We start from the raw sequence: 126,116 nt of genomic DNA, 5'->3' as shown, positions 1-126,116 counted from the left end.
CCGCACAGCGCCCCCCGCACAGCGCCCCCCGCACAGCGCCCCGCACAGCGCCCCCCGCACAGCGCCCCCCGCACAGCGCCCCGCACAGCGCCCCGCACAGCGCCCCCCGCACAGCGCCCCGCACAGCGCCCCCCGCACAGCGCCCCCCGCACAGCGCCCCGCACAGCGCCCCCCGCACAGCGCCCTGCACAGCGCCCCCCGCACAGCGCCCCGCACAGCGCCCGGCCCCAGACCTTCTGGACGTCCAGGTCCTCCCTGGTCTGGGGCACAAAGAGGTCCTGGGTGCCGCACACGAGGGCGACGCAGAGGGCGAGCAGGAGGCACCTCATGGCTGCGGCTGCGGGATCGGCTCCGGCGAGAAGGCCGAGGCGGCGAGCGCGGGGCCTTATATGGGGCACGGCCGCCCCGAGGGCCCCCGCCACGGTTCCCCGAATCCCGGCTCTTCCTCCCCGGGACAATGGGACCTTCTTCCCTCTGGTTGGAGCCGGAAGGCCCGCTGTGCCCCCAGTTCCCGGTAGAGCCCGGAGGGAAGGATGGGGGCCGGGCGGGCGGCCAGCGGGAGGGACACGGGGGTGGGAGGGGGCTCTGGACAGCAACAGCCAGCCCGGAGGAGGCTGTGTCCGGGGGGGACGAGCGGGAAGGGGGAGGAGGGGTGTGCGTGGCCCAAGAGGCCCATGTGAGACCAGGACACCCCCCTCCCCCCCGCAGCCCCAGGGCCGCCCTCCCCACCGCCCCCACCAGCCGCCTGGAAAGCCAGGGCCCCTCCTGGCCTCCTGCCTCCGCTGTCCTCTCCCCCACCTGCACCGCCTGAGGCCTGACCCTGGAGCGGAGGCCGTGAGGTCCAGACGGAGCCCCGAACTAAGGACGCGCGGGGCGGACAGTGACCCTCAGGGGCCGCCGGGGGCCGCCAGGGGCCGCGGAGAGCGCCTGACCTCGGGCGGGGCCACGGGACCCCGCTATCCGGACTCCGACGGGTTTTTGCTGATTTTTAGAGCGAGAGGGAGGGAGAGGGAGGGAGAGGGAGGGAGAGAGGAACATTGACGCGAGAGAAACCAGCAGCGGCTGCCCCTGCTCGCCCCACACGGGGGATCAAGCTGGTAACCCAGGCAGGTGCCCTGATCAAATTCGAACCCGGGACCTCCTGGTTCCTAGGTTGACGCTAACCACAGCCGCATGGCTGGGCCGTCTTCACGGTGAACGCCGAGCAGCTCGGGGCTGGTCGCCCTTGTGCTCCCGCCCGCGGGGGCCTCAGGTGAGGCCACGTGGCGCGGGCGGGCGGGGGCTGTCTAGTGCCCGGGGTCCCATCGGGAGAAGCGGGGCAGAGAGGGGTCCGGAGGAGAGCTGGGCACAAAGGCAGGTGCGAGAGCAGGTGCCGCCCGGAGCCGGGAGAGGCGGGGAGGACGCCCGGGCCAGGGACGGGCAGCACGCGGCCGGACACCGACGGTGGGCACCCGCCTCGCACCCGAGCGTGGCTCCCCCGTCAGCAGCCCCGCCCGCCCGCGGGGCCCCAGCTACGGCTGCCCGAGGCCAGGGCCAGGCTTAGACCCCGGGGTCAGGCCGCCCAGCAGGTCCCGTGGGGCAGGGCAGGGGCGGGGGCAGGGGCAGGAGGGCAGGGGCAGGGTCCCGCGGGGCAGGGCAGGGCAGGGCAGGGCCAGGAGGGCAGGGGCAGGGGCAGGGCAGGGGCAGGAGGGCAGGGGCAGGGTCTCGCGGGGCAGGGCAGGGCAGGGCAGGGGCAGGAGGGCAGGGGCAGGGTCTCGCGGGGCAGGGCAGGGCGGGGCCAGGAGGGCAGGGCCAGGAGGGCAGGTGTCCGGTTCCCGGAGCTCGGGGATGCGGCCCGCCGTGTGCTTCCTGCGGTTTTCTCAGAAGCCCGAGGCACCTGCTGGGCTCCCCAGCCGCCCCGCCCGCACTGCCTCCGGCCACGGCCGGTCCCCGGGACGAGTTCCCGGAAAACCTGGGACGCGGAGGGAAGGAGGGCCGGCCGCGGGCTGTGGCGTCAGGAGCTGGAGGAGGCCTCGCCCTGGCACCCGGCCGAGCAGGTGCCCTCATGGTCACCGCCCGTCCAGGGCGCACCTCTCCCCAGGGGGCTCCGTCCCCACAATCATCACCCAGCTCCTTCCCAGGCCCCACCGTGCCCACGCCCACACCCATGCCCCACGCCCCCACCGTGCCCACGCCCAGACCCTCACCATGCCCACGCCCAGACCCTCACCATGCCCACAACCAGGCTCCCACCACGCCCACACCCACGCCCCATGCCCCCACCGTGCCCACCCCAGGCCCCACCGTGCCCACCCCAGGCCCCACCGTGCCCACCCCAGGCCCCACCGTGCCCACCCCAGGCCCCCACCATGCCCACCCCAGGCCCCACCGTGCCCACGCCCAGCCCCAGGCACAGCCTTATCACAGCAAATACGTCCACCCCAGATGTGCCCCCAAGCCCCCTCACAGCCGCTGAGCGCACGGCGGTCCCTCCAGACGCAGTGCGGTGACCGCAGTGCCGCCCGGGGACCCAGAGGACCGGCCGCAGGACTCGAAGGGACATTTGCAAACACGTGTTCGTAGCAGCCAGAGTGCAGCACAGCTCGGCGCCCCCCATGGATGGAAAAACCAAGCTCGGTCCGTCCACTTGGGGGCTAGGAGTTCCTGCGGGCCGGCCGGCGGCTCAGGAAGAAGCCGCCGTTCAGTCCCGGCCGGGGCACAGGCCAGGTTGCAGGTGCGATCCCATGAGGGGGGCGTGCGGGAGGCAGCCGGTCCGAGATTCTCGCTCAGCACTGACTAGAGGCCCGGAGCAGGGCTTCGTGCCCTGGTGGGGGTGTAGCCTGAAGGGATTGGCCCCATGCGGGACCAGCCGCCCACCTGGTGAGCCTCGCAGCTGTGGACCGCCCTCTGAGCGGCCGCTCCCCCTGTGGGAGCTCACCGACCCGCGGGGCAGCCCCCGCGTTGAGCATCGCCCCCTGGTGGTGAGTGCGCGTCATAGCGCCTGTTGGACCGGTCGTTCTTGTCGTTTTTATTATACAGGATGTTTCCATCTCCCTCTCCCTTCCTCTCTGACATCAATAACCATCTTTTTAAGGGAAGGAGACACTGACGCAGGCACAGCGTGGTCGGCCTGGAGGGCATCGAGGGAAGGAAGCCAGGCCCTGAGGACAGGCCCTGCAGCGTCCCTCCGCCCGGAGCCGGCTCAGAGACGGACACGCTGCCGCCGAGAACCCCTCGACTTGGACCGCTGCTGGTCTTCATGCTCCGAGGGCGCAGGGGGTTGTGATAAGGGTTCTGGGCTCCGGCCTGGAGCATGCTGATCCTGCGTCTGGGACCGGCCAGGAGGGGGAGGTGACCGGGACGGGCGGGGGGGGCAGGCCAGGGAGCGGGGGGGGGGCAGGCGGGGGGGGGGGGGGGCAGGCCGGGGGCGGGGGGGGCAGGCCGGGAGGAGGGGGGGGCAGGCGGGGGGCGGGGGGGCAGGCGGGGGGCAGAGGGGGGCAGGCCGGGGGCGGGGGGGGGCAGGCCGGGGGCGGGGGGGGCAGGCCGGGGGCGGAGGGGGGCAGGCCGGGGGGCGGGGGGGGCAGGCCGGGGGCGGGGGGGGCAGGCCGGGGGCGGAGGGGGGCAGGCGGGGGGCGGAGGGGGGCAGGCCGGGGGGCAGAGGGGGCAGGCGGGGGGCGGGGGGGGCCGGCCGGGGGCGGAGGGGGGCAGGCGGGGGCGGAGGGGGGCAGGCCGGGGGCAGAGGGGGGCAGGCGGGGGGCGGGGGGGGGGCAGGGCCGGGGGCGGGGGCAGGCGGGGGGCGGAGGTGGGCAGGGCGGGGGGGGCAGGGGGGGGCAGGCCGGGGGGGGGCAGGCGGGGGCGGGGGGGGGCAGGCCGGGGGCGGGAGGGGGGGCAGGCGGGGGGCGGAGGGGGCAGGCGGGGGGCGGGGGGGGGCAGGCGGGGGGCGGGGGGGCAGGCGGGGGGCGGGGGGGCAGGCCGGGGACGGAGGGGGCAGGCCGGGGGCGGGGGGGGGCAGGCGGGGGGCAGAGGGGGGCAGGCCGGGGGCGGGGGGGGCAGGCGGGGGGCGGGGGGGCAGGCCGGGGGCTCTGTCTCCGACCACAGGGCTGACCTCCCTAGATTCTTCCCGCGCCCAGTCATTCCACCAACGCCCACACAGTGGCCCCTCCCCGGGGTCTGGACAAGTTTGTGTCCGTACGAGATTTTTTTTTTTTTTTAATATATTTTATTGATTTTTTTACAGAGAGGAAGGTAGAGGCATAGAGAGTTAGAAACATCCATCAGCTGCCTCCTGCACACCCCCTACCAGAGATGTGCCCGCAACCAAGGTACATGCCCTTGACCGGAATCGGACCCGGGACCTTTCAGTCCGAAGGCCGACGCTCTATCCACTGAGCCACACCGGTCTCGGCATCCCTACCAGATTTTTTACTTCGTCCGGGAAACCGTCCCACCAGCTGGAAACGGTTCACGCCGTCTTTCTCTGGTCTTGCAGGAGCGAGCTGTGCGGGGTCAGCAGGGCGTAGCTGCCACACCCGAGGCTGGCGCAGCTGGCCCTGGCAGACAGAGGCCAGTGGGAAAGCAACAGAGCCGGGGTGGGGAGGACGGCCAGGGGGAGGGTCCAGCCGCTAGAACTAGGCGGGGGGGGGGGGGGTTGCAGATGTTCGTATGGGAATCCTATATAATAAAAGCCTGACATGCTAAGTGTCTGGTTGTCCAGTCATTTGTGCAATCAATCAAAGCGTAATATGCTAATGATATGCTAAGACCGCTCAACTACTCGCTATGACATGCACTGACCACCAGGGGGCAGACGCTCCAACTGGTAGGTTAGCTTGCTGCTGGGGTCTGGCCCATCGGGGCGTCTTCCCCAGCCCTGATGGTGCACCCTTGGGGTCCCTCAGCCTGGCCTTCGCCCTCTCACAATCTGGGACGCCTTGGGGATGTCTGAGAGCTGGTTTCAGCCCGATCCCGAAGGCCAGGCCGAGAGACCCCACGGATGCATGAATCTGTGTGCTGGGCCTCTAGTATAGTAATACCGTAATTAACAATAACACAGTAACAAACTCTGTGCCTCCAGCACTCTCTGCCCACTGTACATGTGGCCTTCTTCCCATCTTTTTATATATATTTATATATGTATATATTTTTTATTGATTTCAGAGAGGAAGGGAGAGAGAGATAGAAACATCAATGATGGGAGAGAATTGTGGATCGGCTGCCTCCTGCACGCCCCACACTGAGGATCGGCCTGTAGCCCGGGCCTGTGCCCTGACCGGGAATCGAACCCTGTCCTCCTGGTTCCTAGGTCGACGCTCAACCGCTGAGCCGTGCCGGCCGGGCACTTTCTTCATGTTTCTGGCTCCCAGCTCCTTAGCATGTCATTAGCATATTACGCTTTGATTGGTTGAACAAATGATGGGACAACCGGACACTTGGCATATTGGGCTTTTATTATATAGGATGTCTGTGCGAACATCTGCAAACCCCCGGATTTCTGAGTGACAAACGCGTCTCCATGTCCCTCACAAGCCCCTTCCACGACCCTGGGCATGTGAGGGGGCGGGAGGCCCCCAGGAGGGGGTTGGTGGTGGAGGGAGCAAACGCCGGGGTCAGAGGGCTGGGCCTCTGTCCCGCCTCCCGCTCAGCGAGGTGGAGTTCAGTGGCCAATCGCCAGCGATTCCATCGCCCCGGCTGTGGGGAGCAGCTGAACCCCGAAGGACGGGCTCCGGGCTCCTGGCTGGGGACCAGGGAGATGTGGGGGGCCTGTCCCGGGGGCAGGCCCCCCTGTCCTGTGCACCCCCCATCGGCCGCCCTGGGCTTTACTGGTGAGGACAGGCCAGCGCTCCTGTAGCTCCAGCATTCCCCGCGTCCGGGAGCCACCCCAGGAGGCCAAGGGGGCGTGGGAGCCGCCAGCTGCAGCCGGAGGGCCGGGCGCAGGGGCGTGGCCTGGGGGGGGGGCCTGTGGGACGGGGGACGGGAGCTCTTGCTGACTGCCCCTCGGGCACTCACATAAACGTGTGGCCCGGCCAGTATGGCTCAGTGGTTGAGCGTCGAGCTAGGAACCAGGAGGTCAGGGTTCAATACCTGGTCGGGGCACAGGCCTGGGTTGGGGCTCCATCCATCCCCAGCGAGGGGCGAGCAGGAGGCCATCAATGACCCCCTCTCCTCTTCCCCCCCCTCTCCCTTCCTCTCTGAAATCGATAAAAACACTTTTTTTTAATGAAATAAACGTGTGCTCTGCGGGCGCCCGTTCTCGCTGCAGGCTGGCGGCCTGACCCCCCTCGGCTGGCGGCCTGACCGCCCTCGGCGGGCGGCCTGACCCCCCTCGGCTGGCGGCCTGGGACCCCCCTCGGCTGGCGGCCTGGACCCCCCTCGGCTGGCGGCCTGGGACCCCCCTCGGCTGGCGGCCTGGACCCCCCTCGGCTGGCGGCCTGGGACCCCCCTCGGCTGGGGGCCTGGACCCCCCTCGGCTGGCGGCCTGACCCCCCTCGGCTGGCGGCCTGGACCCCCCTCGGCTGGCGGCCTGGGACCCCCCTCGGCTGTGACCGGCTCCGGGAGGGAGAGGCTGCCCCCAGGTGCACCCGCTCAGGGGGCCTGGGCTGCCTGGAGGGGCTGGCGTGGGGGGGCGGGGGAGGGGGAGCCGGGGGAGGGGCAGCCCTGCTGGCCGGCAAGGCGCCTGGGGCTGTGACGCCGGGTCAGCTGGTGAGGACGGAGGGACGGGAGCGGCCAGCACCCGCGGGGGCTGTCCCTTCCCCGTTTCTCTGGGGTGGAGGTCAGCTCTGCCTCCTGCCTGTGCCTCCCGCTCCCCCCCCCCCCCCCCGCCCCCAGGAAAGACTCGGCAGACGGGCGCGGGTGTGACTCTTTATTGTGGGGCTCAGGCAGCCGTCCGGGCGGCACCCCAGGGGCCTGGGCCCGGGGGGTGGCCCGCTGGGGGCCCTGAGAGGGAGGAGGGGTGACATCAGAGGAGGGGTGACGCCGTCCTGCAGGGGGCCGAGGTCCTGGAATGGACAAGGGGCCCCTGTGAGCCTGGGGCCCCGAGGGCCGGACCTCGCCAGCAGCGGGGGAAGACGGAGCCCCCTCACCCACCCCCGGCCCAGCCCCCCCACCAGCCCCGCCAGCCCCCCTCCCCCCGTGCCCACCCCTGGCCCGGGGCCCCGGGCGTCCGCCTGTGGGTGTGGCCAGGACGCAGGAGACACAGGGCAGTGCCAGCCCCTCGGCGGGTGGGCGCGAGGCAGCCGATTCCGTGACCCCGGACACCCAGGTCCCAGCCCTTCCCAGGGGCCGGGAGGGGGGGGGGGGGCCTGGGCCCCGGACCCACACCAGGACGGAGCGGGGCAGGTACGTTACCCAGGACGCACTCAGACACGGCACCTCTCTGCGGGAGGAGGGGGAGGGGTCACAGGTCGGCACCACAGCATGGGAGGCCGCCCGGGAGGAAGGCCTGGACTGGGGGCGGGGAGAGGGGAAGGGGGAGGGGGAGGAGGGGAGGGGGCGGGAGGAAGAGGGAAAAGGGGGAGGGGGGGAGGAGGGAGGGGGCGGGAGGAGAGGAGGGGAGGGAAGAGGGGGGAGGAGCGGAGGGGAGCGGGGGTGGGGCAGGGGGGGAGGGGGGAGGAGGGGGAGGGGGCGGGGGGAGAAGGAGGGGGGCGGGGAGAGAAGGAGGTGAGGGAGAGGGGGGGAGGAGCGGAGGGGAGCGGGGGTGGGGCAGGGGGAGGGGGGGAGGAGGGAGGGGGGCAAGGGGAGAAGGAAGGGGAGGGGGAGGGGGCGGGGGGGGGGGAGGGGAGAAGGAGGGGAGGGGGGAGGAGCCATGGGGAGCAGGGTGGGGCAGGGGAGGGGCGAAGGGGGAGGGGGGCGGGGTCACCTTGCGCCTGTCTAGGGGTGAGGATGACGTGGATGTGCACCGACAGCAGCTTCAGGGCCCGTTCGAACTGCTCCATGGCCGCCCGGTCCACCTTGGGGGTCCTGGCTGGGGGCGGAGGGGGCGGGTCAGAGTGCAGCTCCCGTCCGGGGCAGGGCGGGGCTCCGGCTGCCCTCTGACCCTCTGCCCTCTGACCCGCGGCCGGCGGTACGCACCCAGGTACTGGCAGGCCCGGATCTGCTCGGGGGCGGCCGAGCTCTCCAGGCAGGCAAACAGGAAGTTCTCGTAGTCGGTGTCCAGCACCACCAGCCTGTCCACCACGGGGTCTGGGCGGGACGCAGAGAGGAAGGGAGGTGAGGTCCCGCTCCTGAGGGCCAGTCCCCCGTCCACTCCTGCCGCATCAGATGCCCCGAGGCAGCAGGAGGGGAAGGGAGGGGAGGATCACAGGGGTGCAGCCAGCGATGGGCTCAGTCAGGCCCCAGGTCAGAGGAGCTGGAGGAGGGGTGAGGGGTGAGGGGTGAGGGGTGGGGGCAGGGGGAGGGGAGGGAAGGGGAGGGGAGGAGGAAGGGGAGGGGTGCGGAGGGGAGGGGAGGAGGAAGAGGAAGGGCGGGGAGGGCTGGGGCTGGGGCCCCCGGTTGGGAGGAGGGAGGGAGGCGGTACGGCCTGGAGCCACCCTGACGGGTGCAGTTTGCTGCAGGGTCCCGGCTCCGGTGTCGGCCCTCGGCGTGAGGGTCCCAGGCTTGGTGTGGCCAAGGGCTCCTGACCCCTGGGCCTGGTCGGGTGCACCCAGGAGGCAGCCAATCCACGTCTCTCTCTCTCCCATCCATGTTTCGCTCTCTCCCCCTCCCTCCCACTCTCTCTAAGAATCAATGGAGCAACACCCTCGGGTGAGGATTAACAATAAAAACATTAAGAATTTCGCCCAACTAGAGTGTCTCAGTGATTGAGCATCAGCCGGGAGCCAGGAGGTCAGGGTTTGATCCCCGATCAGGGCACAGGCCCCGGTCGGGGGCTCCAACCCCAGTGGGGGGCGTGCAGGAGGCAGCTGGTCCAAGGTCCTATCCCATCGTGGATGTTTCTCTCTCTGTCCCTCTCCCTTCCTCTCTCTCCGCAAACGTATTAAAAATGAGTAAATAAAGAATAGAAACGCCGGTGCCAAGCCCCAGGACAAGAGGCTGACCCTGCGAGTCTCCGTGTTGTGTTTTGTCATAAAAATTAAAACAAAATGTGAACCTGCCTGGCGAGTCTGTGGAGAGGGGGCGCCGGGAGGTGCAGGCTCAGCTCACCGTCCGCCTCGGGGAGTGAGCAGTCAGCAGCCCCCCAAAGCGCTGCCCCTGCGGCCCCCCCACACCCACACCCCCGGCCCGCAGCACCCACAGGCCCGCCCCGCCCCACCCCGCCCGCCCCCGGCCCGCGGCACCCACAGGCCCACCCCCCCCCACCCCGCCCGCCCCGGGCCCGCGGCACCCACAGGCCCGCCCGTCCCGGGCCCGAGGTACCCACACCCCCGGCCCGCAGCACCCACACCCCCGGCCCGCGGCACCCACAGGCCCGCCCCCACCACCCCGCCCGTCCTGGGCCCGAGGCACCCACACCCCCGGCCCGCAGCACCCCACACCCCGGCCCGCGGCACCCACACCCCCGGCCCGAGGCACCAACAGGCCCACCCCCCCCACCCCGCCCGCCCCGGGCCCGAGGCACCCACACCCCCGGCCCGCGGCACCCACAGGCCCGCCCGCCCCACCCCGCCCGCCCCCGGCCCGCCGCACCCACAGGCCCGCCCCCCCACCCCGCCTGCCCCGGGCCCGAGGCACCCACACCCCAGGCCCGCGGCACCCACACCCCCGGCCCGCGGCACCCACAGGCCCGCCCGCCCCACCCCGCCCGCCCCCGGCCCGCGGCACCCACAGGCCCACCCCCCCCCACCCCGCCCGCCCCGGGCCCGCGGCACCCACACCCCCGGCCCGCGGCACCCACAGGCCCGCCCGCCCCGGGCCTGAGGCTGAGCTCGGGGCCTGGCCCGGCCGCTCACAGTTGACGTTGAACTCCCCGGCACTCTCCGTTCTCTCGGCCAAGATCTTCTTCTCAACGCACCACCGGGCGCCCTGCCTACAGGGGGGACGGCGTGACGGTGACGGTGACGGTGACGGTGACGGTGACGCCGAGGCTGCCGGCGGCCACATCACCCCTCACACAGCCAGGCGGCGGCGGGAGGCCCGGCCCCCCCCGCTGCCTCACCAGCCGCCTCGGCACAGCCCGCTCCCCACGCTGGCCCCGGCCGCTCCGAGGGCCCAGAGCCGTGGCAGCGGCTCCAAGGGGCCCAGCTCTGCCCCCCGGGCCCCGGCCCCCGGCCCCCGGCCCCCTCAGGAGCCTCCCGCAGCCGGGACACCCACCGTCCGCGGACCATGATCTCCAGGTCGCCCTGGGCCGTGGGCTTCAGCTCCTGGACGTACAGCCTCAGGGGGGCGCCCAGCAGGGCGGGGTTGCTGGCCGCCATGGCCACGGTGTACCAGGTCCCAGCCACCTGTGAGGGGCCTGCGCTCACTGGAGGGCAGGGGCGCGGCCGGGGCCCCAGCTCCCGGGGCCCCCCGTCCCTCCCGGCGCGGCTGACAGGGCTGCCCAGGGCCCGCGCGCCGAGGACGCCCGTGCAGCCGTGGCTCAGTCACGCCCTGAGCTTCCCGGCACCACCTGGGCGGTGGGATGGAGAGCAACGAAGGGTCCCGGCACCCCAGCCTCCGCCCCCTGAGCCGGCGCCCCACGGCCCCGCCGCCCGGCAGAGCGCCCGGCCCCAGACCTTCGGGGCATCCAGGTCCTCCATGGGCCGGGGGACGGCCACGTCCTGGGTGCCGCACACGAGGGCGACGCTGAGGGCGAGCAGGAGGCGCCTCATGGCTGCGGCTGCGGCTGGGGCTGCGGGATCGGCTCCGTGGAGTCAGCGGCCGCCTTATATGGGGCACGGCCGGCCCCGAGGGCCCCGGCCACGGTTTCCCGAATCCCGGCTCTTCCTCCCCGGGACAATGGGACCTTCTTCCCTCTGGTTGGAGCCGGAAGGCCCGCTGTGCCCCCAGTTCCCGGTAGAGCCCGGAGGGAAGGATGGGGGCCGGGCGGGCGGCCAGCGGGAGGGACACGGGGGGGGGGGCCCTGGACAGCGAGCCTGACCTGGTTCTCCCTGGACTCCGCGTCCCACCAGCCACAGGAGCCAGGACAGCGCCCCCTCTGGAAACCTGGGGTCTCTACACTGGAGAAGGTCCTGACTTTTTCTCCCCAGAACCCCCTCTTTTTAAATGCTTTTTTAGATTTTTATTTTTTTTAAACATTTTATTGATTTTGTACAGAGAGGAAGGGAGAGAGATAGAGAGTTAGAAACATCGATGAGAGAGAGTCATCGATCAGCTGCCTCTTGCACACCCCCCACCGGGGATATGCCCGCAACCAAGGTACATGCCCTTGACTGGAATCGAACCCGGGACCCTTCAGTCCCCAAGCCGACGCTCTATCCATTGAGCCAAACCGGTCCCGGCGCTTTTTTAGATATTTAGAAGAGAGAAGAAGAGGGGGAGAGAGAGACAGAAACACCGACCCCACAGGCCGCCCCCGCCCATCGCCGACCAGAGCGAGCTCACACCCGGACACTCGCCCTGCGGGAACCGGGCCACACCGGCTGGTCGGCACACCGCGCTCTCAAGCCACAGGCGGCTCTTTGGCCCCTGGAGTGTGGCTCTTCCACAGAACACCACGGCCTGGGCGAGTCTGTGTTGAAGAAGTGGCGTGAGAAGGAGTTTAAGTTAAAAAAAAGTGTGGCTTTCCAAAGAGATGTCAATCGTCGTCCTGTTGGTATTGGGCTCTGCAGACTCATGAGTTTGCCGACCACTGGGCGAGGCCAAAACTCACCCCTAAACCCACTTTCTCCCGCTCCGGCCCCGGGTCCGAGGCCGCACAGTCTGAGGGGCGCACGGAGAGACACACCCTGAGCGGCCCCGCCCCGCCCTCAGGGGCTCCGCCAGCTCAGCTGCAAGTTCTTCTGGGGAAACAAGGGGCCTCATTCGCCACTGACAGCACCTGGGGGCCGTACGGAGGCTGGGCCGGCCCTCAGCGGGGACGTGGCCAGAGGCCCCGGGTTGGGGGTGCGAGGCGGGGGCCGTGCCCCCTCAGAGGCGCCGACCCGCTAACCCCAGCGGACAGAGGCCGGACCGCCCCCCACCCCGCCCGGAGCGAGGCCTGGTCTGTGGCGAGCGGCGTCCGCCCGGGTCACCCGCTTCCTCTCGTCCTCCAGGTTCAAGGGGCTCCACTTTTTTTAATTTATTTTATTTTTTAAAATATATTTTATTGATTTTTTTACAGAGAGGAAGGGAGAGGGATAGAGAGCCAGAAACATCGATGAGAGAGAAACACCCATCGGCTGCCTCTTGCACAGCCCCCACTGGAGATCTAGACCACAACCCGAGCATGTGCCCCTGACGGGAATCGAACCCGGGACCATTCAGTCCACAGGCCGGTGCTCTACCCACTGAGCCACACCGGTCAGGGCCCACCTTTTGTTTAATGAAATAAAAAGCCTCCAGGCGCTCGGCCGTGGCCCCGGGAGTGCCCGGAGGAGCAGCCTGGCCAGTTCTCCGAGGAAGTGCCCAGAGGCCAGGGGGCAGGGACCTGCCCTGGGGTCAGTGGGAAGCGGAAGCGGCTCCTCGGGTCTGACCGGTTTGTCCCCCGAGGGTCCCACAGACGCGGGTCCGACAGCCCCTCCGTCTCACAGACTTACAGGATGTCAGGGCGACGCCCCCTCCCCGGCCTCTGCCCCGCCCAGAGCTCGCCTTCCCCCACTTCCGTCTCCCCGACGCCCGGCCCGGCCGGAGGGCCAGGAGGCGCAGCCCGCCCGCCCGCCCGCCCGTGGCCGAGGCCGTGGCCCTGGCCGTGTCTCCGCTTCGCTCCCAGGGGTGCTGTTGGGGGAGGTGTTTCGCATTGACAATAATCTCTTCCAGTTTCATTGCGAAGAACACGTTTGTTTGTTTTAATGTTTTTATTGATTTCAGAGAGGTAGGGAGAGGGAGAGAGAAATATCAATGATGAGAGAGTCATCAATGATGAGAGAGAATCATTGATTGGCTGGAGATCAAGCCTGAAACCCGGGCATGTGCCCTGACGGGAATCGAACCCGGGACCATTCAATCCACAAGCCGGTGCTCTATCCGCTGAGCCACACCGGCCAGGGCTTAACTTTTAATTGTTTGATGAATTGCTCTCGTTTGTCAACAGATGCATGTTTAGGGGCAAATGAGGATGTCCTGACACCATCACCCCCCAGTACACACACACACACACACACATACACGCACAGTACAAATGTCCCCAGTGCACACACACACAGTGCACACACTCCCAGTGCACATACAGAGTGCACACACACACACCCAGTGCACACACACAGTGACACACACCCAGTGCACACACATAGCGTGCACACACACACAGTGCGCACATACCCAGTGCACACACACACAGTGCACACACACCCAGTACAAATGTCCCCAGTGCACACACACACAGTGCGCACATACCCAGTGCACACACACACAGTGCACACACACCCAGTACAAATGTCCCCAGTGCACACACACACAGTGCACACATACACACAGTGCACACACACACAGAGCACACACACTCCCAGTACAAATGTCCCCAGTGCACACACACACAGTGCACACACTCCCAGTGCACACACACACAGAGCGCACACACACACACACCCAGTGCACACATACACACACAGTGCACACACACCCAGTGCACACACACAGCGCGCGCACACACACCGTGCACACACACAGTGCACTTACACACCCACAGTGCTTAACCCCCAGAGTACATGGCCCAGTGCACACAGCCCCCTCCCCGGAGGCCTACAGAGAGAGGACCACAGCCTGGAGGCCTCGGCGGGCACAGCTTATGCAAAGAGCACGTGAGAAACCATGGCAACGAGCTGAATTATCCCCAGGTTTATCGTGTGCTCAATGTGACCTGGGGCATTCGGGGGCGGGAGATAACAGGCAATCAGCATGCTCTTATGTGTGAAATAGCAACGCAAGTGCCTTCCCTCCATTTAACCCGAAGAGCCGTCTCAGGTGCTGACTATACAGAAGTCAGAGAACGCTGACATTCAGAGGCGGCCTAGACCCTGCCCCGCCCGCCAGGGACTGCCTTCATCAGCGACGGGGTCACCCAGGGGCGGGAACCAGAGGAGCCAGACCGGAGACCTCAGGGGCCGATCAGAGCGGCCGCCCCGAGGCCTGAGGGAGGGCCCGCCGGCCTCGAACCGGGTTCCCGGGTTTACTGAGCGTCTTCGGGCCGGTGAGGGGCCCGTCGCCTGCTCCCAGGCTGCGGTGCGTGGCCGGGCCGGCGGCCGGGGGATGTGCTGCCCGGCATCCTTCCCCTTGTCCACTCCCTCACGGGAGCCGGCCACTGTCCGCCAGCTCCAGCTCCGGCCCTGACTCACCCCCGGGGAACCCCCCTCCGCCCCTGCCCCCCCACCGGGCGGCCGTGTGGGGCCTGTGGGGGCTGTGGGGGCTGTGGGGGGCCGTGTGGGGTCTGGGGGGCCGTGCGGGGCCTGGGGGTCTGTGTGGGGCCTGGGGCGGCCGTGCAGGGCCTGTGGGGGCTGTGGGGGGCCGTGCGGGGCCTGGGGGGCCGTGCGGGGCCTGTGGGGGCTGTGGGGGCTGTGGGGGGCCGTGTGGGGTCTGGGGGGCTGTGTGGGGCCTGGGGCGGCCGTGCAGGGCCTGTGGGGGCTGTGGGGGGCCGTGCGGGGCCTGGGGGTGCCATGCAGGGCCTGTGGGGGCTGTGGGGGGCCGTGTGGGGCCTGGGGAGACCATGTGGGGTCTGGGGGGCCGTGCGGGGCCTGGGGCGGCCGTGCAGGGCCTGTGGGGGCTGTGGGGGGCCGTGCGGGGTCTGGGGGGCCGTGCGGGGCCTGGGGGGGCTGTGGAGGGCCGTGTGGGGCCTGGGGAGACCATGTGGGGTCTGGGGGTGCCATGCAGGGCCTGTGGGGGCTGTGGGGGGCCGTGCGGGGCCTGGGGAGACCATGTGGGGTCTGGGGGGCCGTGCGGGGCCTGGGGCGGCCGTGCAGGGCCTGTGGGGGCTGTGGGGGGCCGTGCGGGGTCTGAGGGTGCCATGCAGGGCCTGTGGGGGCTGTGGGGGGCCGTGCAGGGTCTGGGGGGCCGTGCGGGGTCTGGGGGGCCTTGCAGGGCCTGTGGGGGGGCCGTGCGGGGCCTGTGGGGGGCCGTGCGGGGCCTGTGGGGGGCCGTGCGGGGCCTGTGGGGGCTGTGGGGGGCCGTGCAGGGTCTGGGGGGCCGTGCGGGGTCTGGGGGGCCATGCGGGGCCTGTGGGGGCTGTGGGGGGCCGTGTGGGGTCTGGGGGGCCGTGCGGGGTCTGGGGGGCCTTGCAGGGCCTGTGGGGGCTGTGGGGGGCCGTGCGGGGCCTGTGGGGGCTGTGGGGGGCCGTGCGGGGCCTGGGGAGACCATGTGGGGTCTGGGGGGCCGTGCAGGGCCTGGGGGACCGTGCGGGACAGTGGACACAGGGAGGGAGGGAGGGCGTGGGAGCTGAGGCCCTGCACAGGCTGTGGGGCAGCACGGCTGAGGTCCAGCGACAAGGAGGCCCCTGGAGGAGCCGCAGAGTGTGCCTCTCAGGGCAGCGTGTGCCTCGCCCGGCCTCCCTCCCGTTTCGCAGGCACCGACAGGGGAGCCGTGTGCACCCTGAGCTTGCTGAGCCCGAGGCCGGCCTGGCCCCCGCGGATCACAGCTCAGCCACGTCCGCTTTCTCGGCTCCTGGTTTGCTGGGGAAGCGGCCATGCCACGGGTCACGGCAGCCCACCAGCCACCTGTGCCCTTGACCGGAACCGAACCCTGACCTCCTGGTTCACAGGTCAACGCTCAAACCCCGAGCCCGCCGCCGGGCTCCCCGGCTCTTCACGGCTCGGCTCGGCTCCAGCGGCACTTCCTCCCGGAGCTCTCCCGGCCCGACGGCTCCGCCCCCACGCCGAGCCACACCCGCTGCAGCTGGGCCCCGGCTGCCCTCCCAACCAGGGTCGTCTGAGACCCGTGCATTTCCTGTTGGGCTCACAGCTCCCCCGGAGCCAGCCCGGCGCCTGGCACGGAGCACGTGCTACACGGAAAGCACACAACAAGGTGGCAGTGGACACGCGTGGTCTATTTCACCGCAGACAGGGCACAGCAGCGTCTTCCTGCCACGCCCCCTGGGGGATGGGCGGGGGAGGACGGGCGGGGGGGCCCTGGGGGACGGGCAGGGGGGCTGTGACCCAGAGGGACCTGGGGGGACGAGCGGGGGGGCCCCTGGGGGACGGGCGGGGGGCCCTGGGGGACGGGCGGGGGGCTGTGACGCAGAGGGGCCCCGGGGATGGGCAGGGGGCCCCGGGGGTCGGGCGGGGGGCTGTGACCCAGAGGGACCCCGGGGGACGAGCGGGGGGGCCCCGGGGGACGGGCGGGGGGGCCCCGGGGGACGGGCAGGGGGGCCCCGGGGGACGGGCAGGGGGGCCCCGGGGGACGGGCGGGGGGCCCCGGGGGTCGGGCGGGGGGCTGTGACCCAGAGGGACCCCGGGGGACGAGCGGGGGGGCCCCTGGGGGATGGGCAGGGGGGCCCCTGGGGACGGGCAGGGGGGCCCCGGGGGACGGGCAGGGGGGCCCCGGGGGACGGGAGGGGGGGCCCCGGGGACGGGCAGGGGGGCCCCTGGGGGACGGGAGGGGGGCCCCGGGGGACGGGCGGGGGGCTGTGACCCAGCGGGGCCCCGGGGGACGGGCGGGGGGCTGTAACCCAGAGGGGCCCCGGGGACGGGCAGGGGGGCCCCGGGGGTCGGGCGGGGGGCTGTGACCCAGGGGGGCCCCGGGGGTCGGGCGGGGGGCTGTGACCCAGAGGGGCCCTGGGCTCCCGCCATGCGGGCCCGGGCTCGGCAGCCGCCTCCCAGCAGCTCGGCGCCGAGGGAGAGCGCGGCTGGTCAGGGCCGGATGCTGTGGGCACAGGAGGCTGCGGGGGCAGGGACGGGCTGGGCCGCGGCTCCGTGCACAGGCGGCGGCTCTCCCTGGCGTCACGCACGCGGGTCCCCAGCCCCGCCGGGACCCCTCGGCCGGGCTTTACCGTCTTTCGGGAGGACCGTGGCGCCCCTCGTGAGCTCCCGGACCTCACAGAATTCCACGAACGTCCTCCAGCTGGCGAAGGCGGTCTCCTTCTGTCTGCCTGCGGGCGGCGCCGTGGCCTCAGAGCCACCCGCGCCCGCCGGCCCCTCCCGGCCCACGGTGTGGGCGCTGGCGAAGGGGAGCTGGGCCAGGCCGGGCCCCCCTGCCAGGACCCCCCAAGGCCCTGCTGCTCCTCAGGGAGTGCTCCCGGAGCCCCAGCACCCACCCTGAGGCCTCCTGGTGCCGCCGCCACGGTGTCTGTCCACGTCCCTGCCTCCGCCCGCCCAGCCCCCGACCCCCCACTCACTGAGGAGCACTCACTGAGGAGCACCCCCCGAGCACTCACTGAGGAGCACCCCCCGAGCACTCACTGAGGAGCACCCCCGAGCACTCACTGAGGAGCACTCACTGAGGAGCACTCCCCGAGGAGCACTCACTGAGGAGCACTCACTGAGGAGTACCCCCGAGCACTCACTGAGGAGCACTCACTGAGGAGCACTCACTGAGGAGCACCCCCCCAGACGGCCTGGAGCACTCACTGAGGAGCACTCACTGAGGAGCACTCACTGAGGAGCACTCACTGAGGAGCAGCAGGGCCTTGGGGCCCCGGCCGGTCCGGCCCAGGCGCAGGTCCACCACGCCGGCGCGGTAGTCCGTGGTCAGCACGCGGAAGCCGGCCACGCCCTTCACTGGACGGAGAGCACAGGCCGCCTGACACCACCGCTCGGGGGGCAGAGGGAAGGCTTTGGGGGTCCCCCACCCCGGACCCGGGCCCCAGGACTGCCCCGGGGCTCTGGGCAGGACAGCTCTGGGGCGGCCGGCGGCCTGTCTTGGGGTCCCCGCCGGCTGTACCCCGGGGGAGAGGGGCCACGGGGGGGGGGGGGCCCTCACACGCACGGGGGTTCCGGAACACGGCCTTCTTCCCGTCCTTCCGCAGGACAACGGTGTGCGACCGGCACCCCTGAGACCTGCGGGGGGGGGGGCTGTGACTCACGGCCCGGGCCCGCTTCCCCCTGCAGACACCGCCCCCCAAAGGCTCTGCCCCGTGGGGCCCGGGCGGGGGGGGGGGGTGCCTTCGAGGCTCTCCTTTCAGAACTTCGGGGGGTCGGGCCCGTCTGCTCAGGGGACCCTCCGGGCACCACACCTGCCCCGGCTGCCCCAGGGGCCTCTCCCAGCCCAGCCCTGGGCGTCTCAGGGGCAGGAAGTGGGGAGGGGCTGCCCGGGACCTGCCCACCTCCCGTCCTCCCTGTGGTTGCTCGGGGCGGCGGGGGAGTGGGGTCTCCACTCGGGGTGCTGGGGCGGCAGGGGGGGCTGGGGGGGACCGATTGGGCTGCTCGGGGCGGCGGGGGGTGGGGTCTCCCTCGGGGTGCTGGGGCGGCGGGGGGTGGGGTCTCCCTCGGGGTGCTGGGGCGGCGGGGAGTGGGGTCTCCCTCGGGGTGCTGGGGCGGCGGGGGAGTGTCGGGGTGCTAGGGCGGCGGGGGAGTGGACCCCTCGTCCTCACCGGGGGAGGGCGAGCACCACCCGCAGGCGGCCCGCGCCGAGCACCTGCACCAGCGCCGCCCCCAGCCGCCGCGCGTCCCGGCCCGGCAGGAAGGCCCGGGCGTCGGAGGCGATGGCGAGGATGTACCAGAACCCTGCGAACTGCAGAGGGGGCGCTGGGGATGGGCGCTGGCGCTCCCCGGGCTCCCGAGGACCCTGGACCGCGGCCGCCCCGTGCAGGGCGGAGGGGCCGGGCGGAGGGGCCCAGGGCGGAGGGGCCCAGGGCGGAGGGGCCCAGGGCGGAGGGGCCCAGGGCGGAGGGGCTCAGGGCGGAGGGGCCCGGCGGAGGGGCGCAGGGCGGAGGGGCGCAGGGCGGAGGGGCCCAGGGCGGAGGGGCCCAGGGCGCAGGGCGGAGGGGCGCAGGGCGGAGGGGCTCAGGGCGGAGGGGCCCGGCGGAGGGGCGCAGGGCGGAGGGGCGCAGGGCGCAGGGCGGAGGGGCCCAGGGCGGAGGGGCGCAGGGCGCAGGGCAGAGGGGCCGGGCGGAGGGGCCCAGGGCGCAGGGCGGAGGGGCCCAGGGCGGAGGGGCTCAGGGCGGAGGGGCCCGGCGGAGGGGCGCAGGGCGGAGGTGCGCAGGGCGGAGGGGCGCAGGGCGGAGGGGCCGGGCGGAGGGGCCCAGGGCGGAGGGGCCCAGGGCGGAGGGGCCGGGCGGAGGGGCCCAGGGCGCAGGACGGAGGGGCGCAGGGCGGAGGGGCGCAGGGCGGAGGGGCCGGGCGGAGGGGCCCAGGGCGCAGGGCGGAGGGGCGCAGGGCGGAGGGGCCGGGCGGAGGGGCCCAGGGCGCAGGGCGGAGGGGCGCAGGGCGGAGGGGCGCAGGGCGGAGGGGCCGGGAGGAGGGGCCGGGCGGAGGGGCCCAGGGCGGAGGGGCCCAGGGCTGGGCACCGAGGGCCGAGCCTCCGTTCCTGGGGACTCCCAATCCCCCGGCACCCGTCCCGCCGACTTCCTGCTGCAAACCCGCGTCCCCAGGCTTGGCCTGTGCCCACCGCCACGGGCCAGCAGCCTCATTATTCCAGAACATTCCCTGCTCATTCCACCCCCTGGCCACCCAGCACGTCCAGGTAACCTGGGGCCACACCGGTCGGGGCGTCCGCTCTGCCCACCTCGGCTGCCGGCCCGGGGGCCACAGAGGCCGTCCACCCCCCGGAGAGGCCGGTGGGCAGCGCGCTGGGCCGTGGGGTTCCTGCCCCTCCCGCCCTGTGCTCAGGATGCCCCCCGCGGCCCCCGCCCTCCGTGGCGGCCGTGGCCCAGGGGCCACGAGGCTCACCTTGTTCCAGTTGAGGTTGTGGGACTCCCTGGGGCGCTGCTCCGGGGGCTGGGCCCCCACAGCCAGCACCAGCGCCAGCACCAGCCCCGGCCCCGGCCCCATGCTCGCCCTCCTCGCTCAGCGCCGACGCGGAGCTTAAATCTCCTGCCGTCTGCAGGACCACAGCGTCCTGGCGCTGCCAGAGGGCGGGGGTGGGTGCGGGGAGGGCGGGGCTGTGGGTCCTCACCCGGTCCCCGCACAGAGGGCACGGCCCCTCCCACCCTCGCCCCCCACCCCACCCGCCCTCGGCCCTCAGAGCTGCACAGCCCCTGGGCGGCCAGCCTGGGGCCTGGGACGGAGGCCGTCCTGTTCCCCGTCTCTCCCCTGGCCCCTCGTCAAGGCGGAGCCCCCGGAGTGGTCTCACCTGGCGGCCATGGCCTGGAGCTGCCTCCTCGATGCCAGGGCCTGGACGGGCGGCCGGGCCGGCAGACACGTGTGCACACGGGCTCCGGAGCATGTGGGTGCTGCTCTCCTTGACCGAGGCCGGTGGGCACCGGCCCTGAGTGACAGGCCGCCCTCCTCCTCAGCTCCCTCCGGCCGGGGCTCCAGGCAGAGCCCAGCTCACAGGACGGCAGGCTCAGGCCTATTGCTGCCCCCATCCCGCCCCCACCTCCACCCCTGCCCCCACCCTGGACCGCGGCCCTGACTGGGACCCCGACCCTGCCCCCGCCCCCGCCCCCGCCCCCGCCCCCAGCCCAGGCCGGCACAGCCAAACTGGAGCCCAGGACACTGCCGCCCAGCCAAGCCCTGCGCTGGGGCCAGCTTCCTCTGCCCGACACCCAGACGGACAGCACCAGCCCCAGGGCCCTGGCCGCCTGGGGCCTCGGTGACAGGACGAGCAGCCTCTCCCGCCAGCCCCTCGGCCCCGGGGCCTTCATCAGACACAGGTGCAGGCGAGGCTGTGGGCAGCCTCTTGTCCCAGAGCCGGCTCCCCACCAGGGGTCAGCCCGGGGGAGCCCACCGCACCCAAGCCCTCCCGCCCGCCCAGAGCCGGCCAGAGCCGGCGAAGGCGGGGCCCAGGGTCCACTCGCACACGCGAGGCTGGACGGCCGTGAAATCGCTTTATTTGGGTCCTCAGACAGAGACCCGAGCGGCAGGCCCCACGCCAGCCGGGCGGGGAGGGCAGCCTGGCCAGCTCCCCCCGGACACGGGGGCACCCTCCCCTCTGGCGGCCACAGCATTCACTGGAAACAAGGCAGACATGGGGACCCAGGCTTACCGCAAGGCATCTGCCCCCCAGCCCGGCCCCCAGCCCCAGCCCCCAGCCCCAGCCTTAACCCCAACCCCAGCCCCCAGCCCCCAGCCCCCAGCCCCAGCCCCAGCCCCCAGCCCCAGCCCCAGCCCCAGCCCCCAGCCCCCAGCCCCCAGCCCCAGCCCCAGCCCCCAGCCCCCCACCCCCAGCCACCAGCCCCAGCCCCCAGCCCCCCACCCCCAGCCCCCCACCCCCAGCCACCAGCCCGCAGCCCCAGCCCCAGCCCCCAGCCCCCAGCCCCCAGCCCCAGCCCCAGCCCCCAGCCCCCCACCCCCAGCCACCAGCCCCAGCCCCAGCCCCAGCCCCCAGCCCCCAGCCCCAGCCTTAACCCCAACCCCAGCCCCCAGCCCCCAGCCCCACCCCCAGCTCCAGCCCCAGCCCCAGCCCCCAGCCCTCAGCCCCCCGCCCCAGCCCCAGCCCTACCCCCAGCCTCTGACCCCTGCCCCCAGCCTCTGACCCCTGACCCCCGCTGCCCACAGGATGGGAGGCCCAGGCCCCAGCTCCGGCAGCACCGGGCGATGCTGGACGGCAGCTCACCTGGAAGGCCTTGTGCGCGCAGGTGACTAGAGGGGAACAGGTGGCGGTGAAGGGCCCGGCCTCCTGCAGCCCCCAGCCCCCGCTCCCCAGGCCCTGCCCCTGGTCTCCCCTGAGACCCGCCCCCCCGGTTCTGCCTGGCTCCCCGAGGCCCCGGACGCAGCCGGACACTCACGGTCGGGGTGCAGCCGGGCCTGCTGCTGCGAGAGGAAGCCCAGGCCCCGGCTCCAGCGGGCGAAGAGGCGCAGGGCCTCCGGGCTGGCCGGGTGCGAGCGGCCTGCGGGGAGGGCGCCTGAGAGCCGGCCGGGCTGCGGGGGCCTGGCCCTCCCGACCTCGGACCCCGCCCGGGCCACGCACTGTACAGCTCCACCGTGGAGAAGGCCTCGTCCCGCTGCTCCAGCTGCGTGAGCACCACGGCGAAGTCCCGGAAGTTGGTGCCCAGCACACGGTACTCCAGCACGCCCAGCGCTGGCACCGGGCGGGGGGCGTCAGGCTCTGAGAGGCCTCCCAGGGCCCCAGCCCGGCCGTCCCCCCCGCCCACCCCGGCCGTCCCCCCCACCCGCCCCGGCCGTGCCCAGAGCTGCCAGGGCGGATGGGAGTGACTGGGGTGCGAAGGGCCCCCTCCCCATCTCCTGTCCCCCCGGGGCCACGTGCCACGTCCCTGCACCCCACGGAGGGGCTGGGGTCCCGCTGAGAGTGGCAGGGACAGGTCAGCCCTCTGCCAAAGCGAGGGGCCCCTCGCTTCCAGGCGGAGAGCTCGCTGGGCCCCCCCCCCCCCCCCCCGCATGGCCGTGCCGGCTCCGGCTCCGGGGATGCTAGGAGGGCCGAGGCCCGAGAAACGGATCCGTGCCCCACTCTCCCCCCCCGCCCCCCCCGCCCGGACCAGACCACGAGGCTCCTCCTCACAGGGATTCTCGAACACCCAGGCAGAGTTCTGTTTCAGCAGCTCCATGGCACTCAGCTCACACCGCTCCAGCCTGGGAGGAGAAGGCCACGGCCACTCAGGCCCACGGCCACTCAGGCCCACGCCACTCAGGCCCACGTCCACTCAGGCCCACGGCCACTCGGGCCCACGGCCACTCGGGCCCACGGCCACTCAGGCCCACGGCCACTCAGGCCCACGGCCACTCAGGCCCACGCCACTCAGGGCCACGTCCACTCAGGCCCACGCCACTCAGGGCCACGTCCACTCAGGGCCACGTCCACTCAGGCCCACGGCCACTCAGGCCCACGGCCACTCGGACCCACATCCTCTGGGGCCCACGCCACTCAGGCCCACGCCACTCAGGCCCACATCCACTCAGGCCCACGGCCACTCAGGCCCACGGCCACTCAGGCCCACCATTTGCACAGGGTCCAGACACAGGGCCACAGAAGACAGTTCAGCCCTGCCATGGGGCTCAGCAGGTGAGTGTTGACCTATGAACCAGGACGTCAGGGTTCGATTCCCAGTCAGGGCAACAGGCCGGGCTCAGTCCCCGTGTGGGGCGTGCAGGAGGAGGGTGATCCATGGTTCTCTCTCATCCTTGATGTTTCTCTCTCTCTCCATCTCCCTTCCTCTCTGAAATCAATAAAAACATGTATTTTTTAAATACCACACTCTGGCCAAGACCGGTTTGGCTCAGTGGATAGAGCGTCAGCCTGCGGACTGAAAGGTCCCGGGTTCGATTCCGGTCAAAGGGCATGTACTTTGGTTGCGGGCACATCCCCAGTAGGGGGTGTGTAGGAGGCAGCTGATCGATGACTCTCTCTCATCGATGTTTCTAACTATCCCTCTCCCTTCCTCTCTGTACAAAATCAATAAAATATATATTTTTTAAATAAATAAATAAATACGGCACTCTGTGGGCTGACCTGGCACGGTCTGTATCACGTGTGGTTCACGGATCGCGTGTCCCGTGTGCCTGAGGGTCCCGGGGAGCCACCGGACTCTAAAGCAGGGCCCGCAGGGTGGGGGGCCGCCTGGCCTGGGCCCCCGGGGGCCATGTCCTGCCCAGAGCCCCCCAGGCCCGGAGTCCAGGGCCCAGACTCAGAGGCCCAGGTGCTCAGAGCAGAGCTGACCAGGAGGGCGGGAGCACGGGCTGGACACGCGTGTGCGGGCGCCCCCGCCCCTGCGCCCGGCAGCTGGGCTCAGCGGGAACTCCGCCATCGCCTGCCCGCCGGCCCCTCCCGGCCCCTCCCGGCCCGGCGTGGGGGCCGCGCTCACCGGTGGCGGGAGGCCAGCACCCTCAGGTGGTTCTGGGGCGTGAGCGTCACCGTGACGCCCTCGATGTTCTTCGTGGCCTTCTCCACCGCGAAGCCCTTCTCCCCGGACGCCACGGCCACCACGTACCAGGACCCCAGGAGCTGACGGAGGCGGCGCAGGGGTGAGGGCGCCCCGGCACTGGCCAGCCCCCGCCCCCGCCCCCGCCCCGTGCCCTGGGGGAGGCCCGGCCGGTACCTGCCCCGGGTCCAGCTTCCCCAGCCACACGGCCGGGGCCCCAGGCGCGGCGGCCAGAGCCAGCAGGGTCAGCAGCACAGCCCTCATGCTCCCGGTCCCACTCGGCCCCGGGACGCCGTTATATGGCCCAGCCGCTGTGGGCGGCCAGAACCACAGCCTGGCACGGCGGCCACATCGCCGAGACGTGGGCTCCGGCCCCGTGGGCTCCGTGCCCGGCCCAGACAGGGACAGCGGGGCGTGTGCCCGGCCAGCCCCTCGTCTCAGCGCTCCCTTCCGCCCGGAAGGTTCCAGAACGAGCACCTTCATCCCAGGCCGCACCCCTCCCCACGCCCGCCCGAGGCCCCCACCCTCCCTGCCCCTTCTGGAAAGAACAGACACTGCTCTCTTTTTTTCTTCTTTTTAATTGATTTCAGAGCGGAAGAGAGTGGGAGAGACATAGAAACATCAAGATAAGAGAGAACCCTGGACCGGCTGGCTGCCTCCTGCACACCCCTCGCTGGGAATCGAGCCTGCAGCCTGGGCCCGTGCCCTGACGGGGAATCGAACCCTTTATCTCCCGGTTCCTAGGGCGACACTCACCCCCTGAGCCACGCCGGCCGTGCAGACAGACAAACCCTGTCCTGAAGCCCAGGCAGCAGCAGGCCAGGGTCACGGCAGGGACGGGCGAGAACAGCCGGCTCTCCCAGAGGGAGTGGCTCTGGGGGCTTCTCATTTCAATCATTAAAAATGCGTTTCGGCCGAGGGCGGGAGGATGTGGAGGCGCACGCTGGTCCCCGAGGGCGGTTCCCGCTCGGCCCTGGGGTCGCGGGCCTGGGCCCCAGGGTGACGCTGCCCATCGCCGTCACCGGCTGGCGGAGGCCCGCGATGGCGATGGCGATGGCGATGGCGATGGCGATGGCGATGGCGATGGCGGGAGGCCCCTGCTCGCGCCCGGGACCTCGGCGGCTCCCGCCGAGGAACGGGGACCTGGGCCCGGCGGCCGCGGGCTGGGCGGACGAGGGCCGCAGTGTGAGGGTGTTCTGGGAAACCCGGAGCCCCAGCCCCCACGGCGGGGAAGGCAGCCGACGACGGCTGCCTCGGCTCCTCACGGTGAGGACGCCTGGCGATGGGGACTCCGGGAGGAGCGGGGTGGGGGTGCAGGCGAGTTTCCGGAACGCGGCGTGTGCTGCGAGGACCTGATTTGCCCTCTGCCCGGTCTGGGGGCTGCCAGGTCACTGCTGGTGTGGGGCCTGCCCCGGCTGCTGGGTTGAATCGCTGGCCACCTCGTGTGTGAATGCTGCCTGCACAAGCCCATTCTGTATGGATGTGGATAAATGGAGTCCGACTCCAAAAAAAAAAAAAAAATGCACAGCGTCCCCCAAATCTTAACAGAAGCGCCCACTCCCTCCTGGACTCCACCCCTGCCCGGCGGGCCTCGGCCTCCGGCCCCAGTCCTGCTCTCCCGGCCCCGCACCCCCGGCCTGGGGCACCCCCGGTCTGGCCTGCCTGCCCGCGCGGCCTCCGTGCTGCAGCCTCCCACCCGGCGATCCGTGACCTTGGCCGTGCCCCGGGGTCCCCTGGGACAGAGCCCAGAGGCCTCAGCAGCATCCGTCGGAGCCCAGCACCGGAGGAGGTGGGCGGCCCCCTCGGTGGTGGGCGGTGCGGCCTGGACACCAGCCCCGGGGCTGGCTGCCCTCGGGTGCTGTTGCCACGGGAACAGACAGATCAGGGAGGAAAGACGAGTCCTCGGTCCTGGGAGGCCTTCTGGAGGGGGGGCACCCCAGCCTCCGAGGGAGCCGGACGGAGGAGGTGAACCAAAGTCACCGCCCGCCCACAAGCTCGGCTCCGCTCCCCACCCTCCGGCCGAAGGCTCTGGCCTTGACCTTGGGCCAGGACGCCCTGCCTGCCAGCTGGCAGGTGCCTGAGGGAAGAGAGTGAAACAGGAAGACAAACCTCACCCGTCCCGGCCCCACGCCCGAGGGGCCCCAGGTTCCGGTTCCTCCGGAGGCTGGCGTGGCTCGGGGCTCGGGGCTGAGCGTTGACGAAGGAACCAGGAGGTTGCGGTTTGATTCCCGGTCAGGGCACAGGCCCGGGCTGTGGGCTCGGTCCCCGGTGCGAGGTGTACAGGAGGCAATGATCTCTCATCAATGATATTTCTCTGCCTCTCTCTGCCTCTCTGAAATCAATAAAAACATACTTAAAAAACAAAAAACAGGCATTACCCTCGCCTCCAGGTTAATCCTGTCCACTTCGCTGTCAAGTCCGTGCCCTGACGGAGGCTGCAGAGGAGGACGGCCGGTTCACAGCACAGCATGCGAGGGGGGGGGGTGTCCTCCTCGGGGTCCTCAGGGTGGGGGTGGCCTTTCACAGGGCACTGACCCAGCCTGGGGACCCCTCAGGACCTAGTTACTCCAGCACCCGCACCCCGGGGTCAGGGTTCCTGGTGCACTCCGGGGACACGCACTGTATCGCAGCCCAGAGAGCATGTTTATTTCCATTTCACATTCTCCGTTTACAGTGGGACCATAAAGGCGGGGCAGGTAGAGCCCCCGGGGGACTGGCAGGGTCCCCGCAGGGCCTGAGGGCGGGCCCCGAGGCATCGGCCACGGCGGAGGCCACGGCCACGGCCACGGCCAGGGGTCTCGGCAGAAACGCCGACCTCGGACGCGCAGCCCCGGGACCGAGAAGACGCGTCCGGCAGTCGGCCGCTCGGCGGACCAGCCTGCTCTGGGCGAGGCCGGCGCCTGGCCTGAAGAGCTCAGGCCACGTGGACTGAGCGCCCGGTCGGTCAGACCCCGGCCTCCGGACGTCCCTCCTTTGGGCTTAGGGACTGAGGTCACGGGCCCTTAAGGCGAGTCCTGGGCAGACCCTCCCCTGAGGGAGCCGGGCGGCGTCCCAACGGCTCAAACTAGGCAGCGATGGAGCCCTCTTTGGGGCAGTCGCGGTGGCACCCCCCACCCCCGCCTCCCCTCCCCTGTCAGCGCCCCCTCCGCCCCCCCCACCCCCCCCCCCCGTCGCTCCGAGCCCCAGGAAAGACTCAGGGCAGCCGGTGTGTCAGGGGTTTATTGGGGCGAGAGCAGGGGCGGGAGGGGCAGAAGGGGCGACAGGGGCAGGGGCGGGAGGGGCGGGAGGGGCAGGAGGGGCAGGAGGGGCAGGGGCGGGAGGGGAAGGGAGGGGCGGGAGGGGTGGGAGGGGCAGGAGGGGAGGGGCGGGAGGGGAAGGGAGGGGCGGGGGCGGGAGGGGCGGGAGGGGCAGGAGGGGTGACAGGTGCAGGGGCGGGAGGGGCGGAGGGGCGGGGGCGGGAGGGGCAGGAGGGGAGGGGCGGGAGGGGCAGGAGGGGTGACAGGTGCAGGGGCGGGAGGGGCGGGAGGGGCGGGGGCGGGAGGGGCAGGGGCAGGAGGGGCAGGAGGGATGGGAAGGGAGGAGCAGGAGGGGCGGGAGGGGCGGGAGGGGCGGGGGGGCGGGAGGGGCAGGAGGGGAGGGGCGGGAGGGGCGGGAGGGGAGGAGCAGGAGGGGCGGGAGGGGCGGGAGGGGCAGGAGGGGAGGGGCGGGAGGGGCAGGAGGGGAGGGGCAGGAGGGATGGGAAGGGAGGAGCAGGAGGGGTGGGAGGGGCAGGAGGGGCGGGAGGGGCGGAGGAGGGGCGGGAGGGGCGGGAGGGGCAGGAGGGGCAGGAGGGATGGGAAGGGAGGAGCAGGAGGGGCGGGAGGGGCGGGAGGGGCAGGAGGGGAGGGGCGGGAGGGGCTCCCAGCGTCCGGCCTGGCACCGGGCTCCTAGATCAGCTCCTGTGACACAGAAGGGGCTCAGGCGGCGGCTCCCGGCCCCGGGCAGCCGGCCGGACGTGGGGGCTGGGGTCCCGGCCGCCGGGGTCAGGCGGAGCGGCCGCCCCTCGGCCGTGTGGAGGCCGGGGCCCACGGGGGCGGGGGCGAGGGTGGGACATGGGCCCCAGGCCGGAGGTCAGCGTCCACAGCCCCGGCCGCCTGCTACGTGGAGAGGGGCCCCCCCAGCCAGCCTGCCCCGCCGCCCCCGGGCCCCCTGCCCCCTGTCACCCGGAGGCCGGGGCTGGGGGCGTCCTGCCGGCGGCCGGGGCGGAGCGGCCAGCACTCACCTCCTTCAGGAGCTCGGCACAGCGCCCTGCGGACGGGCGAGTGAGGGGGACGGCTCGGACCCCCCCCCCCCCCGCTCTGCCACCGAGAGCACCGCCCCCCAGACCCAGCCCCCCCTCCCCGGGCCCTGGGCGGACAGATGGACAGGGGGGGGCGGACAGATGGACGGGGGGGCGGACAGATGGACGGGGGGGGGCGAACAGATGGACGGGGGGGCGGACAGATGGACGGGGGGGGCGGACAGAGGGCGGGGGGGGGGGCAGCCCCAGGGGGAGGGCGGAGCTCACCAGCCGCACCGGGTTGGCACAGGTCACTGTGGACAGAGGGCAGTGAGGCGGGCGGAGTGGGGGGGGGCAGGGGGGGCAGGAGGGCAGTGAGGCGGGCGGAGTGGGGGGGGTGGCAGGGGGGCAGGAGGGCAGTGAGGCGGGCGGAGGGGGAGGGCAGGAGGGGAGTGAGGCGGGCGGAGGGGGGGGCAGGAGGGCAGTGAGGCGGGCGGAGTGGGGGGGTGGCAGGGGGGCAGGAGGGGAGTGAGGCGGGCGGAGGGGGGTGGCAGGGGGGGCAGGAGGCAGTGAGGCGGCGGAGGGGGGGGTGGCAGGGGGCAGTGAGGCAGGCGGAGTGGGGGGGATGGCGGGGGGGGCAGGAGGGCAGTGAGGCGGGCGGAGGGGGGGGCCAGGAGGGGGAGGGGGGGGCGGCACTCACGGTCCCAGGTGTGCAGGCGCACGTCCTTCTCGGAGAAGCCGTAGTCCCTGGCCACCTGGTGGAACTTCTCCAAGGCGTCCTGGTAGTGTTCCAGGGCCCGGCCTGCAGAGGACGGGCTCCCACGTGGGCCGGGGCCCTCCCGCCCGCTCGCCTCCCCTCCGCCCCCCGCAGGGCCCGCAGCCTCCGCCCGCCCGCCCGCCGCCCGTGCTCACTGCAGAGCTTGAGGAGCCCGGCGCCGGCCGCCCCCGGGTGGGCCTGCAGGTGCAGGATGGCGTAGGCCCCGTAGTCTGTGCTCACCACCGCGATCTCCTGGTCTCCTGCACACAAGCCAGGCGCACGGCTCCCAGGCTGGGCAGGCCCCACCCACACTGTCACCCCCGCCCAGGCCGTGCCCCCACAGCTCGCCCGCTCTCTCGTGCAGGCACACGCGCGTGTACACGTGTGCGCATACGTGTGCACGTGCGTGTGAATGCACACACCCCCCGGAGCAGGGGAGTGGGCCTCGGGGTCTCCTGAAGGGACCGCCCGAGGAGCGTGGAATGGGGGCCCTGCCTCCGGGAGGGAAAGACCGAGTCAGACGTCTTCTGGGCCTTTCCGAGGGCAGACCCCGGGCGGAGGCCACGGCGGCACCGAGCGGCACAGAGGGCTCAGCCCAGGACCAGGCGCCCGCCCCTGCGCCTGAGGGTGGGACGAGGGTCCGCACGGGATCGGCGGGGGGAGAGGGGCCGGGCAGGCCTCACCGAACTCCTTGGGCAGCTTGAACTTCCCCGGGACGTCCCCCTTCATGGCCACCCGCTTTTCCGTCACACAGCCGGTCTCACTGGGGAGCACAGAGCCTGCGGCCGCCGCCCCCGGCCCCCTCCGGCTCCCCCGATCCTGCCTCCCCGGCCCTCACGGCGTCCAGCGCGGCCCACACGGCTCGGGCCCGCGGCCGGGGAGCAGGGAAGGGCCGCTGACCAACAGCGGCCGCGCCAGGCTTGGCGCGGGGGCTTTGACCCTGGGAGGGGGGTCCCAGGGGAAGGACTGAGTTCAGAGGTCACCCATGCACCTGTGCCCCCGGCCCCGGCGCCCCCGCCCCGCACGGCACTCACTCCTTGTAGGCGGTGGTCAGGGCCAGGTGGCCGCCCTCCCACTCCACCTGCACCCCCACCACCTGCCTGGCGGGCGGGGCGCGGACCTTGGAGGCGTAGGCGATCTCGTACCAGAAGCCTGAGAACTGGGGGGGGGGGGAGGGGGCCTCAGCACAGGCGCCAGGGCCGGGCACCCCCCTGCCCGCGGGCCGCCATCAGGCACGTCCGGGGGCTCCATCCTGGAGGACTGCCCCCGGCCGGTGCCCAGCTCCCTACCTTATTGAAGTCGAAGTCCTTCGCCACCAAGCTCTGCCTGCCGGCCGCCGGCAGCACGCACAGCCCCAGCAGGGCCAGGAGCAGGGGGCCCGTCCTGGCCGGCCGCAGGCGGCAGGCGGCAGGCGGAGCGGCGGCTCCCATTCCCGAGCCCCAGAGCCGCGGCTGGGTGCCGGCCAGTTTGTATCCTCCGCCGGGGGCACCGCCAGACGCCCCCGCAGGCCGGGAGCCGCCCACAGGGCAGGAGCGGCTGCCGTCCGCCGAGCCTCCCGCCCCCGCGACCGGCCTCAGACGGGGCGTCCAGGCCGGAGGGCGGTGCTGGGCTCTGGGGTGAGACAGGACGGAACGGGCATGGCCTGCAGTCACGTCGCTCTGACAGGCTCTCCTCTGCAATGTGTGCGAGGTCGCTGCCCCGGACCCCCAGCTGCCCCGGACCCCCAGCTGCCCCGGGTTTCCAGCTGCCCCGGGCCCCCAGCTTCCCCGGACCCCCAGCTGCCCCGGGCCCCCAGCTGCCCCGGACCCCCAGCTGCCCCCGACCCCCAGCTGCCCCGGGCCCCCAGCTGCCCCGGACCCCCAGCTTGCCCAGGACCCCCAGCTGCCCCCGGACCCCCAGCTGCCCCCGGACCCCCAGCGGCCCCGGACCCCCAGCTGCCCCCAGACCCCCAGCTGCCCCGGACCCCCAGCTGCCCCCGGGCCCCCAGCTGCTCCAGGACCCCCAGCTGCCCCCGGGCCCCCAGCTGCCCCGACCCCCAGCTGTCCCGGACCCCCAGCTGCCCCCGGACCCCCAGCGGCCCCCGGACCCCCAGCTGCCCAGGGCCCCCAGCTGCCCCGGACCCCCAGCTGCCCAGGGCCCCCAGCTGCCCCCGGACCCCCAGCTGCCCCCGGACCCTCAGCTGCCCCTGGGCCCTCAGCTGCTCCAAGACCCTCAGCTGCCCCAGGGCCCCCAGCTACCCCCGGACCCCCAGCTGCCCCAGGACCTTCAGCTGCCCCAGGACCCTCAGCTGCCCCAGGGCCCCCAGCTGCCCCCGGACCCCCAGCTGCCCCAGGACCCTCAGCTGCCCCTGGGCCCTCAGCTGCTCCAAGACCCTCAGCTGCCCCAGGGCCCCCAGCTGCCCCCGGGCCCCCAGCTGCCCCAGGACCCCCAGCTGCTCCGAGCAGGGAGCCCCCAGCTTTCTTCGGGGTGCCCATCTGAGCAGCTGGCAGGGTCCATTTCCGGCTGCATGACGGAAAAGCGGGGGCCATGAAGGGGGACGTCCGGGGAAGTTCAAGCTGCCCAAGGAGTTGGGGGGCTGAGGGGACCTGCCCAGGATCAGGGCACACGCGCCCCAGGCCTGCCACCTGGGCAGCATGGCTCCGGTCAGTGGGGCACGACGAAGGACACGCCCCCGTGGTGCTGACCGCACAGCGCGGGCGCTGCGGGCGGGAGGTGGGCCGATGTGCTGGCCCTCCGCCCTGCTGGCCGGCCCACGAGAGCCTTGGAAGACCCCACAGCCAACACCGAGCGGCGAACTGGCAGCTCCTGCCCACCAGCCGGAGCCCATGGCACTGCCTCCGCTCTTTTCTTTTTTCTTTTTTTTGATACATATTTTATGATTTTTTTACAGAGAGGAAGGGAGAGGGGTAGAGTTAGAAACATCGATGAGAGAGAGACATCCATCAGCTGCCTCCTGCACACCGCCCACTGGGATCTGCCTGCAACCAAGGCACATCATGCCCTTGACTGGAATCGAACCCGGAACCTTTCAGTCCACAGGCCGACGCTCTATCCACTGAGCCACACCGGCTTCGGCGAGCAGGTGGTGAGCCGTGCAGAGAGCGTGACGCCGGCCCGAGGTCACCCAGGGGGGCGGCCGTGCGGTCCCAGCCCTCGACCCCCACCCCCACCCCAGGTGCTATCCTGGCCCCACCCAGCAGAAGGAGATGGGGGGAGGGAGATTCCAGCCCACACAGACAGGCCGAATCGTGAGGGGACAGACAGACGTGGGGGGGGGGGGGGGCTGAATAAAAATGCAAAAGTGGCCTGACTGGCGTGGCTCAGTGGTTGAGCGTAGACCTAGGAACCAGGTCAGGGTTCGATTCCCGGTCAGGGCACAGGCCCGGGTTTCGGGCTCCATCCCCAGGAGGCAGCCGGTCCCTGACTCTCATCACTGATGTCTTATTCTTCCGCGCCCTGCCTTCTGAAATCTATAAAAAATGTAAATTTTAAAACGTGTAGGGGGCTCGTGGGTCTCCGCTCTGAGGGGAGCTGGGAGGGTGGGTGTCAGGGTGCATGGCCTGTCGGACCCGGAGGCCGCCGGGCGGAGGCCAGGGCCCTCGGACCCGGGTGTGGCTGCCCCGGGCGGGATGGAGGCCGCCCGACACCCACTGTGCGTTTGCCCTGCGCCCCCGCCCCAGGCGGCCGGAATGTCTTAGTGATTTGATCCTGAAACTCGTGCTTTTACATGGAGTCTGACGGGACCATGGAGTCCACCCCCCTTCCCCCCCTCCTCCACCGTCCCCCTCCCCCCTCCCTCCACACACACACACACACACACACACACACCCATCGCCCCACGACCCAGGAAAGACTCAGGGCAGCCGGTGTGGTCAGGGGTTTATTGGGGCCAGTGCTGCTGGCCGGGGCCGGGGCCAGAGCAGGGGCAGGAGGGCAAGAGGGGCGGGAGGGGCAGGCAGGAGGGGCGGGAGGGGCTCCCAGCGTCCGGCCTGGCACCGGGCTCCTAGATCAGCTCCTGTGACACAGAAGGGGCTCAGGCGGCGGCTCCCGGCCCCGGGCAGCCGGCCGGACGTGGGGGCTGGGGTCCCGGCCGCCGGGGTCAGGCGGGGCGGCCGCCCCTCGGCCGTGTGGAGGCCGGGGCCCACGGGGGCGGGGGCGAGGGTGGGACATGGCCCCAGGCCGGAGGTCAGCGTCCACAGCCCCGGCCGCCTGCTACGTGGAGAGGGGCCCCCCCAGCCAGCCTGCCCCGCCGCCCCCGGGCCCCCTGCTCCCTGTCACCCGGAGGCCGGGGCTGGGAGCGTCCTGCCGGCGGCCGGGGCGGAGCGGCCAGCACTCACCTCCTTCAGGAGCTCGGCACAGCGCCCTGCGGACGGGCGAGTGAGGGGGACGGCTCGGACCCCCCCCCCCGGGCGCCCAGCCCCCCGCCCCTGGCCGGGCTCACCGTGCCCCCCCCCCCCCCCCCGGGCACCCAGCCCCCGCCCCCGCCGGGCTCACCGTGCCCCCCCCCCCCGCGGCACCCAGCCCCGCCCCCGGCCGGGCTCACCGTGCCCCCCCCCCCCGCGGCACCCAGCCCCCGCCCCGGCCGGGCTCACCGTGCCCCCCCCCCCCGCGGCACCCAGCCCCCGCCCCCGGCCGGGCTCACCGTGCCCACCCCCCCCCCACCCCCCCGCAACACCCAGCCCCCGCCCCCGGCCGGGCTCACCGTGCCCACGCGCCCCCCCCCACCCCACCCCGGCGCCCAGCCCCCACCCCCGCCCGGGCTCACCGTGCCCCCCCCCCCCGGCGCCCCGCTCCCGCCCCCGGCCGGGCTCACCGTGCCGGGCCACCAGGTACAGCCCAGTGTCGGCCGTCAGCTCCCGGAACCGCCAGAAGCCGGGCTCATCCTGGTCCTCCAGGCTGCGGGCTGGGGCAGCGGGTGGGGGGAGTGGAGGGAAGTGGGGAGCTGAGGGGCGTTGAGGGGGGAAGTGGGAGGCTGAGGGGGAAAGTGGGGGGCTGAGGGGGGCAGTGGGGGGCTGAGGGGGGCAGCGGGGGGCTGAGGGGGGCAGCGGGGGGCAGTGGGGGGGCTGAGGGGAGAAGTGGGGGCAGCGGGGGGCTGGGGGGGCAGTGCGGGGCTGAGGGGGGAAGAGGGGGGCTGAGGGGGGCTGAGGGGGGCAGTGGGGAGCTGAGGGGGGCAGCGGGGGCAGCGGGGGGCTGGGGGCAGCGGGGGCAGCGGGGGGCTGGGGGGCAGCAGGGGCAGCGGGGGGCTGGGGGCTGGGGGCTGGGGGCTGGGGGCTGAGCGGGTCGGGGGCACAGGCCGCAGCCCGGCCCGGCGCTCACTGAAGTACTTGAGCACGTGGAAGGCCCGGCCCTGCCAGAGCAGCGACAGCCGCAGGATGGCATAGCGCTCGTAGTCTGTGTCCATCACCTGGATCTCCCTGCGGCCTGGGAGCGGGAGGGGCGAGGCTGGGAGCAGCGCCCGGTCAGACTCCCCCCACCCCACCAGCCCCGCAACACGGCGGGCGGGGCGGGCAGGAGCAGCCCTGACGGACGACAGGCTTGTGGGTGAGACGGTGGGAGAGTCTGGAGCGTGGAGAGGAGCGGGGAACAGATTGGGAACAGCAGGGAACAGAGTGGGAACAGCAGGGAAACAGAGTGGGAACAGCAGGGAACAGAGTGGGAACAGCAGGGGAACAGAGTGGGAACAGCAGGGAACAGAGTGGGAACAGAGTGGGAACAGAGTGGGAACAGCAGGGAACAGAGTGGGAACAGCAGGGAACAGAGTGGGAACAGCAGGGAACAGAGTGGGAACAGAGTGGGAACAGCAGGGGAACAGAATGGGAACAGAGTGGGAACAGCAGGGGAACAGCAGGGAACAGAGTGGGAACAGAGCGGGAACAGCAGGGAACAGAGTGGGAACAGAGTGGGAACAGCAGGGGAACAGCAGGGAAACAGAGTGGGAACAGCAGGGAACAGAGTGGGAACAGAGTGGGAACAGCAGGGGAACAGCGCAGGGAACAGAGTGGGAACAGAGCGGGAACAGCAGGGGAACAGCAGGGGAACAGCAGGGAACAGAGTGGGAACAGCAGGGAACAGAGTGGGAACAGAGTGGGAACAGCAGGGAACAGAGTGGGAACAGCAGGGGAACAGCAAGGCCACGGTGGGGTGTGCAGGGCCTCAGGGTTGTACTTGCAGCAACGGGACAGCTCTTACCGGGAAAAACAAATCTCCCCGAGACGTCGACCTCTGCGCCCACGATGTTTTCTGTCTCACAGCCTCCTGAGCTGAAAGCAGCAGAGTGCTCCTTAGGCTGCGTCCCCCTCTGGCACACTTCGGGGGGTGGGGGGAGTCCTCAGGAAAGACAGGGCGAGTCCCCCAGCACCCTCGCCCCGGGCTCTGTGACCAGGGAGCCACCTTCAGCTCCGAGGCCAGCGCGAGGGGTGCAGCTCAGAGCCGGGTCGGACTCAGCGGGGGAGGCAAGTCAAGGTCTCGGCGGCTGGCCGACCAGTGAGGACACTGTCCAAGCCCCAGAGCGGCCTGGCGCCCACCTGCCCCCCCCGGCTCCCCGGAGCGCGGGGAGCGGCCCACCCGTTGTACGCGGCCTTCACGGTCAGCTCGGCCCCGCGCAGCGTCAGGAACAGGGCCTCCGGCCGCTTCGGGGTCTTCAGCGCCAGGTTTTGGTGGGAAGCCACGCCCACTTCCCGCCAGAATCCCGCAATCTAGAGGGAGGGACAGAGCCGGGGCCGTGGGGGCAGCCGGGACAGACGGAGAGGCAGGGGTGGGTCCCAGGCCCCGGGGAGGGAGCTGCCAGTTCTGGAAGGTCAGGGGTCAGCGAGAGGCTCGAGGCAAAGGAGCAGGTGGCCTCCCTCCGGAGGGGTCCCTCCTGGCATCGGCCGGCCGCGCCCATGAAGCCCGCCCCCAGGCCTGTGTGCTGTCCCCGCGGGAGGGACGAGGGAGGGCAGGGGGAGAGAGAGGAGAGAGAGAGGGAGGGAGAGAGAGTGAAACCGCCCAGGAGCTCAGCTCGCGGCCTAAGGAAGAGGCACAGCTCTGTCCTCCAGGGAAACTCTTGACCGTTTTTGCAACAGAAAAGAAGCCGTGTCCCCAGCGTCAGGTGGGGTGACCTGGGTGGGTGCTGGGCCCCAGTCGGGGCCTCCGCTCCAGCCTCAGCTGGGGCTGGGGGGACACAGGCCCCTCCCCACGCCCTCCCCAGGACGAGGCCGGGAAGCCACCTTCTGCAGGTCCAGGTCCTGCACGGCCACCTGCACCTGCACCAGGACCAGGCCCAGGACGGCGCCCAGCAGCCGGGGCCCCATCGCTGCCGCACTCTCCCCACCGCCGCCCGGCTCCCGGTTTATATCCCGGCGGCTGTGACGCAATCGCCGGCCACAGCCCACCGGGAGCCTGCCTCTTCCGCAGCAGGCCCGTCGGGCCCTGTGACGGACGCCCACAGCCCGGGGTGGCCGGCCGGGACGGCCTGAGAGCAGGGGATCCCCCCCCACAGGGGCCGGAGCACCCCAGGCTCCCGGCTCCTCCCCACAGACACCGGGACCGGGCGTCTCCAGCAGGTGCCCTCAGGGCCCACCGCCAGGCTCTGCCTTTAATGTATTTTTATTGCTTTCAGAGAAGAAGGGGGAGAGAGGGAGAGAGAAACATCAACGAGGAGAGAGGATCACGGACCGGCTGCCTCCTGCCCGCTCCACACTGGGGATGGCGCCCGCAACCCCGGCCTGTGGCCCGACCGGGGATGAACCCTGACCTCCTGGCTCACAGGTGGAGGCTCAGCCTCAGACAAACGCTCGAGGGCTCGCTCAGTGCCCAGAGCCGAGCGGCCTGCCCTCCGGGAGCCCTCAGGGAGCCTCCGGAGAGCTGTCCCTGCAGAGGGAGCGTCCCTGAGGCCTGGGGGGGCCAGCCTGGGGGACCTCTGCAGGGACCCACCACCACCCCCACCACCACGACTGCGTGTCTACTTGTGTCCTTCCTGTGCTGTGTCCTCCCGCCGTGCCCAGGCCTCCTGCCCCCCTCCCCCCGGCCCCCCAAAGCATGCATTCCCGGCTGGGACCAGAGGATAGCAGGTCAGGGTGAAGACACAGGCTGTCAGGCTGGGGGGCTCAGAGCCGGCCGGCACACCGGGGCCCAGGGGGTGACCCACGGGCAGTGCCACAGGGGGAGGAGGCGGAGGACTGGCCGGCCCCGGGGGATGAGCCAGGGCCCCCGGCATGGGCTTGACGGGGCAGCAGAGGGGAGACAGGGAGTGTGGGGGCCCCTGCGGCCTCTGGGGGGCCAGGGGCAGGAGGAGGTCAGTGCTCTCAGGCCTCCTCCTTCCGGCGCCGCCCTGCAGGGCACCATGAGCAGTGAGGCGGGACCTCCAGCGCCCTTTTGCCCGCCCACACGGGCCCTCTGAGGCGTGTGCACCGGACATCACCGAGACGCCCAGAGCTCCTGGCAGAGACCGCAGGCTCGGCGTCAGGGAGGGGAACGGCGAGGCCGGCCCCCACATTCCTCGAGGATCGGCATGGAGCCGGGCCCCGGAGCCGGAGCCCTGGGCCTGAGCCCCAGCCGGGCCCTGGCTGGTCCAGGCGCTGACCTGGGGGCCTCAGGTTCCATCTGTGAAGGAAGGGCCACAGTGGCTCACGGCCTGTGCCCAGCAGCCCACACGGGCCTGGCTGGCAGCCAAGGGCACCCAGTGCGCTGGCACCACCAGGACCCATGTCCGGGCCTCACCGAAGCACACACAGGGGCCACGATGGCGGGCCCAGAAGCTTATCCCGGCCCCGGGCCTCAGTCACAGAAGCTGGTCTTGTCTCAGGGGCATAGCTCCCCGTCTGTGACCCGGACCACCATTCCCTAACCCAGAGGTCCCAGTGAGGTGCCAGACCGCCCCCGGGCCCTGACCTCCCTGCCGGGCCCGAACTGCCCTCCCAGGACCCAACCTCCATCCCGGCTCACACCCACATCTGGGTCCCAGACCTTTTTCTTTCTTTTAATTGATTTTTCAAAGAGAGGAAGAGAGTGGGATAGAGAGTTAGAAACATCAAGGAGAAACATCCATCAGCTGCCTCCTGCACACCCACCACTGGGAATGTGCCCACAACCAAAGTTTGTGCCCCTGACCGGAATCAAACCTGGGACCCTGCAGTCCGCAGCCCAACACTCTATCCACTGAGCCAAACCGGTTTCGGCCGGGTCCCGGACCTTTATGTCGAGGACCAGAGGCCATTCCGGGGATCCACACAAGAATCCATTGCCTATTCCTTTATTGGAGTCCAAATAACCACACTAGTCGACATCACCATTTCATCACCCTGAAGTCCTGCCCTTGACCCAAACCTCACACCTGGGCCCATGGCGCCCCCTAGTGGCCACACTTCCCTCCACGCAGCCAGACCTACATCCGGGGCTCAGACTTACATCCGGATCCCAGACCATCATCCAGCTCCGGCCACGGAGCCCCAGCAGCAAGGCTGGTCTTCCCCGGGGCCTGGCTTTCTCGCAGCCGCTGGGAGTCCATGGGGTCAGCGTGGGGAGCCCAGCAGCCAGAGTCCCTTCACCCACCTCCCTGCCTCAGTTTCCCCAGAAGCCCAGGCCAAGGAGTGAGGAGCCTGGAGCCTGTAAAATAAGTTTATTGGGGGGGAAAGGGGCCCAGGAAGACGTCCCACGGGATGGGGGTGAGCAGGAGGGGGTGGGCAGGACCGGGGTCTGGAAGGCGGGGGGTGACGAGTGAGGCCCGCTGCTCCGCTTGCCCTGCACGGAGGGAAAGGCGTTGTCAGCCATCCGCCCTCCCCCTCGGCCAACGCCCCTCAGCCGCCCCAGCCGCCCCCCGCACACCGACCGCCCCCTTCAGCCATTCGCCCGTTCACCCATCCCCTGAAGGCCCTGCGAGCTGTTCCGCTGCCCAGAGTTCTGGGGATGCGGAAACACCCCTTCCCCCACTGTGCCCCAGGAGGCCCAGGACACACACCCCCACTGCGCCCCAGGAGGCCCAGGACACACACCCCCACTGCTCCCCAGGACACACACCCCCACTGCGCCCAGGAGGCCCCAGGACACACACCCCCACTGCGCCCCAGGAGGCCCAGGACACACACCCCCACTGCTCCCCAGGACACACACCCCCACCGCGCCCAGGAGGCCCCAGGACACACACCCCCACTGCGCCCAGGAGGCCCAGGACACACACCCCCACCACGCCCAGGAGGCCCCAGGACACACACCCCCACTGCGCCCAGGAGGCCCCAGGACACACACCCCCACTGCGCCCAGAAGGCCCCAGGACACACACCCCCACCGCGCCCCAGGAGGCCCCAGGACACACCCCCCCACTGCGCCCCAGGAGGCCCAGGACACACACCCCCACTGCGCCCAGGAGGCCCAGGACACACACCCCCACTGCGCCCAGGAGGCCCCAGGACACACACCCTCACCCCGCCCAGGAGGCCCCAGGACACACACCCCCACTGCGCCCAGGAGGCCCCAGGACACACACCCCCACTGCGCCCAGGAGGCCCAGGACACACACCCCCACTGCGCCCAGGAGGCCCCAGGACACACACCCCCACTGCGCCCCAGGAGGCCCAGGACACACACCCCCACTGCGCTCCAGGACACACACCCCCACTGCGCCCAGAAGGCCCCAGGACACACACCCCCACCGCGCCCAGGAGGCCCCAGGACACACACCCCCACCGCGCCCCAGGAGGCCCAGGACACACACCCCCACTGCTCCCCAGGACACACACCCCCACCGCGCCCCAGGACACACACCCCCACTGCTCCCCAGGACACACACCCCCACCGCGCCCAGGAGGCCCAGGGACCCAGCCCCAGGGCCGGTGGTGAGGCTGGTGTGGAAGTGACTCAGTGGCCAGTGAACCCCGCAGAGCCCACAGCCCGGCACCCGAGAGCTGGCCCTCGAGAGGCCCCTGACCCCCACGCTGCTTTTCCTTGTTAAGACCATGGAGCCCTGGCTGGTGTGGCTCAGTGGATGAGAGCGTTGGCCTGAGGACCGAGGGGTCCTGGGTTCGATTTCGGTCAAGGGCACAGGCCGGGCTGCAGGCTCAATCCCCAGTGGGGGCGTGCGGGAGGCAGCCAACTAGTGATTCTCGCTCATCATGGATGTTTCGATGTCTATCTCTCTCTACCTCTCCCTCTCTGAAATTAAAACTTATTTTTTTTAAAGACCATCTGGGGGGAGGGGCACAGAGCAGGAAGAGGGGGCTCACGCTCTCTGCAGGTGAACCTTCCGGAACAGCGGGGTTTGGCTCAATTCCCCCCCTCTCCTCCCCCGCCTCCCGGAATGCTTCTGAAGCAGCCACCCATGTGCCGGGCAGAAGGCGGCACCAGGATGCCGAGCGGCGTCAGCCAGACCCACGAAAAGCTGGAGCAGCCCGGCGTCCCTGGGACCCTGGGTTCGAGGCCAGGACGGCCAGGGGCCCAGGGCACAGGGTGCAGGACGAAGAGGGAGCTGCCCTGTGCCGCCCAGACTGCAGGAGAGGCCACGGCCGCCTCCCGACCTGCCGGCTGGCACACCCCATCTGGCACTTACTGCTTCATTGGGGTTCCCGGATTCTCCTCCAGGAGCCTGGGGGAGGGGCCTGGTGGGCCCCCATGTGTCCCCAGGAGCCCACCTGCCTGCGTGCACCGAGGGCTCCCTGTGAGGGCAGCGAAAGGGGTCCCCCAGGGAGAGAGGCCGAGGACCCAGGCCTTCCCAAGCAGCGGCCTGATGCCCACGGGGTGAGCTGGGGCACAAAGGGACACGGAGGGCACCGGGTTTGATAGGGTCCCCCCAACATTCAAGTCCGCCCGAACTTTGCATGTGGCCTCTTTGGGAAATGGGTTCTCTCAGGAGTAATGAGTTAAGGTCTCACTTTGAGATAGCCCCGGATTTAGGGTGGGCCCCACAGCCATGGCGGGTGTCCTTCTCAGAAGAAGGACGTTTGCCGAAACTGGTTTGGCTCAATGGATAGAGCATCGGCCTGGGGACTGAAGAGTCCCGGGTTCGATTCCGGTCAAGGGCATGTACATCTCCAGTAGGGGGTGTGCAAGAGGCAGCTGATCGATGACTCTCTCATCGATGTTTCTTTTTTTTTTTTTTTTTTTTTTTTAATATATTTTATTGATTTTGTACAGAGAAGAAGGGAGAGAGATAGAGAGTTAGAAACAGAGTCATCGATCAGCTGCCTCTTGCACACCCCCTACTGGAGATGTGCCCGCAACCAAGGTACATGCCCTTGACCGGAATCGAACCCGGGACCCTTCAGTCCCCAAGCCGACGCTCTATCCATTGAGCCAAACCGGTCTCGGCTCTCATCGATGTTTCTAACTCTATCTCTCACCCTTCCTCTCTGTGCAAAATCAATAAAATATTTTTTTTAAAAAAAAAAGAAGAAGAAGGACATGTGGACACAGGCACACGGAGGGAGCTGGCCATGGGCAGTGGAGCAGAGATGGGAGGTCAAGTCCACAGATCCAGGGAGGCCAGGCTGCCGGCTCCTGGTGGCAGGGGTCTCCCCTGGAGCCCCGGGCGAGCCAGCCCTGCCTGCCCACACCTCGGTGTAGGACCCGTGCTGCCCACTGGTGGCCGTTTGTTAGGGCAGACGTAGGAAGTCCGGGGGACTTCCTGGAGGGGATGAGCTGAGACTGAAGCACCAAACCCAGGCAGAACCATGCCAAGGGGGCGTGGTGGGAGAGCAGGAGGCCTGGGGAGGAGGGGCAGGCCTGCAGGACAGGAGCGAGGATTACCCGGCCTCGGCCTGGGAAGGGGCCAGGTGAGTCTGCAGGGGTGTCAGGGTGCCTCCGCGCCCCCCGGGGAACACGCATCTGCAGAAAGGAAGACAGACAGTGAGAGGCGGAGTGGGCGGACACGCCCACCACGTCCCCACCCCTGGGGACCATGCAGCCAAACCCAGAGGCTGGAGCCGAAAGACTGTCCCTTCTGGGCTCCCAGACCTCCCCTCCGGGTGCTGGGGAGGAAGGGGCTGTGGGCAGGAGATGCTGGAGGCGCTGCCAGCCTAGCCCCTGGCTGCTGGCTCAGGGATTCAGAGCGAGATCTGGCTTGGATGGGCGGGGCCTGGTGGGCGGGGCCTGACAAGATCTTGTGGGTGGGCGTGGCTTTGTGGATCTAGCCTGGGGGCGGGGCCTGGGGCGGGGATTGGAGTGGTGGGCGGGGCTTGGCGCTGCCTGGTGGGCGTGGTTTGGAGGGATCTGGTCAGGGAGGGGCAGGGCTCGGTGCTGCAGGGTTGGCCAGGGCGGGGCGGAGCTTGGTGGGGGGAGGCGGGAGTGGTGAGGTGGGAGGCAGGGGGGGAGGCGCGAGGTGGAGATGGGGCGCGGCCGGGTGGGGGGGAGAGGCGGGAGGGGGAGAGGCGGGAAGGGGGAGATGGGAGGGGTGGGGGAGGGGCGGGAGGGGAGAGGGGGAGGGGAAAGGGGGAGGGGGAGGGGGGGAGGGGGAGGCGGAGGGGGGAGGCGGGAGGGGGGAGGGGGAAGGGTGGGGGGAGGCGGGAGGGAAAAGGGGGAGGGGGGAGGGGAAAGGGGGAGGGGGAGGGGTGGAGGGGGAAGCAGAAGGGGGGAGGCGGGAGGGGGAGGGGGAGGGGTGGGGGAGGCGGGAGGGAAAAGGGGGAGGGGGAGGAGTGGGGGGGAGGCGGGAGGGGAGAGGGGGAGGGGAGGGGGGGGGGGGAGGGGGGAGGGAGAGGGGGAGGGGGAGGGGAAGGGGGAGGGGGAGGGGGGGGAGGGGGAGGGGGAAGGAGGGAGGCGGGAGGGGAGAGGTGGGAGGCGGGAGGGGGGAGATGGGAGGGGTGGGAGGTGGGAGGGGAGAGGGGAGGGGAAAGGGGAGGGGAGGGGTGGAGGGGGAGGCGGAAGGAGGGAGGCGGGAGGGGGAGGGGGAGGGGAAGTGGGAGGCGGGAGGGGAGAGGTGGGAGGCAGGGGGGAGGCGCGAGGCGGCGCGTCGGGCCGGCACCTGACTTGGGCAGCATGGCCACCATGTCGTCCGGGAGCCCCACGGTCGGGTAGAAGTCCTGGAAGGCCTTCAGGGCCTGGGGACTGGCTTCCTGGGTCCGGCCTGGGGCAGAGGGCCCCTGTGAACCCCGCGGTTTGGGGAGCGCCACTCCGCAGACCCCCCGGGAATGAAAGCCCAATAGGCTCTCCGCCCTGGTCCTGGGGCTCAGGCCGCCAGGAAGGGGGTCCCCGCCCTCAGGAGGCCAGAGGGGGCCCCTCCCGCCAAGCCCCCCAGCGAAGCCGGGGAGTCCCGCCGCCCCGTCACACCCCTCACACCGGACCGGACCTCCCGCCCGGGCTTGGGAGTTCGTGACCAGGAGGCCGAGGAGGATTCGGGCCGGCCCTGAAGGGGCGGGGCCAGGAGGAGACGGTGGGCGGGCATGGTGGGCGGGGCGGGGCGGGGCGGTGTAGGTTGTGGGCGGGGTTGGACGGATATAGATTGTGGGCGGAGTTATGGGCGGGGTATAGACTTGTGAGGGGGCGTGGGCAGGGCAGGTATGGGTGGTGGGCGGGGCCGTGGGCGGGGCGGGTGCAGGTGGTGGGCGGGGCCTCACTGTAGAGCTGCACCATGGTGCTGAGCGCCCCCTCCAGCTCCTTGTAGATGTAGACCACGGCGAAGGAGCAGTAGTCCGTGTTCGCGATGCGCAGGTCCAGGTAGCCCATGTCTGGGGAGGAGGAGAGCTGCAGGGGCCCTGGACCGACCCCCCACACCCGCCTCCGCTCCCAGGGGCGAAGGGAGAGGGGCAGGAGATGGGGGTGGAGGGGGTCCTGGTTTAAGGACAGTCAGTCCCAGGATCACCCCCTGGAGAACCGGCATCAGGGGCCTGTGAGGGGGAGAGGGGGAGGACCTACCTGGGACTCGGAAGTGTCCCTCCATGCCCACCTTTAGGAACTCGGCGTCCACCCGGTTGCAGCCGTCACCCCTGAGGGTCACAGCCCACTCACTCTCCGAGCTGCCCAGGCCCCCCCGCCCGCCAGCGGCACCGCCCGCCGGCTCACCAGGGGAACGCCATGTGGACGCTGAGGTTGCCCCCGGCCTCAGCGGCCACGGTGCTGGTGGACATCAGCAGGTGGTCCTTCTTGTCCAGGAAGACCTTGCAGTCGGAGGCCATGGCGACCACGTACCAGAGGCCTGAGAACTGCGAGGAGCTCGGTGACCGGCCGGCTCGGGCCCGGGAGCACAAGGCCGTCACCCAGAACCCGGACTCATCCGAGCCCACACGGCGGGTCCCCAGAGCGCTCTGCCCACCGCCTGGGCCTGCGACTGGGTGGACGAGGGCCCTGTGCTGACGGCCGTGTGGGGCAGGTCACACCGCCACTGCGAACCTCCATACCCCCTGGGAAATGGGTCAGCCGTCATCCCACAGGGGGACTTTGGGGTTCCATAGAGAGCAGGTCTAAAGGGTCGCAGGCCCCAGGCCTAGCAGGGGGAGACAGCTCTGACTGTGACCCCATCGCTGTGGGTTTCAGCAGCTCAGCCCCCAGCCCCACCACGGCCCCTCCACAGCACAGCACCACACGGCTCGGCGGCCTCGGTACCTTCTTGGCATCAAAATCTGGCTGCACCAGGACATCAGCCCAAGCTGTGGACACCCAGAGCAGCACCAGGACCCGGCCCAGCAGGACGGACTGCATCCCCATGCCTGTCTCTGGTCCTGACCGTGTCTGAGCGCCCGCGGGCCCGGCTTTATAGCCCAGCCCTGCGGCCTGCTCACCAGATGGGCAGGCTGGCCGGCGGGAGGGGTGCGGGCCCCGGAAACCACAGCTCCTTTGTCCATTGTTTGGCACAATCTCTAAGTGTCCCCACGGGCTCCAGGGGTCACTTCCCGGAGGGCGTCACCTGCCTCTGCCCTGCTGGGGATCTGCCCCCCAACCTGCCAGGCAGTCCTGGGGTCCCCAGCAGAGACTCGGACCTCAGGCCCCCCGTCCACCTCAGGTGTGGCTAGGGCAGGGGACCCAGGGCCCTCGGGGGTGCTGCGGGGAGCAGTCAGGCTCAGGCTTGCTCTAGCCAGCGGCCTCACTCGGGGCCTGGGTCCCCCATAGTCCTCACTCCCTCTGCCCCCCCCACAGCCATGAAGGCACCACTGGCCCAGCCTGTGGACCTTGTCCAGGGGCAGAGCCTGTGCCAGGGCAGCTGTGACAGAGGGGACACCAAAGGCCTGGGCGCCCCTCACTCCAGACCTCCATTGCCCCCCCCAAAAAAAATCCCCATGAAGCCACCAGCTGGGCCTCCAGCAAGCAGGACGGAGAGTGGGGTGAGCTGTCACTCAGGACGGATTATGGTCTCTAAGTCGCCTTATCACCGGTTGCATAAGTATTTGGGCAGGAGTATCGCCAGGGAGGCACTGCGGCTGGCGGCTGGCGGCTGGCGGCTGGCAGGGGCCTGGGGTGCCAAGGCCTCTGCAGGCAGCGTCTCATGGCCATGCAGACCAAGCACCCAGGGGCATCGTGCCAGGAGCAGCATGTAGCCTGGGCACCCCACCAGATGCCCCTGGGTCCCTGGGAAGGGCTGGAACCACCAGTGCCCCAGAGGGGAAGGGGTCTGGGGTGGGAGAAAGACCCTGGTCGCCAGGGGGAGGGAGGGGTGGAGCGGAGGCTGTGCCAGTGCTCAGCTGCTGCGTCCCAGAGTCACAGGACAGAAGACAGGCAAAGTATCCCCAGGAAAATACTTACACAACATGCACCTGATAAACAACTCGGACCCAGCATCTACCAAGAACGCTAAGACTCAAGAAACCTCCCAATGTAAAACAACAACAAAAAAAAAACCACAAACGGGGAAACATGGTTTAAAAGACATTTTTTAAAAATATATTTTATTGATTTTTTACCGAGAGGAAGGGAGAGGGATAGAAAGTTAGAAACATCGATGAAAAACATCAACCAGCTGCCTCCTGCACACCCCCTACCAGGGATGTGCCCACATCCAATGTACATGCTTTTGACCAGAATCAAACCTGGGACCTTTCAGTCCACAGACCGACGCTCTATGCACTGAGCCAAACCAGTTTCGGCTAAAAAGACATTTTTTAAAATATATTTTATTGATTTTTTTACAGAGAGGGAGAGGGATAGAGAGAAACATTGATGAGAGAGAAACACAATCAGCTGCCTCCTGCACACCCCCTACTGGGGAGGTGCCCACAACCAAGGTACATGCCCCCCACCAGAATCGAACTTGGGACCCTTCGGTGCACAGGCCAAAGCTCTATCTGGAGCCACACTGGTTAGGGCTAAAAAGAAATTTCAACAAAGAAGACATTCAGCCTGGCCCGCGTGGCTCAAGGGTTGAGCGTCGATCACAATTCCATTACCGGTGTTAACGAGAAGGGAAAAAAAACATTGAAACCTGTAAAGAATTTTTGTGAGTTTATTTGAGCAGAACCTCAATGGATTGAGATAATGCTCCAAAGAATGGCGGGTTACATTTCTCTATTTATACACTGAAATCAAAGGAGGGACATAGGTGGGTTACATGAAATTCATTGGTGATGGAGTAAGGAGGCGGGAGAAAGCAAAGCGGTGGGAAAGTCCTGGGATTGGATAAAAAGTAAAATGATGGAGTGTACTCAGGTGAGTGCAGGAACAATTAACATAATAACGAAGGAATCTGAGGCATCTGTCCTGGCGCCCACCACAATGGTTGTACCCCAGGGGCTCCAGAAAAAAGGGAAGTTACAAGTTACCCAGACATCTCACAGATATGTTATCTTAGGGGCAAAAAGGCAAATGGGCTCAGTAAAAAGATCGAAGTTGATATTTGTCTGGGATAATATCTGGGACATGACTACCTACTATAACCTGTTAGATATTTAATTTTCAAACCATCTTTTGTGGTTATCTTAGGTCTCTGGGTTTGCAAGACCGCCACGCAGGCCTTCCCTGAGCTTGTCAGGTTAGCATGTGGCTCTTTTCTTTTACACAGGTCAGGGCATCCAGTGGGGAACATGCAGGAGGCAGCCAATCAATGATTCTCATCGTTGATGTTTCTTTCTCCCGCCCACTTCCTCTCTGAAATAAAAAACAAACAAAGTCAAAGATTCAGTCCTTCCTGGGGTTAGCAAGGCCCAAGGGACTCCATTATCCTGCTAATCTGGAGCCTGATATCCTTCAGTAATCTCCTGCTGGCAAGGTGCGCGGGGGTCCTCCCACCGCCTCACACACCCACACACCCATGCAACTCCCAATGTGCACACAGGCACACCCACACAGCCTGCAGGGCCAGGGCCCCTCCTGGAGCCGGGAGAAACCCGCGGGAGAGCAGGGAGCTCGCCCCTCTGGACCCCACCGGCTATCTGGCGGGGACCCCAGCAGCATTCCCGTGGAGCTGCCGGAGGCCCCCAGAGGCGAGATCCTGAGCGAGGCCTGCAGCCCGCCTAGGCCGCCCGGGCTCACTCCGAACGGGTTGGGCTCTCACAGCCCAGACCGGAGGCCGTGTGCTGGGGGCGGCCGGCAGAGCACTGCACACGGTGGGACCGCGTGGGGCCGGTGATGGGGAGCGCGACCCCACCTCCCGCCGCGCAACGTCACAGAACCCGGGCTGCGGGGCGCGTCAGGTCCCGACCCTACTTCCGGCTCGCCCCGCCCATCTGGACCACGCCCCGCCCCGGCCTCCTCCCGCACCTGCGCAGATAGGCTCTCAAGGCCCCGCCCCTTTCCCTAAGCCCCGCCCGCCCTTCTGCCCGCACATGCGCAAATAGGCTCAAGGCATAGCCCCTTTCCGCCACGCCCTCCTCCAGCACCTGCGCAGATAAGCCTTCAATGCCCCGCCTCTTCCCCAAGCCCCGCCCCTCCCGGCACGTCTGCCTGCGCCTGCGCCTGCGCCTGCGCCTGCGCAGACGGCGGCCAGGCCCCACCAGCCATGGTGAACCTGGGGCTGTCCCGGGTGGACGACGCCGTAGCCGCCAAGCACCCGGTGAGAAGGCCGCCTGGGGCGCGGGGCGGGGCTCGGTAGGCAGAGTCAGGACCCTGTGCTGTGGGGATGGGGCACCCCGCGGGGGTATCCTGGTGGGCAGGGGCGGTGGGATGTGCCCGAGCGCCGGGGCCTCACGGTGAGTGCCGAGAGGAGGGGCGGAGGGGCGGGAGCGCCGGCGAAGGCAGAGGGCGGGGCCTGAGCCGTGACCCGCCCTCTCCCCTTCCCTCCCTCTCCCTCCTCCCCTTCCTCTCTCCCTCCTCTCCTTCCTCTCCCCTTCCTCTCTCCTTCTTCTCCCCCCTCCCCCTCCCTCCTTCCCTTCCTCTCTCCTTCCTCTCCCCCTCCCTCTTCCCCCTCCCTCTCCCTCCTCCCCTCCCTCTCCCCCCTCTCCCCCCTCTCCTCCCGCAGGGGCTGGGCGAGTACGCCGCCTGCCAGTCGAGCGCCTTCATGAAGGGCATTGTCACCCTTGTCACAGGTAGGCCGGGGCAGATGCCAGGGGTGCAGCCCTCACCTCGGTCCCCATCTGCCTCCCCGGCAGGCAGGCAGGCCTGCAGTGCTGGGTGCCGGAAGGTGCGGGGCTGCGCCGGTTCCAGCCAGCCTGTCCCCAGGAGGCTCTGTCCCCGGAAGGCTCCCCCCCAGGAGGCTCTCCCCCCCCCAGGAGGCTCTCTCCCCAGGAGGCTCTCTCCCCCAGGAGGCTCTCCCCCCCCAGGAGGCTCTCCCCCCCCAGGAGGCTCTGTCCCCGGAAGGCTCTCCCCCAGGCTCTCCCCCACAGGAGGCTCTCCCCCCCCAGGAGGCTCTCCCCCAGGAGGCTCTCCCCCCCCCAGGAGGCTCTCCCCCACCAGGAGGCGCTCCCCCCCCAGGAGGCTCTCTCCCCCAGGAGGCTCTCCCCCCCCCAGGAGGCTCCCCCCCCCAGGAGGCTCTCCCCCCCCAGGAGGCTCCCTCCCCAGGAGGCTCTCTCCCCAGGAGGCTCTCTCCCCCAGGAGGCTCTCCCCCCCCCAGGAGGCTCCCCCCCAGGAGGCTCCCCCCCAGGAGGCTCTCCCCCCAGGAGGCTCCCCCCACAGGAGGCTCCCCCCCAGGAGGCTCCCCCCCAGGAGGCTCCCCCCCCCAGGAGGCTCCCCCCCCAGGAGGCTCCCCCCCAGGAGGCTCCCCCCCAGGAGGCTCTGTCCCCCAGGAGGCTCTCCCCCCCCCAGGAGGCTCCCCCCCCAGGAGGCTCTCCCCCCCCAGGAGGCTCTCTCCCCAGGAGGCTCCCCCCCCCAGGAGGCTCTCCCCCCCCCAGGAGGCTCTCCCCCCCCCAGGAGGCTCCCTCCCCAGGAGGCTCTCCCCCCAGGAGGCTCTCCCCACAGGAGGCTCTCCCCCCCACAGGAGGCTCCCCCCCAGGAGGCTCCCCCCCAGGAGGCTCTCTCCCCCAGGAGGCTCTCCCCCCAGGAGGCTCTCCCCCCCCAGGAGGCTCTTCCCCCCCCCCAAGAGGCTCCCCCCCCCAGGAGGCTCTCTCCCCCAGGAGGCTCCCCCCCCCCAGGAGGCTCCCCCCCCAGGAGGCTCCCCCCCCAGGAGGCTCTCCCCCCCCCAGGAGGCTCTCCCCCCGCAGGAGGCTCTCTCCCCAGGAGGCTCTCCCCCCCCAGGAGGCTCTCCCCCCCCCAGGAGGCTCCCCCCCCAGGAGGCTCTCCCCCCCCCAGGAGGCTCCCTCCCCAGGAGGCTCCCCCCCAGGAGGCTCTCCCCCCAGGAGGCTCTCCCCCCCACAGGAGGCTCCCCCCCAGGAGGCTCCCCCCCCAGGAGGCTCTCTCCCCCACAGGAGGCTCCCCCCCAGGAGGCTCCCCCCCCAGGAGGCTCTCTCCCCAGGAGGCTCCCCCCCAGGAGGCTCTCCCCCCAGGAGGCTCTCCCCCCCACAGGAGGCTCCCCCCCAGGAGGCTCCCCCCCCAGGAGGCTCTCTCCCCGCAGGCACCGGCACGGCCCTGGGCCTGCAGATGTTCATTCAGAGGAAGCTGAAGTACCCCTTCCAGTGGAACGTCCTGGTGGCCGTGGGTGGGTACCCCAGGTCCCGCCCGGGCCTCAAGGTGCTGGAGGTGATGCTGGGTCCTCAGAGGAGCCGGTTCCCACTAAGAGCCCCAGGGGGCTATGTTCCGGACATCGCTGCCTCCAGGGGATGGGGCTCCAGTTCCGGGGGGTGGGGGTGACCCCTGCCCATGCCCACCACCACCATCTGCCCAGAGGATCCTGTGCCCACGTCTGAGGCCCAGCCCCCCCTCTGCTCCACAGTCGCAGGCTCCTTGGCCAGCTACGGGGTGACCCGTGTGGAGACCCAGAAGTGCAGCGACCTCTGGCTCTTCCTGGAGACGGGGAAGCTCCCCGCAGACATGGGCGCAGGTGAGAGGCCGGGCGTGGCAGGCAGAGCTGTGCCTGGTGCTCGAGGGGAGGCTGGGCGGGGTCTCCCTCCTGCCTGTGCCCCCGCGGGCACTTCCTGGGGAAGGGGTGGGGCAGCAGATGGAACTGGGAGCCCTGTAAGCAGGAGGAAGGCCCATAGGGGCTGGCTGGGGAGGGGGCAGGGGGAGGAGTGTGGGCGCCTGTGAAAACGGCTGCATGGAGCAGCTGGGCATCAGACGGCAGAGGATTGGCCTGGTCCTGGCCTCCACTGCCTGCATCCTGGTTGGAGGCCCCGCCTCTGTTTTTGCCACAGAAAACTGGGTGCGTCTTTAGGCTGTGGATCTGTCTCTGTTTGCCTCTTACAGATCAACGCACGTAGGAGAGCCCCAGCCAGGCACACGGGTCCTGGGCCCAGAGAGTTCTAGAACACAGCACCTCGCACCCCGGCTGGCCCTCCCCGCACCCCGGGGCGCGTGTGAGAGGACTCTGCACTCGGGACTGGCAATCCCTTTCTGGGCCCATTCCCCACCGTCCGGGGGACGATTCTGGGCTTGTGGACTAATAAACACCTCGCTCTTCCCGCCGAGTGCTACAGGAGCAGGAAGAAGCTGAGAGACAAATGTCACCATAGTGCCAGGCAGTTCCTGACACCGAACCCCAGGATTGGACACGCCCACCGGCCCTGGAAGGCAGTGAGGCCTCTCCGTGGGCGGGGCGGGGCGGGGCGGGGGCGGGGGTTCTGTTTCCCTGGCGTGGAGGAGCAGACCACAGGGTACAGCCAACAGCACCTGGTCCCGAGCTGCTGGTCCCGGGCAGGACATGGCTGTGCCCACCCGCCTGTCGTCCCACACACACGTGTCCGATGAAGTCACTGCTCGGGCGGAGGAAGGCCGAGCTCTGTCCTCACAGAAGGGAAGCTCACGAGTGGGCAAGACTAGCCCCCTCCCCACCCCAACAGGAAGAGGAGGGAACCTGTCAACTCCGGGCAGGTCCATGGTCCTCTGCAGCTGGCTTCCCCGCACGCTGAAGGCACCCAGCACAGGGCCACCCCAATCCATCCGGTCAGCCCCGTGCCTCTCGCCCCGGCGGGCGTTCAAAGAACACCTATGAGCACCTGCTGTGTGCCTGCCACAACTCGGGGTGGGAGAGCGGTGGAGGAAGCCCAGGGCAGCCGTGTAAAAGTCAGGTGGGCGGCCCCTCAGTCCATCCCCTGCTCCATGGCCCCTTCTAAATCCACCTCATGGCCCCAGGCCGCTGCGCCAGCCCCAGCCATCGAGGCTTTGTCCGCTCACAGGAAGGAGAGAGCAGTGCGCTCCCTGTGCTGCTCGCACGGCGCCGGCCAGACCTACATCCTGCACACCTGCGCACAGGCACCCCCCACAAAGTGGGGGCAGCCCACGCCCTGACAAAGTCCTGTGTCTGAGCGAGAAGGGAGAGCCAGTATTGGGGGACAGTAGGCAGGCTCTGCCTCAGACTGGCTGGGAGCCTTCCATCTCCCCCCGGGCAATGCCTGGCTGAGGGAGGGCAGAGGGCAGGGGTTTAGAGCAGACTGGACCCACTTTTTTTTTTTTTTTTTTTTTTTTTTTTAAATTTTTAACAGAGAGGAAGAGAGTGATAGTTAGAAACATTGATGAGAGAGAAACACTGATCAGCTGCCTCTTACACACACCCCACTGGGGATGTGCCCACAACCAAGGTACATGCCCTTGACCGGAATCGAACCCGGGACCCTTCAGTCCACAGGCCAATGCTCTATCCACTGAGCCAAACCGGTTTTGACTGGACCCACTTTTTAACACAGAGGGGCCAGAAGGTCGAGGACCTGCAGGAGCAGTCCTGGAGGAAGATGGGGCTGTGACAGTGGGCGGAGACCATTGTTGGGGCTGAACCTAATGCCCCCCCACACACATTCACACGGTGCAGCCTCAGAACACAACCCATTAGTAGATTGGACCTCGGAGAAGAGGAAGTTAAAATGAGGGTGGGCCCTAGCTGGTTTGGCTCAGTGGATGGAGCGCCACCTGTGGACTGAAGGGTCCCGGGTTCAGATCTGGTCAAAGGCTGTACCTCGACTGCAGGCTCCTCCCCGGCCCAGGCCCTGGTCAAGGGCCCGTGCAGGAGACAACCAGTCAGTGTGTTTCTCTCATATCGATATTTCTGTCTTTCCCTCTTGGGCCTGCATGGGAGGCAACCAACCGATGTTTCTCTTCTCCTCCCCCCTTTCACTCTAAAATCAATAGAAAAATATCCTTGAGTGACAATTAAAAATCCTATTTAATAAAACCTTAATATACAAACCTATGGAACAACAAAACAAGAGGTGCTATGACATACACTGACCACCTGGGGGCAGACGTCAATGCAGGAGCTGCCCCTGATGGTCAGTGCACTCCCAGGGGGAGCACCACTCAGCCAGAAGCCGGGCTCATGGCTGGCAAGCACAGGTGGTGGCGGAGCCTCTCCCACCTCCATGGCAGCGCTAAGGAGCAGCCAGCAGGCGGCAGTAAGGAGCGAGGGTGCAGTCCAGGCTGAGGGACCCGGGACCCCTCCTCCCCAGTGCACAAATTCCGTGCACCGGGCCTCTAAATAATAAAATGAGGGTGGGCCCTGGTCCCGCCTGACGCATTCCTTATAAGAGGAGGAGGTGTGGACGCAGGAGGGCACAGAGCAGAGGCCCTGTGGGGACTCGGGGAGGACGGCCACTGGGGACTGGAGAGGAGCCTCGGGGAGCCGGGCGCCCACCCCTGGGCCTCGGACATGCAGCCCCCAGGACGTGAGATAACTAAGGTCCATTGTCTAAGCTGCTGTCCCTGGCGCTGAGGTCGGCGGTCCTGGCGGAGCCAGGCAGGGTCACTGGGAAAAGTAACCAATTCGGCAGGGTCCGAGGCCATCCAGGGCTTGGGGCCCGCGGCTCGAGGGGAGGCTTGGGCTGGGGTGCAGAGATGGGGGCTGACCTCCCTGGAGTGACATCTAACGCTGGACTCGGGCCCCCGCCAGTGTGGCTCAGTGGGTAAAGCGTCGGCCCGCAGACTGAAGGGACCCGGGTTCCATTCCGTCCAGGACATGTACCTCGGTTGCAGGCTGGGTCCCCACCCAGCTGCCCAGCCTGCTCGGGCCTGTATGGGAGGCAACCAATTGATGTTTCTCTCCTCTTCCTCCCACTCTCTAAAAATCAATGGGGAGATATCCTCAGGTGAGGATTAAACAAACAAAAATATGTTTTAAATAAATAGAGCTAGGCTTGGGAATTCCTGGGGGAAGTGGAGGCAGAGGTCAGGGAGAGCAGGGGTAGCGAGGGCCGAGGCTGGGCGTCTCATGACCTAGGTCACCGGGGTGTGGCGTGTGAACTTGGGGAGGGGGGAGAAGAGACCCTGCAAGGCAGCGAGCAGTCAGGGGTTGGGAAGACAGTGAAAGGGACTGGGACGGGAGGCACTGCCATCCACCACCAAGCCGCCCACCTGTGGGAGAGAGTGCCTGGCCCGGCCGCACTCCCCAACAGAGCAGCCACGAGACTCCCCCTGAGGCCGGCCGGCCGGTGGCAGAGGGCGGTGGTAGGGGTGGTGGCAGAGGGTGGTGGGGCTTTCAGAACCCTGGCCCCCATCACAATGGGCAGAGGTTCCGGGGACAATTTGAACTATTGTGCTGCTGAGCAGGCCGGCTCAGGGGGGCGGAGGCGGGGCTGGCGGGCGAGATGAAGATGTGGAGCGAGGGGGACGTGGACGAGCAGATCCAGGAGCTGAAGACCATCACGCAGCTCCAGGGTGAGCCGCCACCCGGGGACCACACGCCCACACCCACCGTCCAGGCCGGTGCAGGACCTTAGGGTTGTGTTTTATTCTCAGTCCTCGCCCGAGGGTATCTTCCCATTGATTTTTAGAGAGAATGGGGGAGAGAGGGAAAGACTGGCAGTGAGAAACATCTTGTGATAGAAACACATGGATGGGTTGCATCCTGCAGGCGCCCTGACCTGGGCCAGGCCAAGGAGGAGCCTGCAACCAAGGTACGTGCCTTTGACTGGAATTTACCCTGAGACCCTTCAGTCTACAGGCCAACACTCTATCCACTGAGCCACACTGGCCATGGTTCAGTGTTTGTTTAATATATTTATATTGAGCCGAAACCGGTTTGGCTCAGTGGATAGAGCATCGGCCTGCAGACCAAAAGGTCCCAGGTTCGATTCCAGTCAAGGGCATGTACCTTGGTTGCGGTCACATCCCCAGTGAGGGGTGTGCAAGAGGCAGCTGGTTGATGTTTCTCTGTCATCGATGTTTCTAGCTTTCTATCCCTCTCCCTTCCTCTCTGTAAAAACTCAATAAAATGTATTATATATATACATATAAATACATATATTTGTATTGATTTCAGAGAGAAAGGGAGCGGGAGAGATAGAAACATCAATGAAGAGGGAGAACCATTGATAGGTTTTGCCTCCTGCAAGCCCCCTACTGGGGATTGAGCCCACAACCCAGGCATGTGCCTTTGACCAGAATCAAACCTGGGACCCTTCAGTCTGTAGGCCGACGCTCTAGCCGCTGAGCCAAACTGGCTAGGGCAGTGTTTTGTGGGGTTTTTTTTGTGTTTTTTTTTTCTATATTTTATTGATTTTTCACAGAGAGGAAGGGAGAGGGATAGAGAGCTAGAAACATCGATGAGAGAGATACATCGACTAGCTGCCTCCTGCACCCCCCCCACCGGGGATGTGCCCGCAACCAATGTACATGCTCTTGACCGGAATCGAACCCGGGACCTTTTAGTCCGCAGTCCGACGCTCTATCCACTGAGCCAAACCGGTTTCGGCTTGTTTTTGTTTTTTAATATATTTTTTAATTGATTTCAGAGAGGAAGAGAGAGCTACAAATATCAGTGATGAGAATCATTGATTGGCTGACTCCTGCGCGCCCCAAACTGGGGGTCCAGATGGAAACCCGGGCTTGTGCCCCGACCAGAAATCAAACCATGACCTCCTAGTTCACAGGTCGATGCTCAGTCACTGAGCCCTGCTGGCAAGGCAGGACAGTCCAGGGCATACAGACTAGTGGTCATCCAGCCACCCACCTCCCACACAGAGCCGGGAGAAGGCCTCAAAGCCAGGGCCTGCCATGCAGGGGGCCCGGAGGGGAGTGGAGATTTGAGCATCATGGACCCCAAAGCTAGAGGGGACAAGAAGGGATCCAGCCGAAACCAGTTTGGCTCGGGATAGAGCATCAGCCTGCGTGCGAACTGAAAGGTCCCAGGTTCGATTCCGGTCAAGGGCATGTACATTGGTTGCGGGCACATCCCCAATGAGGGTGTGCAAGAGGCAGCTGGTCAATGTTTCTAGCTCTCTATCTCTCTCCCTTCCTCTCTGTAAAAAATCAATAAAACATATTTTTTTAAAAAGTAAAAAGAAGGGCCCAGCTGCTTCCGTGGCCAGCAGGCCTGGGTGGTGTCACAGGATCCCGCTGCTGAACACAGGCTGCTGAGCGGTCCCCCTCCCTCTGTGGCCACAGAGCAATGCCGGGCGCTGCAGATCCAGGCCATGAAGGAGAAGACGGTCAAGAACAAGGCCACGGTGGCGCTCCTGCGCAGCAACATCCGCCGGGGGACCCAAGAGTGGGCGCTGGCCAACAATGTGAACAGCCCGCCCCGCCCTGCGGCCTGGGGGGGGGGGGGGGCGGGCGGTGCCGAGACAGACCCGCAGGTGGAGGGAGCCTCTGTCCGTCCCGCTCCGCCTCCTGGAGCCGGGGCATCGGGAGGGGCAGGCGGGACCGTGCTGGGCTACACCCTGCAGCGGGGGCCCCTCTGGCCTCGTGGGGGGACCCGGGCTCCTCTCCGCACCCACAGAACCGCTGAGCTGGGCGGGCCCAGGTGGGGCCCGTAGCCCCTGCCTCCCGGGTCTGGCTGCTGGGCTGGCGCGGGCGGGAGGCCTGGAGGGAGGGGGACGCCGAGGGGCGCCCCGCTCAGCCGCTGCCGCCGCCCACAGTACGACAAGCAGTCCATCTCCAGGGCCTGCGGGAACGACGTGCCCATGAGGCTGGCGCACTGCCGCAGCTCCATGGAGGTGAGCCGCCCCGGGGACCCCCCACCCTCACCCCTCCCGCCAAATGACAGTGAGGTCCCCCCCAGGTCCCTCCTGCCCGCCCGCAGCAGGGGACCCGGGCCCTCGCACACCGTGCCCCGCCCCCGCCCCCACCAGGTGGCGCGGGAGAAGCTGCGCAAGTACGTCTTCGACCGCGTGAACGTGCACAACGTCCTGATCCACCTGGTGCGGCGGCGCGGGCAGCAGCTGGAGGGCCTGCAGCTGCAGCTGGAGGGCCTGCAGCACCAGCCGCTGGCCTCCAAGGAGGAGCTGCGCCTGCTGCAGGTGGGCGGGGCCTCGCGGCGGGGCGGGGTTCTGGCGGCGGGGCGGGGCTCCGCGGGAGGGCGGGGCCAGGTGAGTGAGACACGCCCCCCAGGGCTGGGCTCCGGCTCTCATTCGATCTCCGCCAGGTCATCCGCCAGCTGGAGAACAACATCGAAAAGACCACCATCAAGATCACCACGAGCCAGAACATCCAGCTGCTGTACCAGGACCTGCTGGATTACCTGAAGAAAGTGCGCCCCGCCCCGCCCCGGGAGCCCCGCCCCACCCTGGGAGCCCCGCCCCACTCCGGGAGCCCCGCCCCGGGAGCCCCGCCCCGGGAGCCCCGCCCCGCCCCGGAAGCCCTGCCCCGAGAGCCCCCTCACCGAGAGCCCCCTCCCCGGGAGCCCCGCCCCGCCCCGGGAGCCCCGCCCCGGGAGCCCCGCCCCGGGAGCCCCGCCCCGGGAGCCCCGCCCCGCCCCGGAAGCCCCTCCCCGAGAGCCCCCTCCCCGGGAGCCCCGCCCCGGGAGCCCCGCCCCGGGAGCCCCTCCCCGGGAACCCCGCCCCGGAGCCCCGCCCCGGGAGCCCCGCCCCGGGAGCCCCCTCCCCGGGGAGCCCGCTGAGGGGGTGGGGCCGGCCTCAGGCCCAGCCCGTGTGCAGGGCGGGATCTCGGTGGTGACGGGAACCAGAGGAAGGAGCCGGTCAGGGCAGCCTGTACCTGGAGCCCTGAGTCTCTGACCCCAAACCCAGGCGGAGCCCCTCGCTTCGCTTCAGAAAACAGTGGGTCTCCCTGGGGTTTAGGGTCACCGCTCACACCGCGGGACGTCCCATCACAGCCTCCTTTGGAGGGTCTGGGCTGCCTGGCCCGGTCCTCAGGGCGCTCACAGCCTGAGGTCTAGGCGTGGGGTGCAGGCACAGTCCACTCAGCGGGGCCGTAGAAGAGGGGAAGGGCCAGGGGAGGGAGTGGCCATGGACAGAGGCAGCTTGCAGTTGGCCCACACCCCTGGGCCACCTGGTCCGTGCCCACCTGCCCTGCCCTTCCCCGCAGGAGCTGTCAGGATACCCCACCGAGCTGGACAAGCTGCAGAACCTCGTGGTCGACTACTGCTCGGAGCTGTCGGACATGACGGTCATGTCCCAGGACGCCATGATGATTACGGATGAGGTCAAGGTGAGCCAGGTCCCTGGCTGGGGGCCCTGCAGGGCTCTGGGCCGACCTGACTGGCCCTGGCATCTTCAGGACACCTCCGGGCCACACCACCGGGGACCGCTGGAGTCCCGCCCCCACCAGCCTCCTCCACTCACACTGTGGCCCTGGGCTGGGAAGCTGTGGGTGGAGGAGCCGGTGCAGGGAGGGAAGGTCCCGCCGCTCAGAGACCGGCAGAAGGAAGGGTGAAGGCGGTGGGCACCGTATTGTAGGAAGAAGGCCTGGCCGACAGCCTCGATGGCTGTTTTCAAACCTAGGATCTCGGGGAAAGTGGCCACAGGAGTTAGCACAGGGGAGCCCCCGGGACGCACTCCCACCGCCTGCCACCTGTGTCCCCAGATGAACTTGAGGCAGAAGGAGGCGACCTTCATCGAGGAGCGCCGGGCCCGGGAGAACAGGCTGAACCAGCAGAAGAAGCTGATCGACAAGATCCACACCAAGGAGACCAGCGAGAAGTACCGCCGGGTGAGCACACGGCCGGGGTGGGGGGCTGGGGGGGGGCCGGGGGGGGGCGCGGGGTCCTCTGCGGAGGATGCCGCTCACCTCACCCCCACCCCTTCCGTCAGGGCCGGAGGGACTTGGACTTCCCCACCAGGTTGGTGGGCTCGGAGAGCAAAGGTGAGTGCTCTGCTCCCCGCCTGCCCCAACCAGGGTCCCCGAGGCCAGCACCGGCCGGAGCCACCCAGACAGGTCACCGTGAGGCCCGAGGGAGGGAGAGGGATGTGCCCCTGCCTCTCCCTGGCCACACCTGCCCAGGTTGGACGCCCGTGGCCACCAGCGTCAAGGCCACCTGCTTTGGGCTCATGGCCAATGACTGAACCTTTGGCTTCTTAGCTGCAAACCCTACAGGTACCCTGGTCACCCCGAGTCCTCAGGAGAGACAGCTAGGGTCCCCCGAGCTGCTCTGAGGAGCCCCACTAAGCCCCACCGAGCCAGGCTGCGAGGTCCCCCTCTGGGGGCACTGCCCGGGGGCTCCCTGGAAGGGGCGGTTTGCCTGGAAGCAGGGTAAGGTGCAAGCACCTATGACAGGGACCCAGCTCTTGGGGGGCCTGCCCTGGTGACGGGGCAGGCACAGAGGCCTCCCAGACCTGGCTCAGTGCTCTCGGTTCTCGGTCCACCCTGCACGCTGGCCATCCCCCCTCCCCCCTGCTCTACTCAGTGAGGAAAAGAGAGACCTCTCAGTCCGACATGGAATACCAGACGAATCTGACCGCGTTGGTGGAGAAAATCAAGTCTGCTGTGCGGTGCTCCCACCTCTGGGTACTGCTCCCTGGCACTCCTGGGGTGTTGGGGAAAGGGGAAGGGCACACTGAACTGGGCTGGGCTCTGTAGGATGAATGAATGAATGAATGAACGAACGAACGAACACAGTACGCTGTGTCCTCCACAGCTCAGAGTAGAGGCCCCTCACAGCTGACCCATCCCAGCATGTCCCAGGGGATGAGAGAACCACAGAATCTGAGGACCCGAAGGCCTAGGCCAGTGGTCGGCAAACTCACTAGTCAACAGAGCCAAATATCAACAATTGAAATTTCTTTGGAGGAGAGCCAAATTTTCTAAATTTCTGATGTCACTTCTTCAACATAGACTGGCCCAGGCCGTGATATTTTGTGGAAGAGCCACACTCAAGGGGCCAAAGAGCCGCATGTGGTTTGATAGCCATAGTTTGCCGACAACAGGCCTGGGGCGTGGCCTCCACCTCCACCTCTAACTCCTTCCCAAACTGACGGCATTATAATGAGCAGCTGCCTCTCCACCTGTTCCCCATTATTTTAATCCGATCTGGGTTTATTCTTAGTAAGCTTGAGCTCCCATCCGTGGCGCTGACATAAGCTTGTCCACCCTTGCAGCTATGTGGGGTCTTGGTGGCGGTCTCTGGTCTGCCCTCTGCTTGTTGTGAGGCTGATGTGCAATGACACAAAGCCCTTCCCCTGATGGATGGATGGATGGATGGCTTCCCACAAGCCCTCAGTGCCCGGCTGCCTCGGACCTCATTCCGGACCGCTGGGAGGGGCAGGTCTGTGGGCCCTGCCCAGCTGGCCCACACCTGCTTCTCCCTGCCGGCACGGCCAGGACATCACAGGCCAGTTCCTGGCTCAGAGGAACACGGAGGACAACCTGCAGCTGCAGATGAAGGAGTGTGAGGAGAGGCGCAGTCAGCTGCGGGCCTTGATGAGGAAGCTGGAGATGGAGGAGGCGCTGCTCAAGTTCCACCAGTCCACCAGCTCCGGCAGGTACCCGGGCGCCCTGCCCGCCCTCTGGCCAGACTGCCCGCCCACCCCCACCCCCAGGCTGGGCCGGGGCCAGGCCCCGAGCCCAGGGCGTCCACTGCCAGGCAGCCTGCTCGTGCTCTGCAGCTGATCCGGGGGACCCTGCATGCCCACGTCGCCACTCCCGAGCCCCTGAATCTAGCACAGCACCCAACTCCGCCCTCAGGTCTGTGCCACCCTCCTCCCCATCGTCCTCGACAGCTTTGAGTCCGCCCAGAACAAAATGAAGGACCTGCTGAAGGAGGAGGAGTTCAGGCTGCAGCTGGCCCACAGCAACATGACCAAGAGCCAGAAGCTGCTGCTCACCCTCCAGATGGGCATCGACAACCTGTATCTCCGGCTGGTGGGCATCGCCCTGCCGCCCGCCCAGGTACCGGCCCGCGTGGGGAGGAGCCGCCTGCACGTCTGGCGAAGCGTGGGGGCGAGCAGAGAGGGTCTGAGCCCCTCCCTGTGGTCTGCAGAAGATGGCCACGCCTGACACCCTGGATGGCCTGGACTTGCACAGCAAGCTGGCGTACTGCGAGAATACGCTCCTGTACCTGGTGGACAAGCTGCAGATCCTGTCCGCCACGGAGGAGGTAACGCTGGGCGGGGACACCGGCCTACGCGAGCCGTGTCCCCTCGGAGCTGACCGTCCCCTGTGCCCTGCAGAGCAACATAAAGGTGAGGGACATGCTGGAATCCTCGACTCTGAAGGAGAAGCAGAACACCAGGATCACCTTCGAGGAGCTGGAGGAGGACATGATAGGTTCGGGCTGGGGCTGGGCTGGGAAGCCGGAGGATGTGGGTGGATGGCTGGGCTGGGCTGCGCAGGGCCAGAGGCTGGGTGTGCTCAGCTGACCGGGAGGGCCGGGGATGGAGAGGGTGTGCCGGGGCTTGGTGAGGGGATGTGGAGGCTAGCCATGTCCTGACACGAGAGCCCCAGTGCCCATCAGGAGGCAGAAAGGAGCAAGGGGGAGCCCCGGGTCAGAGTCCTGGGGTTTCTGAGGGAAAGGCAGGGCCAGCAGCTGAAGATCAGCTCCTCTGAGCGATTCCGGGGGACTGGGGACGTGGGGCTGAGCCGTGGCGCTGGCCCTGGCGGGGAATGTTGGTGTGAGGTTTTGATGGCGGAGGGAGGGCGGGCTGTGCGATGGTCAGTTTGCAGGCAGGTCAGTCTCTCCCGGGTCTGCAAGGCCCCAAAGGCCAGCCTCCGGGACAGAGAGCAGGTGGCCCACGCCGGCCCGGCGATGAAGGAAGGCGGCAGGAGCCCAGGGCTAACCCGGCTCCCGGCTCCCTCCCCAGAATCCTTCCACTTCGCCGACGTGGACCACAGCTACGTCCCTTCGCGCGCCGAGATCAAGAAGCAGTCCCAGCGCGTGATCGAGGAGAAGTTCAAGACGGCCAAGAAGAAGAAGAAGTGACCGGAGGGGCCCGCGCCCGCGGCCGGCGCTGTTACACTAATAAACATTTTCCAGAACTGCTGGGGGCTCCCGGGGGGGACCCGAGGCTCAGAACGCGAACCTGGGCAGGCGCCTCGCGTTGGGAAGATACGGGGGCGGGGTGTCCGCGGTGGGGGCGGGCCCCGGAGCCCCGGGTGAGGGTGAGGGCGAGGAAGGGATCCGAGCGCGGATGCGGCCAGAGCGGGACTGAACGGAAACCCCCAGCACCGCCAGCGCCCGCGCACCGCCGCGCCCGCGCACCGCCGCGCCCGCGCACCGCCGCGCCCGCGCACCGCCGCGCCCGCGCACCGCCGCGCCCGCGCACCGCCGCGCCCGCGCACCGTCGCGTTCCATGGCCCTCGCGGCGCCCCGTAGCCGCGCGTGCGCCGCTTCGTGCGCATGCGCCCCGCCGCACCCCCGGGGCCCTCGCGGCGACCCGTAGCCGCGGGCCCCTCAGAGCCGGTGGCGAGATGGCGGTGCGGACGGGAGGCGGGCGGCCGCGCCCGGGGCCGAGGGGCCCGGAGCAGCGTCGCCGCGGCTGAGTCCCCGAGCGGCCTTCGGAGCAGGTGCCGGCCTCCGGGAGCGGGGCATGGTGCGACCCGCGCCGCGCCGCCGCCGCCGCTGAGCCGCGGGCCACGCGGAGCGCGGCCGCGGAGCGCGAAGATGTTTTCCGCGCTCAAGAAGCTGGTGGGGTCGGAGCCGGCCCCGGGCCGCGACAAGAACATCCCCGCGGGGCTGCAGTCCATGAACCAGGCGCTGCAGCGGCGCTTCGCCAAGGGAGTGCAGTACAACAGTGAGTGCGGCGGCGGCGGGCGCGGGCGCGGGCGCGGGGTGACGGCGGCCCCGGCCCGGGCCGCGGGGCCGCCCCGCCGGCGGGGGCGCGGCAGGCCCGGCCGCAGGCCCTGGGCCGAGCTGAGCCCGCCGGTGGCGGTGCGGGCGCCCGGGCGCTCCCCTCGCCGGCGCTTCCCGGGGCCGCGGGGCCGGGGCGCCCTGGGCCCGGTCTGCACTGGGACACGCGCCGCCGTGTCCGCTCCCGGTGCGCTCGGCGGCGCCCGGGCGGCCTCGGGGAGGGATTCTTACATAACGTGGGGGAAGCGGTGGGATTTTCCTTTGTTGATTTCGCATTTGACGGCGGAGTGCCAGGACGCCCCCCCCCACACACACACACCATTGTCTGGAGGAGCGTTTGTGGGGGTGTAGTTAGCAAAGCTCCAGAAGGCACGGGCTCTCCCGCTCCTGGATGCGGGGACCGGCCTCCCTTCCCTGCGGGAAGAGGACCGGTCCGCCGGCCATAAATTATGTAGATGGTGCAGCTCCGGATGCTGGCGGCTCCGTGGCCTCCTTTTAAGTTTCCATCTGCTCCGGGGTCGGATGTTCTCTGCTTTCAGAGTGCGTCCCCCTCGGCCGCGCGTGTGCTGCAGGATGGTGGGGGCCTTGCTCCTTCCTCTAAGGGGGCCTTTCCGTCCACGGGGACACATCTGGGCGGTGACGTGTGATCGTAAGAAGCTGACCGGGAAGCCCCTGTGCGGGTTTAAAAGGGAGGTGGCCCTGGCCGCTGTGGCTCAGCTGGTTGGAGCGTGGTCCCCTGCACAAGGGTCTCGGGTTCGAGTTCTGGTCAAGGACACCTACCAGGTTGTGGGTAACCCTAGTGGCAGCTGATGGATGTTCTCTCTCTCTCTCTCTCTCTCTCTCTCTCTCTCTCTCATCGACTCTCTTTCTCATCAATGAAAACCATGCCCTCGGGTGAGGATTAAAAAAGAGAGGGTGGTTGTTGATGTATTTGCACTCACAACTTTGTATGTATTTCTTTCACATTCGGAGAAGAGAATAGTAAATCAAAATACTTAATTTCAAACCGGTTTGGCTCAGGATTGAAAGGTCTCAGGTTCGATTCTGGCCAAGGGTATGTACCTTGGTTGCAGGCACATCCCCAGTAGGGGGTGTGCAGGAGGCAGCTGGTCGATGTTTCTCTCTAATTGATGTTTCTAGCTCTCTATCCTTCTCCCTTCTTCTCTGTAAAAAAAAAAAAAAAATCAAAAAAAATCAACAAAACATATTTTAAAAATATACTTATTTCACAAACTTGATCCTGTACTTAATTTCATTGCTTTCAGTTTTATTTTAAACTTCATTCCATCTGGCAGATGGCCCTCGCTGTCCGCAACCTGCCCAGTTTCCCTTCCCGGCTTTCTCCTGCTCTGGTGTTCATTTGCTCAGCAAATATTGATCGTGTGCATCCGTGCATTCTGGGCCCCCTGCCTCCATCCAAGGCCGGCAGTGGGCACAGGAAGTGGGTGACCGTAGAGCCTGTCTGAAGATTGAAGCCAGGGAACCAGACGGGACAGTGAGGGTTCGGATGGGGTTAGAGGTCAGAGCTGGCAGGGGGGCGGGGGCAGAAGGTAGGGAAGGTGTGGCCGTGCAGTGAGGTGGGAGGAGCACAGGACGCCCAGCCTTCAGCTCCGTTGTGAGCCGACTGGAGGGAGAACGAATGCCCAGGCTGGAGCAGAAAGCCGGCCTGTGTTGGGGACAGGCTGGCTGCCCAGGGGCAGGGCACCCTGGGAGTTCTCTTTTCCAGGAACTGTGTGTGGCTGTGAGTGAGTGAGTGTTGAGTCAGGGTGGAAGGGATTCCTGGGCCGGCCGCTGAGCCGTTTTCTGATGGAAATGGCAGGTGGGTCTGTACAGCAGCGGCTTCACATGCTGCTTATCGAGGGCAGCTCGGCCGCTTTGGGGCGAATCTTAATTGAAGGTTTTCCAGGTGAAGCGGGGCGGGGGGTTGGGGGGAGCTTTCATTCCATTGCCCTTTCTTGGCCTTGGTTCCCTGGAGGCAGCATTCTCAGCGTGGTGTCGTCATCTGAGCCAATGTCTTATTGATTTGATTTTCTTAAATTTAAAAGTAGAGGCTAGACCCTAGCAGGTTTGGCCCAATGGATAGAGGGTCTGTGGACTGAAGGGTCCCGGGTTCGATTCCCAGTCAGGGCACATGCCCGGGTTGCAGGCTGGATCCCCAGTAGGGGGCGTGCAGGAGGCAGCCCATCAATGATTCTCATCATTGATGTTTCTATCTCTCTCTTCCTCTCCTTTCCTCTCTGAAATCAATAAAAATATAGAAAATAAAATAAAATCTCAGGAGTAAACACATTACGGAGGAGCAGGTCAGAATCAAGGCATTTGGAAGTCCTTGTGTTTTTAAAAAATATCTTTTATTGATTTTTTACAGAGAGGAAGGGAGAGGGAGAGAAAGAGTTAGAAACATCGATGAGAGAGAGTCATCGATCAGCTGCCTCCTGCACGCACACCCTCCCCCCCACTGCGGATGTGCCCACAACCAAGGTACATGCCCTTGACCAGAATCAAACCCGGGACCCTTGAGTCCGCAGGCCGATGCTCTATCCATTGAGCCAAACCGGTTTGGCAGTCCTTGTGTTTTTGAAGAGGAAGACAAACTTATTACAGCAAATGTAAATGTTAGAAACTTAAGAGATACCAATCAAAGAATAGAAACATGTTGAGATCTTCCAAATACCAGGCAAAAAGAGGATCAAAACCCCTGCTCAGGTAGTTAGGGGGAGGCAGCCCCTGACAGCTCCATGCCCAGCCGCGTCCTGGTCCTCGCCCGCCCACTGGCTCCACAGGCCACTCCTGACTGCCCCCTTCAGCCCCAGGCACCCGGTGCTGAAGCCCGCCTTCTCTCGAGGCAGCGGGATGTCCACACTCCTGCCTAGAGTGCGGGCTCTGGCCCCTGCACAGCCCCGGCCCTGGCCCCTTTCCCCACAGGCATATGGCAGGCTCTCCCCGACCCTGCTCTGCCCTCCCGCATCCACTCCTGGCACCAGGCCACTCCATAAATACCTGTCAGGGGCAAAATAGAATCCGGCTTTGTGCCGTGACCCCCGCATGTGTCCGCAGATTGTGCACTAAAAACACAGAGCAGAGGAAAGTAGGTTAAGAGCAAACCACCAGCATCTAGGAAGCTGCCCGCCTGACTCCAGCACCCAACCTTGACCTGGCCCTGGCCCTGGCCGTCCTCGGAGCTCGGCTCCAGGAGAGACGCTGTCCCGTGAGAGCAGAGTCTGAGCAGACGTCGCTGTCAGCCCAGGAGGGAGTGCAGGGCGGGACAGCAGAGGCCTGGCCGCCCCGGGGCGCTGACGGCCCCTCTGCCAGCCCACCCTGGGGCTCCGCTCCTCCTGCTCGCCAGCCGCCCAGGCAGGGTCTGGGCAGAGGAAGGCATGTGCACACAGAGGGTGACGCGGAAGTTTGCTTTGGTTGGGTTTGTTAGCCTGATCTGCCCTCTCTCCCTCCCGCCAGTGAAGATAGTGATCCGAGGGGACAGGAACACGGGCAAGACCGCGCTGTGGCACCGGCTGCAGGGCAAGAAGTTTGTGGAGGAGTACATCCCCACCCAGGAGATCCAGGTCACCAGCATCCACTGGAACTACAAGAGTGAGGGCAGGGCGCGGGAAGCGGGGCGGGGGGTGGGGGGAGCTTTCATTCCATTGCCCTTTCTTGGCCTTGGTTCCCTGGAGGCGGCATTCTCAGCGTGGTGTCGTCATGAAAACTACATGTGTGAGAGCGCCCTGACCTCAGAGGGCCTCTCGTGACTCTCATCAAAGTCACTTCAAAAAATAAGTTATAAAAAGCAAAAAATAAATAAAAAGTTCCTTCTGGGACGCCCTAAGTCCCCTCCCAGAGGAGCAGACAGGGCAGCGGGGGCCAGGGCTCCACTCTCGAGCCGGAGACCCTGGAAAGACAAAAGCTCTGGCCTAACGCGGGATCCGGCCCGCCCTGGGGAGCCGGCCCCCGGCCATAGCCTCTGCGGCCCCGGGAGGGCCTGTACCTGGCGGCCTCCCGGGTGGCCCAGCAGGACACGGGCCTCCGCAGGTCCTGGGACCTCTGCCGGGCGGTGTGGCCCCTGCTCGCCCACCAGGGCTCCTGCAGCTCGGGGGGTCCGTCCCCCCACCGACTGGGTGAGGCTGGCAGGGGCTCCTCGGTTCCCCTCAAAATCCTCGGGGTGGAAGGTGGAGGGCTCCCTGCCACCTAGGGAGGGGTTGTCCTGGCCGCAGCACATGCAAAGGTCCTGGGCAGGAGCTGGGTGGCCTAGGGCGGCGCCAGGGAGAAGCCTGTGGCCCTAAAGCCATCGCTGTGGCCCCAGCAGTCACGTGGGCTCTGACCTTCTTTTCCCGTTGCAGCCACTGACGACATCGTGAAGGTGGAGGTCTGGGATGTGGTGGACAAAGGTAAAGCCTGCCTTCCTCTCACGTCTCCTCCCTCCCCTCCCCAGCATCCTCTCAGCCCCGCCTCCCCCCCCGCCCCGCACCAGCTCGTAGGCGTGTCCTTGTCCCGGGCCCGTCGGCCTGCAGTGTCGGCTCTGCCGCCGCCTGGCGGTGACGTCAGTGTCCTCCCAGAGCCCACCAGGTCTGGTTGGTGCTCACGTCCGTTTAGTGTATGGGCCCCGGGCCTCTCCCTGCGCTGGTGGACGTGTGCACAGCAGCCACCTGTCAGGTCTGCGCTGTCTGAACGCCTGTGTCACCGGGACTGCGGTGGGGGGAGAGGAGGCGGCGGCGGCGGCGAGAACCTGCTGGAGCTGCACGGCGCCGCAGTGTGGCCGCTGGACGGGTCCGAGGTGGCGAGGGCTCAGGGAGAAGCTGGCACGAGGCAGAGGCTGGATTTTTCATAAATTAACCTCTTTCTTCTGGGGGGTTGTTAGTTCGGCATGGCCTGCCACTCTGATCCTGGGGGGCCATGGAATTCCCAGCCGAGAACAGTCCTCAGCCATGCAGGGAGGGGGCTGTCTGCCTGCAGCAGAGGGGACACCCCCATGCTGGCCCAGTCTGCACCTGCGGACCCCAGTCACCAACTGGAGCTCCATGGGCCTCTCAGGCCCTGCATCCAGCTGGTCCCCCTCAACACTGGCTCAGCCCCTCGAGGCTGGGACGGCCGGTCCTGGAGGAGGTGGGTGCCTTTGAAGCCGGGCTGGCGGGGCCTCAGGGCGGTCTCACGAGCAGCCCACGGCGCCCCTGGCCTGCCCGGGCCTCCAAGGCCAGGCCCAGCTGTCGCCAGCCGGTGGGCCTTCCTCTTTGCTCGGCTGGAGCTGCTGGAGTGGGCAGGAGGCCCCCTGGGGCCCGGCCTTGTCTTGCTGTCTCTGGGGCTGCTCTGGTGCCGGCTGAGTGGGGGTCGGCTCTGGGGTCTCCGGTCAGTCTGGCTCCCACTGAAGATGGGCTGGGGCAGGGGGATGGGGCGTAGGGAAGGGGTGCTCCTACCTCTGGCCATCCTTAAACCGGAGTCTACCTGGTAACTTCTGTGTCTTACAGGAAAATGTAAAAAGCGGGGTGATGGCTTGAAGATGGAGAATGACCCCCAGGAGGTAAATGGTGTCCTGCCTGCAGGGTCCTTGGTGGTGGTGGGAGCGGGGAGCACTCTTCAGACCCCCCGCCTGTGCCAGCTGCTCACAAGATCCTGTGCTGCCTGTGGTCACGGGGTGGCTGGGCCTGCCCTGCCGCATGGCCTGTGCAGCTGGAGCAGCCTGAGCAGGGAGGTGAACTGGCCAGTTTGTGTGCCCTTCCTAGAGGCCTCGGGTCTTAAAAGCACAGAAGGTGCCTTCACGCCGTGGCCTGGGTGCCCGTGGGCCTGAGCGTGGCTCCAGTGGGCTGCCACGGCCACCACCCCGACACGGAGAAGTTGGGCCGGCAGCGGTCTCCGTCCAGGGTGGCTTCCCACTTCCTCCAGGGGCCCTGCCCCCTGCGCCTGCCGTCGGCCTTGGGGTGGGCAGCCTCCCGGCTCCCCTTTGGTAGGAAGGTGACGTGACGCCCTGGCCCGTGTGTGTGGGCTGCACTGCCCCCAGCACGGCAGCTGCTGTGGTCTGCCTGCTCTAGAAGGTTCTCTGCGAGTGTGCTTCCTGTGGGGCCGGACGCCCGCACTCCCTCCTGGGCCGGAGCGCGGTGCTCGGGGCCCGTGAAGACTCTCCCGGGCAGGAGGAGGCACGGCGGCCTCAGAGTCCGAATGTTCCTCCAGACCCTGTGAGGCAGCTTTCACACCCACACTACAGCGGTGCTTTCCCAAAGTGAAAATGCTGCTCGGTGTTCCCGGGAGCCTGCCTGCAGCAGTGTCACTCATGCCCCACTCCCCTCGCCCCAGGCGGAGTCTGAGATGGCCCTGGACGCCGAGTTCCTGGACGTGTACAAGAACTGCAACGGGGTGGTCATGATGTTCGACATCACCAAGCAGTGGTAAGGGCCCGGCTCCACACCACCCCCCGGGGCAGGCCGCAGGTCCAGCAGATGGCAGTTCCGCGGGGGCACCACTGGTGCCAATGCTGCTTGAGGGCCCGCCTGGGGCTCTGCGTGGTGCCAGGCCAGCTACACAGAACCCGGAGCAGATGTCTCGGGTCTGCACGTGCAGACTGGGCCAGCGTGGGGGTGTCCCCTCTGCTGGAGGCAGACGGCTCGGGTGGGGCGACGCACCAGGCTTACACAGCCCACAGCCTTTCCTCAAAACACTGTCCAAAGTCTGGTGGAATCAAGTGGCATTTTGTTGGGGCTCCCACAAACCCCCCTTTGGCCTGTGCTCGGAGGACGCACAGCTACAGTCCATCTCAGCGAGGGGCTCCGGAGCAGGAGCAGGAGGGGGAGGTGCAGGGGGTGAGTGAGCTGCTGAGCGCCGGCTCCCAGGGCCTCTCCTGGAGCCACGTGGACTCGGTTTCTGACCCGGGGGCGGCGGCACCCAGAGGAGAGCGAGTGTGTGAGGAGCGCGTACCGGGTGCCGTCCGGGGCGGCTCGCCGGGGGGGCCCCCACCAGGAGCCTCTGGCTCCCAGATGCCGCCGAGTGGAGGGCTGACCGCCGGTCAGAAAGGGCCTGGGTGCCCCTCTGCCTTCAGGTGTTACTGTTCCTGCACCGGAGCGCGTGCCCCTGTGTGGATCCCGGCACCTGGCACCCAGCCGGCTCTCCTGAGCATCGCACACACCCCTGGTGCTGCGTCTCTCTCGCACGCCTGGGAGTGCCGGGTGGGGGGGTGCATGTCTCCCACGGGTGCCCAGCGTGACACACATCCTGGGCGTCTGGTGTGCACTGACCACCAGCACCCACGTGACAGGCGGCTGGGTGGGCAGGCAGCATGTTGGAGTGTGGGATGGTGGTGGCGCCCCAAGCACATGGCACACGTCCGGCACGGAAAGCAGCAGCAGCTCCTCGGACCGGCCAGGGAGGAAGGCGCTCGCCCAGGGCGCTCAGTGGCCCGGGAGCCAGGGGTCGGCGGCTTTGCTGTGGGCTTCGGCACGGACACCAGCGGCCTCCTCCACGTCACTGGAGCGCCCTGGGGCTCCGCCGAGCGTGACCTTCAGCCAGGAGAGCGGCGCTGGAGAGCCGGGGCGGGCGGGCGGGCGCTGTGAGCAAAGGCACTGCCCGCATAGGAGGGCCCGCCGTCCGGGGCGTGTGCGCCTCGGGCTGAGCCTCAGGTGGGTCCCTCACATGTGCCTCCGAAGGACCTTCAGCTACATCCTGCGGGAGCTGCCCAAGGTGCCGACCCACGTGCCCGTGTGCGTGCTGGGGAACTACCGCGACATGGGCGAGCACCGCGTCATCCTGCCCGACGATGTGCGCGACCTCATGGACCGCCTGGACCGGTGGGTGTTCGGCGACGGACCGCTGAGGCCCGGCGGGAGAGCTGGGCCTGAGCGGAGGGGCTGGCGTGGGCGGGATGTGGACTCCATGGGGGGGGGGGGGGGGCTGAGGACCCAGCGCGGCAGCACCCTGTAGGCGCCTGGCTAAGCGGATCTCCGAGGCTCAGGTCTAGGCCAGGACCACTGGGGGCGGTGGCCTGCTGAAGGCTCCCCAGGTCAGGTGGGTGGCAAAGGGCAGCCCGGCCAGGTGCAGCCCGCCATGGCCAAGCGCTCGCTCCTCCCTGCAGACCGCCGGGCTCCTCCTACTTCCGCTACGCCGAGTCCTCCATGAAGAACAGCTTTGGCCTCAAGTACCTGCATAAGTTCTTCAACATCCCCTTCCTGCAGCTGCAGGTGAGCCCCGCCTCCCTGGTGGACGGCGCTGACCCCGCGCCATGCTTCCCTCCCCTTGTGCCCATCCCCTTCAGTGAGTGCCCACAGCGACCTCGGGAGCAGCCTCAGCAGCAGCTGTAGGGTGGCTGGGGTGCTCGGTCTTCCCCGCTGTGTGGTGTACAGCCGGGTGCTTTCATAAAGCTGTAGTTCGGGGTGGTTTTTAGATTTGCAGGGGAACTGTCTGTAAATGGTGCCGAGGTCTGTCCCCTCCCATCTCTGCTTTTGCCAACCAGAGCCGTCGGTCCCGTAACAAAACGCACGGCCTTGTCCGCGCTCAGGAGCTCCTGTCCCGCCCACACGCAGCTGTCACTCTGGGCCAGGAGAGGCGGCGCCAGAAGCCGCGTGCTGGCCTGGCGCCCCTGAGCCAGCTGGCTGCGTTCTCTCCAAAAGGCTGTGGGGTGCGCAGAGACCGGCTCTTCCTCTCCTCTCGCCTTCACGTGGGGAGGAATCGCGGGCCTCAGGCTGGCGGCTGGTGCTGCTCCACGTGGCCGGGCGAAGGCCGTGTCATTGCACCTGTTCTTCCACCCCTTGGTGTCACTCTGCCCTTCACCTTCCTGTCCGAGTGTGACGCGCACACAGCACCCGGGGCTGGCGGCCTCAGCGCCTGGTGCCACAGCACAGACGCACCTGTCCACACGGCTGTCTGGGTGCTTGGTCATGGCACCCGAGCGCCCTGGGGTCCCCCGGCCGCTGGAGGAGGTGGTGGGAGCGTCCGGGCCTCTCTCCTGTGCTCGGCAGCTGTGGGCTCATCGGTGGCGGCCGAGTGGGGCCGGGAGGCTGGAGGGCGATCACTGCCACTGCACGTCCCTCAGGCTTCCCTTCCTTCCTGCAGAGAGAGACGCTGCTGCGGCAGCTGGAGACAAACCAGCTGGACATCGACGCCACGCTGGAGGAGCTGTCGGTGCAGCAGGAGACCGAGGACCAGAACTACAGCATGTACGCGGCCGGGCCGGGCGGGGCGGGCAGGGCTCGGGGCCAGGCCGGCAGGACCATGCCTGCGCAGGGTCAGTGTTCGCAAGATAAGTGCAGCACCGCCAGCCCCGCAGGCCATCAGCCGGGTGACCTGTGGGTCCAAGCATCCGAGTCACTTTCGAGGTGGAGGTGGAGGTGCTCAGGCCCTGGGGGGCAGCCCCCGGGTCAGGTGCTGTCATTGATGCCAACAGTGAATAGTTGGGCACCGTAGCCCTCGTCTAGAACACGCAGGTTACATTTCACGTGGGAGCCGCCTGACGGGGGAGCTTCCTGGCCTCCCCACCGAGCTCGTTGGGGCCGGGCCCTCGGAGGTGTCCTGACGGGACCCACAGTGCCTCTGGGCAAGGGCAGGACGGGACTGGGGCACCAGATAAGGCTGCTCGGGGGGGCACGGGCACGCAGCAGCTGGCCTGTTGGCCACATGGTGTGGCTGCCAGGTGCCGCTGGCCGGGCAGCGTTCCGCCCGAGGCCTCGGCAAGACGTGTGCTGGCTGAGGTTGCGCCCATTTTGAGCTTGGCTTCCAGGTCGGGGCCAGCGTAGGGTAGGGTCCTAAGCTCCTTGACCAGGGGAGGGGGGACTCGTGGGCGGGAGTGAGACCTGCTCCCTGACTGCAGAGGCTCCGGGTGTGCTGCCCCAACCCTGCCTGCGCTCAGCAGTCTGCCTCCAGCAGGTCAGCTGACTTGGTGGGGAAGGGGGGGCGCACTTGGCCTGGCTGAGTGCTGAGCCAGCATTGTGCTGTGGAGCCAGAGGCCGGACTCCACTCCTAGCCATGCCGTACGCCTACCCTGAAGTGCAATCTAGGGGGGCAAGGGGACCAGCCTGGACGCCCCTCCTGGTCCTCACAGGCCCCAGCTGCAGGCAGCAGGCTTGTCTCAGAGCCACTCCTGCTGTCTGCACGCAGGGCCAGTGGTGTGGGTGGGAGGGCCAGGCTGGCCTGAGCCCGGCTCCTCCCAGCCCTCTGCGCCGGGAGGCTCTGCTTGACAGCAGGTTCCAAGGCTGCTGGGCCTGAGGGCGGGACCCGTCCCCAGAAGTAAGAGGGAGAGGCAGGGAGGCAGCTTCCTCACTCCCGCCTGTCCCCCAGCTTCCTGGAGATGATGGAGGCGCGAAGCCGCGGCCACACGTCCCCGCTGGCGGCCAGCGGGCAGAGCCCGTCCTCAGGCTCCCAGTCACCTGTGGTACCTGTGAGCGCCGTGTCCACGGGGAGCTCCAGCCCCAGCACGCCCCAGCCGGCCCCACCGCTGCCCCTCCCCACCCCCTCAGCCTGCCCCTCCCCGCCGTCCCCCTCAGAGGCCCCACCGCCCCCAGCACCCCCCGTGGCCCCCGCTCCAGCCCCGAGACGCAGCATCATCTCCCGGCTGTTTGGGACCTCGCCAGCTGCCGAGGTGGCCCCTCCCCCCCCAGGTAGGCCCCAGGGGGCCCCTCAGCAGGTGTGGGCAGCCCCAGTGTTGATGGCACCATCACCCTGGCCCTGTGAGCTCCCGAGACTGGGACCGGATCCGCTTCCTCCTGGGTGGGCAGTATGGCGCCCGGTCACAGGCCAACCCTGCTTGCGTCCTGGCCCGCGGGCACAGATCCGGTCCCTGCTGCAGAGGCCCCCGCGCAAGTCCAGGCCGTCGAGGAGTTTGTTCCTGGGGACGGCCTAGACCACAGCTTCCTGGACGACGTGGCCCCCCCGAAGGCGGAGCGGACAGTGGAGGCTGAGGCCCCTCCGGACAGCGACAGGTAAGGGTGGTGCCAGGCCTGCGAGCCACAGCCCTGGCCCTAGATGGCACCTGTTCAGGCAGCAGCCGGCCTTGCCCTCGGCCCCACCCACATGGCCTCCCTCCTGAGCCCGCCCCGAGCACCCAGTCTCACCAAGTCCCTGAGAAATGCACCAGGACACGGCCTGCGGCCCCCGCCCACACCCCTCCTGTGGCTTCTGCTTCCGGGGCAGCCCCTGCCCTTCCCCTGGGACCTGCCTCCCGCCCTCGGCCTCTGCTGCTGCCACACCGGGCCCCGCAGAGCAGCCGAGCCTGCCCAGAGCTGTTCCCCTTCCCCATGGAGCCCGCCTCAATGACCAGCCTGCAGCTGCCAGAGGTTCCAGGACCCAGGACCCTCTCACGACCGCTGACCTCTGCCCTCCTTCGCAGCGATGGGGAGGCCCCCGGAGGGAACCCAATGGTGGCAGGTTTCCAGGACGACGTGGACCTGGAAGACCAGCCGCACAGCAGGGCCCTGCTGCCCACGGGCCCCGTCTCCAGGGAGAACATCCCTCTTCCCAACGAGGAGGCAGCAGGACCCCCCAAGGCCGCTGCCTTGATCCCCCAGAAGTGCTCCGAGCCAGAGACCAAACAGTATGTGGCGATCCCCAGGGAAGCAGCCCGGGAGGGAGGACAGACATGCCCCTGACCGCTTCCTTCTCCCGAAGGCCCTCCACGAAGGCCCCGAGGCCGCTCCGGCGTACGGAGGGCCCCTCCCGGGGGCCCGGCGGGACGGACGAGCCAGCAGCCTCGTCCGAGAGTGACGCCGAGGGGCCCATCGCCGCGCAGATGTTGTCCTTCGTCATGGACGACCCCGACTTCGAGAGCGACTCCGACCCGCCTCGGAGGGTGGTGAGGACTGGGACCGGGCGCGACGGCAGGGAGGGCGGAGCTCCGGGTGCTGGGCAGCCTCACCGCGATGCCAGGGCCCAGGCCTGGCTGCCCGGCACGGCCGGGGGAGGGGCTTCCGCGTCCTGGCCAGCTCCCTCAGGCGTCGCTGTCCCCTTCCCCTGGGTCAGGTGGGCCCTCGAGCCTGTCACCTGCCCAGGACAAGGGAGAGGCTAACTGCACGGGCCCACCTGCTGCTCCTCCAGGACGAGTTCCCCGTGCGGGAGGATCTCTCCGACGGGACGGACGAGGACACGGGCCCTGCCCCGGCGCCCCCGCCCCCCACGCCCCTGGCCCCCGCCTTCCGAGTGAAGGACGACTTGGACCTCTTTGGCCTGGGGCTGGAGGAGCCCGGCCACAAGGCGAGCAGCAGTGAAGGTAGCTGGGCCTCACCCGGGAGCCCAGCCGGGGCCTGTCTGATCCCGCCTGCCTGTCCCTCTTCTCCTGGGGGAGCCTCCGAGCAGCAGGGCTGTGGGTTCAGCCCTGGGGTGCCGCCTGGTTCTGATGGCATCCCAGACCTGGGCCGGGCGCAGGCCTGAGGGCTCTGTCCACTCAGGAGGCCGCTGGTGCTGCTGGGAGCTGCCACCGCCCTCCGAGCGAGCGAGCCAGCGCGCAGCCCCGACAGCAGCATGGCCTCCGGGCCTGTCCCGCCCTCCATCCTGCGCTGCGTGCGCAGGGCTCGGCCCAGCGCAGTGTCACCCGGGACGTGTCCCAGAAAGGAGAGTTAGGCACCTTCCGGCCTTGTCCTGTTTGGAGTGTGCTGGAGTGTGCGGGTCCCGAGGGACCAGTCCCGCAGGCGGGCGGGGGGCGCGGGCGGCCGACGGGGAGCTGATGCGCCTTCCTCCGCAGGTAAGGAGGGCAGGCCTCCCTCCAAGGAGAAGAAGAAGAAGAAGAAGAAAGACAAGGAGGTACACCCCCCCGGGTGCGTGCGGGTGGGGGCTCCGCCTGGCCCCGCGGTGACGCCATGTTGCTCCCCCAGGAGGAGGAAAAGGCGGCCAAGAGGAGGAGCAAGCACAAGAAGGCCAAGGACCGCGAGGAGGGCCGCGAGGACCGCAGGCCGCGCAGGGGCAAGAGGGCGGCCGACGAGCTGGAGGCCTTCCTGGGGGGCGGGGCCCCCGGCGGCCACCTCCGCGGGGGAGGGGACTACGAGGAGCTCTAGACCTGGCACGGTGCCCGCACACTCCAGGCGCCGGGCACCGGCCCGCCCCGCGGAGGGTGGGCAGCAGGCATCGGCCCTGTTGCTTCTCAGGGAGGGACGAAGGCCCAGGAGGCCGGCAAGGCTGTTTACAAGGCAGAGCGCCCTGGTCACACCTGCTCCTCACCGGCCCCCGCATGCGGGCAGTGCGGCTCCCTGGCTCGGCTCCCTGGGCTGCGCACCGTGTCCCGGCCTCTGGGCACCGCTGCCTCTGACGCCGGGCCGTGCCAGCACGTCCCTGGGGTCCTCCCAGGCTGGTGTCCAGCGTCACACCTGCCGGCGGCACCAGTGGAGCCAGAACGTCCTCACTCATTTCCTTTTCTCCTTCCACACTCGGCCCCAACCATAAAGCTCTCCTGTTTTACTGCTGTCTCTGTGCTGCTTCCTGCTGCTCTGCTCCACTCCTGGGCGGCCCTTGTGATGGCCTGCAGGCCCCTCTGCCCGGGTCACCGCAGGGCCCTGAGGCCTGGGCTCCCTCCTCTGGGCCAAGGAGCCCTTATTCCCAGAAGGGGGGCCGTTCCAGGGTAGGTGGCCTCCAATCCAGCCACAGAACCACGTGCTGTCCAGGGTGAGCCAGCGTGGCTGGTGTCTGCACGTCTGTACCGTCCTCCTGGGCCCGGCACTTGCATCCAGGAACACACCGGATGCCGAGCTCTGAGGGCAGGCTGTGTCCCTGCTCCTCTGGCCTCCACCCACCCCAACAGCTACCATGGGAACAGCTTTGATACGGGCACTGCCCCTCCCTCCAGGGCATCCTCCCAGTCCAGTAACCCTTCCTCCCCCAATTCCTGTTCCTCGACTTTTCTTTTTTTCACGTCAGACGGGTCATGTGCCAAAGGTGTAACAAGGTTAATGGGCGGCACATCTCACACAGCCGCGTGAACACCCAATCATCACGCTTATGAACTCAGAAAGGATCTGTTCCTCAACTTTTGAACCTGGAATTGGGGGGGGGGACAGTGGGATAGCAGTCACTGAGCAAGCACCAAGCTGATACACATAGGGACTTGCACAGCTTGAGAGATCATCTTTTAAATGTATTTTTATTGATTTCAGAGAGGGAGAGAAAATCAAGAGTCATTGATAGGCTGTCTCCTGTACACCCCACCCTGGGGGTCGAGCCCACAACCTGGACATGTGCCTGATCAGAAATCGACCCGTGACCTTCTGGTTCACAGGTCAACACCCAACCACTGAACCACGCAAGCCAGGCAGGTCACCCGTTCTTGTGACGCCCACAAATGTGGGGTTGTGGCTAATATATTGCCCAGGGCCCCACTCCTCCCCAGCTAGAATGTTCCCTGGCTCAGCATCTTGGAGGGGGGAGGGGGGAGGTAGGGTGCTGGAGCGGGCCTACCTGCTGGACGTGGTGTGGGGGCGGTGGGGCAGCAGGGGCCGCCTGGCCTGGGAGAGGCTGGCATCCTAGGGAAGCTCCAGGCCCCGTCCAGCTGGGGGCCATATGGCCCAGGCGCCTGCGGAGTTTGGCGCCTCCACACTGCAGCAGAGCCAGCAGGGCGAGGGCAGCCCATCTGCTCCTCCTGGGCCGACCCAGTGTGAATTCCAGGAGTGATGCAGGGGGTGTCCGGCCCCTGGCCAGAGCTCTGCCTCCATGCCCTGCCGGGCGGGAGCTGGTTAGAACCCAGGCCTGCACCTTGTGGGTACTGGAGGGCACAGGCGTGCTCAGCTGGCGGCCACGTGGGTCCCAGGCCAAGGCGCGGCCCCTTTAAGTGCAACACCACCGGCCACCAGCGGGGGCAGCACCGAGCCGCCGGCCTCTGCTCGCTGCCTGGAAGCTTCTGCCGAGGCCGCGGTGCGGGTGCCGGTGCCGGTGGGGGGCGCGGAGTGGAGGGCGGCGGGCGGCGGGCGGGCCCGGGCCTGCACGACCTGCGGGTTCGGGGAACAAGCAGCGCGCAGGTAAGAGGTCGGGGCTGCTGCCCGGAGCCGTGTCTGGGGAGGTGGGGAGGATGAGGGTCCTCGCTGGCCATCGGCTCGGTGGCGCGGGTGGGGGCTGGGGGCCGGGACGGGCCCTGGGGGCTGCTCCCAAGTCGTCAGGCCTGGGACCCCCGGGGGTCAGCCGCCCATCCCAGGCGGGGGCAGTCCTCCCGGCAGCGCAGGCCAGGCTGTCACCTCCCTGGGCGGAGCCTCCCCTGTCACAGGCCCCCAATCGCGGCCTGACTTTGAGCTCAGGAGGTCGGGAGGGGACACGGGGGTGAGGGGGTCCTACAGCCGACGGAGCTGGGTGGGCGCGAGGCTGGGGACCGGCACGCCGCAGAGGAGCAGCCCCGGGGCGGGCAGGAGGCCCCGCACCCCGGGGCGGAGGGTCTGACAGGTGAGGCCGCCTCCGTCCTCATTCGCCGGAGCCCACGCCTGGGGCCGGGTGAGAGCCGGGCCCCTCCCAGCCTGCCCGGCCGGGCGCACAGCCCGCGGCGGCCCACGGAGCCTGGTGCCGGCGCGGAGGGTGGACCCCGGCCGGCCGCACTGCGGGGGTGGAACCCCGGTTTCCATGGAGCCTTCCTGCGCGGCGGCGGGAGAGTCCCGCCGGAGCTGAGGAGGGGGTGGAGCTTCACCCACCACCACGCTGCCTCCCCGGGAAGAGGGGCGCACACCCCCATGGGGTCTCCGGCCCCAGCCTGGGCTTCAGGCCCTGGGCACACGCTGCAGAGCTGGGTCACTCGCCGCCTGTCCTGAAGCCTCCGTGCGCCGGGGGTGCCACCCACCCTGGGGCTGGAGCCCGCAGTTTCCGCAAAGGAGAGCGAGGGGGGGGGGGAGAAGGCGCGGGGGCGGGGGGGCAGGTGCGCTCTTGGGGGACATGACTCGGGCCGGGCCCGGCCAAGTGTCCAGGGTGGGACAGGCCAGGCTTCAGCCTAAGGACCATCCCGGACCTGGCGGGGCCACCGGAGCCTCGGGACTGGGGCCTGGACCGTCCGGCTGTCCAGTGAGGCAGCCCCTGCTGCTGGGGGTGAGAGGGCACGCTCCATGCCACCTCTGGGCGGGCGGGCGAGCAGGAGGCTGTGGCTGTGCCGGGCGAGCTGGCTGGGCCAGGGGCGGCACTCCTGTCACCGGCGGGCGATGGCGCCAGCGGCGATGGCCCCAATGAGCTGTCATTCCACCCTGGGCACCAGGGAACACCCTCTCTTCCCACAGCCGGGGCCGGAAAGGGGTCTTACCGAGCCTGCAGCTGACCACCGCACCCATTGCCTTTCTAGCCGGCCACCCGGTCCTTCATCAGGAAGAGGCCAACAAGATGGGCTAGAGCCTGACAGCCGGGTTCCTGCAGGGCTGAGGCTGGCATGGAGCGCGTGCCCGCGGCCTGGGCCCAGGCCCCGCACCAGGGCCGCTCCGCCCCCCGCGCCCCAGGTAAGCCAGGCCCGGCCCGGCCGGAGGCGGCGGACACCGGGCTGCGGAGGGGCCTCTCTGACCGCGTCTCCTCCCGCCCCCAGGGCCAAAGCCCCGCGAGGCCGAGTGAGCGGCGGCCGCCGGCCTGGCGACCTCTGCTAAGATGACCCGCACGGACCCGCCGGACCTGCTGGTGTCGACCGTGTACCAGGACATCAAGGTGGCGGCCCCTGGGCCCTCGCCGCGGCGCCCGCCATGTGAGCGCCCCGCGGCCCAGCCCGCGGCGCCCGCGCCTTTCAACAAGCGCCACTGCCGCAGCTTCGACTTCCTGGAGGCGCTGGACGGGGCGGCCATGGAGGGCGCCCCCGCGCCGCCGCCCGAGCCCCGGGCCCCGCGCGCCCGGCCCCGCGACAGCGAGCCCCGGCGCCGCGCCCGCTCCAAGAGCGCGCCCCGCGAGCCCCCGGGCCTGGCGCCCGCGCCCGCGCCCGCCTCGCCGCCGGTGCAGCCGCGCCGAGGCCGGGAGGCCCACCGGGTGGCGCGGGCCGAGGGGTCGCCGCGCCGGGAGTCCCCGTACCCCGCGGGGCGCGCGCTCGCCAACGAGCTGCACCCCATCAAGCTGCAGCCGCAGCGGGGCGGCCCCGGCCGCATGGCGCCCCTGTGCGCCGCCGCCGACCGCTACCCGCCGCCCGAGCCCCTGGCCGCGCCGGCCCCGCACGTGCGCTGCCGCCTGGACATCAAGCCGGACGAGGCGGTGCTGCGGCACGCCGCCCGGGGGTCGCGGCCCTGCGGGCCCGCCCCGCCCGCCCCCTGGGCCCGCGCGGCGCCGGCCCTGCATGGCCTCACGGTGCCCGGGCCTCGCCGCCTGGCGCTGTCCCGCACGCCCACGCCCAGCGACTCCTTCTGCCCGGACCCCCGGGGCGCGCCGCTCTGCGACGGCTTCCTCCCGGGGCCGCGGGACCTCGGGGAGCGGCGCGCCTTCGCCGCCCCGCCCGGCCCCTCCCAGTTCTTCTACACGGAGGAGCCCGAGGGCCGCCCCGGCGGCTTCCCCGCCAGCCCGGGGCCGCCCTGCGACGGCTACTTCCCCCGGCCCTTCCGGCCCGAGGAGCCCGCGGTGCCCAGCCCGCGCCGCGGGGGCAGCTACCTGGCCTGGGAGGCGCGCACCTTCCCTTTCCACGAGCCGCCCGCGGGCGCCTACTACGGAGAGGCGCCCCCGGCCTTCGTCCCGCCCTGGGGCCCCTGCTTCCCGCCCGCGGAGGCCCAGCCGGCCGCCCGGCCCTTCTACACGGAGGACTGGGGCCGCTACCGGGACCGCGACGGTCTGGCGCGGACGTACCCGCACCCGCGCGGCGGCCCGGCCTGGGCCGACTGGGGGGACTGGGGCGACTGGGGCCCGCGGCCGTACCGGACCCTGCAGGCGGCGCCGCCCCCCGCGCCCGGCCCGCTGCTCGCCTCCTGGCACGGGGGCACCGGCGCCAGCCCGCCGCGCCTGGCCTCCGGCAGCCGCCACCACTCGCGCTCCTGGGACAACATCCTGGCGCCCGCGCCGCGCCGCGAGGACCCGCCGGGCCGCGGCCGCAGCTACGAGAACCTGCTGGGGCGGGAGCCGTGGGGCGCCTCCCCGGGGGGCCGGCGCGCGCCCGTCGTGGTCAACCTGTCCACGTCGCCCCGGCGCTACGCCGCGCTGTCGCTGTCCGAGACGTCGCTGCAGGAGAAGGGCCGCGGGGCGGACGGCGCCGGGCGCAGCTGGTACGTCACCCCCGAGATCACCATCACCGACAACGACCTTCGCGCCGCCGAGCGCCCGGCCGCCGGGGGCTGGGAGCCGCCCGCGGGCCGCCGCCGGCCTCCCCCGCCCGCCGGCCCCGTCGGCGGGCGCCAGCGCAGCCTGGAGCAGCTGGATGAGCTCATCACCGACCTGGTGATCGACTCCCGGCCCCTGGCCGGCCCCGCCGCCCACCCCGCGGCCGACGGCCTGGGCCGCCGGCTCCGCCACCTGCTGGACCTGCGGCCCGCTGGCTCCGGGGTCCCCGCGCAGGCGCCGCGCTCGCCCCCCGCGTCCCCCGGCAGCGCCGAGGAGCCCGCGGGCGCGGGGCCGGCGGCGGACGAGTCGCCCGAGCCCAGCGCGGACGAGGACGACCTGATGACCTGCTCCAATGCGCGCTGCGGCCGCACCGAGACGCTGTTCCACGCGTGCCTCTACTTCAAGTCCTGCCGCAGCTGCCACACCTACTACTGCTCGCGCCTGTGCCGCCGCGAGGACTGGGACGCGCACAAGGCGCGCTGCGTGTACGGCCGCGTGGGCAGCGTGTGCCGCCACGTGCTGCAGTTCTGCCGCGACAGCGGCCCGGTGCACCGCGCCTTCTCGCGCATCGCGCGCGTGGGCTTCCTGTCGCGCGGCCGCGGCGTGCTCTTCCTGGGCTTCCCGAGCCCCGGCTCCGCCGACAACTTCCTGCGCTTCGGCCTCGAGGGGCTGCTGCTGTCGCCCACCTACCTGTCCCTGCGGGAGCTGGCCACGCACGCCGCGCCGCTGGGCGGCTACGCGCGCGAGCTGGCGGCCGCCGGGCGCCTGTACGAGCCGGCCGAGTGCTTCCTGCTCAGCGTGTCCGTGGCCGTGGGCCCCGGCGCCACCGCGCCCGGCGGCGCCCCCGCCAGGCCCGCGCCCGCGCCGCGGAGCCCCGGGCCCACGGTGCGCAAGTTCGCCAAGGTGGCGCTGGCGGCCGGCAGCCCCGCGCGGCCCGCCCCGGCGCGGGGGCCGGACCCCGACATGGAGACGCTGATCCTGACGCCGCCGCCCGGCACGGCGGGCCTGGACCAGGAGGGCGAGGCGGGCCGGCGCGCGCGCGAGGTGGCCTTCATCCACATCCAGCGCGAGCTGCGCCTGCGCGGCGTCTTCCTGCGCCACGAGTTCCCGCACGTCTACGAGCAGCTCTGCGAGTTCGTGGAGGACAACCGGCGCTTCACGCCCACCACCATCTACCCCACGGACCGGCGCACCGGCCGCCCCTTCATGTGCATGATCATGGCCGCCTCGGAGCCGCGCGCTCTGGACTGGGTGGCCAGCGCCAACCTGCTGGACGACATCATGTGAGGCCGGGCGCCTGGGCCCTGGACAGCCATACAGGCCCGCCCCTCCCGCCTCTGACCCCGCCCACTCACTGAGGCCCGCCCCGCCCACCCAGGACCACCTCTGTTCATTCACACCCGCTCCTGCTTCGAAGCCCCCGCCTTGTTCACCTGGAGCTCCGACAGGGACCTCCTATTGCGTCCTCTGCAAGCCCGCCTTCCCCACCTCCCTCCTGCGACCCCCGCCCCCAGTCCCGTTCGGCTCCCCCCTTCTCCAGCTCCCCCTCTCCAGCTCCCCCTCTCCGGCTCCCCCTCTCCAGCTCCTCCTCTCCGCTCCCCCCTCTCCAGCCCCCCCCTCAGGCTTCCCCCTCCGGCTCCCCATCTCCGCTCCCCTTCTCCAGCTCCCCCTCTCCAGCTCCCCCTCTCCAGCTCCCCATCTCCGCTCCCCCTCTCCAGCTCCTCCTCTCCGCTCCCCCCTCTCCAGCCCCCCCCTCAGGCTTCCCCCTCCGGCTCCCCATCTCCGCTCCCCGTCTCCAGCTCCCCCTCTCCAGCTCCCCCTCTCCAGCTCCCCATCTCCGCTCCCCCCTCTCCAGCTCCTCCTCTCCGGCTCCCCCTCTCCAGCTCCTCCCCTCCGCTCCCCCCTCTCCAGCCCCCCCCTCAGGCTTCCCCCTCCGGCTCCCCATCTCCGCTCCCCCTCTCCAGCTCCCCCTCTCCAGCTCCCCCTCTCCAGCTCCCCATCTCCGCTCCCCCTCTCCAGCTCCTCCTCTCCGCTCCCCCCTCTCCAGCTCCCCCCTCTCCGGCTCCCTCCTCTCCGGCTCCCCCCTTCAGGCTCCCCGTCTCCGGCTCCCGAGCGGGCCTCCCCAGGGCCGGTCCTTGGCCGCTTGGTGCTCCCCGCTGGGAGGCGGGGTGGGCTCTAGGACCGCCCGGCCCTGCCTTCAAGCGGAGGAGTCCCTGCCGCAGACCCCACCCCGCAGATCCCGCCTGAGGGCCGGTCATCCGCAGGGCCTCCCTGGAACCTCCCCAGGCCTCGTTGGCCCGGGTCCTGGAGACGGAGTAGACCAAAGCCTGGTCCCGCCCCATTTAACACGCCCCCACCCGCCTCCTGCGGTCTGCGGTGCGCCCTGAGTCCCGGTGGAGGGGCGCAGCCAGCCACCCTCACCCCCAGCCCGCACTTTCTTTCGCCCCCAGCGCTACCCGCCTCCTCCCGCACACAGGCTGCCCTGGCGGGCCCTGCAGGAGGGGCTGGCGGGCGGCAGGTGAAGGTGCGGGGAGGTCTCCCGTCCAGGTGCCAGACACCCAGCCGGAGGGGAGGAGGGCCGGCAGGGAGAGCAGAGGGTGTGAGACAGGGGGCAAGGGGGGCGCTGGCCCGGAGCTGAGACCTGCTGGGCATGAGTCAGGCCGCCGCCGCACCGGCCGGATGGCCCACGGCGGGGGCCGGGGCAGAGCAGGCGCTCACCTCCCTGGAGGCAGGAAACAGGTGCGGAGGGCGGAGCGGAAGGGCTCCCCCGCGGGCGCAGGAGCCTGGAGCACCGGCCTCCCGGCTGGCAGCGGGGCGGAGGAGCCTGGGCGAGGGGAGCTGAGGTCAGGGCAGGGTCCGCGGGGGTGGAGACGTCACGCACACCCACCGGCTTCCCGCGTGGCCGTGTCTCGTGTTGCAGCTGCAAACGGGAGGCTAGCAGCCCGGCCTCCGGTCCCCCCAGGACTGCATCCCGGCTCCGGCCCTGGCTCCATGGACCACACGTGACCCGGAGAGGGGGGCCGGGCACCCGCAGGGGCCCTCCCGGAGCTCCCCATGGGCTGCGAGGGGAGTCGATAAAATTGGGAACGTCCGCCCGCTCCCGCCCCGACCGCGCCCCCTGCCTCCTTCCCCCACGGCCTGCGCGCCCCTCGGCCCCGCGCTTGTCCACCGGCCACACGCCCCCCACATCGGACCTCCGTGCAGCCCGCTCCCAGGGAGAACCTGGGGCCGGGACTGTTTCCAGGGGCGAGCGCTTTCCGAAGTAAAACCACTCGAATGCAACCACTGCGGCCTCGTTCTGCGGGGGCGGGGGCGGCCGGGGCGGGCCGGGCGGCCGGAGGCTGTCAGAGCCGGGGTGCGTCCCTCGGGCCTAAGGGCCGCCCAAACCCCTCCAGAGGTGCCTGGCACCAGCCCGTGGCCCGCTGGACAGGAAGTTGTCCGCCCCTGGGGGATTTTAATTAATATTCGTATTGATTTCAGAGAGGAAGGGGGAGGTACAGATAGACATCCGTGATAAGCCAGAATCAGAGATCGGCTGCCTCCTGCATCCCCGGAACCGGAACCGGGGATGGAGCCCGCAGCCCAGGCCTGTGCCCTGGCCAGGAATGGCACCGTGACCCTCTGGCTCCTAGTCCACGCTCAACCCCTGAGCCACGCCCGCCCCGGGGCCCACCGCTGGTTTCAACCGCCACCCACCCGGGTGCCTCCTTCCCCTTTAAGAGGGACCCCCGTGGCCCCAGGGCTGCAAGGAGCTGGCTTGCGATTGGCCAGTCGGTGCTGCGGCCGGGCCCCACGATTGGCTGAGGCTAAGGGTCGGGCTGCACACCCCGCGGGATTGGCCGCGGCCGCTCAGAGCCCGCCTCCCGCGCTGCGACGCAGCCCCGCGTGGCGCAGGGGTAGGGCGCGGGCCGCAGGGGCGGGCGCGTTCGCGGGAACATGGCGGCGCCGGACCTCGACCAGATCCCCGATGTGGACATCGATCCCGACGGCGTCTTCAAGTACGTGCTGATCCGCGTCCACGCGGCGCCGGCGGGGCAGAGCAAGGAGATCGTGCGCGGCTACAAGTGGGCCGAGTACCACGGTGAGGGCGGGCGGGGCCGCGGCGCTGCGGGCGGGGCCAAGGGCCAGGTGGGCGGGGCCAAGGGCGTCCGGGGCGGGGGTCCCGCGCGGGTCTGGGGTCCTAGGGCCCGAGGGCTGCGGGGGCCCGACCCCTCTCTCCTCTTCCCGGCGCCCCGCCCAGCCTGGGGGGCCCCTCCGGGAGGGCAGCTGCTCCGCTGGGGCTCAGGCCCCGGGTCCCCGGGCGCCAGGCTGAGGGCTGCCCCCCGCCCCCCAGCTGACATCTTCGACAAGGTGTCGGGCGAGATGCAGCAGAAAGGCTATGGCTGTGAGTGCCTGGGCGGCGGGCGGATCTCCCACCAGAGCCAGGACAAGAAGATCCACGTGTACGGCCACTCCGTGGTGAGCCCCGCGTCCCCTGCGCGCCGCCCCGCACCCCCTGCGCCCGCCCCGCACCCCCTGCGACCCTCCCCGAACCCCCTACGGCCCGCCCCGCACCCCCTACGGCCCGCCCCGCACCCCCTGGGCGCTGCCCGCACCCCCTGCACCCGCCCCGCACCCCCTGCGACCCTCCCCGAACCCCCTACGGCCCACCCCGGACCCCCTACGGCCCGCCCCGCACCCCCTACGGCCCACCCCGCACCCCCTGGGCGCCGCCCGCACCCCCTGCGCCCGCCCCGCTCCCCCTGCGCACCACTGCGGAGCTCCCTGGAGTCCCCAGCGTCCCCGCTTCCCACGGGACCTAGGGTGGGTGGGAGGCCACTGCTGCCCCTCAACACAGCGGGCTTGTTCCAGCCCCAAGAGATCTATTTGGCCCCGGCCCGCGTGGTTCAGTGGTTGAGCATCGACCTAGGAACCAGGTCACCGTTCGATTCCCAGTCCCCAGAGAGGGGTGTGCAGGAAGCAGCCCGTCAATGATTCTGTCTCATCATTGGTGTTTCTGTCTCCCTCTCCCTTCCTTTCTGAAATCAATAAATATATATACTTTCATATAAAGAGGCCTGGCTGGGCTGTCCCTGAGGCCTCAGTATCGGGGTGTCACCCAGAGGCCAGCAGGGCATTCTCTTGGCGCCTAGAATAGCCTGGGCTTCAGCGAGAGATCTGTTCACCGTGGTGGCCACCTTCCCGCCAACGGGCTCCTTGGGTGGTTGGGAATGATGGCCCTCGGCTCCACCCTGGGGCCCGGCCCTGCACTGGCTCCGGGGTGTCACTGCTCACTGGACCCCCGGAGCCAGGACCCCGGCTGTGAGGCGCCTTCTTTCGTCAGGGGTTCGGCCGTGCCCAGCACTCCATCTCCACCGAGAAGATCAAAGCCAGGTACCCGGACTACGACGTTACCTGGTCAGACGACGGCTACTGAGCCCACCTGAGCCCCGCCCCCCCCCCAACTCTGCCCTGGAAGCCCTCTGAGGGCTGGGCTGCCCCTGGCGTGTGCCCCTGCCCAGGCCTCGGAGACGGACGCCAGCCTGGCCCCAGGACCGGGTTACCTCACCATGGGAATAAAAAGCACTGACCCAGCCGGCCGGGAAGCTCTGTGCCTCGACTTCTCCGCTGCTCTGGGCCCTGTGACCCTGTCTGGAGTGGGCGGTGGCAGTGGCTCCCTCTTGGCCCAGGGAGTGGCAGTGCACACTCAGCTCTTTGGAGCCCCCCCCCCTCCCCCTTTATGGCCTAATTGCTCCCCCTCGTGGCTGCCCCCAAGGACATCGGGGGCGAGGCCCCCAGCCGTTGCGAAAGGAGCTGGGCCTGGATTGGGAGTGCCCGAGCCAGCACACGGCAGATCTCAGTCCTGTGTCCGGCCAACCCAGGTCACGCGTGAGAGTGCGTGTGACTCCCTGCCCCCAGCCCCGGCCCTAGCTGAGGTGAACAGGCAGAGTGCCTGACATGGCACTGGGAGCCCCTCTCCTCTCCCCAGGGCAGGGCTGTGGGGGCCACCAGGCACAGGGAGGGCAGCGCCAGGCCCCTGAGGCACAGCTGCCCTGGGCTCGCTGAGGTGGCCTGCCCTGGGGCTGCGACCCTTGGGCGCGCTTTCTGTGAGCTCAGGCAGGTGCGGTGCCACCACCTGTGTGGGCGAGGCAGGCGGTTCTGAGGTCAGATTGTCTTGCAGGCTGAGCCCGGCTCCCAGCCCCGTGCTGGTGAGGGGTCAGAGGGCACCAGGCCCCCAGGTGCCGCCGCGCTGCTCAGCACAGCTGTCCATAAATAAATGGTTAGCGCCCGGCCAGCGGGGCTCCGGCTGAGCGCCAGCCTGTGAGGCAGGAGGTCACGGTTCCGTTCCTGGTTGGGGCACATGCCAGGTCGCAGGCTCCATCCTCGGGGACGTGCAAGCGGCTCTCATCACGGATGGCTCTGTCCCCTGCTCCCTTCTTCTCCGAGATCAATAAAACATGAAAATAAGTGGTTACTTAGGAGTGAGTGAGGAACAGCCCCGCGGCTGCCTGATGGCGCTGGAGATGGTCGAGGTCCGCGGCCCCCGGCCCCCGGCCCTCCTCCCAGGGGTCACAGGTGTTGGTGCCGGGCCAGGGCGGGGGCGGGGGCGGAGCCGGAGGAGGTCGCAGCCCGAGCTGCCCGGAGCCACTCTGCGGGGCCTCACCAGGCAGGGCTGAGCGGCGTGCGTGTGCCGGGCAGGGCCAGACCTCCGTCCGGAGCTGCTGGACAAGGCGGGGCTGACGCGCCCAGGGGCCCCTCCTGCACCGTTTACGACCGGACGTTTGCCCTCGGGCGGGAGAGGCAGGCCGGGGGCCCCTCCATTAGAGCGGAGTCAGCAGTGGGGCCGAGGGGATAACTGAGCACACGGCCCCCAGTCCGTTTTCCTCCGTCGGCCATGCCGCCGCCCAGCCGCCTCCTTCCTGCCCTGGTCCTGGTCCTGGTCCTGGGTGAGTCCTGGGCTCCGCTCCTGAAGCAGAGCTGGCTGGGGCCTTGGGAGCCAGGCCCTGGGTGGGACCCAGAGGGAGCCCGTGGGCCCTCGGATTGCCTGCTGGGCAGGGGCAAGCCTCGTGCTCCCCCAGGCCCTGGCAGCGCACCCCTGCTCCTGGAACCTGAGGCGGGCTGGCTCACCTTGGGGGGTACCCTCCGTCCCGGGCTTCCGCTTCCCTCCCAGGGGCTGTTTCACATGGGGGCCCTGGTCCCCAGCAGCCAGCCTCAGGCCAGCTGTGCTCAGCTCGGCCGTGGCGGGGAGCCCCCAGCCGCAGACCCAGCCCATCTGACCTCCTGGCCCGGAACCCAGAGCTGGGCTGGCCAGTCTGAGGGTCCGGGGACCTGGGACCATCCCAGGCGTGCAGGATGGGGGCACCTGCTAGCCCCCTGCCTGTCTGCTGGCAGCAGGGTCCCCCTGCGGGGCCTGGGTCCCCAACCACTGCAGGGCCCCCCAGCACACCCTGTGCAACTTCGTGTGCGACTGCAGGGACTGCTCCGATGAAACGCAGTGTGGTGAGCAGGCCGGCGGGTGGGCGGGCGGCGGGGCAGGGCCGGCCAGCCCCGAGGGCCACTCCCCTGACCCCCACCCCTGCTGTCCCAGGTTACAAGGGGGCCTCACCCGCCCCTAGCGCCCCCTTCGCCTGCAGCTTTGAGCAGGACGCCTGTGGCTGGCGGGACATCAGCACCTCAGGCGACCGCTGGCTCCGGGACCGGGCGGGGGCCGCGCTGGGGGGCCCCGGGCCTCGCGCAGACCACACTCTGGGCACGGACCTGGGTGAGCCCCCGCGGTGGTGCCCAGGCCCCCCTCCTTGGTGCCCGCCCGTCTCCGAACCTCTCTGCTGTCCAGGCTGGTACGTGGCTGTGGGCACGCATCGCGGGAAAGAGCCGTCGGTGGCAGCCCTGCGCTCCCCCGTCCTGCGGGAGGCGGCCCCCGCCTGCGAGCTGCGGCTCTGGTACCAGGTGGCCTCCGCAGGTGTGTGCCAGCCCCCGGCGGGCGGGGTGCCCAGCGGGGGGAGGGGACACAGCTGCTGCTGCAGGACATGGAAGGGTGGCCGGCCCCCGAGGCTGGGGTTGAGCATCCACCTATGAACCAGGAGGTCGCAGTTGGGTTAGGTCGGGGCACAGGCCCAGGTTGCAGGCTCGAACCCCAGTGCGGGGCGTGCAGGAGGCGCTGGTCACTGAATCTGTCTGCCGCTCCCTTCCTCTCTAAAGTCCGTAGAAAACATACTTAAAAAAGATAAGGAAGAAGATGGAAGGGCCGCCCAGGGCGGGCAGGAGGCCAGGCAGGGCACGCCCGCAGGCGGGAGGCCCGGGCTCAGCTGCCTGTGCCCCTGACAGACGTGGCTGAGCTGCGGCTGGAGCTGACGCGGGGCACCGAGACGCTGGCCTGTGGCGGGGCTCCGGGGCCCGGGGCGCGGGCTGGCGGGAGCTGGCGGTGGCCCCCGGCCGCGTCCGGGGCGACTTCTGGGTGAGCTGGGCCGCGGGGATGGTGGGGCAGCAGTCTGAGCCCTGACTGAGGCCTAAGGATCCCGCTCCTCAGGTGACCTTCTCTGCCACCCGCAACGCCACCCACAGGGGGGCCGTGGCCGTGGACGACGTGACCTTCTGGGGCTGTGGGCTGCCCCGTAAGTGCCCAGCTGGGCCCCTCCCCCAGCTGCCCTGCCCAGTGTTTGGGGTCCGGCGATGGTTATCCGTCCCCACCCCAGCCCCCCAGGCCAGCTGCCCGCTGGGGCATCACCGCTGCCAGAACCGGGCCTGCGTGGAGCCCCACCAGGTGTGCGACGGGGAGGACGACTGCGGGGACGGCTCAGACGAGGACACGCCCCGATGCCGTGAGCGGGGCTCCCGCTCTGAGGGCGGGGGCGGGGGGAACGAACCCCCGCTCTGAGGGGGCGGGGGGGGGGGGGGGGGGGAACGAACCCCCGCTCTGAGGGTGCGGGGCGGGGGGGGGGCACGAACCCCCGCTCTGAGGGGGCGGGGCGGGGGGCGGGGGAACGAACCCCCGCTCTGAGGGGGCGGGGGGCGGGGGGGGGGGGGAACGAACCCCCGCTCTGAGGGTGCGGGGCGGGGGGGGGAACGAACCCCCGCTCTGAGGGTGCGGGGCGGGGGGAACGAACCCCCGCTCTGAGGGTGCGGGGCGGGGGGCGGGGCGGGAACGAACCCCCCGCTCTGAGGGGGCGGGGGGGGGCGGGGGGGGGGGGGGAACGAACCCCCGCTCTGAGGGGGCGGGGCGGGGGGGGGGAACGAACCCCCGCTCTGAGGGGGCGGGGGGGGGCGGGGGGAACGAACCCCCGCTCTGAGGGGGCGGGGGGAACGAACCCCCGCTCTGAGGGGGCGGGGCGGGGGGCGGGGGGAACGAACCCTGCTCGGCCCCGGGGTGGGGGGTGGGGGGTGGGGGGTGGGGGGAGCCGCTGCACCACGGGGAGGCCCGGGCTCTGGGCCCTGCTCAGGCCTGAGCCCTTCGCCCCAGGCGGCCACCTACCCACCGACTTGGAGACGGGCCTGGGCCTGTGGCACCGCGCGGAGGGCTGGACCCGGAACCACAGCGCCAGGGTCCCCGAGCGCCCGGCCTGGCCGCGCCGAGACCACAGCCGCAACAGCCCACAGGGTGAGGCCCCAGAAGCCGGGCCCGCCCGGCCGACCCGGGCCGCACACACCCGCCTCCCCGCCGCCCACCCGCTCTCCCCCCAGGCCATTTCCTGGTGTCCGTGGCCGAGCCCCGCGCCCCTGCGATCCTCTACGGCCCCGAGCTCCAGGCCTCAGGCCCCCACAACTGCTCGGTGGGTGCGGCGGGCGGGACGGGCTGCCCGACCGGCTGGGGCTGGGGGGCTCCCTGACCGGCCTGTCCCCTCCAGCTCGTCCTCTACCTCCACCTGCACGGGTCCCCGGCCGGCCGCCTCCGGCTGTACCTGCAGGCTCAGGGCCCCCAGGCCCCCCGGGACCCCGTCCTGCTGCGCCGCCGCCACGGGGAGCTGGGGGACGCCTGGGTCCGAGACCGAGTGGACATCCAGAGCGAGCACCGCTTCCGGGTGAGGAGGGAGCGGGGCAGCGGGCGGGCGGCCCCGGGCAGAGTGTGTGCGGCTGCAGGAGGGAAGCCGTGGGGGGCTTTGGGGACACGGACGTGTGTGGGACAGTGGGGAGAGGCTCGGGAGCAGCCCAGGCAGCACACGGACCGGCCGCCCCGAGCCTGCTGTGCCCGCAGGTCCTCCTGGCCGGGCAGACGGGCCCGGACGACCTCATCCTCTCTGAGGGCTGCACACCAGCCCCGGGTGAGCTGCTGAGTCCCCCCCCGACCCCCCGCCCAGCAGGCAGGCACCGCCCCGGCCCTGACCCTTCCTGTGCTACCCACAGAGGCACCCCGCTTGCCCTCCGGGCCCTGGCCCCTGGCCCCCAGGCCCTGGCCCGTTGGTCTGCAGCCCCAGGGGCCCTGTGAGCCGGGACACCTCCTCTGTGGGGCCCGGTGTGTGCCCCCGGAGCAGCTGTGTGACTTCCAGCCGCAGTGCGAGGGCGGCGAGGACGAGCAGGAGTGCGGTGAGCGGAGGGGGGGGGGGGGCGGGGCGCCCCCTCTGGGCCCTCCCGGCCAGGGGCGCCCAGGGCACTCAGCGCCCGCTGTCACAGGCTCCACAGACTTTGAGCCCCCCGCCGCCGGGGGCTGGGAGGACGCCAGCGCGGGGCGGCTGCAGTGGGGGCGCCTCCGGGCGGAGGAGGGCAGGGGCCCCGGCACGGACGCCAGCGGGGCTGCAGCTGGTGAGGAACACCCCCCCCACACACACACACACCCCCGGCAGCCCGGAGCCTCTGCCCTGGAACTGTACCACAGGGCCCCTGCTCTGCCTCTGCTGGGGCTCCAGGGCTGGGGTCCCTGGAAGGTGTCCCTCTAATGCCTCACTCTCCCTTAGGGCACTTCCTGTCCCTGCAGGGGGCCTGGGGACATTGGACGGCAGCGGCCAGGGCCCTCACGCCCCCCCTGGGCCCCTCCGGCCCCCACTGCGCACTCCACATGGCGTACTTCCTTCAGAGCCACCCCCAAGGTCCTGCTCCCCGCCTGGGGCGGAGCTGGGAGGTGGGCCCTGCAGGAGGGGGCGGGCAGCTGACCCTGCTGCCCCTTGGCCAGGCTTCTTGGCGCTGTTGGTGGTGGAGGGCGGTGCCCGGGAGCTGGTGTGGGAGGCCCAGAGCAGCCCCAACGCCTGGAAGTGGGACACAGTCCCCCTGGGGCAACGCCGCCGGCCTTTCCAGGTGGGGGGCAGCCGGGTGGGGGGCAGCCAGGGGGGGTAGTTAGGTGGGGGGGCAGCCGGGTGGGGGGCAGCCAGGGGGGGTAGTTAGGTAGGGGGGTATCCGGGGGGGGCAGCCGGGTGGGGGGCAGCCAGGTGTGTGTGGGGGCAGCCGGGTGTGTGTGGGGGCAGCCAGGTGGAGGGGCAGCGAGGTTGGGGGGGGTCAGCCAGGTGGGGGGGCAGCTGGGTGGCGGGGCCCGGAGCTGCCTGGACCTAACAGCCTCCCTCGTGCCCATGAAGCTGGAGTTTGTTGGCCTCGTGGACTGGGAAGGCCCTGGCCAGCAGGCCGCTGGGGTGGACAGTGTGACCCTTAAGGACTGCAGCCCCGCCCTAGCCACCAAGACAGACACAGGTCCTGTCCCCCTCCTCCACCCAGACCACCTTAGGGACCCCAGAGACCCACCCCAAGGGCACGCCTCCCAGCTTCCCCGGTCTCGGGAGGGAAACGGGGGTGCCAGGGGGGTGCTGACCCCCCGCCCCCCCAGAGGTTTCCTGTAACTTCGAGCGGCACACGTGCGGCTGGCACACGGGCCACCTCACCGACGCCCACTGGCACCGGGGGGAGAGCCACGGGCCTGGGTACGACCACACCACAGGCAAAGGTAGGTGGGGGCACCCAGACGGGGGGCAGTGCCCAGGCCTGGGCTGGAGAGCAGCCTCTGGGAGTGGGTGCGCCCAGCCTGTCCACTCCCCTGCCCGCAGGCTACTTCATGCTCCTGGACCCCACGGACCCGCCGGCCCGGGGCCCTGGTGCCCACCTGCTCACCCGGCCCCAGACGCCGGCAGCCCCTCAGGAGTGCCTGTCCTTCTGGTACCACCTCCACGGGCCCCAGATCGGTGAGTGCCACGCCACGTGGGGCTGGAGGCTCAGGTGCCAGGTTCTGGAGGAGCTGGGAGCTGGGGGGGGGCTGTCCCCTCCCGTGCCACTCCCGTGCCCCGCAGGGACGCTGCGCCTGGTGATGAGGCAGGACGGGAAGGACACCCACCTGTGGTCACGGTCTGGCACCCACGGCAACCGCTGGCTCGAGGCCTGGGCCACTCTCGACCACCAGCCGGACCCGGGCGCCCAGTACCAGGTGAGGGCAGCTCCTGGGGCGAGGGCAGGGCAAGGCCCGGCGCTGACACCCTCCGCCCCCAGCTGCTGTTCCAGGGCCTGCGGGACGGGTTCCAGGGATCCATGGCGCTGGACGACGTGGCCCTGCGGCCCGGGCCCTGCCGGGCCCCCGAGCGCTGCTCCTTCGAGGACTCGGCCTGCAGCTTCTCCACCGGGGACCTCTGGGCGCGCCGGGCCAGCGCCACGGGCCTCGCCGCCTGGGGCCCCGGGGCCGACCACACCACAGACACGGCTCACGGTGCGGCCTGGCTGGGCAGAGGGGCTGCGGGTGGGGCGGAGGGCGGGTGGGGCGGGCGGCAGGCTCCAGCTGGCACCCTCACCCAGGGCACTACATGATCGTGGACACGAGCCCAGGGGCCCTGCCCAGCGGCCACGTGGCCTCCCTGACTTCGGCGGAGCACCGGCCGCTGGCCCAACCCGCCTGCCTGACCTTTTGGTACCACCTGAGCCTCCGGAACCCAGGTGAGGCGGTACAGGCACCCGGCCCTGGCAGGCCACTGCTTTGGGCTCGGAGGCATTGCCCCCTGCTGACCGGGAGGCCTGGGGGCAGGTACCCTGCAGGTCCGCGTGGAGGAGGCAGAGCGGCACCAGGTGCTGACCATCAGTGAGCGTGGAGGGCCGGCCTGGCGCCTGGGCACAGTGGACGTGCAGGCCCAGCGGGCGTGGAGGGTGAGCGCCCACCCAGGGCGGGGCCTTCCTGCCGAGGGCCGTCGGCAGGCGTGGCGCTGCCTCACTCCGTGCCGCCCAGGTGGTGTTCGAGGCCGTGGCCGCTGGCGTGGAGCACTCCTACGTGGCGCTGGACGACCTGCTGCTCCAGGACGGGCCCTGCCCTCCGCCAGGTGGGCGCCTGGCGGCCTGGCCTGGAGCCTGCCGTGACGCACGGGTGGGACCAGCTCTGTGCCAAGTGTCCCCAGCAGTGCTGCTGCCCAGGAATGGGGGCGGGGCAGTACACTCAGTGCCCGGGTCCCTTGCAGCTTCCTGTGACTTTGAGACAGGCCTGTGTGGCTGGAGCCACCTGTCCTGGCCCGGCCTGGGAGGGTACAGCTGGGACTGGAGCAGTGGATCCACACCCTCCCGGTACCCCCAGCCCCCGGTGGACCACACCCTGGGCACCGACGCAGGTGGGTCTGAGTCAGGGAGGAAGCCCCAGCGCCACACCCACCCAAGGGCACCTCCCCCCCCCCCCCAAAGGCCTGCAGCCCCGCTCCGCCGGGCTCCCTCAGGGTCAGAGGCCTCTGTGCAGGGGTCAGCTCCATTGATCACTGGGGCACCCCTCCCTCTCTCGTTCCCAGGCCACTTTGCTCTCTTCGAGACAGGTGTGCTGGGGCCGGGGGGCCGGGCAGCCTGGCTGCGCAGCCAGCCCCTGCCCCCCACCCAGGCCTCTTGCCTCCGCTTCTGGTACCACATGGGCTTCCCTGAGCACTTCTGTGAGTCGGCCGGCCGGCGGGCGGGGGAGGGGAGTGGAGGTGGCGGAGCCGGACCGGCCTGAACCACCCTGGCCCCACTCTCAGACAAGGGCGAGCTGAGGGTGCTCCTGAGCAGTGCGCGGGGCCAGCTGGCCGTGTGGGGCGCGGGCGGGCGCCTGCGGCACCAGTGGTTGAAAGGGCAGGTGGAGGTGGCCAGTGCGGAGGAGTTCCAGGTGAGGCTGGCGATTCGAGGGGAGGCCTTGGGCTCAGGCCTGCCTCCGGGGCCCACACGGCTTCTCCCCCCGGTCAGATTGTGTTTGAAGCCACTCTGGGCGGCCAGCCAGCCCTGGGGCCCATTGCCCTGGACGACATCAAGTATCTGGCCGGGCAGCGCTGCCAGCGGCCTGTGCCCAGCCAGGGTAAGCCCTGCCTGGGCTGGCCAGCCCTGCTCCGGGTCTGGGATCAGCGGCTCAGCAGCTCCCGGCCCCTGTGGCTGCCTGAGGCCAGGAGAGCCGCCACGGCTGGCCTCCACTGTCCCCACCTGCCTGCTGTTCCCTCCCCGGGCCCCCGATCCCAAGTGCGGTCCAGCCTGGGGCCATGAGGCCTGCTGTCCCCCGTCTCAAGCAGGGACCGGAGCCTGAGGGGGAGCAGGCGGGGTCCCCAGGCACCGTGCTTGGCTTGGGAGTGGGTTGTCAGGGAGGACGAGGTCCCAGGCCCTGTGCCCCACGCCCCCAGGGGACTCGGCGGCGGCCACAGTGCCTGCCGCGGTTGGCGGTGCCCTGCTCGTGCTCCTGGTGCTGCTTGGACTCGCGGGGTGGCAATGGCTGTGGAAGGGGGGCTGCCCCTGCAGGAACAGGACAGCGGCCGTGGCCCCCGGCTTTGACAACATTCTCTTCAATGCGGTAGGGCCCCGGGTGGGGCGGGCAGATGGGTGGGGGAGCCGCTGTGCCCTGCTCGTGGCTGGACCCTGGAGAGCAGAGCAGTGAGGCAGGAACCCCTCGACCCACCCAACTGGTGGCGCCCGCCTGCCACCCAGCCATCACCAGGCTCCTCCCCCTTTCCAGGATCAAGTCACCCTGCCAGCGTCCGTCACCAACGGCCCCTAGGCCCAGAGGACCTGCTCCCCCAGAGCTCCCCATCCTGTCAGCTCTGGCCCCGGACCGCCCTGCACCCTGCCTCCACCCACGTGTCTGGCTCAAGTCCTCACCCAACAATAAACACTCCGGCCAGCCTGTGCATCTTGCTCTGAAGAGTCCCCGTGTCCACCACCCTCGCCACTGAGCGGTCCCTGGAGAGCACAGCTGCTCCCGAGGGAGGGAACACCGCGCGGTGCCCACGCCGTCCCTGACAACAGACAGGGCCAGGCCTTCCCAACCAGGGCACCAGGCATCCCGTCTGGGCCTGGAAGGGTGCCGGCCGGCTGCCCCCCTGGCCTCTGGGCCCACAGGATGATAGGGCAGCGTGTGGCCAGGGACTTGGGCCAGGGGGGGTGGGGCCTGGTGCCAACACCCACGAACATTCACGGCTCCTCGGGCACCCCCCAGCCCGTCATGCAAACAACCCCCTCCCACACGTGGGCCAGGAGGGAGCAGAGGTGCGGTGGGCGGGCTGGTGGGACAGAGGCTCACACCAGCAGGAAGAGCAGCGAATGTTTATTAGTTTATTAGCGTCTCTAGCAGCCAGACGGGCGTCTTCCCTCTGCAGACCGGGCTGGCCCTGCCCCGCACCCCTGGGAGGCCCCGTCCGCTCCCCCGGGAGCTGTGCCCATGTGGCCGACGCCTGGGGAGAGGGTGGTGGGTCTGCTCCTCGCTGAGGGGGGGCAGGGAGGAAACACAACAGGAGAAGCTAACACTTTGCAAGGCTTTGTTTACAGCAGTTGGGTGGGGGTCCCAGCAGGCTGACACCCGTGTTCCGCTCAGCGCGAGAGGCCACGCTGGCACTGGGGGTCCCGGGAACCACCAGCATGATCAGCCGGAACGCACTGACCTCGAGGCTTTGTGCTCATTTCGCCCTGGGCCCCTTCTCAATCGGCTTCCCAATGTCCTTCCCCCGGAGCTTGAGTCCTGAAGGAGCAACGGACCACTGACCTCGCAGCTCCCACCGGCTCCGGAGCAGCCCCCCGCGTTCCCACCGCGTCCACAAGGGCAGCAGGCACCCTCTGGCCATGAGCACTGCTCCCTCCCCACAGCCAGGACGCGGGAAGAGGAGGAGGGAGAGGGCCCCGGGACGGCAGCCCCACTCCGCTGGGCTCTCGGAGCTGCTGGCACCTCAACCCAGAGCCGACACCCCTTCCCGCCCCCGACAGAGCTTCATGCCTGGCTTCAGGCCGACACCCTGAGGATGGCAGGGAGGAGCACGAGGACCAGACTTGGGGGGGGGGATATGCCGGAAGGAAACCACACAGCTCACTTAGGGGAGCGTTCCTAAAGCCGGGCTTCCTGCGCCCCACCTGCCCGCCCCCAGGGCAGCCCGCGCCCGGCCCCCCCCCCCCCCCCCCCCCCGGCCGCAGGGCGCTCACCGATGGCTCTCTCCATCTTGCCCAGAACCTGGTTGTTAGGGATGGCCCGTCCGCTCTCGTAGTCCGCGATGACCTGTGGCTTTTCGTTGATTTTCTAAAGAGAAAATGTGTTTCGTACGCGTCAGTTTGGTAAGAAAACGCTGCAGAACTATCAATAGGACACACGTGCATGGGCCGGGCACCACCTTCCGAGACGGCGAGGGGTCCAGGGCCTCAGTGGAGCTGCTCCAATGCCCTGGTCGCTCTCGTGGCCTCTCGCGGCTCCCCGCTGCAGCCCTCCAGCCCCACCTCGGGCAGAGCCCGCACTCACAGTGGCCAGGTCCTTCTGCGTCAGCCCCTTGCTCTGCCGGCCCTGCTGGATGACCTTGCCCACCTCCAGGGTCACACGGTCGTGGTGCAGCTCTTCCGTCTCCCGGTCCAGCTTGGCCGTGTTCTTGGTGATTGAGTGCTGCTTGTTCTGACCAGCAGCCCCTGAGTGGTGGGAACCGGGAGAGAGGGAGGGAGAGAGAGAGAGAGAGAGGAAGAGAGGGAGAGAAAGAGAGAAAAAGGAAAAGAGGGAGGGAGAGAGAGAGAAAGGGAGAAGGAGGGAGAGAGAGAGGAAGAGAGGGAGAGAGAGAGAGAAAGGAAAAGAGAGGGAGGGAGGGAGGGAGAGGGAGGGAGGGAGAGAGAGAGAGGAAGAGAGGGAGAGAAAGAGAGAAAAAGGAAAAGAGGGAGGGAGAGAGAGAGAAAGGGAGAAGGAGGGAGAGAGAGAGGAAGAGAGGGAGAGAGGAAGAGAGGGAGAGAGAGAGAGAGAGAAAGGAAAAGAAAGGGAGGGAGAGAGAAAGGAAGAGAGAAGGAGGGAGAGAGGGAGGAAGAAAGGAAGAGAGGGAGAGAGAGGGGGGGAAGAGAGAGGGAGAGAGGAGAGGGGGGAAGAGAGAGGAAGAGAGAGAGAAAGGAAGAGAGGGAGAGAGGGAGAGGAGAGAGGGAGAGAGAGGGAGGAAGAGAGAGAGGAGGGAGGGAGGAGGGGTTTGTACCAACAGGAGAGAAAGGTGTTTCAGGACACGAACCAGGCCCGATGGCAGGTGCTGGCCTGTGCGCCCAGGTACATGGGAAGCCAGGCTGTCCAATCACGGCAACTGCACAGGCTCAAGAGCAGATTCCAGAACTTTCTCCCAGCGGTGGGAGTGGACAGCACAGCCTCCCGACCTCTGCCACCCACAGCTGCTCGGGTGAGAGTCCCGGCACCCCAGCCCGCAGCGGCTTCGGCTGCCAGCGGGCATCCTGAGCCGGGCAGGGGCACAGCTGCAGAGACGCCGCCCCAACCCTCCCAGCGCGGGTGGGCGGCACCTACATTTCTTGGAAGTCTCCACGTCCTCTCCTCGCCTCTGGGCTGCTAAGATGGCCTAGGAAACCAGGAAACGGTTTATTAACTTTGGAGCCGTGGCCGGGCAGGTCAGCTGGTTACAGTGTTGACCTGCTACTCGAAGGTTGTGGGTTCGACGCCGTCAGAGCACACAAGAGCCAACAATGAATGCGTAGGTGGGTGGAACAAATCAATGTCTGTCTCTCCCCCTTCCTCTCTCTCTAAAGTCAACTTTTAAGATGTTAGCTTTCACCCTGGCTGGTTTTGCTCAGTGGTTACAGCTGAAGGGTTGTGGGTTCGACTCCAGTCAAGAGCACCTAATTTGGTTTCCGGCTCAATCCCTGGCCCCATGAGGGAGGGAGCCAATTGACGTTTGTCTTTTCCCTTCCCTCCCCCTCTCTAAAGTCAGCGGGAAAAACACCTTCAGGTGCGGACGGACAAGCACCACACAGCCAGCCCCCGCAGCCAGCTCGGCTGTGAGCCGGGCTGGGCAGTGCGGGCGCCCGGTGCTTTCTGAGCCGGGCAGGCTCTTCCACGGGCTGGCATCGGCGCCGGCTTTTGTTTGTTTGGGTTTTAACTGGCCCTGAGAGAGAGGGAGGGAAGCCATCTATCGCCCACACCCCACCGGGGTCCAGCCTGCCACCGGCCGCGCACCCCGGCCAGGAGGCGTCCGATGCAGGACGGCCCCGCCGACACCGGGCAGGCTGGGCTTCGAACCCCAGCTCCTCAGGCAAAGCCGCCTTCACCCAGCACCCTGCGCCTCTCACTCAGCTGCTCCCCAGGCCGTTCCTTCCTTCCTCGGGGCACAGCCCTCTGCTAACACCCCACCGAGGCTCGGCGCTCCTAAGTGGGCTTTCAGGCGCTCCCTGGCGCTGTGCTGCCTGCCGCCGCGGCCCTGTTTCCTCTGACAAAGAAAAGGCGCATTTGGTTCTGACGGCGCAGCCAGCGGGGGGCGGGCCAAGGAGCCCTGGCCCGGGCCCAGCCCCGCCCGCCGGCCGCTGCCTCCAGCCGCCCTGAGGGCTCCCTCGCTGGGGCCCCAGGCAGCGCAGGGTGCCGGTGGGTGACGCGGGCAGCATCGGACTGGGGGGGGCTCCAATCCCGCCCCCAGCCAGGCCCCACTCCCTGTTCCCCTCCCAGTCCTGACCCGGTCCTCGGCCCCGCGGCCGTCCGCCCCGTCCACACCCAGTCAAAGGCTCCGGACCTTGCCCGCTTCAACCCCAGGCCTGAATCACACCCATCCCGGCGTCTCCCTGCCCCTCCCCGTCTCCCTGCCCCCACCTCCCTGTCCTCCCTCCGTCTCCCTGCCCCCCCACCTCCCTGCCCCCCACCTCGCTGCCCTCCCCCCCTCGTCTCCCCGCCCCCCTCCGCTTCTGCCCCCCCCCCCGCCATCGAGGACCGTCCTCCAGTCCGCCCGCCTGTCCTCATCCTGACGCCCCCACGTCCGCGCGGACCGTCCCCGACAGGCCATGGCCCCGGCCCCGGCCCCCGGCCCTTCCCTACCCGAGCCCCGGGCCGCGGCCCGACCCGCGCCAGCCCGCATCGGCCCGGCCTCACCTGCTTGGACTTGGCCTGCGCGGCCGTGGGGCCCTTCTTGCGCAGCACCGTCACCGTGTCCCAGTCGCTCTCGGCCATGGCGGCGGCTCCGCGGTCTGGCGGCGGCTCGGCTCGGCGGCAGCTGCTCGAGATCCTGCGGCGCGACGTCGCTTCTTCGCTAGCCCGCTTCCGGCGCCGTCCGCGCCCCGCCCCCGCCTCCCATTGGTCGGAATCCCTGAGGGGCGGGCACTTCCTGCGCCTGGAAGCCAATCTGAGCCCGGCTCATCTGCGGAACTGTGGGGGCGGTGCGCGACGTGGGGTGATGACGTCAGGGCGCGGAGGGGCCGGAGTGAGGGGCGCGGAGGGGCGCGGAGGGGCGCGGAGGGGCGCGGAGGGGCGCGGAGGGGCGCGGAGGGGCGCGGAGGGGCGCGGAGGGGCGCGGAGGGGAGTGGTCCCGGTGCAGAGGGCGGGGTGGAGGGGGGCGCGGAGGGGCGCGGTCCCGGTGCAGAGGGCGGGGTGGAGGGGGGGCGCGGAGGGGCGCGGTCCCGGTGCAGAGGGCGGGGTGTAGGGGGCCGCGGAGGGGAGTGGTCCCGGTGCAGAGGGCGGGGTGGAGGGGGCCGCGGAGGGGAGTGGTCCGGGTGCAGAGGGCGGGGCGGAGGGGGGCGCGGAGGGGCGCGGTCCCGGTGCAGAGGGCGGGGCGGAGGGGGGCGCGGAGGGGCGCGGTCCCGGTGCAGAGGGCGGGGCGGAGGGGGGCGCGGAGGGGCGCGGTCCGGGTGCAGAGGGCGGGGTGACGCAGGGAGGCGGGGAGAGGGGCGCGTAGGAGAGGGGTCCTGGTGCAGCGCCCCGCTGGAGGTGCTGTGACTGGGCTGGGCCGTGAGAAGGGGACTCGGATAGAGGAGGGGGCGCGGGTGAGGGGAGGGCGTGGCGGTGCTGTGCTCAGGGAGAGGCGTGGGGGCGCGCGGGGCGGCCCCATTTCGGCCAGGGAGGGACGGGTGCTGGGCGGAGGGGTGCTGGGTGGAGGGGTGCTGGTAGGGAGGGGCGCTGGGCGGAGGGGCCTGGGAGGGAGGGGTGCTGGGCGGAGGGGCCTGGGAAGTGGATGGCACCCGTTTTTCTGCTGTTGGGCTTGGTTTCTGCTCCGGGCTGCCCTTAGCCAGCATGCAAGTCCAAGTGCTACTTTCCTGGAATTGTGCCCACGTGGTGCAGAGGCGTGGGGCATACGTAATTGGGGCAGGACTCTCTTTAAGACAGAAAACGGAAAATTATAAAACCAAAAAGGAAAATAAATATTTTCGTATAATACTTAGTAAAATGTGTCTATTTTACAACAGTGTTGTAATATCTTACAGTTGTTTTAAAATTTTTCTATTTTCATTGTCTTCAGAGAGGGAGAGAGAGAGAAACATCAATGATGAGAGGCAATCCTGGATCAGCTGCCTCCTGCACCCCAGGCCTGTGCCCTTGGCCGGAATCAAACCCGGGACTCTTCAGTCCGCAGGCCGACGCTCTATCCACGGAGTCAAACCGGCGAGGGCTATTTTACGATAGTTTTGTATAATAAGAGGACAAGTTACACATTTAAAAAACCTGACAAGTGTCACAAAAAATGACATTTGTGTGGATTAACACATGCGTTTCTAGTGCTTTTGCTCACGTTGCTGGCTGTCTCTTATTTTTTATTTTTCTGGCTGTGTTCTCTTTGAACGCGCACATCATGGCTTTGCAGATTGTGCTGTGGAAAGAACAGAGGGCAATTCAAGCTTCTCCATCGTGTTTGATCACATTGGCATCTGATGGTTAGTGGTGACCGTGGTGTGGGTAATGCTCGGGCTTTGCACCGAGTGCTCCGGTAGCATTCCTGCAGGGAGGTGTTTGCTGCGCAAATACAGGAGTTCCGATAAGGGCAGCCCCACCCAGAGAAAAACCCTCCATCCAGCCTTACGGGCTGAGTCCGCGCACCATCTTGCGCGTTGCATGACGGGAGGAATTCCGCAGTGAGCAGGTGTCGTTGCTTCGCCGGCCGTTCTAGTCTCCGCCGGCAGATGGCGCGCGCGGACCCGCCGCCGTGCCGGGAGGAGCGGGGCCCCTGGTTCTCCATCCAATGAGGAGCTCAGAATGAGGTCCCAAAGGTCACTGCCAGTGACCCACATCTGGGGGAGGTCACGGGCACACAAACCGATTCTAGTCTCCTGGGGCGCGTGGGGGGACCCACTCAAAAACAGGCCACCGGGAGCGAGGCACTGAGGCCTGCCAGGCGCCTGGGGGGTGGGGAGGAGTCGGGGAGCTGGTCCAGGTGCGGCCAGGCTGGTGCAAAGGCCCTTTGGCCAGGCCCCACGCAGCAGAGGTGGGGACGCCTGGGAAGCTTCAGTCCTGCGTGGGAGGCTGTTGCCTGGCCTTTGGCCCTGGGTGTGGGACGGCCTGTGTTCTGAGGTGGCCTGAGGGAGGTGGGTGCTGCACTGGCTGGGAATCCTGGCCGAGCTTGTCTGTGGCTGAGGGAGTGTGGGGCGGTCTCTGCTCTCTTCTCGGTACTGTTGCGTTTTCCCGAGTCCCCTCTGGGCTGCACACAGGCGTGGTATGAACAGGTGATGCCATCAGTGGTTTCAAAAAGCGTGGGATGGAAAGCAGGGAACATGTCCCCGACTTCTCTTACTGCGTGTCCTTCCCAGTGCACGGAGGGTGCACGTGGGCCGTAGCTATCCTCCCCAGCCTTGCGCCCTGGCTCTCCTGCTGGGCTCCCGTCCAGCGGCCGGCCTGGGCAGACCCTCCCACCCGGGCCCCTCGTCCGCCTCTCTGCAGTCCCGGGTGGCCTCCTGGTCCCCGAGTGCACCCTGTGTCTTCTCCTCCCCTCAGAGGGTGTCTCAGGGAGGGCGCCTGGCTGTGCACTCTCGGGGGAGGCGGGAGGGGGAGCCCCTACTGGCTGGCCTGGGTGCAGGGGAATTCCGGGGCAGAGCTGGCAGGCCGGCCCTCAGATGACGACTGAGCCAGAGCAAAACAGGCTCCTTTCAGAAGCAGCTGCCTGGGATTGACCTTAAAGTGCCTGAAAAAAGAGCAGCCGGGGGTGGAGGTGGGGGGCGGAGATGTCCAGGCAGAGAAGCGGCCTATATTTTGGGAGGTGGTCCCGCCATAGGCGGCTCTGGGGCCAGCCGAGGGGCACAAGCAGTGTGTCCCATGTCCAGGACCTGAGTGGGGACCCAGGTCACCCTTTCTGTCTTCTGTGCTAGCTGGTGTCTGTCCTCCCAAAAGGTCTGAGTGAGACAAGGTTGTGAGGTGAGCACCTTATGGGCCACACCTGTCGGGGCCAGATGCCAAGTGAGAAGGAAAAACAGAGGAGGCAGCGGAGGCCCAGCAGCGGTGTCCACTTGGCCTGGACCCTGACCTGCAGCCAGGCCCACGCCTTTCTCTGGGAGCACTGAGGCCGGGACAGCTGCTCCAGGCCGGAACCCGCCCTGCCACCTGCTGGCCGCGTGGGGCTGTCCCAGGTGCCTCCTGGCTCCTCCCTGCTGTGGCTGAGGCCCGAGTTTCGCTTTCTTTTTGGCAGGAAGGGACCTGAAGGGAATCCCCTGAGCTGCCGGAGGACCAGAGTGAGTCACCCCTTTCCAGCTTGCCAGGTCAGAGCTGGCTGGCGGGGGGGGGGGGGGGGGGGGGGGGGGGGGGGGCGCGGGGGGTGGTGGTGGTGGTGGCACTTCCTGGTCCCTCTTCCCCGGTTCTCAGCTCGGCTCACCGGGCAGGCCTGTCATCAGAGTCAAATTAAAAAAAAACACATGTGCACGTGCGTGAAGATCCTGTGAACGAGGCAGTGTTTACGATGCGCAGAAGCTTCCATGCTAGACACGCCGGCAGGTCCTTCGGGGCCGTCTCAGGGGCGTCCGCAGGCGGCTGGCTGCCTTCCTGGGAGCAGAGCGAAGCCTGGCTCAGGAGAAGCCCTGGGCGTGGGCGGGCCAGGCGGCTCCCGTCAGCCCTCGGCCTGCCCCCTGGAAGAGTGACCCTCCCGGGACCACTGCAGAGGCTGGCAGACGGTTTCCTGGTTTTGCAGCGGAATCTTCTCTGCAACAAGGACAGTTTCCTGTGGGGTTCGCAGCGAGGGGAGACGCCTGAGAGTGCGGGTGGCCAGGAGCGGCGGCGGCGGCTTCCGCGGCTTCCACGGCTCCTGTGGCCAGCCCGGCCTGGAGTTCACGGAGCACGCACCAGAGGCAGGGCGGCTGGCTGCTATCTCCCCGGGAAATTCCGGCCGCAAACCCGGTAATGACGTGTGCAGCGTGAGGCAAGCATCTCGCACACGTGTGGACTGTTCACATGACTCACTTCAGAGCCGGCCCGCTCTGCCCTTTGTGCCTCCTTCGGCAGGGGCTTCGGATGAGCCCCCGGAGCAGAGGTGCTGGGGTGCTGTGTGGCCCGAGGCAAAGGAAATCACCTCGCAGGGTCCCGTGGTCTTTTCCGGAAAATGAAGAGGGCGGTCCCTCTTCGGATGCTGGTACGAGAAGAGAAGCTGTGTGCCAGGCAGTGAGCGATGCCCGTGCTGCGTAAGAGACGTCGGCTGGTCTGGCGCCTCCGGTGGCACAGGGACACTGGCCACAGGTCAGCGCGCCCAGTGCGGCTCCGTTTTTCCTGGCCCACACCGCTGCCTTGTTTCCAGACGTTTCCATTTGCGTGTCCCACATTTCCGTGTGTCTGGAGGTCATAGTTTGTGCCTTTGGGGTTTATTGTGGTAAAAATTCATATGAAATTCGCTATTAAGCCATACAATTCAGTGTTGTTTGTACATTCCTAAGGTCGGGCAACCATCACCGCTGTTTAGTTCCAGAACACGAACCTACCGGAGCGGAGACCTCGTCGCCTTCAGCCCCTTTAGGGGAGGGGAGCCTTTTCGTGCTTTTTCTTACAAACAGCTCACGCGGGGCCTTGCTGAGCCGGGCGTTGGGGAGGCGAAGGTGCCGCCACGGTGCCCTCGGCCTGAGCCGGATCCTTCATGGGCACCGCCAGGTTCTCGGGAGGTGAGAGCAGCGAAGGCCTTGCAGCGGGACTCCCGTCCTCGCGTCCTCCCGGGGTGCACGGAGCTCCACGGACAGAGCCGTGAGGGCGCCTGGCAGGCTCTGCTCGGAGCAACCCCGGTGGGAATGAATGAATCAACGTCACGGAAGCGCAAACCAATCGACGCCCGCTGCGGCTCCCTCCCTGCTCTTGGTAGGCTCCTCTGACTGTCCGTCAGAAAGGCGGGCACAAAGAAGGGCGGGGGAAAAATCTGGCCAATCAGAGCTGCTGCGGCTCCCTACGCGTTCCTGATAGGCTCTTCTGTCAGTCCGTCAGGCGGGGAGGCGGGGGCGGGGCGGCGGCGGCGGCGGCGGCTGGGCGGGCGGGCAGTTCCGGGCGCGCGGCGACCGTTGGTGAGTGGCCCCGCGGGGGTCGGCGTCGGGGGTCGCGGTCCGGGCGGGGCGCGCGGCGCGGGAGGCAGGCGGGGAGGCAGGGCCGCCGCCGCCCCGCGGGCCGGAGGGGTATTCCCGGGGCGGGGGAACCGGAAACTGAAAGTCGGCGCGGGGCCGGAAAGTTCGCGAACGCGCGCGGGGCCTGGTCGGGGGTCCACGGCCCGGGGTCCCCCACGCGGCCCGCTGCGGCCTGTGGGCGTCTCACCCCTTTCTTCCCGACCCCGGGGCTCCCGCCGATGGCCTGCGGGCCCGCCTGCTGCCTCCGCTGCTTCCGCCCGCCCCCTCCCTCCTCCTCTGCCCCCCACTCCTCTGCCCCCAGTCCTCCTCTGCCCCCCAATTCTCCTCCCTCCTCCCCCTCCCTCCTCCTCCTCCCTTCTTCCCCCCACTCCTCTGCCCCCAGTCCTCCTCTGCCCCCCAATTCTCCTCCCCCCTCCTCCTCCCCCTCCCTCCTCCTCTGCCCCCCAATTCTCTTCCCCCTCCCCCCTCTGCCCCCAATTCTCCTCCCCCCTTCCTCCTCCACCCTCCTCCCTCCTCCTCTGCCCCCCACTCCTCCTCTGCCCCCAGCCACCCCTCTGCAGGCTGACCCCCGGGAGCGGCCTTGGCCCCGGCCCCTAACCCGGGAGCCTGTGGGGCCTGAGGTCAGCCTGCAGCCCCGCCCCTGCCCCCAGGCCTGAGCAGCGGCTGGAGGGTCTCTCTCCGGGCCTCACCTCGGGGAGCCCTGTGGACCCCAGATGATTGCGGCCGGAGGGCTGGTGAGGGCCTGGAGTGGAGGCAGCTGCCCGGACGGGGCCGGAGTGGGCCGGGGCTGGCTGGTCCCAGTAGGAGCTCCCAGGACAGCTGCTCGGAGTGGGCCGCCGTGCGCCCAGCCCGGGCAGAATGGCGGACTCGGCAGCTCAGACCGTTGTGTTCCAGGTGGAGGTCCCAGCCAATCCCGAGCTGTTGCTCAATTTTTCTTTCCTAAGAAAACAGCTTTATTGCAGTAAAGCTTACACGCCGCAGAAGTTACTCTCGCGTGAGTTTCAAACCAACACAGTGATACGAAGTGCTTTCTTAAAGCCTCTCCTAGCTGGCTGGTGTTGCTCAGTGGCTGCACCGCCTCCCCTGGGGCACACGTCCAGGCTGCAGTCTTGCTCCCCAGGGGAGGATGCAGGAGGCAGCGGTCGACGTTTCTCTCTCCCTCTCCCTCTCTGGTCAGCGCCGCGCACATACATTTAAAAGGCCTTTCTCTCAGCAGACAGCGCTCCAGGCCTCTGAGCAGTGCTCTGCAGCCCCAGCCCCTCACCCCCATCAGCTCCAGAGGCACTCGCTGTGAGCGGGTCTCTGCTCTTGCCGCCTGGGACAGCCCTGCCAGTGCGTCCGACACCCACCCCGGCATCCAGAGCTCCTGCAGGGAGAGGCTGAGGGCCTGCCGCACGGAGCCGGGCGGGGGCACGCTCGCTCCCCGCTCCGAGCCGCTCCCAGCCTGGAAGCTCTCTGATCCCCTCCGGTGGGCGTCTTATGGAGGCTCCCTCGGGAGGCCCGAGGGGGTCAGTGCGTCTGCAGCCCTCCCCTCGGGGCGCTGGGCGGCCGGTGGGAGGGCTGTGACTGACAGTTGCTCCTGCCCCCTCACCCAGCAGCCGGGGGCTCGGGTGCTCTGTGCCAGGCCTGGGCAGAAGACCAAACACACACCCTTCACCTCCCAGTGTCGCCCCCAAAGTAGCTGCTGCCCCGGTGCCCGTCTCCACAGGATGGCAGGGCCTGACCCGGCGCCACGAGCTGAGGCTCCTCCGTGGACACCGCTGTCTCTGGCAGCGATGCCCTTTCCAGAGGCGAGGCTGGGGTGGGAGGAGCCTGTTTTGGGGAAGGGCGTGTGTCTGCAGGGGTGCCCGAGGCCTAGGTCCCGTGGGGGCAGGCAGAGGGGCCCCCACCTCCGCCCGAGGGTGCCGAGGGCTGTGTCAGCTCTGTCTGCCCCGAGGGCGGAAGGACGGCCGCCTGGTCCCAGGCAGCCCGCGAGCGAGCGAGCGAGAGAGCAGTGTGTCCGTGTGCTGAGTGGCCCGGCACGGCCTGCGCTGGCTGCGGGCCATGAGGCTGTGCCGGGCCCGGGTTCGCTGGCGTGAGGCCTCAAGTGCCAGGTCCAAACTCGAGTCTCAAAGTGGTCTTGCCCGACGACACCCCACCTGTCGCTGTTTCTGTGGGGCCAGCCCCAGCACAGGCGGTGGCCCCTCTTCTGGAAGGGTCCGCCTGCGGCTGCGGCTGGGAGGGGTGCGCTCCGTCTGCAGCGCAGCGTCCTCTGGGGACTGGCCCCGCGCAGGGCCGGCTGGGCAGTCCCGGCTCTTGGGCCTTGGTGTTGTGGGTGCCGGACAGAGTCCCAGGAGAGGCTTCCGGACCCGGAGTGCTGGGGTGAGGCCGGCGCAGAGGAGCAGCACCAGGCGGGCCTGGGAGAGGCCCTGGGCCGTGTGCCCACCTCTGGGCGCTGCCAGGCTGTGAGCGGCCTGTTGTAGAGGCTCCACCACCAGCCTCGGAGCTCGTGTGGGACCCTCAGGAGCTGGCACGCCGAGCACGCGGTCAGCGGGGAGGGGCGGACAGTGCTGGCCCAGGCGCTGCGGGGGGCGCGGGGCCACACCTGCGAAGCCCGGTCTCCGAGTCTGTGGCGCGGATGGGCTGGATGGTTTCTCGAGCGTCAGTCATGCTGCGACCAGTCAGCTGACTGGTCAGCGTCCTGCTCGCCAGGCCGGCATTTCTCGGAGGGTTACTGCGGGGTGGGCGCCTCTCAACGCCTCGATGTCTCTGCCTCCCTCAGGGCCTGGCGTTCTTGGGGGACGCGACACCCATGGCTGCAGCCAGCGTGACCCCTCCCGGCTCCCTGGACGTGCTGCAGCCCGGCTTCTCCACAGCCCTGCTGGGGACCAAGCTAGAGGACAAGTACCTGTGCTCGGCCTGCAAGAACGTCCTGCGCAGGCCCTTCCAGGCCCAGTGCGGCCACCGCTACTGCTCCTTCTGCCTGAGCAGCATCCTCAGGTGGGCGGGCGGGCGGCGGGCGGTGGGAGGGGCAGGGGCGGTGGCTGCAGGGCTGTGCCAGCCAGGGCGGCTCCGGCAGGCTGTGCTCCCGGTGAACCTCATTGACGGCGCAGGCTCACTGCAGAGGAGGGGGGAGTGGAGACCGGGTGCTGCGAGGGGCGGACGTGAGCGTGCGTTCCTGCGGGTGGTTCTGCCGGCGTCCTCGCACGGACATTGCGGTGCAGCGCTGGCTGGTGGTGGTGTGCCGTGCCTGCCGGGGGTCTCAGGCAGGGCCCACACCTGCTCCGGGGTCTGCCTCTGAGTGGGCGCTCGCTCCCCGTGGGGTGACCACCGCAGGAGCAGATTCACCGCTCTGACGCTGGAACGTCACGCTGGCGTGTGCTCCGCCCGCGGGGACGGTGCGGGTGCTGGGCGGCGGGGCTGGCAGACGCCACCGTCCTCGGCAGCAGGTCTCACCGGCACCCTCTCCCCAGCTCCGGGCCCCAGAACTGCGCTGCCTGTGTGCACGAGGGCATCTACGAAGAAGGCGCTTCCCTCTTAGAGAGTAGCTCGGTGAGTGGACCCCGTGAACAGAAACACGTGCTTCCTTCAGAGGCACCGAGGGGGCCTCAGCCGCTGGAGGTGGACAGGCTGCCCTCGGGGCCGGGCTCCGGGGGCCGGCTGCGGACGCTCACGCAGGCCGCTGTCCACAGGCTTTCCCCGACAACGCTGCCCGCAGGGAGGTGGAGAGCCTGCCCGCCATCTGCTCCAACGACGGCTGTGCCTGGAAGGGGACCCTCAAGGAGTACGAGGTAGGCCGCCTGCCCACACGTGGTGCCACCGCGTCCATTGTCTGTGAGAGGGCAGCCCAGCCGCACAGCCTGGGCTCCCGTGGAGCCGGCGGCGTGCACCGGTGCAGCCCTGCCACGGGGGGTCGTGGCGTTGCTGGTGGGCTCTGCCGAGTCTCCAGACGAAGCCTTCTTACTCTGGATGGCGCTGGCGCTGGGAACGCGCCCGGTCGCCTGCTCGTTTGCCCTGGGTCGCGGGGGCACCTGGCCTGTGACGGGGCGCAGGGCGCGCCTCCCAGGCCAGTCTCGGCCGCGAGGTGCCTGTGTCTCTTCAGCATGAGGGGCCGGTGATGGGCGTGGAGGCTGAGGTGCCGAGGCCGTCCAGGAGCCTGGCCCTTCTCTCTTCTTGCTGCTGTTAATCCTCTCCTGAGGGTGTTTTCCTCAGGCTGAGACTGGCCACCCAGTGTGGGCAGGGCAGGGCGGCGGCCGGGGCTCTCCCTCTGCTGCTGTGTGTGCAGCAGTGCAGTCCTCTGGGCTCCACTGGGTTCTGCCAGGGGAGTTCTGGGGTGCAGGCGGGAAGATGTTCCGGGCAGGGAGCGAGCGGCGCTGGGCCCCGCGGTCTGCCTGGGGGCGGTCAGCCCAGAGGCCACGGGGCGCATCTGCACTGCCGGCACCCTCGGCTGTCACTGCCCGGCACCCAGCCTCGGGGTCAGGGTCTCCTGGGGGGGCAGGAACTCGGGGTGCCGGGCTGCCTCTGAGAGGCGGGGGTCCCTGGGGACAGGTGGGCTCAGCCCCAGATTCCTCTGGGGTTTCTGCCGCCTCCAGGCCGGGTGTGGGCGATGGCTTCCTGGCCTCGGGGAGGCAGGACCGCAGCCAGGCCTGGTTCCTGCCATGGCCGGCAGGCGTGCGGCTGGAAAGTCCCTGGCTGCCCCGCTCCGGAAAGTCCCTGCGCGCCGGCTGGTCACGTGGAGGCGTGCTCGCTGGGCCACTCGCTGGCCGTGGCGCTGCCCGGTGCCTCATGGAAGGGTGGGGGGTCTGACTGTCCTCTGCGATGGCGTCTCCGGCTCCCGGAGCTCGGCGGTGCTGTGCAGCCTGCGGGTGCGCGGACCTGCCCGGCCAGGGCGCGAGCGAGGGCCCGAGAGCTACGCCCGAGGGGAGGAGAGCGGGCTGGGCGCCCCTCGGCTCTGCCCGGTGTCCCGTTGGCATCCTGGCTGAGGCACCGCTGCTTTCTCTGGCGGTGCTCCTCTGAGGGTCTCCACGCCGGTGGCCCCTGCAGGGGGGCGGGGGGCGGTGCAGCCCACGATGGCCTGGGTGCCCAGTCCCGGGGCAGGGCCCGCCCTCTGCAGGGTGCTTTGTCTGCCCGTGCCCCCAGGAGTTTCTCTTCCCACTTTTAACGTCTCATTGGTTTCGGAGAGGCAGGAGTGGGAAAGAGAGAAGCATCGGTGATAAGATTCATTGATGAGCCGCCTCCCACTGTGCCCTGCCTGGGAATTAAACCGGGGCCTCCTGGTGCGTGGGTGGACTCTCAGCCACTGAGCTGTGCCACCAGCCCAGGAGTTAGCTGGCTGAGAGACAGGTCCTCTGAGGGAGCCACGTGCCCAGGTGTTTCGGTGACAGCGTGCTCAGTGCGGGCGGGGCAGGTGCCGTAGACCGGAGGCCCCCTGCCCAGAGGAGCAGGAGGTCTGCCGGGGCCGAGCTAGCAGGAAGCCTGAGCGCCCTGTCCTCCCTGTGGCCTGCGAGGCTCCGGGTCCTTGGCAGACCCACGAGGCTCCCAGCCCACGTCCAGGCCGCGCCCCGCCCCGCCCCCGCCCCCGTCCCCCCCCAGCGGCCTTCCCAGGCCCCTCGGAACCTCGGGGTCGGCCCCTGCTCACCAGTCACTGGGGGCCCCGGGCTGGGACCCGCCTCCCTAGGACACGCCTGGTGCCTTCCTGCCTGTCGCCCTGCACCGCCAGCTCTGGAGGGCGGGCTCCCGGCTCGGTGTGCAGAGGGAAGGGCTGGGCTCCCGAGTGCCCTCTCGCTCTGCCCCCGTGGTCCCTTCTCATGGCCGTTGGCTCTGGCCACCCTTTGGCCTTCTGTCCTGGCCGCCTGGCACCCAGCCGTCTTTGTCCCTGTGTCGCCGGCCGTGGCTCTGCTCCTGCCTTTCTGCACCCGTCTCCGTCGTGGCCGTGCGCCCCTCTCCCTGGCCAGGGCTCCGGGCAGGGAGGGTCGTGCTTGGCGTCGGGGGGGGGGGGGGGGGTGCCACCAGTGGGAGTGGGTCCTGACTCTGACCCGGAACAAAGGTGTCGGAGGGTGTCGTTCTCGGCGCCTGGAAGGGGTGGGTGGAGCGGGAGCCCGGCGGGGGCCCCGGCAGGCCGGGCGGCTCCACCAGGGCCCGCGTGCCGCTCCGGACGCTCGGCTCCCTCTGTTGCCAGAGCTGCCACGAAGGCCTCTGCCCGTTCCTGCTGACCGAGTGCCCGGCATGCAAAGGCCTGGTCCGCCTCGGCGAGAAGGAGCGCCACGAGGAGCAGGAGTGCCCCGAGAGGAGCCTCAGCTGCCAGCACTGCCGGGCCGCCTGCTGCTGGGCCGACGTGAAGGTGCGCTGCGGCGCGGTGCCCGCTGTGGGGCTGGGCGGGTTCCGCGGGGCCGCCCGCTGGAAGGGGCGCTGGTGTCTGGGGCCCACGGGCCCCTGTGCCGACGGCGCCAGGCCTGGTCCGGCATCGCCGTACCCAGCTCCCCCAGCTCCCCCTTCTCTCCCAGGCGCACCAGGAGGTCTGCCCCAAGTTCCCCGTGACCTGCGCGGGCTGCGGCCAGGTGACCCCTCGCGAGAAAGTAAGTGGGACCTGGCGCCTGTGAGACAGGCAAGATGGCGTGAGCTTCCCGCGAGGGCCGCGCTGCGAGCCCAGGGACCTGGTGCGATGGCCGGTGGTCCCCTGTGGCCGCTCTTCTGTTAGCCTCAGGGATGGACACCTCAGGCCGCGCAGCCGTTCCTGAGGCTCAAGGGGCCGGGCGGCCGCCCCCCTCCCTGCCCCTCCGTCCACGGCTCAGGCCCAGGCTCAGGGCGGGCGGCAGGCACCCTGCTGGCTTTAAGAGAGAACTCACGGGTCCGTGCTGGTCACGGCCACGCTCTCGCGTCTGTAGCTTTCCTGCTGCAGAGAGCGTTGTCACGCGATGGGGCTCGGGCTGTGGTTGCTGGGAGTCCTGGGCCCGCAGGCGGCTGGAGGTGGCGCGGCAGGCTGCGGGCAGCGTGCACTCCGTTCGTTGGTTTGCTGCTGCGCGTGTGGTTTAAGACGCTCTGCCACTCAGACGTCCAGTAGCCGTTCTGGGAAATGCTCACGTGGCTCACGTGGCTCAGGGCACCTGCCACTGAGGGTCGGCAGACTCGCTGTGCCCTGGTGCCGGGTCAGAGCCGTGTCCTGGGGCGTTGGGGTTTGCATTTCTCCCACGTGCGTCTGCTGAGCGCTCGCCTCAAGTCCAGTGGCGTTGGTTTCTCTCAAGTCTAACGAAGGTTTCTCGGCTCCTCCACTTCCCAGGGGATTTGGTCCCATCTCCCGTTGGGGAGCTCTGTGCTAGGGGTGGCGTTGTGTCTTTCCTTCCACTTTGCTCGGTGGTAGTTTTGATGGGGGGTGGTCTCCGTTAAGGTGTCTCCTGCTGTTGCTGAGATTCAGGGCTGTGTTTCTGCTCCGAAGTCCCTGGTGGATGGTGCTGGAGGGGCCACACTTAGGTGTCCTGTGGCCGCTTCGTATGGGAGTGCCCGGTGTGAGTGCGTCTGTGTGGGTGTGCGTGTCTGTGCACGTCTTCGCTTTGAAAGTGGGCTGTTGGGTTTTGGTCAGACAAGAGTGAAGAGGTGGGTGGGGTGGGCCAGAGACCCGAGTGCACGCTGCCCCGGCCGCGAGGCGCAGCGTCTGATGTCCGCTCCTGTAGTTCCAGGACCACCTCAGGATGTGCGGCAAGTGCCCGGCGCCCTGCCGGTTCCATGACGTCGGCTGCCTGGAGATGGTGAGCCCGGCCCTCCTCCAGTCTCCATGCCCACCGTGTCCTTCCCGAGCCGGCTGTCAGCCCCCCCGGGCCTCCGTTCGCTTCCACCTGCCCGCTGCCTGGCCCTCAGGTGCCGGCTCAGGCCCCAGGCTGCCTGCTGATCTCCACCTCCTGGGGCCCCGCCCTGGCCACCCCGCTTGTCCTCCCGACACCCAGTGCATCTCAGGCCTCGCCACACTCCAGCCCTGCACCTCGTCCAAAATGAGCACCTTGGTTCGCCCAGCCACGCTGGCCGACAGCCAGCCGTCACTCTGGACCCTTCTCTCCCATGTCTGTCCAGTGAGCATGAAGATCCTCCATTCTTCCTGGGCACAAACGGGTCCCGCACCCCACCTGCCTCCCCCCCTCCCCCCTGCCCTCTCCCCGCCTCCCCCCTCCCTGCCTCCCCTCCCCTCCCCGCCTCACCTCTGCACCCTGATGGCTCTCCCTGTGTGACTCGGCCCCGGCTGCCTATGACCTCCTCTGGCCACTCCACCTCCAGCACTGACCTCCTCCCACCCCAGGGCCCCACCGCCTCCTCCCTGCAGCTCACAGGACCCCTCACCCTCCTTTCCCTGACTGTCCCCCCCCCCAGCTAACTGAGGGCCTGGGCCCATAAGACGGGCAGGCCTGGCACCCGCTCCTCAGTGGTAGGTGCCTGGCAGCATTTCTCAGGTGTTTTTCCAGGATGGCACACGGAGAGTGCCGCCTCTGTCCCCTCCATTCTCTGCCCGCCTGTTGTCTGTGCACCCTGGTGTTGGTCACCCACTCAGACTGGTTCCCTGGCACGGGGCCTGCTGGGCCTGGGTCCTTGGCGGTCAGAGGACACGGCCTGGGTCTGTTCCTGTTGAGGTTGCGCGTGGCACTGACCTGGTGGGTCTGCGCCAAGACCTTGGCCTGGGCACAGCGACAGGGCCCTTTATTGTCCTGCCAGCCGTCCCTGGAGGACCTGTCTGAGCCCTCAGCTGCTCAGTTCCTTGTTTCCACTGAGATGCGTGGAGGGTCGGCCATGCTGGAGCAGGCTGGAGGTTGGACGGGAGATGGCTGCAGAGTGAGATCCGTGCGCTGGACGAACAGCTTGGTGACGCGCGGCTGACAGTGGGGTGCCCTTCCCTGTCACTTTGCGTGTCAGCCAGCGACTGGCTCCCGACAGGGACCCGTGAAACCCGGCGCACGGTCACCGACCGGCGTCGCCGAGCGCTCCGAGCCGTGCGGCCAGCTCCGCTCTGTCCGCAGGTGGAGAGCGGGGCGCAGCCGGAGCACGAGCTGCAGCGGCTGCGCGAGCACCTGGCCTTGCTGCTGCGCGCGCTGCTGGAGGCCGGCCCCCCGGGCGCGGCGGGCGGCGGCGGGGAGCCCCGGGCGGCCGGGCTGCTGCAGCGGTGCGCGGCCCTGGAGAGGACGACGGCCACCTTCGAGAACATCGTCTGCGTGCTGAACCGCGAGGTGGAGCGGGCGGCCGTGACTGCCGAGGCCTGCGGCCGGCAGCACCGGCTGGACCAGGACAGGATCAAGGCCCTGAGTAACAAGGTGTGTGCCCGCGGGACGGCACCTCCATCTCGGCTCTGCAGAGCCCCCCGGCCCTGTTCGCTGCTGGCCGACTGAGGCAGAGGGCCGAGGACAGCCTCCCCCTTCGGGCCGGGCACCAGGGGGCTCGTGGGGACGGGGGCTGGGAGAGGTGGGCGTGGCTGACCTCACACAGCTTCCTGGGAGGTGGAAGCGGGCCCCCAGGGAGCAGGGGGCAGGCCCAGGTCCCCACGTCCTCATGGGCTCCCCGCGCCCCCAGGTGCAGCAGCTGGAGAGGAGCATCGGCCTGAAGGACCTGGCAATGGCCGACCTGGAGCAGAAGGTGCATGAGATGGAGGCATCCACCTTCGACGGTGTGTTCATCTGGAAGATCTCCGACTTCGCCAGGAAGCGCCAGGAGGCTGTGGCCGGTCGCACCCCTGCCATCTTCTCGCCAGGTGCTGTCTGGAGCTTGTGTCCCCGTGTCCCCCGTCCTCCCTCAACCCCACCCCGTCCCGCTGAGGCCAGGAGCCGCTGTGCCTCCTGAGAGCAGGCGTCAGTGACAAGTGCTCCCGTGGTGGGAGCCCCGCCCCCACGCCTGGCTCCTTGCCCCGGCGTCACTCGCCGGTCTCCGCGTGCCACCAGGAGGGGCAGCTGGGCCAGGCGGGACTCCCCTGCCAGGCCTGCTCCTGTGTGGGTCTCCGGAGCGCAGTGTGCGAGGCGGTGACGTCTGTCCTGTCCCCAGGGAGGCGGCGGGTGGGCCTTGCCCCTACCTCTGCCCTACTCACCCCCAACCCCACAGCCTTCTACACCAGCAGGTATGGCTACAAGATGTGCCTGCGCGTGTACCTCAACGGGGATGGCACCGGGCGTGGCACACACCTGTCCCTCTTCTTCGTGGTGATGAAGGGCCCCCATGACGCCCTCCTTCGCTGGCCCTTCAACCAAAAGGTGCGGTGTGGGCGCTGCCCTGCGCTGCCGCAGGCCGGAACTGCGGGCCTTGGGCTTCCGCAGACGCCGCCCGCCCGCCCGTCCGCCCGGGAGAGCCCGTCCACGGGAGGCCTTCCTGGGTGGGAGCCCAGAACTGGGCTGGGGGCGGGGCAGTGGGCTCGGGGCCTTGGGACGGGGCTGGTCCTGGGCGTGGCTGGGCACGCGGATGTGCTGGACACACAGCAAACCCAGGAGTGCGCGCGGTCGGTGGCTCGGCTCTGGCGGGGCCCAGGTGTCCGAGGACGGGAGCCGTCAGAATGGGCACCGTCACCGAGGGGCTGGCAGCGGGGCGGGCGGGCTCACGCTGCCCCTTGGACTCCTCCTAGGTGACCCTCATGCTGCTTGACCAGAACAACCGGGAGCACGTGATCGACGCCTTCAGACCCGACGTGACCTCCTCCTCCTTCCAGAGGCCCGTCAGTGACATGAACATTGCGAGCGGCTGCCCCCTCTTCTGCCCCGTCTCCAAGATGGAGGCCAAGAACTCGTACGTGCGCGACGACGCCATCTTCATCAAGGCCATCGTGGACCTGACGGGGCTCTAGCACCTCCCTGGGGCCAGACCGCACCACATCTGTCCCCAGGAGAGCCTCGGGGGCTCAGCCCAGGTCCTGCTGGGCCGGGGCCTGGAGAGCCCACAGGCCACCGGTGTGTGCTGGGGGCCTGGCCAGGCGGCCGGAGCCCAGGGCCAGGCGCAGAGGGCAGGCGGGCTGCATGGGAGTCGCCCGCGAGGGGCGCAGGCCTGTCCCGCCCTTGGGCCCTGGAGACAAGGAGTGTGGGGCCTGGCCTGGCTCTGCGGGGACCTGCTGTGCCAGCCTGGCCAGGCCAGCAGGGGGCGACGGCTCGTCCTGAGCGTCCACCGTGCCCGTGGCGTGTGCGGGCCTCGGCCGGCCTCCCCGACACGTGTCGCTGGCCCGTGAGGCGGGGAGTCATTAAATGGTTGAACCTGTGGTGAGTGGAGTCCACTGGCTCCCGCCTCGCGGGGGCGCCCTCCTGGCCCCCAGCCCGTCTCCCCTGAGCGGCTCTGTGGTTCCCTGACGCTCAGCTCACACCAGTGTGCTTGGGAAGACAGCGGTTCTTTCTTCTGGAATGTTCTTCACCGGTTCCTCCCTCAGACCTCCCCAGGAGCTGCCCTGAGAGCAGGACCACACCTTCCCCCGTTCTGGGCCGGCCCCACCCCATGGGGCGTGCGGGGTCCCTGCTGGGACCTGACGGCACATTGGCCTCCCTTCCTGCCCCATCCAGAGCTTCTCTGGGCCTCAGCCTGTGGGGCGGGCACGGATGTCCTGTTCTCTGGGCCCCCGAGTCCGGCTTGTGGGCTGCCTGCGTCTGTAGGTAGGGGGATCCCCGACTCTGACTGCCCTTGACGTTGTCACGAGTCTCTCGCGAGAAGTTCAAGGACAGAGAAGCACAGAATGACGCAGCGAGCACGCGTGTCCACCTCCACCTCATACGTGGGGTGCTGTCACCATTTAGACTTGATGGCTGGACGGTCTTCCTCTGTGGACGGCACTGCTGACCTGCTGCCCCAGGGCTGGACCGTCCTCGAGGTGGTTTGAGGTTTGTCTGTGACATGGGGCTTGATGTTGGCATTTGTATCCGGTGTGTGCGCACATGGTTCTCGGCAAGCGGGAGGATGTCCTGCCATGGAGCCCTCGGAACTCTGAGTGCTGTGGGTGCCCGATGTCCGGGCCAGGCAGCCACAGGCAGAGGCTCCGCCCAGCGCGGCTCCGAACCATCAGGGACCTAGAAAGGGCCAAGGGAGGTCCCAGCCCCGGGGCCACAGCCTCGGCCTGTGACCTGCGGGGGAATGGCCCGCGTCCCCTGAGGCTGCTGGGAGGCCAGGAGGCTGTGAGCGCCAGGGGTCTGGTCTCTGCGGCTCCCGGACCCAGCGCGTCTGAGCTCTGCACAGGCCCGGCCGGCACCAATGGAGCTGCTCTGCACGCGCGGGCACCACTTGCCCTGGTGACCGTCCCTTCCTCGCAGGTGCAGGCTGCCAGGCCGCCACGAATTTAAATTCATAAACTGAAACCGTGTTCCAGAGACGCTGCTGGGTTCTGTGCGCGCGCGCGTGCGTGTGTGTTCCCCCGCCCAGTCCCCCCCTGAGGCTCTGACCCCAGGGTGCAGGTGCTGGGAGGTGCCTAGGTGGTGAAGGTGGGGCCCGTGATGGGGTCAGTGCCCTTCCGAGAGGGGCCCTGAGGCCACTCATCTGTGAGCACCTGGAAAACGCCCCTCCTGCCGGCCTCGGCCGCCAGGACCAAGGGGAGGACTGAAGCCCGGCCGGCGCTGCTCGGTGTTGCAGCCGTGGCCTGAGGCCACCTGGCCTGACCCCACTGTGCCCGCAGTCCCCGTGGGCACCGTGTGTGTGTGTGTGTGTGTGTGTGTGTGCGCGCGCACGTGTATATAGCAGGCATGGTGTCTGGGCTTTTTTAAAAATTTTTAATTGATTTTTCACAGAGAGGAAGAGAGAGGGATAGTCAGAAACATCGATGAGAGAGAGAACCATCGATCAGCTGCCTCTTGCACACACCCCATTGGGATGTGCCCGCAACCAAGGTGCATGCCCTTCACGGGAATCGAACCCGGGACCTTTCAGTCCACAGGCTGACGCTCTATCCACTGAGCCACACCGGTTTCGGCTCTGCCAGGTGCCTGATGTCGAGCAGTGTGGGCTGTCTCCTTGGTGACGTGTCCGGATTTGGGTTTCTAGCTGCCGTTACGTGGTCCAGAAACCAGTGTTGTTGGTATGGAATTTGCAACTATTCCTGTCGGTTTATCTTCCATCCTCTTACCGTGCTTCTCGGAGCAGAAGTGACTTTCTCACGGGTGGTGCTTGTGGGTCGGTGGGTGTCCAGGTGGCTCCTCTGGAGGGGTGGCTGCAGGTCACGTGGGGCGGTGGTCCTCACAGATGAGGTTGGGTCTGCGTTTATTTTTTCTGCAAAGGATGCCCGTTGCCCCAGCCCCTCGCTGAGTAGACGCCCATCCATGTGACTGACCTCCCCCTCCGTGGATTTTACTGTGAAAATGGCCGTGTGTGAACCGTGTTCTGAAGAGGGAACCAGCACGCTGTCCTCACTACCAGCCCTCAGTGGGGGGGCTCCTCCCACTTCATTCTTGTTTTTCAGTCGCTTCAGCTGCACCAGCTCCTCTGCAGACAAGTGTGCATCTTAGTCACCTTGCCCGCTGCTAGGAAAGCCCAGGGGACTTGGCCGGGCCGCCAGGCCTGCCCCCGAGCAGAGTCCGGCCGAGGAGGAGGGGTCTGGTGGCCTGTGCGGAGTGGCGCGCGATGCCCTCACGTGCTCGGTCAGGTTCTCGCCTGGAGTTTCCTCCTTTTTGAGCTAAAGCCTGGTGTTTAGAGACCTGGTCAGTTACTGTGTTACAGCGGCACCTGTACGCTTCCTAAACCCACTTTCTGGTTCCAGGAGGATCTTGGGTTTTCGGTTGACCGGACTGGGGTGCAGGGGGTTTTGTGTCTCAACAGTTATGCTGCCCAGGAGGATGACAGTGTGCGCGCCCTATCCTCTTTCCTGCCTGGCTCCACGGTGAGCGGGAAGGGGGGGGCAGTCCGTCACCCGAGCGCCATCTTATCTGTGGGTTTCTGTTCCATGCCCTTTGCTCAGGCTGAGCAAGCTCGCCTCCAGCCCTGGCCAGACGCTCTGTGGGTGCTTCCCCCCCCATCGGAGACGGGTGTGCTTAGCTTCGGGAGCCAGCAGCTCACGCTCTGCGTTCTGACGCGTGCGTCCGTGCTCGGTTTGCGTGTTAGAGACGACACGGTGTGCTGCTGCCAACTGTTTATTCAGTCCTGAACACGTGAGGAGTGACATGCAGTCCATAGGCCCAGTGACCCGGGCTCCCAGGGCCAGGCTGGGCCAGGACCACCCCCAGGGCCCAGAGGGCCAGCCTGGGGGAGGGTCGTGCTGACGGCCCAGGGCCCAGGCCTAGGGAGAGGAGTGTGTGAAGGGGGGCTCCCAGTGTCCTGTGCACCCCAAGCAGCCCGGAGGCCACCCAGGTGCCCGGGAGCCAGTGTCACGGCCGTGGGAGGTGGAGTGTGTGCACAAGCGTGGTGGGTCCCGCGTCTTCTGCGCCCGCGGACCCCCTCCGCAGGCATTGCTGCTGCTGCGACGCCGCCACCCCCGCCTCCGGCAGCAGCTCCCTCGCAGCCCGCGGTCCTGCAGCCAAACGCGGTGCTTCTCCGTTCCCCTCAGCGCCTCTGGCTGCCGAACCAGGAGAAGAAGGGGCGCGGGCGGGGGGCCTGGAGGGCACGCACGGTGCGTGGCGAGCGCCAGGCCTTGATGGTGGCGTCGTCGCTGGCTGTCAGCAGGAGCTCCTGCTCCTGGGGGCTGAAGACCACGGAGTTGACGACGTCCTGGTGCCGCAGCTTGGCCAGGCAGATGTTGTAGTGGCGGTCCCAGACGTAGCCGTGGCGGTCCTCCGCCCCACTGCGGGACGGCGGGTGAGCCCCGGGCACGGCCCGCCCCGCCCCGGCGCCGCCCGCCCCGCCTCGGCGCCCGCTGCCCGCCCGCCCCGCCTCGGCGCCGCCCGCCCCGCCCCGCCCCGGCGCCCGCCGCCCGCCCGCCCTGGCGCCCACCTGGCCACGAAGTCCCGGCTCACGTCCAGGAAGAGGAAGAAGCACTCGTCGTTGGGCGTGTAGGCGCGGTGGGCGCGCAGGGCCCGCTTCACCGCCCGCATGGTCTTGAGGTCGAACACCAGCAGGTCGATCTCCTCGGCGATGGGCGGCGGCTGCATGGGGTCGGCCACCACTGAGCCGCTGGGCCAGGCGCGGCTGTTCACGTACAAGTACCTGGGCGAGGGCACTCTGCTCGCGCACGTGCGCACCCAAGGCGCCCCCCCGCCCCCCCCCCGCCCCCCACGCACCTGTGGTCGGGGGACAGGCCCATGCCCACAATGTGCCCGTGCACGTCGATCACGTGGTCCAGGGCGTCGAAGAAGGCGTCGGAGCCCTGGCCCTCGCCCAGCACGGGCCCTGCCGTGGTCATCTGGTGCGGCAGGATCTGCTTGATGCCGATCTGGTGCGGGGAGTAGGTGAGGCAGCCGGTGGTGAAGATGAGGAGCTTGTCCCGGGCGCAGGCCGCACTGCCCTCGGGGGGCTTGGTGCGGCCCTGGGCCAGCAGCTGCGCCACCCTGGTCTCCAGCATGCGCTCCGCCAGCGGCGGCTGTGCCGGGGCGTCCAGGAGCCCGTGCAGGAGGCGCCGCCAGCTCTCGGTGTGCACCGGGGCTGGTCCAGCCGCCTCCTCTTCCTCCTCCTCATGGTCACTGTCACTGCTGAGGTCGAAGACGCGGCCCGGGGGCGCGCTGCTGTCCAGCAGGAGGTCGGGGCTGTCAAAGCGGCTGCAGTCGGCCACCATCACCGTGCGGATGGTGCTGGCGTTGAGGTTCTGGATCTTAAAGAGCCGCTTCACCACGTTGACGTTCTCAGACTCAACGTCCTGGGGGACGAGAGGGGCGCAGGTGGTGGTGCCGGCAGTCGGGCCCGGGGCCGCCTGCCAGCCCGCCCGCCCGCCCGCCTCACCTGGAAGGCGTTGTTGAGCCAGAGCACGGAGCAGGAGGTGATGTCCCCGATGCGGTGCAGGTTCCCTGAGATGAGGCTGGTCTCGGTGAGCCAGCAGCCAAACACGTCGTAGGGCTTGTTGCGCACACGGGACAGCAGCACGAAGGTGTCTGGGGAGGAGTGGGGGCGGGCGGGCAGCGGGGGCTGGGCAGGAGGCGGGCAGCGGGGGCTGGGCAGGAGGCGGGCAGCGGGAAGGCGTCTGGGAAGCAGTGGGGGCGGGCGGGTGGCCAGTGCCCAGCGCTCACCGAGGCTGATGACCACGATCTCGCCGGAGGAGTTGCTGTGGGGCCCCAGGAACACCCCGGAGGCCAGCAGCAGTGAGTCGTCCTGGTTGAACTGGGAGAACTGGGAGTAGCTCCAGTTGTAGGGCCGCATGTCAGCACTGTGCAGCAGCGAGATGGTCAGGTCGTTGTTCCAGATCTGTGTGGGGGCGGGAGGGTGGAGCCTGGCTGTCCGTCCGTCCGTCCGTCCGTCCCACCAGGCCCATACAGGTGCCCAGAACCAGGGCAGGTTCCCAGGGCTCGGCTCGGGAGCAGCAGGGCCAGCCTCCGGGCCTGGCTGGTCCCGACCGGCCACGGTCGGCCCTCCCCCCCCGCCCGCCCGCCCTAACCTTCACGGTGCAGTCCTTGGAGCAGGACGCAAACTGGCAGCCCGAGTGGGAGAAGCTGAGGTGCAGGACCTGGTCGGTGTGCGCCCGGAGCGTCTGCACCTCCACGCAGGGCACCGAGTCGTAGAGCCGCCGGAACTCCTCGTACCAGGACGTGGCCGCTGGGGGGCGGGCGTGTCACTGCTGGGGCCTGGCCGGGGCGGCCCTGCCCTGGAGCTGCTCGTCACCACCCCAGCCGCGGGGGCCTGGGCGGGGCCCCTCTGGTGTGCGGACCTGGGGGCGCTCGGCCTGGCCCACCCAGCGGCCGGGGGGGAGGCACGGTGCTGACCTGGGTGCCGGGGCACGTCGCGGGCCACCTGGTAGTAGCGGTAGAACTGCTCCCTCCATAGGAACTCGTCCCGGGACACGGCCTGCCACTGGCGGCACGCCAGCCCGGCGGCCAGCAGGTCGGCAGGGCCCAGGCTCAGGAAGATCTGGTAGACCAGGCTGTCGGGGAGCAGGGGTGTGCCCCCCTCGTCCATTGTGACATTCTGCCCCGGCGGCCCTGAAACCCACGCACGACCTCCTCAGCCGCCTGAAGGCCGAACCTCCACCCGAGGAGAGGGGCAGGGCCTGGGCTGAGCAGAAGCAGCCCTGCGGGAACCCAGGCATGGAGGGCCAGGCGCCCGGGGCCCCCGCTAGTCCCCCGCGAGCAGCAGACCCTCAGCACTTCCGGGGCTGGTGCGGCCCGAGGGGACCCAGACGCGCCCGACCCAAAAGGTTCCCGGCTAACAGGCCTCTGAGTGGGCCCAGGGAGACATGGGTGCCAGGGCCGGCGGCCCCGGTGACCTGGGTGCGGAGTCGTCGGCGGGGGCTTCCTCCCTGAAAGGGTTTGGGGTCCGCCCGCCCAGCGCCCCAGACACCCCCGGGGTCTCCGCCTGCGGCCCAGGGGAGCGCGCGGGCCGGCGGCGGGGGGCGGGGGGCGGAGCGGGCCTCGGCTCATACATGGGCGGGCCGGGCCGGTGTGGACGCTCCGCGGCCCTGGCGCCGGGGGCGGCGGCGGTGACTACACTCCCCGGGGGGGGCGCACTCACCGCGGCCGCCTCCGCCTCCGGCCGCCAGCGCTGCCCCCGCCCCAGCCCGGCCCGCGGCCCCGCTTCCGCCGCCGCGTCTCTGCGGTGCCGCCGCCAGGCCGGCGCCTCGAGCGCCGAGGCATCGATGGGCGCCCGCAGCTGCGCCACTGCGCCTGCGCCCGACCCGGCGGCGCTCAGTGCGCTGCGCGCTCGGCGAGCCCAGAAGAGCGCCCCCGGCGGCCGGGAGGAGCGGCGCCGGCGGAGGCCCAGACCCACCTCCGCGCCCCGAGGTCCGTTCCTCCGGCGCCTCGCCCGCCCGGCGCCCGCGGGGCTCGCGGGTGAGCGTCGACCTCGGAACCGGGGGTGACGCTTTGATTCCCGCTCAGGACCCAGGCCCGGTTGGGAGCTCCATCCCCGTAGAGGGCGTGCAGGGGCAGCCGACCCGTGGTTCTCGTCATCCATGTCTCTCCTCCTCTCTGAAATCAATAAAAGCATTTTTAAAAATTAAGAGACCGGCCTACTTCCAGGAGCGGCGGGCGGGTTAACGGAGACAAATGTGCGCAGGAGCCGGCGGCGCCGCGGCCAGGCAGGTGCCCGGACTCTGCACCCTGCCCGGCGCCAGGCCTGGGGTGCGGGTCAGGTCAGGTGAGGTCAGGTGTCCGGGCGGAGGCCGGCCTCGGAGGGGAGCTGGGGGTGGGACCCTGGCTGGGCTTGGGGATCCGGCGTGACTTCCTGGGCAGCACCGGGCAGTGGACTCCGACCCAGGCCAGGCTCATCCTGCCCCCGGGGCCGCTCAGACCGCCGCCGCCATGCTGCCGCCCAGGGCTGCGCTCCTCTGGGCCCTGGTCCTGGCTGCTGGCTCCCCGGGTCTGGGGGCGCAGAGACCCCCCCAGCGCCCGTCCCCCATCAGCGCCGTCCAGCCCAAGGCCGGCTTCGACGCTCAGCAGGTAGCTGGCCGGCTCTGTGGGGAGGGCCAGGCCTGACAGCGCCCCTCGGCCCTCACCCGCCCGCCCGCCTCAGTTTGCAGGGACCTGGTTCCTCGCGGCCGTGGCTTCCTCCTGCCGCTTCCTGCAGGAGCAGGGCCACCGGGCGGAGGCCACCGCAGTGAAGGTGGCACCCCAGGGGGCAGCCATGGCTGTCAACACCTTCCAGAAGCTGTGAGTCCTGCACGGCCTGTCCCGACCCACCTTGTCCCACCCCGGGGGCCTCCCCGCTGCCCACAGGAGCCACCCAGGGTGGGTGCCCGAGCCACTGCCCTCGCGCCCCCCCTCCCCCAGGGACGGCATCTGCTGGCAGATACGGCAGCTCTACAGAGACACCAAGGTCCCCGGCCGCTTCCTGCTCCCAGGTGAGCCAGGCGGCAGGAGGGGGGCAGGGCTGGCGGGGCGGGGGCTGACGCCATCGCCCTCTGCCCAGCTCGAGGCGCCCGGGGGTACGTGCAGGCGGTCGTGGGGGAGACGGACTACCGGGCCTTCGCCATCCTGTACCTGGAGCGGGCGCGCCGGCTCTCGGTGAAGCTGTACGGTGCGTCCCCACCGGGAGCCGGGCCTGCCCAGGGGGCACAGGCCCTCCGCGCCCTCCTCCCTCCTCCCTCCTCCCCCCTCCCCTCCCTCCCCCTGGCGTCCTGACCCTGGCCTGCCAATCGGGGTCCAGGGACGCGCCCCTGCAGATAGGCCGGGTGTGGGACAGGGAGGGGGCGGGAGGGGCGGGAGGGGCGGGGCAGACCCGGCGGGGCGGGGGCGGGCACAGACCCTGTTCCCAGAGCGCCCTGCACCCCACGCCCCCCGGCCCGCGTGCGCCCCAGGAGCCTCTGTCCCACAGTCCGCACGTTCCCCGTGGACGACTCGGTGGTGAGCGCGTTTGAGCAGAGCGTCCAGGGGGCCGGTCTGACCGAGGACCACATCCTGTACTTCCCCCAGTACGGTGAGTGCACCCCCTCCCCCAGCCCGGCGGCCGCCTGCCCGCCCTTTTCGGGCCCGGCCACACTGACCCCGGCCTGGCCACACCGACCCCGGCCACACTGACCCCCGTCCGGCCACACTGACCCCGGCCACACTGACCCCGGCCACACTGACCCCCAATCGGCCACACTGACCCCCGATCGGCCACACTGACCCCGGCCACACTGACCCCCGATCGGCCACACTGACCCCGGCCACACTGACCCCCGTCCGGCCACACCGACCCCAGCAACACTGACCCCCGATCGGCCACACTGACCCCGGCCACACTGACCCCCGATCGGCCACACTGACCCCGGCCACACTGACCCCCGTCCGGCCACACTGACCCCGGCAACACTGACCCCCGTCCGGCCACACTGACCCCGGCCACACCGACCCCGGCCACACTGACCCCGGCCACACTGACCCCGGCCTGGCCACACCGACCCCCGTCCGGCCACATTGACCCCCGTCCGGCCACACTGACCCCAGCCACACTGACCCCGGCCACACTGACCCCGGCCACACTGACCCCGGCTTGGCCCCCAGGTTTCTGTGAGGCCGCTGACCAGTTTCACGTCCTGGACGGTGAGTGGGCGGCGGCCCCGCTGGGCGGAGGGTGGAGGGCGGAAGGGCAGAGGGCGGAGGGCGGAGGGCGGAGGGCGGAGGGCGGAGGGCAGAGGTCTCGCTGGCTGAGTCTCCCGGTCGGTCTCTGTACAGAGGTCAAGAGGTGAGGCCACCTAGCCCCTGGGAGAGAGGCAGGAAGGACCAGCCACTGAGGCCTGCACCCCCCTGCCGGACGCTGCCCTGGGCTCTGCCACCTTCTCAGCCTACCGCTTCCTTTCGTGCTGGCTCCGCCCGGCCGGCGTGAGGTCACCTCGGGTCACCCAGGCCTTCGAGGGGGCCTGTGACCTCCCGGGGGTCCGGACCCCCAGGAGCCATGCAGGAGGCAGCCGCCCCAGCATCCTCTCTCACCACAGATGTCTCTCCCCCTCCTCCCCCTTCCCCTCCTCCTCCCTCCTTGTCCCTTCGGCTCTGAAATCAATAAAAACGTGTTTTTTAAAAGTGCTTCCCGCAGAAGCCGGTTTGGCTCAGTGGTAGAGCGTCGGTCTGCGGACTGAAGGGTCCCGGGTTCGATTCCGGTCAAGGGCGTGTACATTGGTTGCAGGCATATCCCTGGTAGGGCGTGTGCAGGAGGCAGCTGGTCGATGTTTCTCTCTCATCAACGTTTCTAGCTCTCTATCTCTCTCCCTTCCTCTCTGTAAAAAATCAATAAAGTATATTTTTTGTAAAAAATAAAAATTAAAAAATAAAAGTGCTTCCCGAGGTCCAATCAGATGCGGAGGCGAACAGCAGTAGCTGTGGGCGGGTCACTGACAGGGACACACGTTCACTTTCCTAACCCGCGGGGGAGGGGCCTGGGCGCCTCCCCGGGGCCCTGGTGACCAGCGGGCAGGGAGGCGGGGTCCCTGTGCGGGGCCCGCTGTCCCCGTCCTCACTCGCTGCGACTGCACCCCCATCTCTGTCCAGGCCAACGTGGATGAGGCCGCCTGGAGGCGCCCCCGGGAGGCTGAGGGGCTGGTGGCCCAGGGGGGACCCCAGGCCTTGTGGGGAGGGGAAGAGGGGAAAAGGGGGTCCCCCGGGACTTGGGGGGACAGTCATGTGGCTGGGAACCTCTCTCCTCGTGGGTTGTCTCCGGGCAGACACCGCTGACCAGGAGCAGAGCGCGTGCCAGGGAGGGGCACCGTCCGCGGGCTCGGTCCTCCGTCCGGGGCCGGAGCCGACCAGAGGGGCCGGCAGCCGGG

At 69.1% G+C, this 126,116-nt stretch overlaps 16 protein-coding genes, 1 long non-coding RNA gene and 1 other non-coding gene across 23 annotated transcripts in view; 8 read left to right on the top strand and 10 right to left on the bottom strand.

The window, feature by feature from the left end:
- The window catches only part of LOC118707061 (beta-lactoglobulin-like), a 4,676-nt gene extending 4,283 nt beyond the window's left edge, over positions 1-393 (bottom strand). Inside the window, exon 1 of the mRNA XM_036416961.2 lies at positions 234-393. Within this exon, the coding sequence (XP_036272854.1) occupies positions 234-329 (96 nt within the window). The 5' untranslated portion in view covers positions 330-393. The remainder of the gene's footprint in view (positions 1-233) is intronic.
- Positions 394-4,441: 4,048 nt separating this feature from the next.
- Positions 4,442-10,721, bottom strand: LOC118707105 (beta-lactoglobulin-1). The gene is made up of 7 exons (XM_036417009.2): positions 10,626-10,721; positions 10,221-10,355; positions 9,864-9,936; positions 8,047-8,157; positions 7,835-7,939; positions 7,348-7,351; positions 4,442-4,529 (listed from the first exon to the last, which is right to left on the bottom strand). Exons 1-7 carry the CDS (start codon positions 10,719-10,721, stop codon positions 4,442-4,444), a joined length of 612 nt encoding a protein of 203 aa, XP_036272902.1.
- A 3,051-nt stretch (positions 10,722-13,772) lies between these two features.
- On the bottom strand, positions 13,773-20,437 carry LCN10 (lipocalin 10). Its single transcript, XM_045573845.1, is given in 7 exon segments — positions 13,773-13,846; positions 16,964-17,062; positions 17,583-17,690; positions 17,899-17,969; positions 18,503-18,642; positions 19,800-19,933; positions 20,404-20,437. Coding segments are annotated over 7 exon segments (660 nt in total).
- Positions 20,438-20,956: 519 nt separating this feature from the next.
- Positions 20,957-24,185, bottom strand: LCN6 (lipocalin 6). The gene is made up of 7 exons (XM_045573927.1): positions 24,065-24,185; positions 23,831-23,970; positions 22,531-22,601; positions 21,982-22,092; positions 21,800-21,901; positions 21,628-21,653; positions 20,957-21,022 (listed from the first exon to the last, which is right to left on the bottom strand). Exons 1-7 carry the CDS (start codon positions 24,149-24,151, stop codon positions 21,020-21,022), a joined length of 540 nt encoding a protein of 179 aa, XP_045429883.1. The 5' UTR covers positions 24,152-24,185; the 3' UTR covers positions 20,957-21,019.
- A 4,871-nt stretch (positions 24,186-29,056) lies between these two features.
- LOC123651466 lies at positions 29,057-30,162 on the bottom strand. Its single transcript, XR_006740205.1, has 3 exons — positions 29,937-30,162; positions 29,586-29,665; positions 29,057-29,162 (listed from the first exon to the last, which is right to left on the bottom strand). It is a non-coding gene; the product is annotated as an uncharacterized LOC123651466 (long non-coding RNA).
- Positions 30,163-33,176: 3,014 nt separating this feature from the next.
- LCN8 (lipocalin 8) lies at positions 33,177-36,191 on the bottom strand. Its single transcript, XM_036417006.1, has 6 exons — positions 36,108-36,191; positions 35,467-35,597; positions 35,092-35,162; positions 34,219-34,323; positions 33,716-33,805; positions 33,177-33,265 (listed from the first exon to the last, which is right to left on the bottom strand). Exons 1-6 carry the CDS (start codon positions 36,189-36,191, stop codon positions 33,177-33,179), a joined length of 570 nt encoding a protein of 189 aa, XP_036272899.1.
- A 2,293-nt stretch (positions 36,192-38,484) lies between these two features.
- LCN15 (lipocalin 15) lies at positions 38,485-44,964 on the bottom strand. Its single transcript, XM_036416956.2, has 7 exons — positions 44,404-44,964; positions 43,864-44,003; positions 43,717-43,787; positions 43,419-43,529; positions 42,827-42,928; positions 41,617-41,694; positions 38,485-38,619 (listed from the first exon to the last, which is right to left on the bottom strand). The coding sequence occupies exons 1-6, from the start codon at positions 44,503-44,505 to the stop codon at positions 41,660-41,662; spliced, it is 561 nt and encodes a 186-aa protein (XP_036272849.1). The 5' UTR covers positions 44,506-44,964; the 3' UTR covers positions 38,485-38,619; positions 41,617-41,659.
- Positions 44,965-47,611: 2,647 nt separating this feature from the next.
- Positions 47,612-50,711, top strand: TMEM141 (transmembrane protein 141). Its single transcript, XM_036416977.2, has 5 exons — positions 47,612-47,779; positions 48,185-48,251; positions 49,712-49,795; positions 50,030-50,137; positions 50,500-50,711. The coding sequence occupies exons 1-5, from the start codon at positions 47,726-47,728 to the stop codon at positions 50,511-50,513; spliced, it is 327 nt and encodes a 108-aa protein (XP_036272870.1). The 5' UTR covers positions 47,612-47,725; the 3' UTR covers positions 50,514-50,711.
- A 2,603-nt stretch (positions 50,712-53,314) lies between these two features.
- Positions 53,315-61,890, top strand: CCDC183 (coiled-coil domain containing 183). 2 transcript variants are annotated; one of them, XM_036416893.2, is made up of 14 exons: positions 53,811-53,895; positions 55,624-55,745; positions 56,097-56,174; positions 56,310-56,477; positions 56,603-56,707; positions 57,502-57,624; positions 58,000-58,125; positions 58,227-58,278; positions 58,820-58,920; positions 59,734-59,894; positions 60,132-60,300; positions 60,392-60,508; positions 60,582-60,678; positions 61,212-61,436. In XM_036416893.2, exons 1-14 carry the CDS (start codon positions 53,826-53,828, stop codon positions 61,328-61,330), a joined length of 1,608 nt encoding a protein of 535 aa, XP_036272786.1. In that variant the 5' UTR covers positions 53,811-53,825; the 3' UTR covers positions 61,331-61,436. The 2 variants fall into 2 exon arrangements, with proteins under 2 accessions (XP_045429830.1, XP_036272786.1); XM_045573874.1 differs by having other exon boundaries at positions 53,315-53,895; positions 60,392-60,678; positions 61,212-61,890.
- On the top strand, positions 61,807-75,294 carry RABL6 (RAB, member RAS oncogene family like 6). Its single transcript, XM_036416831.2, has 15 exons — positions 61,807-62,141; positions 65,654-65,788; positions 66,535-66,582; positions 67,657-67,709; positions 68,480-68,571; positions 69,823-69,963; positions 70,248-70,353; positions 71,225-71,328; positions 72,446-72,765; positions 72,936-73,086; positions 73,494-73,697; positions 73,772-73,955; positions 74,198-74,369; positions 74,841-74,899; positions 74,971-75,294. Exons 1-15 carry the CDS (start codon positions 62,012-62,014, stop codon positions 75,148-75,150), a joined length of 2,079 nt encoding a protein of 692 aa, XP_036272724.1. The 5' UTR covers positions 61,807-62,011; the 3' UTR covers positions 75,151-75,294.
- Positions 75,295-76,000: 706 nt separating this feature from the next.
- On the bottom strand, positions 76,001-76,104 carry LOC118707113. The gene has a single exon (XR_004984188.1). It is a non-coding gene; the product is annotated as a small nucleolar RNA U13 (small nucleolar RNA).
- Positions 76,105-76,608: 504 nt separating this feature from the next.
- Positions 76,609-81,841, top strand: AJM1 (apical junction component 1 homolog). Its single transcript, XM_036416816.2, has 3 exons — positions 76,609-77,100; positions 78,393-78,543; positions 78,627-81,841. The coding sequence occupies exon 3, from the start codon at positions 78,686-78,688 to the stop codon at positions 81,608-81,610; it is 2,925 nt and encodes a 974-aa protein (XP_036272709.1). The 5' UTR covers positions 76,609-77,100; positions 78,393-78,543; positions 78,627-78,685; the 3' UTR covers positions 81,611-81,841.
- Positions 81,842-83,865: 2,024 nt separating this feature from the next.
- On the top strand, positions 83,866-85,905 carry PHPT1 (phosphohistidine phosphatase 1). 3 transcript variants are annotated; one of them, XM_045573923.1, is made up of 3 exons: positions 83,866-84,321; positions 84,657-84,781; positions 85,175-85,711. In XM_045573923.1, exons 1-3 carry the CDS (start codon positions 83,892-83,894, stop codon positions 85,295-85,297), a joined length of 678 nt encoding a protein of 225 aa, XP_045429879.1. In that variant the 5' UTR covers positions 83,866-83,891; the 3' UTR covers positions 85,298-85,711. The 3 variants fall into 3 exon arrangements, with proteins under 3 accessions (XP_045429879.1, XP_045429880.1, XP_036272868.1); XM_045573924.1 differs by having other exon boundaries at positions 83,908-84,404; XM_036416975.2 differs by having other exon boundaries at positions 83,942-84,404; positions 85,647-85,905.
- Positions 85,906-87,197: 1,292 nt separating this feature from the next.
- MAMDC4 (MAM domain containing 4) lies at positions 87,198-95,287 on the top strand. The gene is given in 30 exon segments (XM_045573844.1): positions 87,198-87,249; positions 87,695-87,802; positions 87,891-88,064; positions 88,137-88,262; positions 88,628-88,672; positions 88,675-88,757; positions 88,830-88,914; positions 88,996-89,121; positions 89,760-89,897; positions 89,981-90,069; positions 90,145-90,318; positions 90,492-90,558; positions 90,641-90,820; positions 90,908-91,036; positions 91,189-91,320; positions 91,404-91,525; positions 91,801-91,912; positions 92,046-92,162; positions 92,263-92,397; positions 92,503-92,636; positions 92,699-92,912; positions 92,999-93,136; positions 93,225-93,343; positions 93,423-93,513; positions 93,649-93,795; positions 93,967-94,101; positions 94,186-94,313; positions 94,391-94,499; positions 94,816-94,982; positions 95,145-95,287. Coding segments are annotated over 30 exon segments (3,618 nt in total). The 3' UTR covers positions 95,187-95,287.
- Positions 95,288-95,716: 429 nt separating this feature from the next.
- EDF1 (endothelial differentiation related factor 1) lies at positions 95,717-99,667 on the bottom strand. The gene is made up of 5 exons (XM_036416960.2): positions 99,495-99,667; positions 97,929-97,980; positions 96,909-97,069; positions 96,599-96,692; positions 95,717-96,143 (listed from the first exon to the last, which is right to left on the bottom strand). The coding sequence occupies exons 1-5, from the start codon at positions 99,570-99,572 to the stop codon at positions 96,082-96,084; spliced, it is 447 nt and encodes a 148-aa protein (XP_036272853.1). The 5' UTR covers positions 99,573-99,667; the 3' UTR covers positions 95,717-96,081.
- A 5,132-nt stretch (positions 99,668-104,799) lies between these two features.
- Positions 104,800-116,091, top strand: TRAF2 (TNF receptor associated factor 2). Of its 2 annotated transcripts, none has more exons than XM_036416929.2 (11): positions 104,800-104,851; positions 107,670-107,887; positions 108,361-108,439; positions 108,580-108,678; positions 111,066-111,227; positions 111,391-111,462; positions 112,555-112,629; positions 113,884-114,174; positions 114,431-114,608; positions 114,953-115,101; positions 115,467-116,091. In XM_036416929.2, the coding sequence occupies exons 2-11, from the start codon at positions 107,700-107,702 to the stop codon at positions 115,683-115,685; spliced, it is 1,512 nt and encodes a 503-aa protein (XP_036272822.1). In that variant the 5' UTR covers positions 104,800-104,851; positions 107,670-107,699; the 3' UTR covers positions 115,686-116,091. The 2 variants fall into 2 exon arrangements, with proteins under 2 accessions (XP_036272822.1, XP_045429851.1); XM_045573895.1 differs by having other exon boundaries at positions 114,969-115,101; positions 115,467-115,608.
- A 2,828-nt stretch (positions 116,092-118,919) lies between these two features.
- Positions 118,920-122,496, bottom strand: FBXW5 (F-box and WD repeat domain containing 5). The gene is made up of 8 exons (XM_036416842.2): positions 122,390-122,496; positions 121,645-121,860; positions 121,320-121,477; positions 120,955-121,129; positions 120,671-120,819; positions 120,016-120,587; positions 119,729-119,941; positions 118,920-119,579 (listed from the first exon to the last, which is right to left on the bottom strand). Exons 2-8 carry the CDS (start codon positions 121,835-121,837, stop codon positions 119,342-119,344), a joined length of 1,698 nt encoding a protein of 565 aa, XP_036272735.1. The 5' UTR covers positions 121,838-121,860; positions 122,390-122,496; the 3' UTR covers positions 118,920-119,341.
- A 591-nt stretch (positions 122,497-123,087) lies between these two features.
- On the top strand, positions 123,088-125,155 carry C8G (complement C8 gamma chain). 2 transcript variants are annotated; one of them, XM_045573925.1, is made up of 7 exons: positions 123,088-123,315; positions 123,389-123,525; positions 123,646-123,716; positions 123,785-123,892; positions 124,190-124,291; positions 124,861-124,929; positions 124,976-125,022. In XM_045573925.1, the coding sequence occupies exons 1-7, from the start codon at positions 123,178-123,180 to the stop codon at positions 125,005-125,007; spliced, it is 657 nt and encodes a 218-aa protein (XP_045429881.1). In that variant the 5' UTR covers positions 123,088-123,177; the 3' UTR covers positions 125,008-125,022. The 2 variants fall into 2 exon arrangements, with proteins under 2 accessions (XP_045429881.1, XP_045429882.1); XM_045573926.1 differs by lacking the exon at positions 124,976-125,022 and adding an exon at positions 125,032-125,155 and having other exon boundaries at positions 123,094-123,315; positions 124,861-124,899.
- The last annotated feature ends 961 nt before the right edge of the window (positions 125,156-126,116 follow it).

The sequence above is a fragment of the Pipistrellus kuhlii genome, unplaced genomic scaffold (assembly GCF_014108245.1).
Source record: "Pipistrellus kuhlii isolate mPipKuh1 unplaced genomic scaffold, mPipKuh1.p scaffold_m20_p_57, whole genome shotgun sequence".
NCBI classification, from domain to species: domain Eukaryota; kingdom Metazoa; phylum Chordata; class Mammalia; order Chiroptera; family Vespertilionidae; genus Pipistrellus; species Pipistrellus kuhlii.
This window is presented reverse-complemented; position numbering and strand designations above follow the sequence as displayed.

Excerpts from the sequence above, each read along its gene's own strand:
- LOC118707105 (XM_036417009.2), bottom strand. The coding sequence starts at position 10,721 with ATGAGGCGCCTCCTGCTCGCCCTCAGCGTCGCCCTCGTGTGCGGCACC. Across the intron at positions 10,356-10,625 it reads AGGACCTGGATGCCCCGAAG|GTGGCTGGGACCTGGTACAC; the intron begins GTCTGGGGCCGG and ends GGCCCCTCACAG. Across the intron at positions 7,940-8,046 it reads CCGGGCCTGCCAGTACCTGG|CCAGGACCCCCAAGGTGGAC; the intron begins GTGCGTACCGCC and ends CTCCGCCCCCAG.
- LCN6 (XM_045573927.1), bottom strand. The coding sequence starts at position 24,151 with ATGAGGGCTGTGCTGCTGACCCTGCTGGCTCTGGCCGCCGCGCCTGGG. Across the intron at positions 22,602-23,830 it reads GTGCTGGCCTCCCGCCACCG|GCTGGAGCGGTGTGAGCTGA; the intron begins GTGAGCGCGGCC and ends TTCTCCTCCCAG. Across the intron at positions 21,902-21,981 it reads CTCCACGGTGGAGCTGTACA|GCCGCTCGCACCCGGCCAGC; the intron begins GTGCGTGGCCCG and ends CCCTCCCCGCAG.
- LCN8 (XM_036417006.1), bottom strand. The coding sequence starts at position 36,191 with ATGGGGCCCCGGCTGCTGGGCGCCGTCCTGGGCCTGGTCCTGGTGCAG. Across the intron at positions 35,598-36,107 it reads AGGACCTGGACCTGCAGAAG|ATTGCGGGATTCTGGCGGGA; the intron begins GTGGCTTCCCGG and ends CCCTCCCTCTAG. Across the intron at positions 33,806-34,218 it reads CCACGTGCTCAAGTACTTCA|CCCGCAGCCTGGAGGACCAG; the intron begins GTGAGCGCCGGG and ends CCGCTGCCCCAG.
- LCN15 (XM_036416956.2), bottom strand. The coding sequence starts at position 44,505 with ATGGGGATGCAGTCCGTCCTGCTGGGCCGGGTCCTGGTGCTGCTCTGG. Across the intron at positions 43,530-43,716 it reads GGGACACTTCCGAGTCCCAG|ACATGGGCTACCTGGACCTG; the intron begins GTAGGTCCTCCC and ends CCTCCTCCCCAG. Across the intron at positions 41,695-42,826 it reads GGCCATGCTGCCCAAGTCAG|ATGCGTGTTCCCCGGGGGGC; the intron begins GTGCCGGCCCGA and ends TCCTTTCTGCAG.
- TMEM141 (XM_036416977.2), top strand. The coding sequence starts at position 47,726 with ATGGTGAACCTGGGGCTGTCCCGGGTGGACGACGCCGTAGCCGCCAAG. Across the intron at positions 47,780-48,184 it reads CCGTAGCCGCCAAGCACCCG|GGGCTGGGCGAGTACGCCGC; the intron begins GTGAGAAGGCCG and ends CTCCTCCCGCAG. Across the intron at positions 48,252-49,711 it reads CATTGTCACCCTTGTCACAG|GCACCGGCACGGCCCTGGGC; the intron begins GTAGGCCGGGGC and ends CTCTCCCCGCAG.
- CCDC183 (XM_045573874.1), top strand. The coding sequence starts at position 53,826 with ATGAAGATGTGGAGCGAGGGGGACGTGGACGAGCAGATCCAGGAGCTG. Across the intron at positions 55,746-56,096 it reads AGTGGGCGCTGGCCAACAAT|TACGACAAGCAGTCCATCTC; the intron begins GTGAACAGCCCG and ends CGCCGCCCACAG. Across the intron at positions 60,679-61,211 it reads GCTGGAGGAGGACATGATAG|AATCCTTCCACTTCGCCGAC; the intron begins GTTCGGGCTGGG and ends CTCCCTCCCCAG.
- RABL6 (XM_036416831.2), top strand. The coding sequence starts at position 62,012 with ATGTTTTCCGCGCTCAAGAAGCTGGTGGGGTCGGAGCCGGCCCCGGGC. Across the intron at positions 66,583-67,656 it reads CTGGGATGTGGTGGACAAAG|GAAAATGTAAAAAGCGGGGT; the intron begins GTAAAGCCTGCC and ends TGTGTCTTACAG. Across the intron at positions 73,956-74,197 it reads CCGACCCGCCTCGGAGGGTG|GACGAGTTCCCCGTGCGGGA; the intron begins GTGAGGACTGGG and ends CTGCTCCTCCAG.
- AJM1 (XM_036416816.2), top strand. The coding sequence starts at position 78,686 with ATGACCCGCACGGACCCGCCGGACCTGCTGGTGTCGACCGTGTACCAG.
- PHPT1 (XM_045573923.1), top strand. The coding sequence starts at position 83,892 with ATGGAGCCCGCAGCCCAGGCCTGTGCCCTGGCCAGGAATGGCACCGTG. Across the intron at positions 84,322-84,656 it reads GATCCCGACGGCGTCTTCAA|CTGACATCTTCGACAAGGTG; the intron begins GTACGTGCTGAT and ends CCCGCCCCCCAG. Across the intron at positions 84,782-85,174 it reads ACGTGTACGGCCACTCCGTG|CCCCAAGAGATCTATTTGGC; the intron begins GTGAGCCCCGCG and ends GGCTTGTTCCAG.
- EDF1 (XM_036416960.2), bottom strand. The coding sequence starts at position 99,572 with ATGGCCGAGAGCGACTGGGACACGGTGACGGTGCTGCGCAAGAAGGGC. Across the intron at positions 97,070-97,928 it reads CGTGGAGACTTCCAAGAAAT|GGGCTGCTGGTCAGAACAAG; the intron begins GTAGGTGCCGCC and ends CCCACCACTCAG. Across the intron at positions 96,693-96,908 it reads CGCAGAAGGACCTGGCCACT|AAAATCAACGAAAAGCCACA; the intron begins GTGAGTGCGGGC and ends TTTTCTCTTTAG.
- TRAF2 (XM_036416929.2), top strand. The coding sequence starts at position 107,700 with ATGGCTGCAGCCAGCGTGACCCCTCCCGGCTCCCTGGACGTGCTGCAG. Across the intron at positions 108,440-108,579 it reads CCCTCTTAGAGAGTAGCTCG|GCTTTCCCCGACAACGCTGC; the intron begins GTGAGTGGACCC and ends CGCTGTCCACAG. Across the intron at positions 114,175-114,430 it reads TCAAGGCCCTGAGTAACAAG|GTGCAGCAGCTGGAGAGGAG; the intron begins GTGTGTGCCCGC and ends CCGCGCCCCCAG.
- FBXW5 (XM_036416842.2), bottom strand. The coding sequence starts at position 121,837 with ATGGACGAGGGGGGCACACCCCTGCTCCCCGACAGCCTGGTCTACCAG. Across the intron at positions 120,820-120,954 it reads GATCGTGGTCATCAGCCTCG|ACACCTTCGTGCTGCTGTCC; the intron begins GTGAGCGCTGGG and ends ACTCCTCCCCAG. Across the intron at positions 119,580-119,728 it reads AGCCGGGACTTCGTGGCCAG|TGGGGCGGAGGACCGCCACG; the intron begins GTGGGCGCCAGG and ends GCCGTCCCGCAG.
- C8G (XM_045573925.1), top strand. The coding sequence starts at position 123,178 with ATGCTGCCGCCCAGGGCTGCGCTCCTCTGGGCCCTGGTCCTGGCTGCT. Across the intron at positions 123,526-123,645 it reads GTCAACACCTTCCAGAAGCT|GGACGGCATCTGCTGGCAGA; the intron begins GTGAGTCCTGCA and ends CCCCTCCCCCAG. Across the intron at positions 124,292-124,860 it reads CCTGTACTTCCCCCAGTACG|GTTTCTGTGAGGCCGCTGAC; the intron begins GTGAGTGCACCC and ends CTTGGCCCCCAG.